Source organism: Toxotes jaculatrix, chromosome 12 (assembly GCF_017976425.1).
Source record: "Toxotes jaculatrix isolate fToxJac2 chromosome 12, fToxJac2.pri, whole genome shotgun sequence".
In the NCBI taxonomy this organism is placed as follows: Eukaryota; Metazoa; Chordata; class Actinopteri; family Toxotidae; genus Toxotes; species Toxotes jaculatrix.
Window position 1 is genome coordinate 20,993,420 of NC_054405.1, and position 134,787 is coordinate 21,128,206.

At 39.5% G+C, this 134,787-nt stretch overlaps 6 protein-coding genes across 15 annotated transcripts; 4 read left to right on the plus strand and 2 right to left on the minus strand.

Moving 5' to 3' along the window:
* Positions 1-10,936: 10,936 nt before the first annotated feature.
* On the plus strand, positions 10,937-20,639 carry LOC121190229 (UDP-glucuronosyltransferase 2A2-like). 4 transcript variants are annotated; one of them, XM_041050784.1, is made up of 5 exons: positions 10,939-11,021; positions 11,210-11,508; positions 11,620-12,333; positions 12,852-13,425; positions 14,692-15,089. In XM_041050784.1, the coding sequence occupies exons 2-5, from the start codon at positions 11,215-11,217 to the stop codon at positions 14,700-14,702; spliced, it is 1,593 nt and encodes a 530-aa protein (XP_040906718.1). In that variant the 5' UTR covers positions 10,939-11,021; positions 11,210-11,214; the 3' UTR covers positions 14,703-15,089. The 4 variants fall into 4 exon arrangements, with proteins under 4 accessions (XP_040906720.1, XP_040906718.1, XP_040906721.1 ...); XM_041050786.1 differs by lacking the exon at positions 14,692-15,089 and having other exon boundaries at positions 10,937-11,021; positions 12,852-13,757; XM_041050787.1 differs by lacking the exons at positions 10,939-11,021; positions 11,210-11,508; positions 11,620-12,333; positions 12,852-13,425; positions 14,692-15,089 and adding exons at positions 16,951-17,035; positions 17,224-17,522; positions 17,641-18,354; positions 19,014-20,639.
* A 184-nt stretch (positions 20,640-20,823) lies between these two features.
* LOC121190230 (UDP-glucuronosyltransferase 1-2-like) lies at positions 20,824-30,634 on the plus strand. Of its 2 annotated transcripts, none has more exons than XM_041050790.1 (6): positions 20,824-20,862; positions 26,280-26,353; positions 27,495-27,669; positions 27,850-28,148; positions 28,278-28,991; positions 29,516-30,634. In XM_041050790.1, exons 4-6 carry the CDS (start codon positions 27,855-27,857, stop codon positions 30,098-30,100), a joined length of 1,593 nt encoding a protein of 530 aa, XP_040906724.1. In that variant the 5' UTR covers positions 20,824-20,862; positions 26,280-26,353; positions 27,495-27,669; positions 27,850-27,854; the 3' UTR covers positions 30,101-30,634. The 2 variants fall into 2 exon arrangements, with proteins under 2 accessions (XP_040906724.1, XP_040906722.1); XM_041050788.1 differs by lacking the exon at positions 20,824-20,862 and adding an exon at positions 25,730-25,790.
* LOC121190231 (UDP-glucuronosyltransferase 1-2-like) lies at positions 22,416-25,497 on the plus strand. 2 transcript variants are annotated; one of them, XM_041050792.1, is made up of 4 exons: positions 22,416-22,453; positions 22,645-22,943; positions 23,062-23,775; positions 24,448-25,497. In XM_041050792.1, the coding sequence occupies exons 2-4, from the start codon at positions 22,650-22,652 to the stop codon at positions 25,030-25,032; spliced, it is 1,593 nt and encodes a 530-aa protein (XP_040906726.1). In that variant the 5' UTR covers positions 22,416-22,453; positions 22,645-22,649; the 3' UTR covers positions 25,033-25,497. The 2 variants fall into 2 exon arrangements, with proteins under 2 accessions (XP_040906726.1, XP_040906725.1); XM_041050791.1 differs by lacking the exon at positions 22,416-22,453 and having other exon boundaries at positions 22,814-22,935; positions 23,050-23,775.
* Positions 30,635-36,116: 5,482 nt separating the features above from the next.
* Positions 36,117-52,622, minus strand: LOC121191050 (periostin-like). 2 transcript variants are annotated; one of them, XM_041052106.1, is made up of 23 exons: positions 52,419-52,622; positions 51,549-51,647; positions 46,941-47,005; positions 46,697-46,854; positions 46,431-46,595; positions 46,167-46,313; positions 45,872-46,013; positions 44,412-44,624; positions 44,173-44,307; positions 43,762-43,910; positions 43,156-43,292; positions 42,222-42,352; positions 41,910-42,040; positions 40,772-40,874; positions 40,616-40,683; positions 40,471-40,516; positions 40,346-40,381; positions 39,126-39,171; positions 38,971-39,086; positions 38,823-38,858; positions 37,250-37,336; positions 37,125-37,148; positions 36,117-36,815 (listed from the first exon to the last, which is right to left on the minus strand). In XM_041052106.1, the coding sequence occupies exons 1-23, from the start codon at positions 52,535-52,537 to the stop codon at positions 36,763-36,765; spliced, it is 2,406 nt and encodes an 801-aa protein (XP_040908040.1). In that variant the 5' UTR covers positions 52,538-52,622; the 3' UTR covers positions 36,117-36,762. The 2 variants fall into 2 exon arrangements, with proteins under 2 accessions (XP_040908040.1, XP_040908039.1); XM_041052105.1 differs by having other exon boundaries at positions 36,120-36,815; positions 38,971-39,171.
* Positions 52,623-55,833: 3,211 nt separating this feature from the next.
* On the minus strand, positions 55,834-77,767 carry LOC121190866 (short transient receptor potential channel 4-like). Of its 4 annotated transcripts, XM_041051887.1 has the most exons (16): positions 77,249-77,767; positions 75,938-76,019; positions 73,942-74,171; positions 72,571-72,789; positions 68,779-68,919; positions 68,141-68,317; positions 67,465-67,665; positions 60,832-61,177; positions 59,991-60,130; positions 59,704-59,904; positions 59,457-59,578; positions 58,982-59,177; positions 58,690-58,884; positions 58,465-58,506; positions 57,915-58,004; positions 55,834-57,530 (listed from the first exon to the last, which is right to left on the minus strand). In XM_041051887.1, the coding sequence occupies exons 3-16, from the start codon at positions 74,098-74,100 to the stop codon at positions 56,820-56,822; spliced, it is 2,940 nt and encodes a 979-aa protein (XP_040907821.1). In that variant the 5' UTR covers positions 74,101-74,171; positions 75,938-76,019; positions 77,249-77,767; the 3' UTR covers positions 55,834-56,819. The 4 variants fall into 4 exon arrangements, with proteins under 4 accessions (XP_040907821.1, XP_040907820.1, XP_040907823.1 ...); XM_041051886.1 differs by lacking the exon at positions 75,938-76,019; XM_041051889.1 differs by lacking the exons at positions 73,942-74,171; positions 75,938-76,019.
* A 36,641-nt stretch (positions 77,768-114,408) lies between these two features.
* Positions 114,409-123,276, plus strand: ufm1 (ubiquitin-fold modifier 1). The gene is made up of 6 exons (XM_041051908.1): positions 114,409-114,464; positions 114,569-114,625; positions 117,167-117,224; positions 118,170-118,209; positions 119,899-119,931; positions 122,135-123,276. Coding segments are annotated over exons 1-6 (264 nt in total). The 5' UTR covers positions 114,409-114,462; the 3' UTR covers positions 122,209-123,276.
* Positions 123,277-134,787: the final 11,511 nt, after the last annotated feature.

Consider the following 134,787-nt stretch of genomic DNA (forward strand, 5'->3'; position numbering starts at 1 on the left):
AGTTTATTAGACATTTAAACAAAAGTCTGACATTTTAGGGGAAAAAAAACAAGTTTGGAATTGCAAGGATGCATACCATGTACAATTTCACCTCAAAAAAAATTTTTTTTTTGTTTTACTTATTTGCATCAAGTTAGTGTTTTTTTTTTTCTGAAATCAGTCCATATTTAAGCTACAGTGCCAATGGCTTTTCTGCCCCCGTGCAGGGCATGCACCCTGTGAATGGAAACCCCCCATAAAACAGCAAATTATGTTATTATTACACTTTATTTTTGTTTTTTTGTACAGATTAAATAAACAAGCTATAAAATGTTTATCTGCAAGTTTTAGAGGGGCTAATAGAGGAAATTTGTTACCTCTGGAGAGATCCAGATTGACTGTGCCCCCAGTTTACGGTCTTGCTAAACTAAGCTAAACAAACTAAATGAACTGTGGTTTGATCACGTCATTTTGAATCCATGTTTCAACATGGATTAATACCAAAAAATGTTATTATTACATATATCATTATAATAACTGTAAAAGGGTCAGTTCACCCAATTTCACATTTTCACACTTACTTCAATGGAAAATTACATTTGAAAAACTTTAAGTTAATCATCTAGAGTCTTTAGAATTGTCATTTATGACTCATTTAAAAGTAATTTGTGGACACAGTTAAATCAGAGCTGGTGTTTTGGAGCTTAGTAGATTAGTGCTTACATTGAGAAACACCTTTCACTAAATTATTCAAACTGTGTAAAACTCAGGATGAGCTTTACACAGTCTGTTAGTCATTTAAAACTCGTTTGTCTCTTTCCCCACAATTTCTTTGTTGATATTCTTACCATCTTTGTATAACTTTGCTTTTTCTGATCATTGACTTAAGTATTCAGTTTGAATACTTAACTCAATGATCTGAAAACTGAGAATATAACATCAGACCTGGCCACATGCTTTGGTCGTTCTCCAGGTACAGACTTATGGCTCCCCCTTCGACTTCATCCTCCAGAGTGATTAAGTGGGCCCAGCATTTGAAATCTGCCCTGGGCCAGTCTGTTCTGGCCTTGTGTGCCCTCCTCCTTACATAACAACCCACAGTTGTGTTCAATGGGAGCCTAACTTCCAACTACGACTACAGACACTTTACCGTAGACAACAGGAAACAGGCATGAGGAAAGTAGTAGGCAACTGCCCAACCGATCCGCGAGAAAGTAAGAAAAACTCCAAGAAAGTCACAGAAGATATTCCGGGATATTAGCAGGGAGCCACCACAATGGTGTGGTTTTCATCACATTTGACGCTTGGATGCCTCGCAGTTTGAGAGGTTATTCAGTACAGAGTAGATATCCCCCCCGCTGGCCACAAATGAAACCACACGGTTTGTGAAATGTGTTTTACTTATTGTTGCTTCACTTGGACGTTTGAGCCTCATTGTGCAGAATGATGTACTGTATGTGCTGAGTTTTCACATCCATGTCATGAAGGAGAAAAGTTTCTCTGTGCTCACCTTAAATCTGAGTTTAACACATTTATGTACAATTATGCACAACATTTGTGACATCAAAAATAGATTGGAAGTCAATCGTTGTGTTGAAATTAACAATATTTAATAATATTAAGATAAGACATAGACTTGTAAGCTGCTTCTTTCCATGTGCTGATGAGGATTTTGCTGCTCATGTATTACATTTCAGCAGTTTGTTATGTTGATATACAGCATTTACTTCCTAAAAGTAGTTAGTAAGGAGTTAACTACAAAAAACAAATATTTTTGCATGTGAAAATTTTTATGAAAAAAAATTGGAGCCAGTATGTTGTGCCTAAACAGATGTTTTTATCAGACACTCAACTATCACATTGTTCTTCCATCTGGGTTTTACAGTTTGAGGTCCCTGTCTGTCATGCTGGGAACTTGCTGGAAACTTGCTCCTGTGCACAAGCCAGCATCCAGCTCTTAAAAAAAGGCTTGTAACCCGTCTGATGGAAGCTGTGACTCAGTCGTGTTTCCAATCTGTTATGGAGACATCATCTGCCAATCTGCCTGTCAACACAGACTCAATAACTCCTTAATACACACCTCAAGCTACACAATTATCATCAGCACTTTTCATGTGTTAAGTGAATTCAAGTATAATATGCTTACATAGAAATGTTTGATGATTAATGCCTTCATTTCTTCACGTAGTAATGTACATTATTAAAAAGTATATTATGAGTAACTGATACACTGATGACGTTAGAAACTAAATAAACTTTCTTTGATGTTCAGTTAATTTCACACTTTCAGGTCAGTAGAAAATCCAGAACAGTAGGAAAGTATGAATGATTTGAAAAATAATAAAAACACAGCGGTCACCCGTTAGGTGCTCCATGTCGGCTGCCAGTGATCTGATTCATGCCGCATCACAGAACATCTACCCTCCACAGGAAAAATAAGCTTGCACCCTCTGTCAGTGCTTCTCTAAACACAGTCCTGGAAATATGCACATGTCTGTCATCACAGCAGAGGAGGTGGTGTGCAGGGTGTTGGCCAGTAGCCAGCTGGCACATCACCAGAGTTTGACTGACAGTCACAAGGTGCAGTGATGAAAAAGGTGAAGGTAGTGTGTTAAAGAGCACTGGCCAATATGTATGTTATGCTGTTGAATACAAAAATGTAAGCATAAGGGAAAGAATACATTTACATCTGGATTATGCCAAAGTACAAACTTTAAGGAGTATTGTTGTTAAATATTTGCTTAGTTAAGACACTTTTAACTGTGGAAAAGTGTTGTCACTGCCATAACTTACACCACATAATAACCTGTAATATCAGGGAGTGCCTGAGGCCAGGAACTTCCTGATGCTACATGCAATCAGTTGTTACACTTCATAGGTGATTATTGAAAGTGCAAGGCTTTTAACCAGATTTCTTGTTAATTACAAAGCATGAGATAAGGGTGGAAAACAGTACTGAGACGCATGGTTGTGGGTGTAAGTTGACTCTGCTCTCCAAATTTTGCAGAGGACCCAGTTTGGATGTTCAGAACATGCCAGACATTTCAAACCAGTCCTTTGGAGAAACCCCAAGAGCTGTCAATCCATCACTTTTATCACAAACCCAACACTGACGATGGGGATTAATTGTGAATTCCTTATCTTTAAACCTCTCAACAAAACTGTCAAGTACACAGGATGCTGGAAAAACTGAGAAAGAGGACAAGTCACAAAAGACAAGGGGAGGGTTGTACATTATGGTGTGTGTATGTGTGTGTGTGCATCTCTGCAATGACATCACTGGCGATGCCTGTTTGATGTCTGATTATTTTGTCTGCAGACAGAGTAATATTCCAGAAACAGCAGCTCAGGAGGAATTTATTTTTCAGTCTGTTGGCTGCAAATTCAGACTGATTGACCACATAAACTGGCCTTAGTAATTTGATAGATGAGCAGAAACCTCAATAAGTTCATTCACTGATGGAGGAGAGTGTATTAGGTCAATGGGTCTGTGTACTGTCTGACTCACATTCTGAAGAGAATAAGAAATTATATTAATGTTGTTACAGACACATGATAAATACTTGGTGAAAAGAAAGAACCAGAGGTTAACACAGCCTCTGAAATACTGTCAAAGCTTTGAATGTGTGTGTGTGTGTGTGTGGCTTGGATTAGGATGAAATATTTCCACTTAGCGACTGGTGATTTGTTTTAAACAAAGGGACATTTATTGACAACAAAAACAGTGGTGCCAGGATGGAAAAAAATTCTTCTCCTCTTTTAGTAATGCAGATGCAAGTTGTTTCAAGTTGAGGGAAAGGTGGTTGAACTTACTGTGGATAAGATAAGTGGCACTTCCTCACTCTGGTCTGTGTTAAGTAAAAAGTCCTCTGTGTCAATCCCCCGCCCTGAGACAGCATTTCCTCTCTTTGTCTGTAAGACTGGTCTGGTGTACACTGAATCTTAAATTCCCAAATTACTGTCTGTGATGCTTTTAGTGCTACATTATGTGTGTGCAAGCAAGATAGAAATGTATGTTTGAACATACACTGGCATAGAGGAAGATGACTACTTCTATTATTTGGGGATCACTATTTATTCTGTTTCCTGGTGGGTTTCTAAAATTAAACTCTGGGCCAAAAATAGAAGACAAAAAAGAAATGAGAGCTGGCTGGATGAGACACAGCATAGACTTCAGTGACTATGAAAAAATGCAGTGGTTTCTGGTTTGTGTGTGTGTAAGTGTTCAGATTCTGGAAAACAATTTTAGAACAAATACACTGATCTCTTTTTTGCACATTACACGTGATGTACTGGATCTGTTGGAGGTGTTGTAAAGCTCCGAGGAAGGAGTTGAGACTCCTTTTGAGAGGGAGACAGATATTTGACTATAACTCAAGCCTGGAAAGTTAAAAGGCAGTTGACTTATGGGTCAACACTGGGGGTGGGGTCTGAGTCTGGGGCCTGGGGATGTAATTACAGCTTAAACTGATCCTGAGTGGGATTTTAAGGTGGGTGAATGCTGAGGACAGGCTGTGTTAAACTACTCAGCAAGTCATGTGGCCAGCATTCAGAGAGAGTCTGTGGTGGGGGGGGTTCTATATTTCTCAAAAAAACATTTGGACTTTTACAGTTATAAAGTGCAAAGGTATAAAAGTATATTTTGTCACCTTCACTCTCAAACTGTCCCATTTCACTGAGTCATTAGTTGCACAACTAGCCCTTGTTTAAATTAATCATTTATTTATTTATTTGATAATACCACCATGACACATGCTTTTTCTGCCTAGTTTGGGGTAGCGGTGCTGGTTTTGATGTGTGTGTGTATGGTCATGCCATCATTAGTTGCTTTCTCCACTGCTTACATCACGCTGTGGCCTTAACCTTTTCACTGTTTATGGATGTTTACAAAAGACTCTCCAGTTAAACGTTAAGCCTTTGGAGCTTACAGAGGTCTTTGAAGTAGGTGTGACTTAACAGTTCGGAGTTCTGCACGAGGTCCTCGTGCCTAAACACAAGCCTGGTTCATACAATACACTTCTGATTTTAACTTTGGATGTTATAAATGGACCTGACCCTCTGACACCTAACCACACACTCATACAACATACAAGGAACATACATGATTTTTAGCCTGTGCTCAGCGTGTTCTACAAGTTCCCATGATGCAGGACGTAGTCTGTCTTGTTTAGTTTATGTTATGTCCAAAATGGTTGTTTATGGAGCTATAAATCATTGTGTGTGTATATCCTATTCTTTTACAGTAAATAAAATACAATCAGTCTTTCTTCAGGCTGTAAGCATACAAAATGGATATCAGATATCAGATATCATCCCTCTCTGATGATAGTGCATGCCCTCTCACATACTCTGGGTTGAACTCTGAACAGTCCAAAGTCGCTTAGGTTATAAGAAACACATTCAGACAGCATAGGCTATCCAGCACATTAAAAAGCCCATGAATAGATTATTGGCTTATGAGGTATGTGATGACAACTTCACAAGGATCTTCATCCATAAACAGTAAAAAGCTGAATGAAATGTAATCAGTGGAGGTACAGTATAACAATGCACACAGCTTACAGTTGTGTGCAAAGCATAATGCAAAGTTTATGGTTTGATCAGGTCTGACAGCTGAAACGCTGCAGAGTTTCAAAACTCGCCTTTAGTACTTTCTAAAATGGATAACGTTAAGTGATTAAAGTGTTTCAACAAAATGGAATTTTACCAGAAAGAGCAAAAGTAATTCCCATGTGGAATGATGCAAGTCGGACAAGCCCTTTCCTCTTCCCGTGTATGCGCTTTGTTAGCCAGCAAGTGCTGGCCACAGAGTTCAGTGTTGTCTGTGAAGATTATGGTACAAAATAACAATCTGCTCGAAGTACTTTCTTTGAACGGGCTTTTGAGAGCCGTTTGTCCAAACCACTTTCCAGTTTTTGTTACTTTACAATAAGCTTGTTGTTTTCTAAAAGTGAACATCTGACTCCTACACCCCACCCATAAATGTTATTTTTTTTTCATGTGAATGAAGGGTGAACAGATTGCTCTTTGAAATGTTTTTTCTATGCCTTTATTTAGATACGATAGTTGGAGAGAGAGATGGGGAATGACACAGCAAAGGGTTGGAGGGTATAGCCTCAGTTCGTGGGGCGCCTGCTCTACGGAGTGAGCTATACAACACCATGTCATCAGTGGATATCTTAATTTGTAGTGTATTTCTTTCTGCTAATAAAAAAAAATATATTCATTTTTATGTACTGTTAATTTGCAACATGAGATCCATCCATTGGCAGCCAATTATCCAGGTCTGGGTCACACTGGCAGCAGGCTAAACAGTCAGATGAGATATATAACACCCCCAGCATGTTCTGAGTGTGACCTGCTGTTGTTTGACAGTTGCTGGTTAGCTGAACATGCACGCAAACGTGTGTGCGTAACATACACGTGTGCATCTGCATGCCCCCTCCAGAGACCTGTCAGTGCTACACTGACGTTCTCCACGTCCAGAGTGGAAGACAAATTGAGCGTTATGGGTGGAAAAATAACCCTGTTTTCACACGTGTGTGCGACTTTGCGTCTGTGTGCGCACGTGCAAGGGTCAGTAAGGGGCCTGCACTGAATCATGTCCAGTGATGAAAATGGTGAAATAGAATGAAATCACAAATCTTGAGGAGTTTTTGATCTCTCCCATATGACTGAACTTAATCTGTGCTGCAGGATGTGAAGCAGAAATGTTGTCAAAAGTTGCTGAACTCTGGACTTTGTTGAGAATGGAATGTATGATTGGCATTTAGCTACACATAGTTAACTTTAATATCACTTGCACAGTGAGGTTTTGTTTTTCTTTTCTGTGGATATCTGAGACTGAAATACATTTCAGACTCATTAGTAAAATATGCTGTAGCCATGTCTGGGGCAGTCAGCCTGTGAACCAAAAGCAACACAGATATTGCTTTGTATCAGTCCCTTTACTGACTGAAAATGATGCAGCAGGCTCCATGCTGTGTGGGGTCTTTATGTAAACAGTCCAAAAGGTCATACTGTTTTACAGTTGTTTAAGTGTTGTACATGTGTTATGACTTTATGATGAATTGCACCAGACTGGGTGAGACGATGTTTTTGTTTTAACCCATCTTCCCATCAAAGCTACATAATGACCATCTAGTAATACAGTCTTCATCCCTGGCATTACTAAATGATTTCAGGAAGGCATAGGAATGCTTCTCAGACATCTGATACTGATCTGAGAAGCAGGTGTTGGACATAACCTTCTAAATACAAGATATTAGCAAATTCCTTTTATCCTCTTCACTGTGTCAATGCCTACGTCTTCTTTGTTTTCTTGGTTTTATTTCCAACAATTCAGCTTCTTGTTGGACTTTTGACGGCTGGCTTTTAAATCTTGCTATCTGAGCTTCCTTGAATAGGAGGCTTTCAAAAAGACTTGTCAAACAATCCCCGCTTGCAACTGAGTCACAATGCAGCAATGACAGTAAACTGAATTTAAACAAAATAAATATGTACAATTGTATTCAATGAAACAAATGATCAGAAAATAGACATGTCTATTCTTGCAGTGAAGATTCTGTGTTGCGTGTCACAAATGCAGGTTTGGTCCTCTAATTCAGATTACATTTGTCATTTGATTTCACCAGGGTGCACACATTTCGTTTGTGCTGTGTGCAACTAATTAATGAGAGTTTGTAAATTGTCTGTTCATGTATACAGTGACAGACATCAATATTTCCTTGTGGCGGTCTGGGGTGATCCAGTATGATTTCAGAAAACAGGCTCTTCAGTTGTATCTAACTCAAGTTAGCCTGCAAAGTGTAATCAAAATAAGCACATGGATCAAAGGCAGTTGGCTAAGATGGAGCCTGTAATCAGCTTTTTATTGTTTCGGAGAACTTATCTGTCCTTTAATTGACACTGCATAAACTGTAGGAAGCTAGAAAAATTAAAGGTCAGTTTGGTTGTCTGTATGGGCACATGTAAATAATAAACAAAGATTTCCCTGTATGAGTAGCAAAACCAAAGCCACTGTGTACTTCTGCTTTTATTCACAAAGGACAAAGAATCTAATATTTTTTTCAGAAAAAGTTATCCGTCACTGAAACACTGGACTTGCATGTGCAGTACATTTCTTCCTCGAGCAGGTTGGCACATGAGAGAGAAACTTCATCAGGGTGTATCTTGCAGTTGTGTTTGTTTTTTATTTGGTCTTTGTCAGCTGCAGGATCCTGCTTTAACATACTGAGATTATCATCATCATCTCCACCCCAAGGAAACTTGAACAGTTCTGTTCCACACACACACACACACACACACACACACACACACACACACACACACACACACACACACACACACACACACACACACACACACACACACACACACACACACAGGGACTCATGTTCCTATCTTATCAACAGGTGACTGAATATACACCCAGACCATAGTTTGTGAGAGCCTTGTTTGCTTTGGGTGGCGGACATCAAAAAATGCTTAAGCATGGTCCTCTAACACCCTGTGCTATTTTACCAGAAACAGCTGAACTTCATTCAATGGAGCTTTTGACTAGTCCACTGTTTGGTGTTTGACCTGAGGTTCACAGTTGGACAGGTATGCGAGCAGACACATGTATGCGTGCGCGCGCACAAACACGTACACACGCACAGAATGTCACCATAATTGGAGAGTGTCATTTGGCAAGTGTATACCTGCTCTCTCTCCCTGCTCCCTGCTCTCTGGAAAAAGTAAACAGAAGAATGCGTAAGAGCCTGCTCAACAGAGGTGACACAGACCCAGATTCCACTTTTATGACCAGAATGATGTGTCCATATCAGGCACTGTAAAGGACTTTTCTCCCAAAGGTTTTTCAACAGTCCATCTGGTGGTGATTAAAATCTTTAAATGTTGGTAATTTGGGCAGTCAATCCAAAGACGTTGACCAAAGGTTTCAATTTAGGCATATTGAGAAAAGACCAAAAACTATCACAAAGGTAATAGTAACAGACAAAGACTAGATGGACATTTTTGGCGTGCCTTGAATACTCCATGTGTTGTTGTTACCCTTTGCCTTTGGCTAATTTGACAAGTATACAGAGTTAATAATTTAGTAAGCTTAACTTTTGTTGAAGCTGCATGTCTTTTCCACATGCTGTTGCCAAAGAGTTTCTTCCCTTTCAGGAAGGCTGTCATGCACCTTTCACTCCCACTATTATCCTTGTTCATTTGTCCATCTGCTCTCATAATACAAGCACTCCATGGTTTCAAACCCTTTTCTCATTCATCACACACAGGGCTGCAGAGACCCCTCACTGGTACATGAGTCAGACATCCCTGGGTTTCCACATGGTCATTATTCTGTCCAGAACCCTGCTGAAAAATGAGAATAGCTTGTGCAGACTGTAACAAAAAAAAAAACCCCTTCTGATACTGTAATGGCAACTTTTATTAATTCAGACTTAAGCTGCTACATAAGATATATGACACCATCCTTCTGTAGGCATCATTGCGTACGTTGGTGCTTTAATACTATTTTGATTGTTTACTTTTCACAGTGAATCAGTGGAATTTTGAAGTAGTTTTTACATCAGCTGATCGACAGCTGATGATGAACAAAGTCTGTCAAACTTAATAATAATAATAATAATAATAAGAAGAAGAAGACTAATAAGACTAATAATTGTAAAATATTGGGGCAATAGGTCATTTGAAATCACAGATGCAGACTCTACAGCCCTGGAGGCAGAAATACCTGCAGAAAGCGACAGTAGGAGAGAGGAAAGAGATAAGAGAGCACATAACTACAGGAAAGAGAAGAAGTCAGTTTAGTAATGTGGACTTCAGTGCATCATGGGAAGTCCCCCGGTAGTCTAGGCCTGTAGCAGCATAAGTAGGGGATGGTTCAAGGCAAGTCTGAGCCAGCCCCAACTATAAAATTTATCAATAAGGAATGTTTTAAGACTACTCTTAAATGTGGAGAGTGTCTGCCTCCAGGATCCAAAGTGAAAGATGGTTCCATGAGAGAAGAATCTGGAGACTCAAGAACCACAAGAATGCCTGGATCCTGGGTGTGCAGTGTTCTAGTGGGGTAATAGGGTACTATTAGGTCTGTACCCTACATAAAACAATAAAAAATTAGCTCCACCTCAACCAATTATAACATTGATATACTGCTTACACATAAATACATCTGCTATGTCGCAACTGTCTGAATTAGTTGGACATTAAACAGACTTTATCCTGCCAGCTCCGTGCAAAGTTTAAACTCTGTGCAAACTGAGTATTTCTAGGTTGTGTGCTATGTATATGAAAGGGCAACAAATGAGAAAACTGCTTAACACTCACAGGGGCCTTTCCCTGCATTAAGTACTTTTACTTTTGATACTTTAAGTGCAAACAAATTAACATTGGTGTGAGGGAGATACTGAGAACTTTCAGTGCAGGAACTTCTTCTGGTAAGGGAGAATTTTTATATTATTATTATATTATTGTATTTATTTAAGTAAAGGATTTGAACGCTCCCTCCACCACTGATCCCAAGAGTGAAGTTCAGGTCTGAGACCTGCAACCTACATTCAAGTGTAAGCTATATTTGGCATATTTGGCAACAGGGAGCTGTGGTAAACAAACCAGAGGATCACAAGCCTGTCTGATTTTAACACACATAATATGTGTGAAATTCACTTTGGTTAATATTACATAATCCACTCTCATAACCTCATGAAAGAGGTCATAGTTTCATATGATGCAAGTACTAGTTTTTGCATGACAGAGAGAAAAACACTGACAAAACCACGCGCACTATACTAATACCAGTAGTTTAAAAACAACTAATAATGACATGGACAGTAAGACACAGTCACTTTGTTTGTTATTTGCAGTACATTTCAGCATAATATCTTCATCTGTCATGTGCCACATGTAACTCATTTATCTGTGAAGGGACCAATCAGCTCTGAGACTGGAGTTTGAACTCAAATATGAAAGGAATCCTTTGGATGGACTGTCAGTCAGCGGGCAAGTGGAACTACTGTTGCCACTCTTAAGCGCAGGTAAGTGAATTTCAGGAACACGTTGTAGTAACATGTTGTAGTTAGTATCATGCTGTATTGTCAGTGTGTGGAATTTCACAAATAATAGACAATTCCCACTATATAAACTTGTTGAGCACATGCTTCTTTTAGATAATATTTTGAAGCTGATTATTAAACCACTATTATTTCCCTCTGCTAAATTTTAGGAGCCATGCCATTGCATCGTGTGTGTGGGCTATTTGTTGTCCTCAGTGCATGTCTGATTTCTTTCACACCACCTTGTGATGGAGGGAACATTCTGGTGTTCCCTGTAGATGGCAGTCACTGGGTCAATATGAAAATCCTGCTAGAAGAACTTCATGCCAGAGGACACAACCTCACTGTGATCAGAGCACCCACCAGCTGGTACATTGCAGAAAAGTCTCCTCTCTACACATCTATTACACTTGACATGGATGAAGGTTTAGAGAGCTTTTTGGAACACTCCCTAAAGGGGCATATAAAGGTATGTCATCGTGGACAATGTATTGGGCCTCACATGGGCCATTTAGTCATTGAAATATCAAGATAATCTTTGTTTCCCACTTCTTCAAAACTTATAACCATTTCTTTTCAGATGCTGAGAGAGGGGGCTTCAGCACTGACTTTCTTCAGACTCACCAAGAATTTCCTTTCTGCCGTTTCTCAGATCCATTCAATGTGGTCTGAAGCCCTCAGTAAAATCTTTGATGATAAAAATATGGTCAAAAGCTTGAGGGATTCCCAATATGATCTTGTTCTCACTGACCCAGGCTTAGGATCGGGGCTTGTATTGGCCAAATATCTCAAACTACCCTTGGTGCTCAATGTTCGCTGGATCACGAGTGGAGAAGGCCACTTTGTAATAGCCCCCTCACCACTGTCTTATATCCCAGTGCCAGGATCGGGCTTGACCGACAAAATGAATTTCATGCAGAGGATCAAGAACCTGTTTTTCTACAGCATTATACTCTTCCAGGAGAAATTCTTGATGGGGTCAAGCTATGATGCTCTCTGTGATAAATATATCGAGGGTGGATGTGACATCATCTCACTTCTTCAAGAAGCAGACATTTGGTTGTTCAGGTCAGATTTTGTGTTTGACTTCCCTCGGCCCACAATGCCAAATGTTGTCTACATAGGAGGGTTCCAGTGCAAACCTGCCCAGCCTCTGCCTGATGACCTGGAGAAGTTTGTTCAGAGTGCTGGGGAGCATGGAGTGATCATCATGACTCTGGGAACTTGGATTAAGGCTTTGCCCAAAGAGGTTGCCGTTGAAATTGCCAGTGCCTTTGCCAAGATGCCTCAGAAGGTAACACATGCTCAGTGATCCAGTCACAAAGATGCGAAAGGTTAAAAACTTGAAATGTGCAACTCAAAATGCTATTGTTTGACCCTGAGAGAGATTCATATGCAGTAACTGATCCATTACTGAATGGTTCATATTAAAAGCAATCCTAGTTTTGAAATTAATAAATGACAAAAAAATCAACAAGTCAGTTGTCTGAGGAACATATCAAATTTAGAAAGGAATACATAGCCCTGTGATAGACTGGCAGCCTGCCCAGGGTGTCTAATTAATCATAACAGGTGGGTTTAGTAGGTGGATGGATTGATCTATGAGAGGAGTTGAAAATAGATTAATGTAAATTGTGCACTGTGCACTGTGTCACAAAATAATTACAATCACTATTTAATTTGTCACGTGAAGCATCTTTGAGCATCTTGAAAAGTGCTCAACACTCAGGCTGCAGCCATGGCAGTATCATTGTATTATCTGTCTGCTGATATGCAGGAAATTTATAATGATTCTTTTTGTTTTCTGATCAGGTGATATGGGGGCACACAGGAGAGCATCCCTCCACTTTGGGCAACAACACTCTGATAGTGGACTGGATGCCACAGAAGGACCTCCTGGGACACCCACAGACCAAAGCCTTTGTAGCTCATGGAGGAACCAATGGAGTCCAAGAGGCCATTTACCATGGGGTCCCTGTGCTTGGCATACCCTTGTTCTTTGACCAGTATGACAACCTTCTACGTTTGCAGGAAAGAGGAGCTGGGAAGATCATTCAATTAAGTGATGTTAACAGCCACAGCTTTGAACAAGCTCTTAAGGAGGTGCTCCATCAAGACAGCTACAGACAGAACATGCAAAGACTTTCACGTTTGCACAGAGATCAGCCAATATCACCCATGGATCAAGCCATCTTCTGGGTGGAATATGTCATGCGCCATAAAGGGGCTCCACACCTGCGTACAGAGGCTAATAAGATGCCCTGGTACTCATACTACTCTTTAGATGTAATGCTACTGTTGCTGGCTGCAGCAACTGTACTGTTGCTCTCTGTTTTGGCCATTTTCAGGTGTCTATGCTGCAGAAATAGAAGAAAGACCAAAGCTAAACAACACTGACTGAGCACAAATAAGTTTAGAAACATGGATTCTCGATAATGTATAATAATAATGATAATGATAATAATGAATTTAGAGATAAACGTGCATCTTAAGATATCTAATTTTTTTACCGCTTTATTATTTATGAAGTAAAATGAAAATCACTCAATCGATTTAGTTGCATAAAACAAGTATAGTTAAGGTAATACAGCCTCTTTCCTGATTTAAAATCAGCTGTCAAATGTATCTCGATAGATTAAGATTTTGGTACTAAAATAGCCCCCAATCAAATGTGTCTTAAATGTGTCAAAACAATACAACAATACATTTTATGAATTCTGTGAAATGTTTTGTTCCCATTTCATTTTTGCTTATAGCAAAGATCAATAATTTTTTAATTTAAAGGAAGGGCGGCATGGTGGTGCAGTGGTTAGCACTGTTGTCTCACAGCAAGAGGGTTCCAGGTTTGAACCCCGGTATGGGCCCTTCTGTGTGGAGTTTGTATGTTCTCCCTGTGCCTGCGCGGGTAGGTAAACTATTTCAACTTTTTTCATTAAAAAGAAAAAAAAAAAGTCCATGTAGCAGTACTGTAACTACAAGTGGCACTACCATTCCACCCTGGTGTCTGCGCAGGACAACTAATCATTGGTGTCAGCCCTACATAAAATAATAAAAATTTTTTTAGCTCCACCTCAACCAATTACAACAGTCATATACTGCTTACAAGTTATTAAATCTGCAACTGTCGCAACTGTCCAAATCAGTTGGACATTAAACAGTTCAGTTCTGAGACCTACAACCTACATTCAAGTGGCAGCTATATTTGCAATATTTGGAAACAAAGAGCTTTAGTAAACAAACCAACAGGTCACAAATCTGGAGATAATAACTATGTAACATTCTGAAAATAAGATATAGAGAACATTTATCCAGGAAGCTTGTCTGTTTTTCTCCAGGTTTGAATGATAAACTCACCTGGTTTATATTACATAAACCACTCTGATTACCCCATGAAAGAGGTCATAGTTTCATATGATGCAAGCATTGTTTTTGCTTGACAGAGAGAAAGACACTGACAAAACTACACACACTATACTACTACCAGTACTTTAAAAACATGATAAAATGAAGTAATACAACTACAATGACATGAAAAGTAAGATATAGAATACTTTGCTTGGTATTTGCAGAACATTGATTTCAGCATCATAGCTTTATTTGGCACATGGCACATGTAACTCATTTACCTGTGAAGGGACCAATCAGACACAACAACAACACTGACTGAGCTCAGATTTGTTTAGAAATATGCCAAGATGAATTCTCTATAACGTATTTAGAGAAAAACATGCACCTTAAGATATCTCATTTGTACCTCTTTATTATTTATGAAGAAAAATGGCAATTGATTTAGCTGTATAAAACTATAGTTATAGTTATATATAGTATAGTTAAAATAATACAGCCTCTTTCCAGTTTTAAAATCAGTTGTCAAATGTATCTTGACAGATTAAGATTTTAGTAATAAAATACCCCCAAATCACTGGTGATAGTCAACATTACTTTGTAATTTCACATTCACCGTATTATTAAAAGGTTTGGAACCAAAACACCAATCACTGTCTCGATGCCCTGACATCGATCATTTTCATGATCTAAAGTTGATGCCATGCATTTGTAATGGGCTAAACCCCAACACTTTATATGCTGACAATTTCTGGGCTAAAACCAATTCAGATGTGAGAAAACATAAAAAAAAAAGTCCATATAATCGATGCATTTTATGAATTGTCTAAAACATTTTTCCCAATTTCATTTTTGATTACAGCAAAGATCAATACATTTTTATTTTAAAGAAACTGTCTCTCTGTTATCACTCTTAAAAGAGAAAATGGACAAAATTCTGAACTCATATCTGAACTCAAAACCCATCTGTTCAGATTAGCTTACTCCCTCTGTCCACAACTGTGTTGTCTATTGTCTATTTTAAACTGTATTGTCTTTTATTGTTGTTTTATTGTGTCTGTTTTTATAATGTAAGGTGGCCTTAAGTGTCAAGAAAGGCGCCTATAAATAAATAATTTGTGATCGGGTGGTCACTGTGAGCCTTGTCTTTTACTTCTGTATGGATACCCTTTACGAAGTTCGTAGGAACAGGATGTTTAAAAAAGGGCAGGCATTAGGACCTAGCAGAGAGTGCACAATATGTACATTGTTCTTGACCTGAAATGAAAGAGGGATGATTGTTTTTCTCCTGAATGAGTCTGAGGAAACCACGGAAACCAAAGAAGTCAGAGTGGACTCAAGCAGAGAAGGAAACGGTATTGTGAAAACGGAATCATAAACTATGCAGGGTATCTTTAAAATAGAACAGTGTAGATATACCCATGATTGCCTAAACAGAAGCATGATCTGTGCTTATAATTATGACATTGACGTATAAATGTGCTTTCTCATTTTTTTTCCTTGTTAGATACATGAAAAAATACTGCTACTTAGGACCAGACCAGGACCAAAGTCTTAGTCAAAAGTCATCCACAACAACAAGTAAGCCTTTTACGTACTGAAGTTTACATGTTGTATCAAAAAAGTGAATATACTTTAGTCATGTTTTTCCATACTCTGCTGACTTGGCATTTGTTTCCTCCTTGCTTAAATGTAAGTATTCACTTTTTTTTTTAGAGATGCTCAATTTTACAGACTCTAAACACAGACTTCCTTGTCTGACATGAATGAAAAGACCATATCAGAGGTACAACAGCAGGCGCTCCACTTTTCTGTTTACATTGGATCCTTTCAGTTCAGAGGCTTTTGATAGCATTCACGTTCTTGTGTACAACTGTACAGGTGTGGGGAAGACGGAGAAACACAAGGTGAACTACTTTCAACTTTTTTCACTTAAAAAAAACAAATTTATCCATATAAGTGTACTGCAACTACAAGTTGCCCCAAGAAAAACAAGGAAGTCCACCCAGGACAACTAATCATTGGTGTCAGCCCTTCATAAAAAACAGAGCTCCATCTCAACCAATTTCAACAATCGTTTACTGCTTACAAGTTAATATATCTGCAACTGCCGCACCTGTCCAAATTCATTTGGACATTAAACTGACTTTATCCTGCCAGCTCTGTGCAAAGTGTATGTATTGTCCAATTGAGCCAGTCTGTGCATAGAGCAGGTCATTGTCCAGAGAATTTGGCACTTTGATGATGTTTCTATCCAGCCACCTGCCAGCCCTACCCAGGTGCCACCTGGGTAAGGCTGAAACCAAACAGAGTATTTCCACATTGTGCACTACCTATGCGAAAGGGCAACACATGAGAAAATAGCATAACACTCACAAGGGCTTTTTTTTCCTGCATTAAGTTCTTTTACTTTTGATAATTTAATTGCAAATTAATTAACACTGGTAGGAGGGAGACACTAAGTACTTTGAGAACATTTTACATCAGATAAGTCGAGTTCAGTTCTGAGACCGGCAACCGACATTCAAGTTTCAGCTATATTTGGCAACAGGGAGCTGGAGTAAAGTTTGAACTCAAATATTTAAGGAATCCTTTGGATGGACTGTCAGTCAGCGGGCAAGTAGAACTACTGTTGCCACTCAGAAGCACAGGTAAGTGAATTTCAGGAACATTTTCATGATGTGGTTGGTATTGTGCTGTATTTTCAGTGTGTGAAATTTCATGAATAATATAGACAATTCCCACTACATAAACTTGTTGAGGACATAGTTATTTTAGAAAATTGATTGAAGCTGATTATTTAAAAAAAACACTATTATTTCTCTTTGTTACATTTTAGGAGCCATGCCATTGCATCGTGTGTGTGGACTATTTGTAGTCCTCAGTGCATGTCTGATTTCCTTCACACCACCTTGTGATGGAGGGAACATTCTAGTGTTCCCTCTAGATGGCAGCCACTGGATCAATATGAAAATCCTGCTAGAAGAACTTCATGCCAAAGGACACAACCTCACTGTGATCAGAGCGGCCGCCAGCTGGTACATTGAAGAAAAGTCTCCTCTCTACACATCCATTACAGTTGACATGGGTGAAGGTGTAGAGAACTTTTTTGATGTGTACGTAGAGGAGCATTTAAGGGTATGTCATCACGGACAATGTATTGGGCCCCACATGGGCCATTTAGTCATTTAAGTATCAAGATAATTTTTGTTTTCCACTTCTTCAACACTTATTTTCAAACCACTTTTCTTTCCAGATGCTGAGAGAGGGGGCTTCACTATGGACTTTCCTCAAACTCACCAAGAATTTCCTTTTTGTTTTTTCTCAGGCCCATTTAACGTTGTCTGAAGCCCTCAGTAGAATCTTTGATGATGAAAGTATGGTCAAAAGCTTGAGGGATTCCCAATATGATCTTGTTCTCACTGACCCAGCCTTTGCCCAAGGGGTTGTATTGGCCAAATATCTCAAACTACCCTTGGTGCTCAATGTTCGCTGGATCACGAGTGGAGAAGGCCACTTTGTAATCGCCCCCTCACCACTGTCTTATATCCCAGTGCCAAGATCGGGCTTGACCGACAAAATGAATTTCATGCAGAGGATCAAGAACCTGTTTTTCTACAGCATTATACTCTTCCAGCAGAAATTCTTGGTGGGACCAAGCTATGATGCTCTCTGTGATAAATATATCGAGGGTGGATGTGACGTCATCTCGCTTCTTCAAGAAGCAGACATTTGGCTGTTCAGGTCAGATTTTGTGTTTGACTTCCCTCGGCCCACAATGCCAAATGTTGTCTACATAGGAGGGTTCCAGTGCAAACCTGCCCAGCCTCTGCCAGCTGACCTGGAGAGGTTTGTTCAGAGTGCTGGGGAGCATGGAGTGATCATCATGACTCTGGGAACTTGGATTAAGGTTTTAACCAAAGAGGTTACAGATGAAATTGCCAGTGCCTTTGCCAAGATGCCTCAGAAGGTAACACATACTCAGTGATCCACTTGCAAAGATGAGAAATGTAAAATACTTCAAATGTGCAACTCAAAACAGTATTTGTTTGACCCTGAGAGACATTCATATGCAGTAGCTAATCTGTTACAGAATGGATTAAATTAAAAGCAATCCTTGTTTTGAAAAAGACAGAAAAAATAATAAATGACTCAGAATCAACAAATCAGTCTTCTGAGGAAAACGTCAAATTTAGAAACAGATAAGGAGTCCTGTAATAGACTGGCAACCTATCCAAGACGTCTTTTTAATCATAAGGAGCGGGTTTAGAAGTCAGATGGGTTGATTGATTGATAGAGGGGTTGAAAATAGATTAATGTAAGCTAATAAATGGTGCACTATGTAAAACAAAGGCTCTATCTATGGAACATTTTAGACTGCACTACACAAATTTAAAGACTTCACTCAAAACTCATCTTTTAAAACTCGTTTTAATGTTATTGTTTACATTCCATGCTATTCAGAGCCTGAATTGTGTCATGTGATAATCACTATTAAATCAAAATTTAATTTGTAATGTGAAGCATCTTTGAGCGTCTTGAAAAGTGCTCAACAATGGTACTATCATTGTATTATGTGTCTGCTCAAATGCAGGAAATTCACAATTATTCTGTTTGTTTTCTGATCAGGTGATATGGAAGCACAAAGGAGAGCGTCCCTCCACTTTGGGCAACAACACTCTGATAGTGGACTGGATGCCACAGAAGGACCTCCTGGGACACCCACAGACCAAAGTCTTTGTAGCTCATGGAGGAACCAATGGAGTCCAGGAGGCCATTTACCATGGGGTCCCTGTGCTTGGCATACCCTTGTTATTTGACCAGTATGACAACCTTCTACGTTTACAGGAAAGAGGAGCTGGAAAGATAATTCAGTTAAGTGATGTTAACAGCCACAGCTTTGAACAAGCTCTTAGGGAAGTGCTCCATCAAGATAGCTACAGACAGAACATGCAAAGACTTTCACGTTTGCACAGAGATCAGCCAATATCACCCATGGATCAAGCCATCTTCTGGGTGGAATATGTCATGCGCCATGAAGGGGCTCCACACCTGCGTACAGAGGCTAATAAGATGCCCTGGTACTCATACTACTGTTTAGATGTAATGCTACTGTTGCTGGCTGCAGCAACTGTACTGTTGCTCTCTGTTTTGGCCATTTTCAGGTGTATATGCTGCAGAAGTAGAAGAAAGACCAAAGCCAAACAGCACTGACTGAGCTCAGATTTGATTAGAAACATGCTAAGATGAATTCTCTATAACGTATTTAGAGAAAAACATGCACCTTAAGGTATCTTATTTGAACCTCTTTATTATTTATGAACAAAAATGATAATCCCTCAATCGATTTAGCTGTATAAAACTATGGTTATAGTTATATATATTATAGTTAAAATAATACAGCCTCTTTCCAGTTTTAAAATCAGTTGTCAAATGTATCTTGACAGATTAAGATTTTGGTAATAAAATACCCCCAAATCACTGGTGAGAGTCAACATTATTTTTGTAATTTCACATTCACCGTAATATTAAAAGGTTTGGAACCAAATCACCAATCACTGTCTCGATGCCCTGACATTGATCATTTTCATGATCTAAATTTGATGCCATGCATTTCCAGTGAGAAAACAAAAAAATATAGTCCACATAATCGATAAATTTTATGAATTGTCTAAAACATTTTTTCCCAATTTCATTTTTGATTACAGCAAAGATCAATACATTTTTATTTTAAAGAAACTGTCTCTCTGTTATCGCTCTTAAAAGAGCAAATGCACAAAATTCTTTGTTGAATATTAACGTCTTTCCCTAACTGTCTCTGGACTCGGTCACTGGCTTCACTGGCCTCCCATCACACACTGCAACAACTACAAAATACTTCTCCTCACTTTTAAAGCCATCCACAACCTCACCTCTCCATATCTCTCTGATCTCCTCCATGCTGTCACACCTCCATTCTCCATCCATCTTGCTGTCCCCCCTGCCCGCCTTGTTACCATGGGGAGCAGAGCATTCAGTCGCTCTGCCCCCCAGCTCTGGAACTCTCTCCCACCCGACCTCCATAATGCTGACTCACTCCCACATTTCATATCTAAACTCAAACCCCATCTGTTCAGATTAGCTTACTCCCTCTGACCACAACTGCGTTGTCTATTGTCTGTATTACCTTTTATTGTTGTTTTATTGTGTCTGTTTTTATAATGTAAGGTGACCTTGAGTGTCAAGAAAGGCGCCTATAAATAAATAATTTGTGATGGGGTGGTCACTGTGAGCCTTGTCTTTTACTTGTGTATGGATACCCTTAATGAAGTTTGTAAGAACAGGATGTTTAAAAAAGGGCAGGCATTAGGACCTAGCAGAGAGTGCACAATATGTGCATTGTTCTTGACCTGAAATGAAAGAGGGATGATTGTTTTTCTCCTGAATGAGTCTGAGGAAACCAAAGAAGCCAGAGTGGACTCAAGCAGAGAAGGAAACGGTATTGTGAAAACGGAATCATAAACTATGCAGGGTATCTTTAAAATATATCAGAACAGTGTAGATATACCCATGATTGCCTAAACAGAAGCATGATCTGTGCTTCTAATTATGACATTGAGGTATGAATGTGCTTCCTCGTTTTTTTCCTTGTTAGATACAAGAAAAAATACTGCTACTTGGCACCAGACCAGGACCAAAGTCTTAGTCAAAAGTCATCCACAACAACAAGTAAGCCTTTTACATACTGTAGTTGTCTTGTCTGACATGAATGAAAAGACCATATCAGAGGTACAACAGCAGGCACTCCACTTTTCTGTTTACATTGGATCCTTTCAGTTCAGAGGCGTTTTGATAGCATTCACATTCTTGTGTACAGCTGTACAGGTGTGGGGAAGACGGAGAAACACAAGGTGAACTACTTTCAACTTTTTTCACTTAAAAAAAAACAAATTTGTCCATATAACAGTATTGCAACTACAAGTTGCACCAAGAAACACAAGGAAGTCCACCCAGGACAGCTAATCACTGGTGTCAGCCCTTCATAAAATAATAATAATAAAAAAGAGTTCTATCTCAACCAATTACAACTATCGTTTACTGCTTACAAGTTAATATATTTGCAACTGTCGCACTTGTCCAAATCAGTTGGACATTAAACTGACTTTATCCTGCCAGCTCTGTGCAAAGTGTATGTATCGTCCAATTGAGCCAGTCTGTGCATAGAGCAGGTCATTGTCCAGAGAATTTGGCACTTTGATGATATTTCTATCCTGCCACCTGCCGACCCTATCCAGGTGCCACCTGGGTAGGGCTGAAACCAAACAGAGTATTTCCACATTGTGCACCACCTATGCGAAAGGGCAGCACATGAGAAAATAGCTTAACACTCACAGGGGCTTTTTTTTCCTGCATTAAGTTCTTTTACTTTTGATAATTTAATTGCAAATTAATTAACACTGGTAGGAGGGAGACACTAAGTACTTTGAGAACATTTTACATCAGATCAGTCGAGTTCAGTTCTGAGACCGGCAACCTACATTCAAGTTTCAGCTGTATTTGGCAGCAGGGAGCTGTAGTAAACAAACCAGCAGGTCACAAACCAGGAGAGAATAACTGCAGAACAGTCTAAAAACATGATATAAAAAACAATTTATCCAGGAAATCCATCTGTTTTTCTCCAGGTTTTATGTGAAACTCACCTGGGTTAATATTACATAACCCACTTTGATAACCTCATGAAAAAGGCTGCAGTTTCATATGATGCAAGGAGTGTTCTTGCTTGACAGAGAGGAAGACACTGACAAAACTACACACAGTATAATACTACCAGTAGTTTAAAAACATGATAAAATGAAGTAATACAACTACAATGAAGTGAAAAGTAAGATGTAGTCACTTTGCTTGGTATTTGCAGAACATTGATTTCAGCATCATAGCTTTATTTGGCACATGCCACATGTAACTCATTTACCTGTGAAGGGACCAATCATTTCTGAGATCGGAGTTTGAACTCAAATATTTAAGGAATCCTTTGGATGGACTGTCAGTCAGCGGGCAAGCAGAACTACTGTTGCCTCTCAGAAGCACAGGTAAGTGAATTTCAGGAACATTTTCATGATGTGGTTGGTATCGTGCTGTATTTTCAGTGTGTGAAATTTAATGAATAATATAGACAATTCCCACTACATAAACTTGTTGAGAACATACTTTTAGAAAATTGATTGAATGATTGAAGCTGATTATTAAAAAAACACTACTATTTCTCTTTGTTACATTTTAGGAGCCATGCCATTGCATCGTGTGTGTGGACTATTTGTAGTCCTCAGTGCATGTCTGATTTCCTTCACACCACCTTGTGATGGAGGGAATATTCTAGTGTTCCCTCTAGATGGCAGCCACTGGGTCAATATGAAAATCCTGCTAGAAGAACTTCATGCCAGAGGACACAACCTCACTGTGATCAGAGCAGCTACCAGCTGGTACATTGCAGAAAAGTCTCCTCTCTACACATCCATTACAGTTGACATGGGTGAAGGTTTAGAGAGCTTTTTTGAAGTGTACGTAGAGGAGCATTTAAGGGTATGTCGTCACGGACAATGTATTGGGCCCCACATGGGCCATTTAGTCATTGAAGTATCAAGATAATTTTTGTTTTCCACTTCTTCAACACTTATTTTCAAACCACTTTTCTTTCCAGATGCTGAGAGAGGGGGCTTCACTACAGACTTTCCTCAAACTCACCAAGAATTTCTTTTTTGTGATTTCTCATGCCCATTCAATGTGGTCTGAAGCCCTCAGTAAAATCTTTGATGATGAAAGTATGGTCAAAAGCTTGAGGGATTCCCAGTATGATCTTGTTCTCACTGACCCAGCCTTTGCCCAAGGGGTTGTATTGGCCAAATATCTTAAACTACCCTTGGTGCTCAATGTTCGCTGGATCACGAGTGGAGAAGGTCACTTTGCAATAGCCCCCTCACCATTGTCTTATATCCCAGTGCCAGGATCGGGCTTCACAGACAGAATGAATTTCATGCAGAGGATCAAGAACCTGTTTTTCCACAGCATTATAATCTTACAGGAGAAATTTTTTGTGGGACCAAGCTATGATGCTCTCTGTGATAAATATATCGAGGGTGGATGTGACGTCATCTCGCTTCTTCAAGAAGCAGACGTTTGGTTGTTCAGGTCAGATTTTGTGTTTGACTTCCCTCGGCCCACAATGCCAAATGTTGTCTACATAGGAGGGTTCCAGTGCAAACCTGCCCAGCCTCTGCCTGATGACCTGGAGAAGTTTGTTCAGAGTGCTGGGAAGCATGGAGTGATCATCATGACTCTGGGAACTTGGATTAATGCTTTGCCCAAAGAGGTTACAGATGAAATTGCCAGCGCCTTTGCCAAGATGCCTCAGAAGGTAACGTGTACCCATGATTTTCTCAAAAAGATGTGAAATGTCAAAAACTTGAAATGTGCAACTCAAAACAGTATTTGTTTGACCCTGAGAGACATTCATATGCAGCAGTTAATCTGTTACTGAATGGATTAAATTAAAAGCAATCATCGTTTTGAAAAAGAAAGAAAAAATGATAAATGACTCAGAATCAACAAATCAGTCTTCTGAGGAAAACATCAAATTTAGAAACGGATAAGGAGTCCTGTAATAGACTGGCAACCTATCCAAGACGTCTTTTTAATCATAAGGAGCGGGTTTAGAAGTCAGATGGGTTGATTGATTGATAGAGGGGTTGAAAATAGATTAATGTAAGCTAATAAATGGCGCACTATGTAAAACAAAGGCTCTATCTATGGAACATTTTAGACTGCACTACACAAATTTAAAGACTTCACTCAAAACTCATCTTTTAAAACTCATTTTAATGTTATTGTTTACATTCCATGCTATTCAGAGCCTGAATTGTGTCATGTGATAATCACTATTAAATCAAAATTTAATTTGTAATGTGAAGCATCTTAGAGCATCTTGAAAAGTGCTCAACCCTCAGGCTGCAGCAATGGTACTATCGTTGTATTATGTGTCTGCTCATATGCAGGGTATTCACAATTATTCTGTTTGTTTTCTGATCAGGTGATATGGAGGCACAAAGGAGAGCGTCCCTCCACTTTGGGCAACAACACTCTGATAGTGGACTGGATGCCACAGAAGGACCTCCTGGGACACCCACAGACCAAAGTCTTTGTAGCTCATGGAGGAACCAATGGAGTCCAGGAGGCCATTTACCATGGGGTCCCTGTGCTTGGCATACCCTTGTTCTTTGACCAGTATGACAACCTTCTACGTTTACAGGAAAGAGGAGCTGGGAAGATAATTCAGTTAAGTGATGTTAACAGCCACAGCTTTGAACAAGCTCTTAAGGAAGTGCTCCATCAAGACAGCTACAGACAGAACATACAAAGACTTTCACGTTTGCACAGAGATCAGCCAATATCACCCATGGATCAAGCCATCTTCTGGGTGGAATATGTCTTGCGCCATAAAGGGGCTCCACACTTGCGTACAGAGGCTAATAAGATGCCCTGGTACTCATACTACTCTTTAGATGTAATGCTACTGTTGCTGGCTGCAGCAACTGTACTGCTGGTCTCTATTTTGGCCATTTTCAGGTGTCTATGCTGCAGAAGTAGAAGAAAGACCAAAGCGAAACAGCATTAACTGAACTCAGATTTGATTAGAAACATGCTAAGATGGATTCTCTATAACGTTGTATTTAGAGAAAAACACGCACCTTAAGGTATCTCATTTGTACCTCTTTATTACTTGTGAAGTAAAATGAAATGAAAATCACTCAATCAATTTAGCTGCATAAAACACAAGTGTAGTTTAAGGTAATACAGCCTCTTTCCTGTTTTAAAATCAGTTGTCAAATGTATCTCAATAGATTAAGATTTTGGTACTAAAGTAGCCCCCAAATCGTCGATGATTGTCTCATCTAGTCAACATTATTCTAAACCAAACCAAAGTGTTTTGGTTTAGCACACTGTTGAGGATTTGTGTGCTAAAACCAATTCAGACTTAACCAAATTAAGTCTTATAATCCATACATTTTATGAATTGTGTGAAATGCTTTGTTCCCATTTCATTTTTTCTTATTGGAAAGATTAATAAATTTTTAATTTAAAGGAACAGTTTCTTGTTATCACTCTTAAAAATGCAAATGCACAAAACTGTTCACTCTGCTCTGTTCACTGTGTGCTTGATCTTTTTCCACTAGCTCTATATGTACCCTGTATGAAGTTCATAAGAACAAGATGATAGAAATGGAAGGCATTAGGACCTTAGCAGAGTGAGCAGAATATGTGCATTGTTTTTGTCCTGAAAGGAAAGAGGGGTGATTATTTTTCTCCTGAACGAGTCTGAAGAAACCACGGAAGCCAAAGAAGCCAGACTGGACTCAAGCAGAGAAAGAAACGGTATTATGAAAACGAAATCATAAACTATGCAGGTTATCGTTAAAATTTATCACCACAGTGTAGATATACTGATGATCTGTGCTAGTGTCTGTGACAAAGTTTTATAAAAGTGTTTCCTAATTTTTCCTTGTTAGACACAAGAAAAAGTTCTGCTACTTAGGACCAGCAGCTGATTTACAAGCTTAATTGCATCACACCCATATCCCTGTAGAGGTATACACATAAACCCTACCACAACATTTTTCAAGAAGAAGCCATGGACAGTGTGGCCTCACTGACTGGCACTGGTATTTTCACACAAAAGTTTGTGATAATTCAAATTCTTAGTCATCCACAACAAGAAGTAAGTGTTTTACATACTATAGTTTACATTGTGTCAAAAAGTGAATATGCTTTAGTTATAATGTTTCTTACTCTGCTGACTTGGCATTTGTTTCCTCTTGCTTAAATGCAAGTAACCACTTTCATCGGAGATGCTTACTTTTACAGACTCTAAACACAGACTTCCTTGTCTACATGAATGAAAACAGCACGTCAGTGTGAAGCAGACACAGAAATACAAGGTAAACTATTTTCATTTTTTTTTTCATTAAAAAAAGAAAAAAAGCCCAGGTAATAGTACTGCAACTACAAGTGGCACTGCCAGTCCACCCTGACGTCCACCAAGGACAACTAATCACTGGTGTCAGCCCTACATCAAATAATAAAAATTTTTTTTAGCTCCACCTCAACCAATTACAACAGTCATATACAGCTTACACATTAATACAACTGCAGCTGTCGCAACTGTCCAAATCAGTTGGACATTAAACAGCCTTTATCCAGCCAGCTCTGTGCAAAGTGTATGCATTGTCTAGTTGAGCCAGTCTGTGAATCGAGCAGGTCATTGTCCAAAGAATTCACAGTGACTGAGTTGGCACGCTGATGACGTTTCTATCCTGCCACCTGCCGGCCCCACCCAGGTGCCGCCTGGGTAGTATTTCTAGGTTGTGTGCTAATATGTGAAAGGACAACATATGGAAAAACAGCTTAACACTCACAGGGCCCTTTTTCCTGCATCAAGTACTTTTATTTTTGATTCAAGTGCAAATAAAATTGGTGTGAGTGAGCCACTAAGTACTGCGTAGTTTAAGTATATTTTCAATACCCAAGTAATATTTTTGGTGCTTCTACTGGTAAGGGAGTATTTTTATAGTGAAGTTTTGGTACTAAGGAAAGGATCTGAATGCTTCCTCCACCACAGATCCTAAGAGTGTTTCTGAGAGGACATGCCTCAGATCAGTTGAGTTCAGTTCTGAGACCTGCAACCTACATTCAAGTGGCAGCTATATTTGGCAAATTTGGCAACAGGGAGCTTTAGTAAACAACCCAGCAGGTCACAAACCTGGAGCAAATAACTGTGTAACATTCTGAAAAAAAGATATACAGAACATTTATCCAGGAAACTTGTCTGGTTTTCTCCAGGTTTTAATGATACATGTGAAACTCACGTGGGTTAATATTACATAACTCACTCTGATAACCTCATGGAAGAGGTCACAGTTTCATATGATGCAAGCACTGTTCTTGCACGACAGAGAAACACTGAAAACACTACACAAACTATACTACTACCAGTACTTTAAAAACATGATCAAATGAAGTAATACAACTATAATGACAGGAAAAGTAAGATATAATTACTTTGCTTGTTTCACTTTGCAGAACACTGATTTCAGCATGACATCTTCATCTGACATGTGCCACATGTAACTCATTTACCTGTGAAGGGACCAATCAGCTCTGAGACTGGAGTTTGAACTCAAATATGTAAGGAATCCTTTGGATGGACTGTCAGTCAGTGGGCAAGCAGAACTACTGTTGCCACTCAGAAGCACAGGTAAGTGAATTTCAGGAACACTTTCATAATGTGGTTGGCATTGGTTGTATTTTCAGTTTGTGAAATTTCATAAATAATAGACAATTCCCACTACATAAACCTGTTTAGGACATATTTCTTTTAGATAATATTTTTAAGCTGATTATCAAAACACTATTATTTCTCTTTGTTACATTTTAGGAGCCATGCCATTGCATCATGTGTGTGGACTATTTGTAGTCCTCAGTGCGTGTCTGATTTCCTTCACACCACCTTGTGATGGAGGGAACATTCTGGTGTTCCCTGTAGATGGCAGTCACTGGGTCAATATGAAAATCCTGCTAGAAGAACTTCATGCCAGAGGACACAACCTCACTGTGATCAGGGCCTCCACCAGCTGGTACATTGCAGAAAAGTCTCCTCTCTACTCATCCATTACAATTGACATGGATGAAGGTTTAGAGAATTTTTTTGAAGTGTACCTACAGGAACACATGAGGGTATGTCTTTATAGACAATGTGTTGGGTCCCACATGGGTCTTTTAACCATTGAAATATCAAGATAATCTGTTTCACACTTTTTCAACACTTATTTTCAAAACACTTTTTTTCAAAACACTTTTTTTCAGGCACAGAGGGAGGGAGCTTCAGCACTGACTTTCTTCAAACTCACCAAGGATTTCCTTTCTATGATTTCTGAGGCCCATTCATTGTGGTCTGAAGCCCTCGGTCAAATCTTTGATGATGAAAATATGGTCAAAAGCTTGAGGGATTCCCAATATGATCTTGTTCTCACTGACCCAGCCATTGCACCAGGGGTTGTATTGGCCAAATATCTCAAACTACCCTTGGTGCTCAATGTTCGCTGGATCACGAGTGGAGAAGGCCACTTTGCAATAGCCCCCTCACCACTGTCTTATATCCCAGTGCCAGGATCGGGCTTGACCGACAAAATGAATTTCATGCAGAGGATCAAGAACCTGTTTTTCTACAGCATTATACTCTTCCAGCAGAAATTCTTGGTGGGACCAAGCTATGATGCTCTCTGTGATAAATATATCGAGGGTGGATGTGACATCATCTCGCTTCTTCAAGAAGCAGACATTTGGCTGTTCAGGTCAGATTTTGTGTTTGAATTCCCTCGGCCTACAATGCCAAATGTTGTCTACATAGGAGGGTTCCAGTGCAAACCTGCCCAGCCTCTGCCTGATGACCTGGAGAAGTTTGTTCAGAGTGCTGGGGAGCATGGAGTGATCATCATGACTCTGGGAACTTTGGTTAATGCTTTGCCCAAAGTGGTTGCAGATGAAATTGCCAGCATCTTTGCCAAGATGCCTCAGAAGGTAACATGTACCCATGATTCTCTCAAAAATATGTGAAATGTTAAAAACCTGAAATGTGCAACTCAAAACATTTGTTTGACCCTAAGAGACCTGAGAGAAATTGACATCCAGTAATAAATCCATTACTAAATAAATTAAAAGCAAAACTAGTTTTGAAATTAATAAATGACTAAAAATCAACAAATCACTCCTGAGGAATACATCAAACTTAGAGAGGGGAACACAGCCCTGTGATAGACTGGCAGCCTGTCCGGGGTGTCTAATTAATCATAACGAGTGAACGAACACAAATTTCAAGACTTAAGTCAAAACTCATCTTTTTAAATTCTTTTTAACGTTATATTTTACATCCTATGCTATTAAGAACTTGAACTGTGTTCTAGTTTTCTATGTTGTTTTATTTAATTTGTCATTGTCACTTGAAAAGTGCTCAACACTCAGGCTGCAGCCATGGCAGTATCATTATATTACCTGTCTGCTCATATGCTGTAAATTAACAATGATTCTGTTTGTTTTCTGATCAGGTGATATGGAGGCACAAAGGAGAGCGTCCCTCCACTTTGGGCAACAACACTCTGATAGTGGACTGGATGCCACAGAAGGACCTCCTGGGACACCCACAGACCAAAGTCTTCGTAGCTCATGGAGGAACCAATGGAGTCCAGGAGGCCATTTACCATGGGGTCCCTGTGCTTGGCATACCCTTGTTCTTTGACCAGTATGACAACCTTCTACGTTTACAGGAAAGAGAAGCTGGAAAGATCATTCAGTTAGGTGATGTTAACAGCCACAGCTTTGAACAAGGTCTTAAGGAGGTGCTCCATCAAGACAGCTACAGAGAGAACATGCAAAGACTTTCACGTTTGCACAGAGATCAGCCAATATCACCAATGGATCAAGCCATCTTCTGGGTGGAATATGTCATGCGCCATAAAGGGGCTCCACATTTGCGTACAGAGGCTTATAAAATGCCCTGGTACTCATACTACTCTTTAGATGTAATGCTACTGTTGCTGGCTGCAGCAACTGTACTGTTGCTCTCTGTTTTGGCCATTTTCAGGTGTATATGCTGCAGAAGTAGAAGAAAGACCAAAGCTAAACAACACTGACAGAGGACAAATTTGTTTAGAAATATGGTAAGATTGATTCTCTAAAAATGTTGTATTTAGAGAAAAACATACATGTTAAGGTATCTCATTTGTACCTCTTTATTTTTTATGAAATAAAATAATAAAATCGCTCACCCGATTTAGCTGTATAAAACTAAAAGTATAGTTAAAGTAAGATAGCCTCCTTCCTTAAAATCAGTTGTCAAATGTATCTTGACAGATTTTGGTACTAAAATACCCTCAAATCATTGGTGATAATCTCATCTAGTCAACATTATTCTGTAATTTCAGAAGTACAGAACCAAAACATCAATTACTCGATGGCCTGACATTGATCATTTTCATGATCTAAATTTGATGCCATGCATTTCTGATGTACAAAACCCCAACACTTAACATGCTGACGATTTCAGGGCTAAAACAAATTGAGATGTGACAACACTAAGTCATATAATCAATATATTTTCTGAAGTGTCAAATATATCTTGCCCCCGTTTCATTTTTGATTACAGCAAAGATTAATAAATTTTTATTTTAAAGGAACTGTCTCTCTGTTATCACTCTTAAAAATGCAAATTCACAAAACTTTTTGTTGAATATTAACAACTTTCTTACTGTTTGTGGACTAGGTCCTCCTGTCTATAGCTCAGTGTTCATCTGACAATATTTGTTGCCTCACATGCCCACACTACCCTGTCCAAATCCCAAACTAATAAATTAAATGCTAAGTCTGTTAAATGTAAGACTATGACTTGATATTGCATGGTCAGGATATGAAACCAAATTTCCACAGGACTACAGGGCAAAAAAACGTCTATTCAGTTAAGAGCTTGTTGCACAAACTGAAAGATGTCAGAGAAACACAGCTGGGATACATACAATAATCTGTTTTTCCTTTTCTTTTCTTTTACAAAAGACACGATAGTAAGTACCAGCAAAGCTAGTCACAATATCAAGAACACATGTATGCATTGTTACCAGGATGCTACAGACAATCAGCTTGTGGAGATCAATTCTGTCTTGCTTGCTTGAAAAGACAAATCTCAAAAATGACTATGGAAAATTCAATAATTTAAGAAAATAGACTATTAAAACCATTTCTTTGTCTTAAATGGCCCAAAAACAGATGCACTGAAACAATCAGAGGCTGGAAAGGAAAGCTCTCTTTGATAAAGCATAAGCTCACATGGTTTTGATTTATAAATTGAGTGAGGTTGCCTCGGTAAATCTAGCTTCAAGCTAAATTACATTTCACTTATCGTCTGATGATACTTTGCTTGAGACTTCTGAGTTTGCTGATGAGGAAAGCAAATCTGTGAAAATGTTCCAAGGAATCAAGGCAGTGAGGTGATTTATGAGGCCTGCAATCACATCAAGTGTAACAATAAAAAAAAAAATAAAAAAAAAATGTAATATGGGTTGAGCCAAGAAAACATTAATCTGAAAAGTGAGCTCTTTTTTAGATTATTAGAAATAGTGACCTTACTAACAATTACAACAGTTACAGTAGTCTGTGCTTTATTGCATAGATTTGCATTTAAGTAAGCTATATCTTCATGATAAATTTGATACAAATACAAATATATATATATATATATTTTTTTACAGACCCATAGGCTTGGCCCTGCATTGCGTCCACAGACTGCTGCTGCTCATGGCTCAGGTTCTTTGAACATCTTAATACCTTTCTTTCCACTGTAACTTATGACCTTTGTAATCCAAAAGAAATTCAGTCTTACCACAGATACCACAGTTGCTGATCACTGCCAGTAAGGAAAATAGAAACGTTTAGAGCAGTGAGTGTTTGACATTCAGGGAATTTTGTTTGGTGGCACATTACTTGAATAGAATGTTTTGAGCAGTCGTAGACTTGAAACACTGCTTTGTTTAAAAGGGTGACTGAGTTGTTTCTGTCTCATCACTGGTATCAGCAAAAATGATAGTGAGCACACAGCCTTCCTCCCAATGTGTCCTCAGATCTGTCCCTGGATCTGCTCTCAACTCTGGCTTTTTTCCTGTCCTTCTCCCTCTCTGCCTCCCTCTGAGATGTTGCATCCCCCTTTTCCTTGGAAAATCCTTCTTGTGATCATGGCTGGTGCTGGATGATGTCACTGTGCATGTTCTGTGTTAGAGACTAGTCAAGGCTGGACTGTGAATTCAGGGAAAGCAGATGCCTTCAGATGATCAAATGCTACATTTTGATAATGGGTGTGCAGTTACCGGTAACAACATAAAAACTAGACAACTGTCAGAATAATTAAGGAATGAGTAAGAACAATTAAACTATTCAGAAAGAACAGAGAAAAACGCCATGGATATTCTGAAACTGGATTCTGGGTTGCATCAAATCTCAGATTTTTCAGTGTAAGAACACATCTCAGCCTAAACTGACACATTTATTTATTAGCCTCAGTGTAATGAGCTGTACTGAAAATTATTTTTGACAACTATGTTGAGAGGTCTCATTATTTGACTTGGCAACCTTTGTTACTACAAATCAAGATACAGATTTCACACTGAGCTGAGAAGAAATTAGATGAAAAGAGAAAAACGGAAATGTTCATAAATTAGCCTCTACTAAGCAAACACTAGACTTCAGAGATGAAATATGGCAAAATGGTGTGTGTGTGTGTGTTAATTGTACAAAGCCATAAATTGCCCCATGCCCCTTCTCTTCAAACATACACACACTAAACCCAATTCTAACCCTAACCCTAAAACTAAGTCTTAACCCTCAAAAAGCAGTCTCTGCCTATGGGAAACTCTATTTTGTCCATACACACACCACACACCGAGGCTGCAGAGGCTGCCCAAAGGGCATCTGCAAGGCGTGACATCATTTTCTCCACAGATACACAAATCATAATAATTGCTCTCTCTATGGAGGAACTGCTGGCCAGACGCACAAATGGATCAACTGAACTGCACAGCAAATCCTGCTCTGCTTTGGCCGTTTGCACATGCTGCTGTCTATTGAGTCCTGGAAATCACAGTCATACTTCAGCAATGTGAAATTCTCCCACACAGCTGAAAACATAGTGGCACCTGCAGTGATTGTGACCTTTTTTCCAGCTCTACATGTATCTTCATCTTTCTTCTTCTTACCTTTTTGTCTTTAAAGGATTACATTAGTATTTTTATTTTCAACAGCTCATTTGCAAAAGTGAAATATTATTCTAGAAAACGTATTGAAATATTAAGACAATGACTGCAGAAGACAATGACTGTCACTTGTACTAGTCTTTCATTTTCATTTGACCACTACCTGCTGTTCAGACATGATAAAGCAACCCTAAGTCATAAAAAAGAAAGGATGCGGATAACACAACAAAATATAATTCTCTGTGGCACATCTATCTTTTTTACAGAATCCACTGTAACACACAAAATCCAAGCACACTGTCTGGGATCAGTGAATGTGACACATTTGGAGCGGTTTTGGAAATACTTCTTTGTCTCAGTTCATCGATCATGAAGCAAATCCTAGATGGCAATTAGTTCTCGTCTCTGCAGACTACCCTCAAGCACCATAAATTTCAGATCCATAGCTGTGGTCAACTGGTTTTAATTTTGAGCTGGAGGACAGACAACAGAGCTGTCTGGCAATGAGTTTGAGGGAAAGAGTGCACTAAGCCTCTTTGTCAAAACCTGGGAGGAACCACAATGCAGTTTCAGCAAAGTATGTTTTGTCCAAAGTGTGCTTATCAAGGGAAGTTGTAGTACTTAGAGATACTACTTAAATACATACATCACACTGTCACAGTACATGACTAAGTACAATAATAATATTTGTCATTGCACAAAGTATGACTGTGCAATGACAAAAAAGATTTATCTATGTACAATCCTTTGACTCATCAGTCGTATTTTTAGAAACTTTTTTTTCTTAAACCCTATTCTCAAAGGGCCTCTAATTTTAAAATTTAGCATCACTTGAAGGTTCTACTAACAGCACAGTTTCAATATAAAATAAGGGATGAAATCATTGTGTCTAAATCTTCATCTCGCTCACATGATCTGCCAAGGCAAAACAAAATGAGAGCGTGGGTTTTTGCTGGGTGGTGAACTGCTAAAATGTTAAACTACAAAACATATTATAGAGGGAAATTATCAGTGCCACATGGCGCTGTCAATGTCTGTTAAAATTTCTAACAAATGTGGACTAAATCTTGCTGAAAAACTAATATTTGGCTACAAGGACACACTGCATTCCCATTTTATTATAACCAACTGGCATTCATAAACCATTTCACAGAGCTGATTTCCATTATTTTTATGTTTTGTTGTTGTTGTACCCCTTTGTCATTGCACAATTCTGTAGAGGACTGTGAGTTCATACTTGGACAAATGTAACTTCTGGAAAAAGATGACATGATCTAAATCATAACCATGATCCTGGATCAAATGTGTCTTTGTTAGATTCATCCACCAGTTTTCTCCAGCAGTGTGAGATAATAGAACTGTTCTGTTATCTTGTGCCTACATTTATGAAGAGCCAGTGATTTCAACACTTGAATCTCCTGGAGCGGAGAATGGACACGCTCATGTGAGGTTGGAAACCACTTGAAAAATGTTATGTTGTTTCTGTAGACGCTGATCCCATATGTTTCATAAAATATCTAAATATTTCCCTACATATTTCAGATGTGAATACATGAAAAGTGAAATAGCACTCATTCCACTCCAGATGTGACATTCTTCTCATCACAGCTGCATTTGAAACACTAAAATTTGTCTAAGGCAATCACTTTTTGTGTTTTGTTTTTACTTTTGGATTGGGGAAAAGGAACATTGTCATTGTTTATGTTATGTTTTTCAGCTTTGTTTGTCCCCATTCTAGATGTTTTTGAGAAACGTATCTTTTCGTTTTCCTGACAGTTTCCCTGCACCTGTTTCAGTTTATCACTTGCAGTTTAAAACTAATTAGTGAAATAATAAAAAAATATTCATGTATAATGTGTGGTGAAATTAATTTCTGCCATTATCAAATGCTAGTATTCTGCAGATAGTTCTGTAGATGTGATTATGGTCATTTTCTGCCTCAAAGCTGCAGAAGTAATAAAAACTTAGAAATCCAATAATCTTGTCATTTGTGGCTTATGTCAAGAGGTCTGGAGAAAAACTGAAAAAGTCAAACACTGAGGCTGTGTTATTGATTGATTTAAACTGGCTGAGTCTTAGTTCAGTTAGTGCTCATTGACTACAAATTCTCAGTGGTTAGTATTCTCTGTCCTGGCTGTTTCCTGACCTGCTGGTTGGAGCTGCAGTTTTACAAAGAAGTGGAACAATTCCTGACATCTGCCATAAATTTCTCTGGGGAGATTTGATTAATGACTGAAACGTGTGTGTCTGTTTATCTACCAAAAAACTATGGTGCAGTGGTATCCCATCACAGCTGTGTCCTCCCAAACCTCTTTTCGTCACCTTGTTATCTGCTCTCTGTGACGTTAAGCCAGCAGTACTTGAGCAAACTTCAACTCCCCTCTGCTGCTGCTGCCCTGGATCATTTTAATGATGTTGCGAAACATTACACACACAAAACTAATTCATATTTTTTATCTCTGTCCTTAGTTTGTTTCTCAAGAGAAAAATGTAATGTATTGCAGGAAAATATGAATCCAGTAGATGCACACTTGTGCTACATTACTGGACATGCGCCACAGTGAAAATAGTGCATTGTGTAAACATTATGTAATTCCTCAAATGTGGCATGTTTTTTTTTTTCTGTACAGTGTTTATGCACAAATGCAGGCACCCTTTGATTAGACAAATCTGTTCAAAATGTATGGCTTTCAAAAATCATTTGAACACTTTTGTCTGATTAAGGTCATAAGGTTCATACAGCACATGAGCCATGTGAAGTCGTCTAAAGCCAATGATAGACTTTATAAATATGCAAGTACTCACAAGGACAAAGAACTTTCTCTTCTCTGCTTGACACTCCCTCATGTTGTAAATATAGGGTAATATTCAGGAAGGAGTACATGTTTAATGGGGAAAATCAGTGTTGATGAAATTGGCACTTGGTACGTAATTAAGGAGCATTTTGAAATGAGGGATAAGAACAAATACACTGATATAATTACTGAAAACTGTATAAAAATTCACTGTATTTTTAATTACCATGTGATAATTTACAGAGGTACAGTACAGCATCAAATGGTAGCAAAACACTGTTTGACACTGTTTCATTTGTCGTATTCATTAAAAAGCATCCATTTTACAGAATGCCAGCACCATAGAAAGCATAGAAAAATCTTCCCAAGCCAAAATTACAAAATAACATGATTTTTAAAAAAAGCAAACTGTGGTAAAATATATCTGACCTTACACACCATCAACCCCACAGAAAAGAATGTTCATATTTCTCATGCACACTTATATTACTTACTTGAAGGGTATTCTAATGTAATTGCGTTGCTATTACACACAATGCCTATCACATACAGTATGGTCCAGATGGAATAGTAAACGATCATTTTTATTGGTGGTTTGAGCAAAGCTAGATTAATTAGATTTCTCCCTGTTGGTCCACAGTTTTTCAATCCTCCAACACTCGACCAGGAGTGCCAGAGATGCATTCAGTCTCTGCGGTGAGCCCAAAGGTTGTTGTTTTGTTTTTTTGTTTGTTTTTTTTTTTCTTTTTTAAATCTCTGTTGGACTTACTCCCTTGGCTTGTGGTGACGCCTGGTAAGTCTTGATTTCCTTACTCCAGCTGTAAAAGAGGAGACAGAGTTAATGGAGGAATCAGAGGTGTGAATGAAAACAGACAAAATAAAACAGACCAAGGAAGAACGACAAAAATAGGTGGAAGGACTGAAAAGGTAGATAATGAAAAAAAAATGCGGTTAGATAGTTGGCTCTTGCTGCTTTTCCAGCAGTGATTATGTGGATTTTGGCAAAACTTTTTTTTAGTTCAGTCCAACTTTGGTGTTGATGAATGTGCAATTTCCCCACTGAGGGACTAATAAAGGATTTCTTATTCTTATTATTTCTTATGTGCCATCAACAGCTGTGCTCTTACCTGGAGCTCTCCTAACAGCTCCGCCTTTGAAAGGAAGAAAAGGCACAGTCAGTCTCTGTATTTGGACACACACACATGCAAGTACTGCACAAAAACTTTGCACGTCTGGAGTTATGAGCATTTACCTTGAATGATTTTGGTAATTCTCTCTGATTCCTCATCGACCATAAATGGGTTGCCATGGATGGTGGTGATTTTAGATAAGTCTGCGCCTGGACCGTTAGATCCAAAACACAGAACAATTTATCATTTGCATACAAAATCATGTAAGGGGTTCTCTACCACCTTGAAGCACCCACTTCTCTGGCAAATGATTAAAAAACAGGATTATTTCAAGGAGGAAAAGACGCAGACATTTGGAGCAACCTGTTTGATATAAAATCTTCATGAAAGAAGACCGTTAGCGACTGTACTGACTGACTGACAGGTTTATACGCCCCCATAAAGCACACAGCTGGCATTTTGGAGTTGGGCACCCTGAAATGGTACATTATAATTTGAACACTGCTCATGCATCCGCTTTACAGCAACAGTAAACAGAGTACGGTTAATGATGATTCTTGCCTTAGAGACAAGAACACTGGTGGAGAGACAAAATCAGATGGAGTGATGATATGGACAGACATACAAATCATGGTGCACCATGGGCAGTAGAAGAACATGTACAAAAACTTGGCTTCATCTTAAAGTAGCTGTGTGCGCCGAATGACGAGATGGACTGCAAAAATCAACCTCCTTCCTTTGTAGCATCATTACTGAGACTGCATAAACATCATAAACCAGAATGAGGTAGTGGTGCTTTGAATGGTGGCTGGCCAAAGATTGTCATGATATACTGTACAATCCTAAGGAGCAGTGTGTTCAACAGAGTGTTCTCTGTGTAAAACATTTCCGACTGTCCATTATCACAGCAAGTTATTATGGACAATTTGTGATTCTCCCCCAGCAGGAAGCGACATAACTGCTCCAGCTATTAAACATTCATTGGCACTGTTTTTCTGTCCCTGGCCTGTTTCATGAGCCTGGCTGTGATGAAATTATAGGAAACATAAAATGTGACTCTTAAGAAAAAGGAAAATGGAGCAGTCAGTGTAATCATAGCAAACTGTTTTTTTTGGGGGGGTGATCTAAAATAACGGAAGCTACACTCTTGTGTATTCTGGCACTCTTAACCTGTGAACCAATAGGTTTGATTTAGTAGGACCAGAAACAAATACAGGCTAATGAAGCTGGTTGGTCATGCTGCTATATAAGAGGACTGTAAGAGCACTGACAAGTGGACATGAAATCGTGATTCCACTTTTGGCAATAGCTGAACAGAACGCAACATTTGCGATGACTTCCGTGTTCGCTAAAGAATAAATACCACAAAGCGGGGATAGTTACTGAAGCAAGTCTGAGTAATGGAAGTACACGCAAAAGTTTTTACACATACACAAAGACTGCAAATCATCCACAAAAATATTCTTATAAGGCTAAAATGGTGCACACCATGAAAACAATGTATCTGATGACTTAATGATGCTCACCAAGGAAAAGTAATGTTTAATAGAAATCGCATGATGATGCTCAGTTAATTGTGTTCAAGAGAACCGTGGATGCACGTGTGAAAAGAGCTGTTAGAAGATGCAAGAAACTTCTTAGCTATAGACTATCAGGCTCCTCATTGGAGTAAACATAGTAAACAAAGAAACTGACCTGTAAGTCTTCTCCCATCTGCATCAAACTCTCCACCTGCATTAAATAAAACGTGCTGTTTCATCAAATCTATTCCAAAGTCATTGTGAAGTCTAAATTTCACTATCTAACTTATCATTTCCACTCAAAATATGAATCATAACCTTACCCTCAATAACTCTTGTAACCTTGGTAATGGAAGGTTCCCCCTCGACGATCACTGGCTTCCCCTCGACAACCACCCTAGTAACTGCTGGTTCCGTTTCAATGACTCTTGTTACCTTGGTCATTGTTGGGTCTACGATGACTCTTGTTACCTTGTTGACGGGTGGCTGTTCAATGACTCTGACCACCTTTGTTACATCAGGGACTGTAGAGAAGGTGTAAGGAGATGTAACAAGAGCATCCGTTAACAATGATAATGAGAAAGGTAATCTTTAAAACACCCACATGATCTCTGTTATGAGTGAATGAACAGGCTGGAGGGACTGTATGTTATGTTATCAAAGCATCCAGACCAAATAAAGGCTAATGTGTGAAGAAAATTTGACATGTTACATATTTCTTTAACAAATTTTTCTCATTGCGATTTGAATCCAGTCAATAAATCCCATCTGGGGATAGATATATCTGTAAAGTCTTACAAATCCTCTTCTGATTCCCCCTCAGCAGAAACTTCAGCCAGGAACATTCCTTTTACTTCTTTTATATTTTCTGCTTCTGAGTGATGATTTTTTTTGATTTATGAGTCATAAAGAGATGAAAGCTGACAGATGTGTGTTTGTATCCGAGGGCTAATCTTTGGCTCAAAGTCCATAGACACGTGGCCTGCTCCGGTAACTACAGCCAGACTCATGTTTGTCTTTCACAGTAATTAAAAGATTATGGTAAATTTATACTTAAACCTGTGGCTGCTTTGTTTTGAGAGCATATACTAATATAAGGATACACATGGCCTAGATGATAAACCATCCCACCTATTATCGAACCGATAAAGATAACATTGTGATTTCATTTACATTTGTGTGGGTGTGCACGTGTGTGTATTTTCTACATGGTTTTACAACCAGATGTGTATTTTATCATTCACGCGCCGGTTTAACTTATTTTTAATGTCCTGTAGATCAAAACTACAGTTTCTTGGAACTGAATAATATAAATTTGCAGCCCCAAAACATTTAATCTTCTAGACCTTCAGATCTATAGTTCATGTAATGTGAGATAAAGTCTGATGAATCAGACTTTGTCTCTAGTATTTTATCTAAGTGCACTGGACTAGACTAAGCCGAGCTCAATGAACAACATCCAAAAGTCTCTAACCCTGTGATGATTTGACAGCTTAATTACCTCCTCTCCAGTGGAGCTGATTAAATTGGATAAATTGGAGCAGATTGGATTTCACTTTGGGGCTGTTCATTTTTGAACAAAGAACATCAGTTAGCTTTAAAGGTCGTCTGGATTTATTATGATCACCACTAATGACAGTTTTCTGGTCAAAACAAATCCAAAACTTTCAGTCATGAGCTCACTAATAGTGGTCTTACCTGTTTCAACATAATGAGTAGTTGTGATGGTCTTCTCTGTGAAGTAACAAAATTACTTTTTAACTTTTTGCAGATGCAATAATATTCATAACTCATACAGTGACAGTGGCACTAAGGAAACTTACTGATGAAAGTGAGTGGGACCTCAGCATAAGAAAATCCAGAAACAAACTAAAGAGCAAAAAGCATAACAGAATAAGATAAAATATAAGATATACAAGTCAGAAAATCTGAGCTGTGCATTTTCACACACGTTTTTTCTTTCTCTACCTTTAACTGGATGTACTTGATCAGTTTCCTCAGCAAGACCAGGAGGTCCTGGCGGCCCACGGGAAGGTCTGCAAGTAATATGCATTATCAAAAGAACATAACATAATACATCCCAGACACATTGCATGAATGTATGGAAATGTATGCTGTTCTCACCCCCAGGATAGAGAACATTCTTCACTACATGGATCACACCATTTGTTGCCATCAGGTCACTGTCTGGTATGTCCACAGAGTTGACATGAATAGAGTTATTTACCTAGAAAAAAAAACAAAAGACACTGAAGAAAAACACTGAATGCATAGCTATTTTTTTCCCAATGGGATCAAGTCTTATTTTGTCAGTTACATCAACATCTACCTGTAAATTACTGTAATGAGACAGTTATTGTCATCTCTATTCTCCCTAAGACATCTACATTTACACTGTTTCACATGAGAGGTTTTGAGGTCAGGTGAGACTTAATAGAAATCACATACAGTGTGCTACGTTGTTGGACGTGAGCTCTGGGAGTTCAATTTCTGATTAATTTCCTGCAATTTAACTGTCTCTACTGATGTGACTGAAGGTGGACATGCTGAATAAAGTAAGGGATAGGTTTCCCTCCTCTGCTTCCTCTCAGTCCCTCTCATCCACATCACTTTCAGCCGCAGTCCAGTTTTTAAAAATCTAAAGATAAATTACCATGAATCACTGTCCCCTCTTTTTGTTTTAACAAACTGAGGCTGGAATAGTCTGCTCTCCTATCAGTGTATAATCCTGTGTCCACAAAGGAAGTCCTGTAGGCCTAATATGAAACCTTGGCTGGTGATCTGATATCACGATAGGAAAGAGAGTGAAGGACAAACTGAGGTAATGGGTGAAATTATGACCAAACCAACAAGAAGACAGAGAGAGAAAAAGAAATAAAGAAAAAAAAATAGCAGGTGGAGGGCATCAGAGGAGTGGTGGGTGAATACCAAGAATGGGTGTTGACAAGAATGACAGGAAGCCAGATTTTATTACTGCTGGCGGTTCTCCAGAGATATCCAGCTTTGAAATAATAGATTAGTACTGGCTCTTTGATTCTATTGTTTAAATGAGAATGTGGGGAAAAACCGAGTTAACATCTCATGATGCAGGCTCTGAGAAACGGTGAAAAATTGGATTTCATGTGCTGATGCATTTGTTGGTGCAGAAACAGGTGTTTTATTCAGTGGGTTTATCCCTGCTTGATTGTTCAATGACTCTACATAATGTAGAAAGGATCAAGAAATAAGCCCTGTCTCTGAAATGATGGCTGATTGTACATACAGACAAAACTTGCAAGTTGTTGCCCTGGAGCGTTTTGAGCAGATTGGTAACTCCTCTCTCTAATCCTCCATTGATGAAGACACCATTACTGAAGTGGTACAGCAGAATGGTTCTCAGAACATTCAGATCGCCTGTCAATGACAAATCAAGGCAAACATGAATTAGGTACTATGCAGGAGAGTTAACATCTTTGCCTTTCCTGCATTACATAACTTGATATCAGAACAAAATGGCTCGACAGCAATCCCCAGTGTTTAAAAGGGAGATGCATAAAAAGAGGTGGATGTGTGTTCATTTCAGTGGACAACTTACTTTTGAGCAGGGTTAAGTCCTCTCTACTGAGGCCATCAAAAGCATCGTCAGTTGGTGCAAAGATGGTGTAAGAACCTTCCTGCTTAAGCAGATCAGTCAGACCTGCAGTCTCCATCAGTGACAGGAAAATCCTACATTCAAACAAAGTAATAAAACACTTTTATTTTTTTTATTTGTTTATTGAAGTAATAATGCTGGTGACATAATCTGCAAAGGCAGAAATGAATTTTGCGCATGGACAAGACCAGGTTATGTGTTGTATTTGGAACAAAAACTGGTCACGTGTTGCTCATTTTAGACAAGAGGATTATGGTTTTGGCAACGTAATGGAGTTAAGGTTAGGATTTGTGTTGAGACTCATGTGCCTGTGTGGTCCCATTTATTCACACATCTGCTTCCTCAGTTATTCATTATCAGCCTCTACTGGTGCCAGCATTTGTCACAAAGCCAAAAACGGTGAAGTGTATATTGTAAGACACTGCTACTAACATTTGGTAAGTTTATTGTTGAGAAGGTGATGCTGTCCTCACACCACAACTCAACTTTTCACACATCATTTCTCCGAACCCTTGACATTCCCAGTAACCTAAATAACAAGCAACCTCAAAATCAGAAGTTTGCACTCACACATTTGATAGATTGACAGTGTGGGGAAAAAACACTTAGACTTCAGTAAGCTAATAATATAAACTGACTCAGTAATGTAAGTTACAATGCAACGACTAATGTCTGCTAAAATTAGCCCACTTGAGTTACTGGTCATACAGGACCAAATAAAGCTGTAGCAGCAAAACTCCAGAGTGTGTTAAATTGAACAACAGTGTGTTTTACAACTTATGAATTCAACTTTTTGGATGGAAGATGTTATTTCTATCTATTTCAAAGTTAGGAAAGCAAAGATTAAACACAACATAAAATAAGCTGTAGTTCTTACTTGAACCGTCCGTCAGCAACCAGGAGCTGGTACATGCTTTTCTTGGCCGGTTTGATGAGAGACCTAATAAGGTGGAGGGCCCCATTGCTTCCCTCCTTACTGCCACGGATCAGACATGCATTTTCTATGCACACAGCCTAACAAAAGAGAAACATTCAGAGTGCAGATTTACATGGTCTAAAAGTCACTGTACAAGTCTGGTAAGTGTTTAACTTAGGGGAGGGGGACTGTCACACTGTCCTGTTTGCAATCAAACAGTACAACACAATTCTGTGAGGAAATTAAACCCAGCTGACTCTAATATCTGAACCACCAGAGCAGAAAAACACTTCATTTGCCAAGAGCTGGACTAATTAGCTGTTTTATATTATTTGTTTATAGCTGAAAGACAGCAATATCATGTTAACACCTGGTAAGGGACCCTGTAATGGCTTTCAGACCTCCAATGTTGACGCCAACTGACTGTCATTCCATCACCTCTTATTTATTTTTTTCCCCTGTTCTTTACTGACTGTGTTTGATGCTCTGATGCAACACACACACAAACACAAACACAAACACAAACACACACACACACACACACACACACACACACAGAGTTCTCACTGTGCGGTAAATGAAGACTCTGAGCAGACTTCCAGCCAGTGTTTCCAGCAGCTGTCCACTGTAGAGCTCACTCAGTGTAACTTTCAGCTTCAAGATGTGGTTCTCCAAAATGAATCTCAGCACACTCTGGTCTGTTGACATCACCTCATCTGACAAACACAGAGGCAGCTTACAGGTTTAAAAGGACACAGATAATATTATAAGTAAATTTTCTCATTATTTCTCCTGTGTGACAGTCAAAAAATATTAAATGTTATGAATATTACGAAATAAATTAACATACTTTTAAAGGACAAAAAGTATCTTTTCCATCACATTGCACAAAGCATTTCAGTGTCTTGCTCAAGGTCACCTTCGTAAACCACTGAGCCACTTTGCCGTCCATAAAAACCTGTTTGGAGATCAACTCACTGGTGAAGGCATCGTTGTGAGGAGCAAGAAGCGTGTACTCTGTCTGTGGACCAAGGGCAGAGGCTAAGCCCAATTCGGACACCAGGTCACTGAAAGCTGTCTGGGAGTCTCCCATCAGCTCCATCACTTCCTTGGCTGATATGAATAACAAACATGACGTGTTGATATAGATAAACTGCTTGAAGAAATTTTCTAATTGCTGAGGGAGAAAACCGATTAAAATTCACAATGTGTTTTACCTGAGTCAGGGACGAGCACCTGGTCAATGAGGTGGATGACGCCATTGGTGGCGACAATGTCCTTCTTCAGCACCATCTTGATGCCATTGACTGTCAGACTGTCACCATCACAGCCAATTTCTATGGTGCTGCCCTCCGCGGTCTCATACACTGATCCTGCCATGATTGCCTCAGAGCACTGGACACTGTTCAACAGGTGGTAGTTCACCAAGGCTGATGGGATATGTGAAAATGGCAAAGTTAGTGGAAGTGTGAGAGAGAGTGGGGCTGAGGAGTTCAAAAAAAGTAGCTGATCAGATTACACACTTTTATATCCTTTGTGGCTCTCCTGTAGTTGTTTTTGTAATATGCCTACACACTCCAAGATTTACAGTTGCACTCATTATTCAACATGCATGCACACAGACACACACATTCTTTCAGCTCTTTTAGAAATATTTAGGCAATTCTGTCAACATTTAGAAATGGGATTACATATCCGACTGAGTCCAACTGTCAAACTGAGCCAGCAAAAGCACTGCAATTACAACACGGAAAACCCTTCCAAACCCACAGAAATTCAAATGCAATCAATGTCGCACTGCAGGCCAAATTAATCTGTGGCCCAAACCTTCCCTTGTTAAAACAAGGCACAAGGCTCCATGTGATCTTTACTTTGGTGGCTATTCTAAAATAGTTGGTCAGCAGAGTTTGTTTGCCAAGTGTCTGAGAATGTATCTGAGGTTATGTTGTGTTCCCAAAGGGAGCCACTCTCCGAGGACACCGCAAACTGACCACATGTTCATAGACATTCCAGGCTGGCCAGTGACTCAGCAACTAAGCTGATAAGCTGCCACCATGGAGACATGAGTTTCCTGCTTTCATTGCATGGTTTGTGGACTTTCTTGTCTGTCTAAGTGGATGTTTAATTTTTTATTCCTGAGAACATGATGGGTATCAAAGTTTTGCAGGAATTTACAGAAAGGGTTTGGAAGATGGCTTCAGTGGTTTAGTTGTGATTAGATATTAACCTACCGGTCTGAATTAAGTTCACTCCAGGTCAAATGGATAGTAGATTTTAAATTCTCAAAACAACTACACTAAAAAACTACAGCCACACTCTGTGAGGCTGTAGATGCTAACGTAATCGTCATCAGCAAGTAGGTATTACAGCAAGCTCACATTGGCACCAAGAATAAAGTCGTGAAATCTCTAAACCGATTAGTCTACCAATCTGTGGAAATCCATCTTGTCAATGTTGAGATATTTCACTGAACAATTGAAAGCTTTGATCTGCTGGTGGTACAAGAGGACTCTGGGTATCTTCAGAGTTAATAAGTTTCATACTCAGGACTCAGCCAACATTGCCATCCCTTGAAAGGCCAGCATGGACAGAAATATTTAAATGCACACCCAAATCAACCCAAGGATGGTTTGCTAGTAGTTTTTGTCATCATTAGTGTATCACATGTCCAATATACCTGTAACAACAGCTTTGTCATCCATGACACGCTCCAAGTAGCCTGGGTTCAAGTTTTCAAAAGCTTTATCAGTGGGAGCAAACAGAGTATAGTGACCAGGCTGATCCAGCTTGTCCATCATGCCAGAAGCCAGTGCTGCAGCCTGAGAAACAACAATAGCATACCTCACATAACTGGTGCAAACATGTTAGAAACATTGAGGTTCCAGCTGATAGTTTACACTCCAATTTCAATAGTGAAACGCCATATTGGCTTTGAAACCCAGTGTGTTTAGAGTGCTGTGTATTTTACATACGCTGAAGGAGGAGAGCTCCTCAGTGTTATCAAGGATGTCCTTGATGGTGCTTCCCACAGGGCTGATGACCCGATCAACCACATGCACCACACCGTTCGTGGCCATCTGGTTACCGTAGATGATCCTGGCACAGTTCACTGTCACAATCTTCACAGAGGGGACATTTCATGTTAAGTCTAGATTATCAGTTTGGTTAGATGTAATTTATAGACGTTCAGACAAGAATTCATGCAATCTTGTTTTTTACACTGTGGAAAAACTGACCCCATTTGGGTAGTGGTTTATAAAGAACTCCAGGTCATTGTACATGGAAGCTACAGTCATGCCGTTCTTCAAGTCTTTGGTCAGGAGACGCCGGTTCGCCATGTGGAAGTGAAGAGCATTGTACAGCTCTATGTTCACATTGCTCACCAGTGCAGACCGTGCAGTCTGGGGAAATCACAACATTAGTTAAAGGGCACTTATGGTACAAGTACTCATTGTATTCATTTGTGTTCCTCTAGTAAAGTTTAAACCTCCATTCTACTCACAGGGTTAAGCTGATCCCAGGCATCATTGCTAGGTGCAAACATGGTGAAGGAGCCTTCGCCTTCAATTTCCTCTCTCAGCTTGGAAATGTCAGAATATTGCTGTGTGGTTGTAGCCTTTACGAGCCCCAGTGTATCATACACATTTTCAATGGGAGCCACTTGGGGGGAAAGCAGAGGAATTGTTCATGCTTTGTTCAAGTCTATAGTACCAATAAACTGAAATTTGAAAGTTTGAGCCACCTACCTCCAGTGCATCCTTTCATGCCCTCCAGGTTTATGTACCCAGGACAGCACTCGTATATGGTCATACTGGAAAAAAGAAAAATGAAAAAGAAAAAAAAGCACATACATGTTAGACCTGTGAGTAACTCCATAGAATAGATGATCATAACATGACATTAATATAACATTAATAGTATCCAGATGAACTCAATGTTTTTGCAACAGCAAAAAGATTAATAAAGCAGAGCAAGATGCACTATGAATGTAATGCATGATGAGAAAACAAAATATGTTCCATCAAGCCAACTAAGCACAACTGACAACTGAGAGGAAGAAAAAAAATGGAGCTGTGATGGGAGAGAATGGGGAGCACCTGGTTTGAGAGAGGTGAAGACGTGAGACAGGAGAGCATGGGTGCATGAAGAGGGGATGTAACTCACCAAAATACAAATCCGTAATTGAGCAAAGTGAATTTAAAGGGTAGACCAGAAGAAGTGACGGTGTAAGAAAACATGCAAAAAAGGAGGCAAGTCAAGGAGAATAAAAAATACAAGAAAAACACCATTAACAATAATGTGGTTCATTAGATGCTTCCACAAGAAAACTGGCAGAAAGTGCATAAGTCCCAGAGGGCCAATCAAAGAAAAAAGGTGGACAGGGCTCAGAAAGAAATACTAACCCATGACATTTCCCTCAAGTGAGCTAGCTAACAGCATTTCCAACATCTCATGCAATAATAATAGACCCAGCAAATGAAACAAAAAGGGGCGGGGGGGGGGGGGGGGGGGGGGGGGGGGGTCATGAATTACAAAAAATGCTACAGAAACAGAATTATATAGGAGCAACAGAATCAAAACAATCCCTGAGAAGAGAAGAGGAATATTATACTCTCCAGGAAAAACAAAATCTTGATGCCCTGTCGACTTTTTGTGTCCTTTTAAAAGATTCAGATTTCGGGGTGGGAGGAACAGCTCATGAAAATTTGTGTGAACAAAGCTCAAAGGAGTAGAAACATCTTGGCTGGAAGCTGAAAGGACCTGCTAATGTTAAGCACGCCAAGGGAGCTGCACTGTTGACCCTCCTCGATCAGTCATGTGGTTTACAGGAAACCACTTCATGTCTGTGTTATGAATGACAGAATGGGATGTGAGAAGACTGACAAAAGCCAGTACTCCATAAAATTTAGGTTAAATGGAGGAATAAATTATGATGTTCAAGCATGTTCTTACTGAACTATAACTATAAGCAGACATTTGCTTGGGACTTATCCCAAGTTAACACACATCTTCCAAGATGCAAATAAACTAGCAATGAGTCAACATTGGACGCTCAACAACAATTGCCACGGAAAGAGCAATGGAGTTCCTGAAAACTGGAATACATTTAATTGGGGTTTAACCTGAAGGTTCCAGTTGGAGCTTTCAGTGGGTTTGCTCAGAGCTTATTACACATTCCCTGCCCCTTTTGGGGCAGAGCTTTGAGGCTTCCTGCTTCCTGTTTTCCTGTGGATATACTGCGTTCCCCTACAGAATTCACATCCAAAATAAATAACTATTTACTTTCCACTCAGAAATGAACAGTAGTGATGTTATGCAAGAGCAAATCACTCCCTTCATAACCCACTTCAGACATACAGTGCACACACACACACGCAGAAAGGCAACATCACTCACTTTCTCCCATCAACTCCCCAAAATGACTCACGTTTTGGCAAACCTCTCTAATCCACTTTAATCAGCATTTGTGTGTTTATGGAAATGTGTGTGCGATGATACTAAATGTTAGAATGTGAATTTGCTATGTTTGTGCACACAGCCCTGTTGCTTAGAGAGCAATCATTCTATGCTTTGACACTAATTGATATAATGTAAAAAGACATAAATATCCGTGCGCAGCTGGCTGTCAGGAAGGTATGAAGTCATTGCTCCCCTGCTACACTCTGACAGGATAATGGATGCAGTAAGACCAGAAACAGAACTAGCCAATGCACTGTAACCAGGCCTTTGGCAGTGTCATTGCATGAGCCAGCTCTTCCAGATGAGCAGATGTGCAAACACAGGGCATGAGTGCACAAACACACATACTGTACACTCACACAGAAACACAAGGTGGGGTTGTCTGGCATCAGATAGCAACATTACTGTTTTCTCCTGTTATGTAATCAACAATCATCAGTCTCTCATGTCCTCATCAAGTGTTCTTTTCCTCTTCAGTGCCAATGGCTTCCTGAACCCTTTGTTTTCTGTTTTATAAATGACAAATGACTTACTGTAAATTAAGATTTGTGAAGACATTATAGTGATTTTATTGTAACCAAAAATAAACCTGATTGTAAGCATGTGTCCTCTGCCCCCTGCATGTCGTGTCCATCACCTACGGCACATTAGGAAAACACAGAAAATTGCTTCCACCTGAACCTCCAGCAGCTCACTTCAAGACTTCTAAGCAGAAATTAACACATAATGAAATCCTCAGGATATCATTTAACCCCAGCGCAGATAATTAGAAGAACACAGTGCAGGTTGGATTCACATCAACATAATTTATTATTTGTAGCAGTTAAGAGATTTAGTACCGGCATTACTTCAAATGCTGCAGTCTCAAAGCTTGCTTTAACACCAGCTTGTTCATGCATCAGCTGGCAGTGAACACTGGGAAGACCTGTAGACTCAAACACCCTCTCCTAATCTCTCATCAACACCAAATCTAACTCAGACATAGCCACATCTGGGTGGATTTCCTCCACTGCTGCTGAACAATGTCCCCACTGTTATTACAAACACAGGGAAGCGAGATTGTTCTGGTTTTGCATGTGTTTTGTCTATTTTTTTTTTTTTTCAAATTTAGTCTCTACGTGTCCCTGTACAAACTGACAATGTGAATACACATAGAAGGTTGGCAGTTTCCCTTTAAGCTGTTTTTATTTTTTTAGTTTTCACATCTTTTGGCTGAATTAAATGTTTTTATACCTTTCTTACCTCATACTTTTAATATGCCTTACACAATGGACAGAAAAAAACCCTTTAAAACAAGCAAGAAGTTTGAGAATTTGTTAAAGTTAACTCGTTTATCTTTAGAGCAACTTAATCTAAAAAATAAAAACAATTAAACATGTTTTGTATCTACTGTTGATCTATCTGCTGTTACTCCTTATGGGTCCCTACATATTATGTTGTATTGTACTACTTTTTCAGTAATTGCTGGGTGGTTCCATGTCATATAATCTCAGTATAGGCTTTCCACTACACTTTAGTAACCTACAAGGTAGAACAGCTCCAGTCGAGCCTTACACTCCATTAACACATCAGCAGCTATATCTGATATATTTTACAATTTGTGATCATCACAAGAACATATCATACTGACTGACTGAATCCATCAACAACACGTCCTCTTGCATTCCAGAAATCTAAAACCATTCATGCAGATCAAACTCCACTCCTTTGCTGGTAATCCAACATTTTGGTGTGTTAGGATCTTGAAATTTGGCATCTTTAAATCAGTCAAAACTCATTTTTATAGGGTTTTTTTTTTATTACTGCCACTGTGGGACACAAAACTCCACTTAAGCCAGAGGTATCAAAATTATCTTAGCAGGAGTTTCTTACAGCTCACTCAAAGAAGTATAGTTTGCCCAAAAATTAAGAACAGCTTAATTTCTAAACTCAGTATGAGACACACTTTTACTCATATTCTGCGTGCAGCACAAGTACAGCACATCAAATACCTGCTACCCCTGCCAAGGCCCCAAATCTGGTGAAACTGGAGCTGCAGTACACTCTCTGTTTCACCTAACTGCACACATACACTAAAAGCATATAGACAGATTTTTTCCTGGGTACCTAAAACATGTAAGACGGGAAGTGAGGCATCAATTACTCTTGAGCACAGTTTACAACATCAGCAGGCCTAGAATGGGAGTACACCCACCCGCAGGCTACACAGCCTGCCCGGACTTGTAAGGAGGGGAAGGGTGATGTGGACAATGAGAGAAAGAGAGTAATCCTGTAGTTTCCATGTATAAGATGAGTGTGACATCTAGTTTAATGTATATTGGGCTAAAGCTGTAGGAAAAACAAAAATGAGATGCAGTAGCTTGGACCCTTTCTCTTACCACGTTTAAGAAATCTCTCAAAATTATCAAAAAGACACATCTGAAATGCTGAAAATAATCAATCATCATCATCATCATGGAACCTAGAGCTATTTTTGTGAAGGTTCAGAGAGGAAAGTGGGACAGCTGCATGTCCAGATGGCATGAAACAAAAAAGAGCCTGAGGGTCCACAGAGCTGACCTCTGCTGTTTGAATCATAGTAAAAAGGAAAAAAAAAAGTGACCGTGTAACAGGTGAGGAGGTTAATACAAGCGGTGAAATACATTCACATGTACAAAAACTTCAAGTACTTAATGCTTATCTGACTGAAAAGTCTGAAATAAAGACTCATTTAGAATGAATACTTAGATTTTTTTTCAGAGTTACGACCTCTACTAAAAATCATCTGTAGTTTTAAGTCTTTACTGCTGTTGCTTTACTGCTTTACTGCTTTACTGCTACTGAGTGGAAGCTGGGAGTGGTTTCTGGTTTGGGTAAGACCTGTTGGGTTCTATGCATATATGGTAAAAACTTACGTCTTCTTGCCACAGATGGAGCGTTTGTACCAGCTCCTACACGTGCTGAAGTACTTCTTCTCAGTCCCCAGGACCTGCTGCAGAGCGCACATATTGGGTCTGTGAGAGGTGGGATGGGGCAGGAGGAAGTGACAAAGAAAGTGAGAATCGGGGGGGGGGGGGGAGGAGAAAGGGTAGGTGAGGCAGGTTGTGGGAGCACATGAAGGTGGACGAGGGGTGGGGAGAAAGACAGGTAAGGTGATGAAGAAAGGACAATGTGATGAAAAGAGAGGAGGTGAGGGTTGTTGAGTGAAGGCATGAAACAGGGAGGAGTGAATGCAGGTAAAAGAAAAAAAAAAAGTCATTTATACATGCCAAGGCTTATACACAGTGTTCTTTTCACTTTATTTGAATAACCAATGATCTGAAGCTTAAACTTTTCACCCTTTCTCTGTCTAATCACAATTTCTTCAATATAGGTTGATTTCACAAAGCACTGAAAGCACTGAACCTAAACGAAAAAAATTCAATTCAGAATCAATGTCAAACCCTAAATTCAGCTCATACATTAGTAGTGGAAGAGAGAATGAATGTGAGAGAGAACATTGAATTTTCCTTTATGGCTTGAATCGATATTTTCATCAATGTGGCTGACCTGTTTCTCAAATCATGATCTGGTGCTCTATGTATTTTAAAACCGCCTTAAAACAGCACAAATAAAATCTGACACACACACAGCACTCTACATATCTGTCAGCTTGTTAGTAATCATGCAATTTATGTTCTTATATCTGTAGACAAATGCGAAAAAAAAAAAAAAAAAAAAGATCAGGATTGTATTCTATCAGGATTCTAAATTTTCCCCTTGTCAACCATGTCCCATCTCCTTACCCTTCATTTCTGGCCCGTATGCGACTGTGGCTGACTATCTTGTCATAAGCGGAAGAATCCACACTCTCTAGACAGCAGAGTGCCACCAGCACTGAGGTCACCACTAGCAGCCGATGCATCCTGGGGAGTTATCAGTCCTCTGTACTGCAAGGGCACAAACAAACACACTCACACACACACAACCCCCAAAATACACGGGAGATATGGGACCGTGCATGAGGGAGGGAGCTTTTATACCAACAACTCTCTCTCCGACACACACCCGTAGCCACCCACTTCTTTTTTTTGACTCTCTCACTGTCTTTTCCATACCATTAGATCCTGTACACACCCTTCTCTTTAGTCAAAATCCTCCCTCCAGCTCTAACTCAAGCACAAGCCTATTGTCTCCCCCTCCCTCACGTTGTTTCACATGAATTTCTTTACCACCATCACATCCCAGAGCACCAAGGACACCCTGTAACTCTAACCATACATTCCTCTACACTCTGTACTGAAAGCTTGTCTTCCAACTGTGTATTGTCCTGTAAAAGTATATTAGACTACCATGTAACACAGAGGTTTTGATCCAAGGATTTAAGATGAATGGAGTATTTTGAGAGGAGAACAAACTTGGAGCCTCACCACAGTTAAAAGATGCATAAAAAGGAACATGTGAGCACACATAGAGGAATACAGAGATATATGGGCTAATAACTCTACACACTGTTTTACATTTACATCAAAACGTACACACACACAGGCAGTAAGCACACCTCCAATATGTGAGCTTGTGACATTTGGCAGCAAAATATGTAAATAAAATTGATTTAGATGTTGTTAATGTGCTAGAAAATAAGGCTGTATATCAAACCCAAAGACCCATGATGATGAATATGTGTAGATGATAGGTTTACACTTAACAGAAGTTTGCTTAACAGAAGCCTGACTGTAATTTTTATCATCCATCCTCTCGAATACAGCTCTCCTCCTCATTACTTTTATGATGTGGATTCATCATTTCCACCAGCCTTTCCTCCCTTGAACTCCCCTTTGTGCTGCGGCTCCTTTTTTTCCCCTTCATCCTCCCTGCTGTCATGTTCATCGTTCATCAGCTCAACTTTTCCCCGGTCCAAACTTTTCCCTGCAGCTGTCTCCGTCTCCCAGGTTGAAACTCAGATCTGATACAGCTTCAAAGGAAAAATTCATTATGTAACAGGCTCCCCGGACGTCATCATGTATGATCTTGTGAACATGAACAGGTATTCTTCTAAACAGGAGCCGCGAGGTCCAGGACTCTCGTGGTGATGTCGGTTCCTTGAATTAAGAATAAATGTGACCACAGAGTATAGCCAGGTGAAGGCGAATGTTTGGTTTCTTATACAGTAAATGGATAGGCCTACGCATTGGGGACAGTAAAGAGCAGTGAGATTTACCTGAAAAATTTCTTGTTCAAAAATAAGAAACAACCAGTTTGTTATCAGTAGGATAAAGTAAGTGTGCTTCATTCTTTGAATGATTGGCTGAAAATCACATTTAATAACACATGCATCACAGATTAAGTCAGTCCTTATGAACTCAAATGACCTCTCTGATCCCAGGGACAACAGCAGCATGCAAGACAATGAGCCTTCTCCCCTTCTCGGACTTGGCCTCCTTCCTTTGGAGAGTGCTTCCTGTCTGATACTATCTTAGCATTAAAAAAAAAAAAAAAAATATGACAGACTCAGAACACACACGTTCAGCCCCGTCTGCAATATACAGCAATTTAAACCTTACCAGCACAACACTACTAATACAACATGCAACTGTAAATAAATTCGTTCTCTTTAAATCCAGTTGAGTGTTGTATGACACCTTGCTGCTGCCCACAGGACTGCATCACATTCCTCTCCAGCTTGCAGGTAGGTAGAAGTAGAGGAGGCAGAACTGAGGCACTCCTGCATATATACTGATATCTCCCCCTAGTGGGAAGGACTTGTCAGTACAGCCATATGTGGCTTTTTATTGGGATAACAGTTTTCAAAATGGCACTCTAAGTGAATGTACTAACACAATTTATACTGTCCACGGCTCATCTAACATAAAAGCTCCTTAAGGCCATGACGAGTGGAACAAAAAACAGATGTGCTTCACTCTAGTCTGCACAATCTATTTAATTAATTAAATGGGTATGACTGAATAAAATACAGACTCGAGTGAGCTAAGTCCTTTTTTGTTCAGCTTTTTCTAAATTTTGGATTATACAGGTCATATTTGAGAACTCCTTTAAAGGTAAAGAGAATAAGACGAAACAATAAGTTCATATCAGTTCACCTTGATGATGAATTCGTGAATCTGATTTCATGAAATCATGAATGATTTATTATTAATTAATTAAAAAAATATATTTTGATCCATCACATGAACAGTGAATTTAAATGTTTTATGTATTTTAGAGTCTATGTTTTTCCTTGGGGAATTTGAAAGGACCCAGATACATATTTAAGCATTGAAGTGAAATGTAGAGGTTCAGAACTGATCAGTTCAGTCAACACTGAAAGTCATACATCAGTGTTTTTAACAACTAGTGTCTGTAGCATGACACAATACTTGATTTACACATTTAAAGTAGGAGTGTGAGCATGTACACATGCAAGTTTGATCACTTTATATTCATGAGTTATCCACGTCTGTGACAGTCTGGTTCAGTGCAGTTGCAAGATCCATCACAACCCCAGGAGCATTTCAGCGCAGCCTTTTGATCACACATGGAGCAGTTTCATCATCTCTTGAATATTTCATCTCTTTTTCACTTGCTGGGGTCACTTGTTCGCTGATAGAAATTACAGACCACTGAGAAGTACAAATAGGAGAGGGACAGAAAGCAGCCAAAGAAAATCAGTTCAGAGAAAACAAAAATGTCCAGTCTGTCATAATTACTATAGTGTAATGTAATGACTGTAGCACAGATTCAATTAACAAAGTCACAGTGCTCACAGGACCAAAAGAGTTTTCAAGAGAGAGTATATAAGACCTGCTGCTGAAGAGGTGGAAAATTGCTGGGCGATAAATAACAAAATACATGATTTTAAACTGTTGCTAAACTGACAGTTGGAACTAACGGAAGGATTTATCAGCTTTAAATGGACAGATTGTTGCTGGAGTAATTCTGTTACAGTCATTAAATCTGTATAGGCCTTGGCCTAAGTCCACAATAAAAAGTTAAATGGTAAAGAAGTTAAGTAACTGGGGGAGTGTTAAGTGAAGAGTCCAAAGATTATTTTGACGGAAAATTAACTAATAATAATAACTTTCAAAACCATTAATGCATTTTTAAATACTTCCTGTCTGATTGTTGGCCCCTCATGTCAGCGTCATAGTGTCTGAGTCTTGTCTTCATGTTTGTATCTGTCCTTAATGTGCATTGAACAAAAGAAAAAAGCCAAATAAAGAGTATATTTTTAGGTTTATTTCTGATCTATGTTTTAATCTCTATGACATTCATACAAACTAACATGACATCTAAAGGTACCTTTTAAAAACAACAAATCTTCTCAAAATAAGAGGTTCATTTTCTGTAGGAGTGATAAAACATGAATAATATGTTGCTTTAAATGGTTGATAGGGTGTGTTCATATTGTATATCTCCCATTATTCTTTGACTTGCAGTCAGCCACGCTCCACCCTAAACATAGGAATACTGGTCATGAACTGCTGCCGCTTAATATGCGATCGTCCTCGTCAGATTGATGAGAATCACAATCCCAGGTTTTTGCATAGAAAAACACTGACATAGTTGTTGTTGCATGATCAGAGCTTGACACGTCTTTGAGATACTGTATGCCAGTGTAAAGTGTGTAAAGTGCAGAAACAGACAGAATAAGGCAGAGAGTCGGGTCTAAAACAGAACACATCTATTGCTCTAGTGAGATAAGGATGGGAAGAGATAAAGCGGTGTCGAGATAAAACAGGACAGGAAAAGAGGTAGAGAGAAATTGATAAAGGAGGGATTATGGTGAACGATGGATAACTTGAAAAGAGGGGCACATGTCAGATAAGGGCAAGGGTGAGAGAGGAGGTTAAAAAAGGAGGAAATTATCCGTTTCAGGAAATAATTACTTTCCAATCATCTGCAGGGAAGAGATAAGATAAATTACTTTATCCTTCTATCTAAATGCTCACACAGAGCTCCATTTACCTTTGCTGCATCTCCACTGCTAACGGAACAGCATTTTGAAACTCTTAAACCAAAAGCCTCCCTGAGTCTCCAAAGATCAAAGCTGGTCATTACTTTAGTAACTACTGGAAAAGTTAAGACTCTTTTCAAAACACATACTTTTCTGAAACAGCATTCCTCACTCGAAGCTCACACTGATTGTCAGTCTCTTCCTTCAGTCCATCATTACACAGACTGTAGTTATGTTCATGTATCGCCACGTCTTACGATTCTTCTCTGCATGTCTCTGGCAAACATCCATCAGCTACTTGGTCAACGCAGGATAAACTCTCTTTGTCCTTTTCCTTGGTTTTTCTTCCCTCATCTTCCTCCAAGCTGCAGCTGGTATTTGAGACCTCTCTATTCTCATTCACTGCCTCAGTCACTGAAGTGTCTTCTGTCGTTTCTCCCTTGAAGAGCTCTTTCTCATCCTTACCTGTAACTGTATGCTCATTGTCCTGCTCCCCTGTGTCTGATTCCCCAGACTCCCCTGCTTCCTCTGATAAAGAGTACATCTTTCTGGAAATCTCTCCTGCACCTGATGTGGCTTCATTGCTGCACCAGTGGCGTTTCTGGAGCAAGCCAAAGTCAGTGATATCTTTGGGGAAGTTCCTCCTCTGGTTTGACTTTTCAGTGGGGCTTTCATCAGAGACCAGGGACAAGAGTCCATTGGGTAGACCATTAGAAGCCTCAGGCGGCCTGGGCGAAGCTGTAGAACTGCCCTTGAGGATGGAAGTGGTGATCTTGAATCTGTTAAGTTTGCTTTTTACCTGGCTGCTGTGAGGGCAGGGAGAAACCTTGAGTGAGGAATTTGGGTAAGCAAGACTGGACTCTACTGAGCTGCCACTGGCCTTTGGCCCCTGTAGGGTAGGCTTCCCTGTCTTCATCATGCCCATCACTTCGTAACGAAAACTGGAGATATCTTGTTTCAGCTCCTGAGACAGCAAAGCAAAGAGTAAGCTCCCCTGATAAATTAACTGATGCTTTTCATTTAACTGTTGGTCCCATCAGTCCCAGTGGCTGGTATCTGCGGAGCACTCCACAGGGTAATGATTAAATTTCGACTCAGTCAATACTAAGTGGATAAAGTGTAATTTATAAAATGATGACACACCACTTTCTTTTTCTCACAAAGCATATAAGAACATTTAAACATGGCATTTATTTTAAAGCAATTACATGTCCTGGAAGATCCAAACCATGGCTGACAAATAATGTGTCTCGAAAAGCCAAGAGTCTACACGGCTAAATGATGGTTGAGTTACAATTTTTTGTGTACAGCAGCTTTACGTCTTTCTCCCTGTAGAACCTGAACCTACCTTGAAGTTCTCTTCAGTTAGGCCTTCCTCGGTCTTGGCATCTCTGATCATTGCGGCCACATAACGTTTCACCAAGTTCCTCAGCACCTCCTGCAAAAGAAAAAAAAAAAGTCTTTCAAACACAATAACATCTTCCAATATTGAATGAACATGTCGTTTCAATACAAAACTCACAGTCAATCAGCCAGGAAAAGGATGACAAACACATATGCACAAAAGAATACACATTTTAAGTAACAACTCCAAGAAGAAGTACGACAATAACCCCCTGCAGATGTGGACAAATAGGAAATCTTCTACAGGGAGTGGTGATGAACATCCCACTGAGTGTAATTGTTAGGCCCATTGTATGAGACATCACATAAGCATTCTACTGACAGATTGAAATTGAAAGTGGAGGAAGGAAGTCGAACAGCAGAATGTGTGATCTGTCACACATATGCACACGCACACGCACACACACACACACACACACACACACAAATACACACAGACACTCACTGAAGATGGATAATCTTTTTCAGCTTGCTTTGGAAGTGAAAACATTTACCTGATACTGATGGTTTATCCTCAGATTCTCTGCTGCTCGCCTCTGAACAGACATCAGATGCCAAAGAGAGTTAGAATGACAGGTGGAGATAAAGACATTTCATTTTTCCTTACATAACTTTGCCGTCTGTGGGTCTTACAACACATGGCCCCTGTGAGTTGCAACAGTAAAGACTTCTGCTCTCATTCATTCTTTGACTTACGAGTGTTTGACAATCCAACTTACTCCAAGAGATCCAAAGGTTTCAGGGCGCTTGGAGTTTGTCCTCTTGCACACTTGCTTCTTAATCCAACACATGAGGTACCAGGATGACTTGGGGCTGGGGATGATGTTGAAGGGGGCCGGTAGAGTGGCCCCTTCTTCAAAGTAACTCATCCACAGCTTCGTCCTGGCAAATTTCCACTCAATGTCTGCATGATCCTGAAATCAAGATTAGGGAGCATTTGAAAAGCATGTTTGTTTTTGCATTATCTATTTCTCACACACGTGTTTGCAGTATGTTTGTTTCTGTGCTCACAGCAATGTGCTGGTAGGAGTTGTTCATCATGGCTATGAGCATGTTGAGAAGCACCACCAGCGAAATGATGTTGTAGGTGCCGAACATGGTGGCGCCAACAAACTCAGTGAACTGATGGTCTGCATCCACGTTGGTCACGTACAAGCTGATTAGACCAAAGATGGACCAGAAGAGAGACTGCAGCGTCTCAAACAACCTGCGAGGGGAAAGATAAATATTGTGTATTGCCATTGTTGGGTGAACATTTTATCAACTGAAGGAAAGCGAAAGTGGAAAGAATTCTATTACCCTTGTGTTGATGAAATCCTGCTAAAACATCAGCCTCTCTTAGCAACAAAACTTTTTCTCACACATTTTGCAACCAGTGAAAGTAATACACACAGACACACAACTCTCTCTTTCTTTGCCACTCAATTTCACAACATCACACATCTACACTACGCACGCAAGCAAGTTTATATTCGTGTGAACTCACGTGGAGAAGGCGTTATTCTGCTCCACACATCGGATGCCTTTGCATTTTCCCTTCTCATCTGAAGCCTTGGTCTCATAGTAAAAGTACAGTTGGTTCAGCCCGTTAGCAAAGGCCAGTAGGACCTGGAAAATCAGTGTGTGCAGAGCAGATGCAATCATTTAAGCCAATCCATGTATTTCTGTCATATTTACTGTGCCACACTTCATGTTTATGTTCCCGCACGTGTGCAAACGTTAGTTGTGTTTACCAGGCAGTAGATGAAGAGGAACTTCAGGATGTCCAGCAGCATTCTCCCAAGGGAAATCTGCAGCGGCCCCAGATGAGAGTTGGCTGTGAACAGCGAGATCAGGCGCAGGGAACTGAAAATGTTCGCTATGGCAAACACTGCCTCGGCTACTAGTGTTGGGTGCCACATTTCCCACTGGTTTCTTGGTTTACTGCCACTGTACTGAATGGGGGAAAGACAAAGGAACAGGTAAAGTAAGAACACACTACACATGATAATTCTAATGCTATTCATAGATAACCAGTTACCTTTGTGTAGGCTACAATCTTGAGCGAGATGGTGGCCAGGTATAGAGAGTTCATGACAAAGTCCATCAGGTTCCACCAGTCATGGACATAGTCTTGGAAACCACCATCCCACATTTGCTTGATCTCAGCCCAGATGAATCCTAGAAATACAGAGACTGATAAATATCCCTATGGACATGGACAGTACTTGTTTCTGTTTGTTAAAATAGTATATTTATTTTGGGCATACAGGGCAGTGGATGATCATTTTCTGCATAGACAGCTTTAGGTGAGTGGGAGTTCAAGCTTGGATGGGCATGAAACTCCCCTGACTGAATCAACACTACAAAAGATCAGAAACTGCAACATAAAATTTCTGGTTATTTCATTAACAAGACTACGAGTTTGCAGCTCTGTCAGGCTGAATTTAGACACAGTGTTGCTTTGAATTTCATGTCAGTAAGCTCAAATATTTTTGACACTAATTTGAGCCCCTAAAAGTGATCTGTATTTGCTACATCTCTGATTTGCACCTCTAATTCGTCTTCTCCGTAGCAACAGCAACTGAGGCTCATGGGTATCATAGTAATTAGAGCCATTTGCTACACCACTCTGATAAAAAAAACATGATCTTTCAGCCAAGATGAGTTGAATCGATTCAACTCTTCTTGGATAACCACGACCTGGATGACTGAGAATCCTCACAGGCGTGATGTTTTTGAAGTGAAGCTTGGTAATCTGACTACAAATTAACTTTAAATACTGGGAGATGAGTTGAACATTTCTCCTCCTTGACCATGGTGTTATTTTTGTACATGAGGACACCCGCAATCAATGCCCAGTCCACACGGCCTTTACTCACCCAGCACCCAGGGCAGGATCATCCACTCCACAGTGGTTGGTGCGGGGCCCTGCCTATCCTGCCTGTCCTGCTCTGTGGTGACAATGTGCTGGGAGGCGAGGAGCAGCAGGAATAGAAAGGTAAGGTAGGACGCCGTGTGGCAGATGAACTTGATGAACGGCTTACGAATGAAGAGGCCATAGCGACTCTTTGGAGCAATGAGATAGCAGAGAGCAAACATGGGGTAGAGGAGGCCGATGAAGACACAGGTGAAGAACTTCCCTGCCCAGTGACGCCGCCTCCAGCCTGGGAACTCATCGTACCACCGGGATGCCAACAGCTGCTGGCAGTTTGGCTGAGCTACAAACTTCAAGAAATAGGAGAAGAGAGGGGAGAGATTTTGCTTTTCATCTGTTTGATCTACAGATATAAAAATGACTCAGAAGAACTTCTCATACAATAATCTAAGGTACGATTGCACAACGTAAGCCCACTGTGAGACAGCATCCTCAGCCTGAGGCTATTTAGTGATTTTACAAAGAACATAATGCCCTTGTGACCACATGCCAGAAGTAACACCTGCAGCAAGATCCAGTTCAGAGCACAGAAACGGGTGAGTAGGATTTGTTGTGGGTGTCAAATATTGAAGAGTAATCATTGACACACGAGAATATATTAGAAGGAATTCAGGTGGATGGAAAAGGAAGCCTTACACAAGCAGCAAGGTCAGTGCAAATTTACTAGTTTTTTTATTTTTTTTTAATTTCTTGAGATAATATCACAATTCCCCTCCCCTGAGATACCTGAATATGATTGGAACTTCATCTAGAGCAGACAACGACTAAAACGGACTAAAAACTACATCAGCGGCTTCTGGTGATGATCTATATGTATCTTTCGGTTTAGGTTTCATTCTTGTAACTAAAAAAAAACCATCTCATTCTTTAACTGTATAAATGAATTTAACAGCATCCACATGCAAACACACTTACACAGACACACACAGTGTTGTGAAATATCACGTCGAGCCTCTATATCAGAGTCAAAGTGTCGACCGGCACCGGTGGGTGCCAATTCACCAACTCTGCAGACTCGTTACCATGGGAACCAGAGATTCCTATGTGCGTTGGGGACTGGAGTAGAATGGCTTATATTTCCATAGTTAAACTACAAAATCATTCCCAAAACTTGAGAGGAAATAACGGGAAGGAACACAGGGGATGGATTTCATGGACGAGTGGAGAAGAAGAGGAATACCTTTTCCAAATGAGAGCGAGAGAGAAACAGCAGTAAGATAATAGGGATGATCAATGATACGGCTTCAGCTGTATCATTTGATGATGATGGAAGAATAAAGGGGAAAGGGAAAGAGAGAATGAGCCTCATTACAGACAAAATGGCTAACCTCATTACACTGCACACAAAGTCTGAAGCAGACCCATGGGTGCAGGCTAGGTCTTGTAATGAAGTACTTTAGCCCAGAAAATGATAAAAGTAAAGAATAAAAAAAAACACATGAGCTGTTTTTTTAAACTCTGCAGCAGCTATAGATAGAACTGTTCTGTCCATTTAAAGAAAGCTTTGATCATTTTATCATAACTGTTCTGTCTCACAGGTGCATGGACTTTTGTGGGCTCAGATGAGTGGTCCATTCACAGACAAAAAGGTTTATTGTTAGCTTACACCATCTTGTCAGCAAATTATTTTTAATTAATGACAGTAAACAAGAGGTACTTGAGCAGCCTAATGTCTTCCCTCAATCAACATGATGCATTAAAAACTGACAGTGATGCTAATGAAGTCACAAATTAAGATAATTAACATTATAATTAGGAAATGTATCCATGCAAATATACTTGTCCAAAATCTAATCAGACTATTTTGAGATGATTTTATTTTACAGAAAGACAGAGCAGATTTTAGTCGGTTCCAAGTCAGTGAAATCTTTCCATCAAACAGCTGGTGACATGCAGTGTCATCTTTAAGATAATGTGCAGTAGGTTAGAATGAGCGAGAAAAAACAGCTTAGCAATTTCCAAGAAGAAAAAGTAGTAATTTCACTTAAACTGGCCTCAGTGGCAGAAGAAACTGAGTGAGGATAATTTTCCTGGATCAATTCTTTCATTTAATTTCTTATCTAATTAATTATACTTCCCTATCCTAAAACCTCTTATCCAGCCCTTTGTGCTGGGGGACAAAGTCCAAACATGTCATGACACCCCTTTGTCTGTGACAATCCCTTACAATACTCAGCAGTAGCAAAGTGTCATTTCTGACTCAAACAGAATCCCTCAAGGTCTCAAGTCCAGTTGGGAAAGTGTCTCTCTACCTTTCCTGCCTCTCTCCACTGTCAACTGTCCAAAAATGCCAGGAAAGTGCTCATCAGTGAGTCCACTCTGTAGTTCTGTGAAGACATGTTCCCCTGCAGCTTTACCAACATAAAAGGTCTGCTGAAACTCTTCTCCTCCACTTTCACAGACACACACTGACAAGTACACAGCTTACAGCTGGTTATGTTTTTGGGGCTTTTTTCTTTGGTAAGTGTTGAGAAACAGAAACAGATGAACATGAAGCCCGTAATTTATTCCAAGACCATAAACTGATGATTTCAAATATATTTCAAAGGAACATTGCAACATTTGTGGTCAAATGTTGTAAGATCATCTATCTGATCATGATTTGCTTTTTTAATCTGTGGTGTTATTCTTACATCGTATACTCATAGAAAGATGGTTATAAAAAGTTTTCCTTCACAGTCGTCCTCATATGTTTCAAGTTAATAAGAATGAGTCTACAAAGCTTAAGTCCACACACGTGCTTAAACCTCTGCATGATGTACACGAACTTCCAGATGACAGAACAAGATTTCTGCATCAACCCACACACTGACGATCACACTTTGTGTCGCCTGTCTGTCACCTTTAATCTCACGCTTATAAAAACAGGGTGTTGATAGACTTTACGTGGCATCATCAAACAGCACAAGCATGAAAGCTGGTGCTGAAAATGTCCACTAAAAAGGTGTGCCTGAAAAAGTGTACATGTATAAAATAAACTGTGTAACAGGTGGTGTCATAGCTTTCGCTTCTTTTAAGAAAGGTTGAACATTTGAAGGCTGAATATTGCTGAACATCGGAGACTCACTTGTGAAGACAGATAATATTTGCAGTGAATTGCTGAAACAACTGAGTGCTAATGGTCCTTCACTACATAACACTTATTCCTGTTAGTGCAATTTCATTTCCATTTAATGGAGACATTTAAAACTTCTCAAATACTGAGCTGCAGTTTTTATGAGACATCACAAGGGGGCAACGTCAAACTACAGCATGTAAAATTGATAGGTTTCCCTTGGCGCCTCTAAAAATTTCAAATATTAAAGAGACAGTCTGCTTTTGCTCTCACTGCGAATCTTCAACGTACTCACCTACATTTTTGCAAGTGTATCATTACAAATGAGGGTAATCCAGTGTTGGAGGCCTCAGGGTGGCAGAGGGGATAATCGGCACTTTAATGTGTATGTGTTACTGATCATATTTATCTGATTTGACCTCCCGCTGCATCAAAGCACAGGAGGCGCTGTTAGCTAAGCTCTTTAGAAGGGAGGCCCGTGGAGATTTCTCTTCAGACCATTTTAAATTGCTTTTCTAAACCCAGCAGCAGAAAAGCCGAAAAAGACACGCAGATGCAAGGATAAATATGAAAACATAAATGAGAGAGTACAGACACATACTACCCGCTTAAGAGGGTTAAGAGGAGAACTGTCCTGCATTTTGTTCAGTTGAGGGTCAAAAACAGGCCCCTCCTGACTCACTGGAACACTCATCAATAGCCAGATCTATTAAAAAAAAAAAAAATCACACATTCAGGCTGTGTGTCACGCCAATTATAAGAGCTAGAGTGTTTGTCTGCAAAACTGCTGAAAGAGATGAGTGGTTATCACACCACAGACAAAATGCCCTGAACATAATAAGTGCTCTCTGCAAAAACAGTCAAACGAGGCTTTCCAGTCCAACTAAGTGTCCACTTAACCCTCAGTGTCTCGCAGGGGGCAGAACCCTGTCTGGTTTAAAGATCCTCTGTCACAAGCAAAAAGCAATCCCTATTACCACCTCTCTATGTGTGTCTGTGTATGTCCAATTACACTCAACAGATGTCATTTTCCCTTCTCAGGAGACGGCAGTAATAGATGTTGTTATATCACCACTGCTTCACTGAGCTTAACATTTTCCCTTGCAAATTCTCATTTAAATGCGCAGCAATTCCACGGTCAAAATCTTTAATGCTGTATAATATTTCACGCATTTCATGTTTCCTTTCTAAAAATTAATGAATAGTTCACGATAGAAAAATCCCACAAAATACCACTATCAATAACTGTTCTTGTTAATGGAATATTGTCTTATGTGATTGAACTTATATAAAATCCTGTTTCACACACTACTGCACCTCTGCACATAGTAAAAAACAGTAGCTTCACATCTGCATTACTACAGACTCTGCAAACAAACAATAAATCCAGTCTGCTCTGTCTAATGTAGATTATATCTCCAAACGCTGTAAGATTGTTTAGCTTTTTCCAATTGAAATCAGCTTCTTCCATGGATTTGCTACAGATGAGGGTTTAAGTTTTGTAACAAGATAGAATAAGACAGGCTGCCTCACAATAACGGAAAAAAAAAACCCAACAACTTGATTATAGAACATACTTGAAACTAGTTTGGAAACAGGAAAAGCAAGTTTAAAAAAGCTTTTGCTTCAATAACAGATTTTTCATTCTTTTATTTTTTTGGAAAATATGACTTTATGGACTCACACACACCAACAGATTGAGCATTTTCAGCAGAATAACTTTAACTTGGGACATTTATTATTTTAAAAGGGCAGCTGGGTGGACTGTTGCCCACATCATGAGACACCGTCCTCCACCAAAGTCCTGGTGCGATCACAGGGTGTTAAAGATTGGACGCAGGAGAAGGGCATGTTGGACCATCAGCTGGATAACTTTAACTCTCCTGGGGAGATGAGCAGCGAGTAGGGATGTTTGTTTACAGTGTGTGCAAAGATTTACCGCCAACAACGGAGAGGTTGAGTAAGATAACAGGGGACTGTCCATCATCATGTCCACCTGTGCACTTGCATTACTCCCAGTTGTTCTTTTGTGACTCAGCATGGTCATCTGCCAACCTGTGTCTCCATGTGAAAAATTGGATGGATGAAAGAGGAAACTGCAGCATCACAAATCAAGACTCCTACAAAAGTTCATCTATTCTGACAACCAGGCAGAGCTCCCTGCAAAAGACAGCTGAATGAAATATAAGTCCCTCCTGGGAGTAATGTGTCTGCTTCCTCATCATTTCTGCTTCACCTTTATATTCAGTGGAACAAGTGTGTGGTATAATATCTATTTAACCCTTTTCTGCTTGTCTGAGGAAGACTTCAGCGTTTCCATAACATGGCAATTAAAACCAGGCTTCCCACATCCTCCATTAAGCCCAGAAAAAAACAGCTCATACATTAGGTATAGGATTTTCCTATTCATCCACAGCCTAAAACACATCTTCTATTACTCAGCAGTTACAATTATCATATAATTGACTGTCTGAGTATGCCGCCTAATTTTGAAGAGGAAATAATATATTTGCTACATAATTTAAAGACAACTCTCTATTAATCATATAAGGTACTGAAAGTTTATATACAATTGATGACATACTTTATAGTAATTACAATGTATCTAAATTAGCTATTTGCATACTAATAGTTCATGGCTCTGCCCACTGGGAAGGTGTTTATCAAACACCAGAAACAAAAGCATGAAATCAGTGGACTGGAATGTGCATATTGTTTTCAAATGATCAGGTTTGTACCATTACCCTCATAATTATTTATATATGGATATATGGATATATAAACTGGATATATAAACTGGATTGTGAAAGTAAGCAGTGCTTAATTACCAAATGTTTTCCCTGTTCATTAAAACCTATGCGCTGCACATGTTCTGCATTAAACATTACAACCATTATACAGCATGTATGTTTAAGTGTTAAATTCCTATAACACGTTATTGTCAGTGACATAATGATTGACTTGACTTGAACCGAAAGAATGATCACAATTTTATGTAGCTGTCTACATGTCATTAAAAAAAAAAAAAAAAAAGCAGCAAACACCCTAAATCTAGAGCTACAGCTACAATCTTAACAAGGAATCAAGTATTAACTTGCAGCTGTAACACTTTGGAAATGGAATTCAAGCTTCCCTCTGCCTATCTGTCATCTTTGTGAGCTGCCAAAGTGAAAACTGAAAGATAGCACCTAAACCAGCATCTGGCAACATTAGAAAAGAACCTCAAGCTAATCTAACATCATTACACTGGCTCATATTGGCTGGCAGTGACACCTATGGGAAGATAAAATATTGGAGTAGCAAAAACTTGCATGTGGCATTGAAATCTAACGACAAGCTGTATAGTAGATAATGTAGCATACAACACCAGAGGGAAGGGAAAAAGAATACTAGAATACTTGCTTAGGTGAAAGAGGATGATATTCTCTGCTTACTTCCTGTTTCTGCAGCCTCCAAAATAACCCCCAAAGTTGATAAATCCTCAGTATTAACTTTATGTACTAATACTAACTTTATGCTTACCTCTTTTTGGTGGTACTTGATAGCTAGTTTGAGTCTCGCCAGGTCATTGTTGCCCTCCTCCTCCAATAAGTTGATATCGTCTCTGTAGTTGAGGATCATCTCCAGCTCTCTGGAGCTCCTTGTCTGGTCGAGGAGGTCCTTGGCAAATTGTTTACACTGCTGAGACAGCTCCTCATACTCTGATTTGAACTCATTCTCCACCTGAAAGACACAGGTGGAGTGTATACGCCGCATAAACATCAAGAGCCCTGGAAGAACCTGGCAGCTGAAATGTAAATCAGTATATCAGGGAGATTCACAGAGTACAGGTATGTGTAGAAAGTGGTGTTTCTAAATCAGACCTTGCCTCTGGCTATTTTGTGTCTCGAAGCTTCAAACTTGTTTACAGATATTTATTGAAACTACCACCTCTATTATATCTGGTAGTGAGGGTGGGTTATCTGTTTGAATTTTCATAGTTGAGCCTGGTATATATATATTTTTTTAATCAAATGAGAAGATTAATTGTTTTTATTAACACTTGCCAAATAAATTGACAAACCACTGAATGTCACATTATGGTATCGTGAAAGGGCACATAGAGGTTAATCAATGCAACATACAGATAATATGTCAGCGCTTTAATATCAAATCATGATGTTGCACCTCCACTATTAGCTGGCTCTCTCGTGCTCACCTTGCTGAGCTCCTGCAGCTCCCAGCTGAGCCTGAACGCAGTGAGGAAGGGGTCCTCGCTGGAGAGCGCTATCAGCGAGGGACTCGACAGCGCTTTGTAGATGTTGAGGCGTGAGCGCGAGTGCCGCAGGCTGTCCACGTCTGAACTAGACACACACTCCACACAGTTACATCGCACCTGCAACATCAAACAAAGAGTGGACAATGAAGCTTTCCAGTGTTTAGTAATAGCAATACATGCTGTATCTATTATGCCATCTAAGTACAGTATGATGCCTGGCCGTATTATTTAGATGTTTCAAGCTCACTGTGTGAATTTATGAACTTATAAATTATGAGCATACTTCCAATAATTAAATAATGAATTAATAATTCATAAATAAAGACCTATGTATGACCTACTATATAACTAGGATGTTGTATGCCGCATGAAAACACAGTATATGACTGATAATACAGTGAAACGCTGATGTTTTAGGCTTATAAAATAATTTCAAATCCCTGCTGCACTTAGACCAAGCTTTTGTTTATTTCCTGAATAGTTGTTGACATTTTGGAGATATAGGGTTTTAAGCTGACGATAACAAGAAAATGCAAACACAATATATACCACAAATTAGTGATGTATGATTTTCCCACCTCATGTGGCTGCGGCATCGAAACGCCTTTCTGCACCAGGAGCTTGATAATTTCATAGTTGTTGGTGTGTGCAGCAAGTATGATGGGAGTGATGTCAGGGGTGAAGTCGGAAAACTGCTTGTCCAATAAGATTGGAGGAACCTATCAGGGGAAATGAGAGGTGAAAAGCTTTAATCACACATATACTGTCTATTGAATGCTCTCGAAACACCACATTTGGCCTTGGCTTTATAGACCTTGAGTCTTTTCTTCCCTTCACTCAGGTTTAAATGACATGATCAGAGGACAGTAGACGTAATTGGTTTGGTTGAGCACAGAGCCTGAAATATCTTCACATTACAGTGAAGTTCATAGGTCTTTACAATGGTGTTAAATGGAACAGGCAGGATCAAGGAAACAGTTGTTAAGGCCAGTGAGAAATTATGAAATTTGCAGACAAAATGCCATCCCTATCAAGACTGCCGCAAAGGGTATGGGCCACAGTGTAGTTAAAAGCATCAGTATTTCACACATTTCACAGGGAATCATTATGCCCAGAAAGAAACTCATTCCACCTAGGCCTCTTATCACATACTCCAGCTAAGCCCTTTTGGTATTCCCATGTCATTCAGCGGGAAGACACGGCTGCAGGCTGCAGGGGAGTAAACTGGCCCTTTTCGCTTCTTTTAATTGAAAGCCTATTATCTGATTCTGTGGTGAGGGAGCGAGGGAGGAGAGGAGAGGAGAGAAGAGCATGGTCAGAGGGGGACTGAAGGAAAAACGTGATAGGTAAGGGCCTATTAAACAACAAGATGCAGAGGGAGGACAGATAGGATAGTGAGAGAGGATAACAAAAGACATGAGAGCTAAAGACATGAGAGCAGTGGCTTGAAAGAACAGGCGCTCTCCATACTGTAAATATACAATCAGGGAATTTGAGAGAAAAAGAATTTGAAGCTTGTGTAACAGATACTGTAAATGAGTTGAAAACCTTAATTTAAGCCCAAGAGTCTTGGCTTTGTAGGGCAGTATAAGCTACACTTCATAAGGACACATATATTAAAATTGCCATACTTCCTAATTGGTATTTGTTCTGAACAAAAATCCCTTGGAGCTAAAAAAGAAAAAAGGAAAAAAATAATCACCAAAGTCATTAAGATTCATCCACTGGAGACTATGAATATCTGTACAAAATTTCATGGTAATTCATACAATAGTTTGATAGCTGTCAATTGACATGTTTTAGTCTGGCTCAAAGTGGTGGACTGACTGACCAATCGACAGACAGACTGACATTGCCATCTACAAAACCGTGGTTCTAGCAAGCTAAGGACACCTCAGTGGTTGGGTGTGTTTTGACAATGTTAATATAATTCATTCACAATTAAAAAAAAAACAAAACAACAAATTCCTAAAAGACATAGACGACAGATGTGAATGGACAAGTCACATTTTAGGTTGTTTTAAAAATGATTCTTTTTGAAGTAGTCTATTATAAGTAGAAACAGAAATAGTATCAGTGAAACTCTGTCATCACTACTCTCCAAGGAACAAAATATGAGGAATTGTTATCTAGGGGACTGCTTCACTTTCTCAAAAAATATTTCATCATCTATATTGCACTCCAAAGTCATTTTATCATGTGGACATTAGTTACTGGCGTAGTTTACTCTCAGAGCAGTCACAGTGCAACAGCACCTCCAAAACGTGGCACAAAGCAATGTCTGAGAGTCGTCATATTTCGCAGAGGAGGGTGATCTAATAAGCTATATACTGTGTTCTCCACGTGGGAGGAGGAGGGACATCAAATACTCTACATCAAACAGCCTTGGCCTGTGCCCAAGCATGGAGCAGGCGGAGTGCAGGCTGGTAGATGTGAAGTTATGATAATAGTGTAGAAAAGAAATGAAATTATAGCCCACTTCTCCGTGTAATGCACATTTGTTACTCATATTAGAATGAGGCATCCACCATCAGCATATGGATTAAAAATGCAACATTAGCATCTGCTGGGTGTTCGACTTCACAGTGCGCTTTTGCCTTTGTGTTCACTGTGCTCTTTTTTTAAGCCTCCCGACTGGCTTTCACCTGTCACCATACAACATCACAAACACCACGATAAAGCTGGTATAAAATGGGACACTGTGCCGTTTTCTTTTTCAATGACACTGCGGAAAATCAGCGGAGGTCTTTGTGGATTCACTGCAGGCATGATAATGCTTATTTTACATCATGCTCTGTGTCATATGTGGGAAGAAGAGGGACTCCCTTACATAACTGTCTTTATGTGCACAGGGTATGTAGGTTGCACAGTAACCCAAAACCAATGAGCAAAATCTGGACTATGAAAAGACCGACAGAAAAAACAACAACAAAAGCACCCGAAGGCTGTTTTAATTGAGAAACTGTGAGCTCCAGTGTTTGTGCCACCAACAGATGCATATCTGTACTCAGAGGATAAATCATGAAGCTGTTTAAAATGCTGATATCCAAGGCACTGGTGGAAAACAAATAAGCCACAACACTTGCGAGATTATTACAAACACATCATAGAGACAGGCTGCAAAATAGGAAGACAAATACACACAATTCCAGCAAAGCATCTAATGAATCTACTTATTAATAAATCTCATAGACGACACTGGCAACAGACAGACTGCACTTTTCTCAGACAGCCTTTTAATATAATCAATGAGCTTCTCTTGGGGAGATTTGGTAGTGCTAGAGTGATCTATTTTCACAATCAGCTCATGTGATGGGAAGAAGCACTATCTCACAAAGGCATTAAGGTAAAGAGGAAATGTAGCAGCTGATAGATGTCACAGCTGAAGGGTTTGGACAGCAAATTTTTGGCCTTTGCATCTAAGCGCCTCCACCACATCCATTTAACAAACAAGCCTGAGGTGTCTCTTGTGCTTGTGCTCTCTTTTGTTCCCTAATGCGCTCTTCCTTTTCCCCTTTTTTTTCCCCACTATTTCACTTGATTTTATCAAAGCCAAATACACAGTTTCCAACAAGACGCAACAGGAAGAGCAATAACATCTCCCCGGCAGTTGATCGATGAAGCTAAAAACATTTGCTCTTTTGTGGCTTATGGTGCATTACTGCTGATAGGGAGAGGAAAGGAAGAAAGTATGTGAAGTATTTATGTGTGTGTGTGTGTGTGTTCCAATGTGTACAGTACATGTGTGGCAGGAACAAGTAAACAAACAGAAAACTCTCCGTCAGTGGAGAGCATAGAATAGAAATTAAATAGACTATTTGTTTTTGATAACTAATTCAAGCAATAAACAGGTAGTTCTCATGAGCAGGAGGAGGGGGTTTGTTTACAAACAACTGAGGCTAATCTGAATCCTTTCAAGATTAAAAAAATGTAAAAGATGTTCATTGGAAGTTAGCTTGTGATAAACAATACATGTGGTGTGAGTTGGGCATCAGTGCATCTGTACAATGTCATATTCTGTTGGATGAAAGAAGGTTATTGTACTTTTTGCAAACAAAACTGGCACAGATTGCTTCAGACAGAAAGGGGAACACAGTGTATTTTAATAACAAAAAAAATAAAAAAATAAACAAAAATAAACTGTTACTAAAAGTACCAAGATATGATCATATAATTTGACTGCAGGAACAAGCGAAAAAAAAAATGCATTTCTTTTGGGGTAAAAATAAATGTCAGCCATCCTAATTTCTCTCCTAGTATTCCCCCAGCCCTGTCAACAGCTCACTGTCTGTGCACTGACGCATTCCAACTTCATGAATAATGCACTCTTAATTTGAAACTACTTCAATTACCCACAGTCCCCTCCTCACCTGCATGCCGCCGCTAGGCTTCTTATGATTTAGCAGCAGCTCCACAGCTCCCACCACTTCCTTGCGGATAGCATGCAGCAAGGCATCGCCGACGTAAACACTGAAGCTCAGCAAGAGTTCAATGATTTCAAGGTTCTCGTTCTCAATGGCAATCAGCAGAGCCGTGCGGCCGAGAGGGTCGATGCAGTTGATGTTGATCTTGAAGTAGATCTCTGCCTCCTGATGAAACAAGGTTGTGATTTAAAGTCAGAGTTTGTTTTAAGAGCTACACTGGGATTTGGTTTAAAAGAATAACATCAATTAGAAGGGAAAATACCCATTGACACAGAAATACACATCGATTTTTGGAAGGAAACTTAGATATGACAGAACAACTTAAAGCATTTCAGCTCTGTTGCTTTGTTTACAACACTGATGACTACATTCTGATAACCTGCCTATCTTACCAGTGGAATGCCACCAGTTTTACACATCACGGTGCGCTTATGGTGCTGATGGGGAGCTCTGACAGTACTGCATATGAGAGGAGAGCTGTATAAAGCCAAGAGGGAGTCGTGTAAGATCTGATAAACTGTCTCGAAAGATGTCTCTGGAGACAGTGGGGCTGAAGACTACAAGTTTGAAAATGATTAAAATCTAGGGGTGTGGATCCCTTCCTGCCCCCATCTCTGCTTGAGGCAGTCAGTTCAAGTTATGATCACCGCTACAAGCATAACACACCTGAATCTCCGATTGACCTGTCAGCAGCTGCATTGTGGGTAATGTAGTCACCAGATTTTGACAAGGAAGGAAAATGTATGAAATCAGTAAGATGATATTTCTGGTTCTGCTGCATCAATTTTGATCTTTTTTTTTCTTAACTTTCCAACATGTACACCATCCATATCGGAATGAAATGCTAACTCGCTGGAGTGCTCTTTTAAGTAGTAGCTCTGACAAGCATATCTAGCATTAGTTGGCACATGTCAAAACAATGCCTTCTTCAGTTGTGTCTAGGGAAAAAAAAGGCAAGAGGCAACTCTGGAATATTATTTGCAGCAGTGATAATTTTTTTCTTTTTTTCATTATTTTGGATACCATAGGTACTGTGATACTACCAAACACCTGGTCTCTAGCAATATTCTGTGTCTTCTGAAAGTCTGACATTTGTCAGGGTATGTGAAGGCCCCAGATGTTATTGGAAATGAATAGAGGATCATCACGACTGCACATGTTACCCATAAATCTTCTAATCTTTTTTAGATGAATCCAATTAGATTAATGATTTACTATCCATCCATTTTCAGTTTCAGTAGCTGTATTCATTCATCCAGTCACCAATCAAATTAGCCATTCTTCCATGAATTTATACTCGTATACACACACACACACCTCCAGAGCCTGTTTGACACTAGCATAGTCCCCCTTCTCCACAGCTCCGAGGTAGGCTTTCTCCAAAGGCGACAGCTCCGACTCGGCCCGCACAATTCTCAGCGGGATACGGTCCCGGTATGAGGAGCTGTCAGTTCGCCGATAGTAAAGCTGTGACATCTCCCTGGGCTTCAGCTTACCAGCACCCTGCTAACACTTCTACAGCTGCTGCCAGACAGGGGGAGTTCACACTAGAAGAGACAGGGACAAAGGTGTGAGAGGAAGAAGGCACTTGTTGTTGGCGGTTGTGACTTTCGCAAGTAAGACAAGATCATAAAGAGAGGGAGTGAAGAAGGGAACAGAGGTGAAAGGATTATATAGACAGAAAGAGACGAAGCAGATACATTCATAACATGATTTACTTATTCAAGCATCACCTAATGTTAACCCTTTACCTATATTTTCATAGAATGCCTATAGGTGGACCTGCAACCTTTAAAACTGGAAGAAAGTCTGCTAAAATGTATGTTTACTGCAGATATGTCCCATAAACTGACACTTTTTGGTCACTTTTTTGCAGTGAGATGCATTTTCTAGTGACTTTAATTGCATGTTTTTTTGGATCATGCCATACAATTTTTCAAAATTGTATGCATTGCATCTTTTGGACGAACACAATATGCAACAAATCTTGAAAAGTGTTAAACTCTAAAAAACTAAACCAGAAAAATAGAAGGAAAGTTGTCAGTGGTTGCTCCTGCTCAACCTCTTTCACCAAAGACACATCATGATACACAACATCAGGCTTGCGGTTTTGGAGCTGAAATGGGTGGTAAGATTTTTAATTCTTGAGCTACTAATAGCTTTGTAACTCAGTGTCATTGGTGATGCTTGCCAATTGATTAACAGCAGCTGACTTAGTGGTTACCTCGTACATGAAGATTATGATGTTCAGTTTCTGCTGAAACTGTTACAGAGAGATACTGATTCAATTGTATGATCATCCTGGAGGCATTTTATGCAGCTTCACAATGCACATGTGTAAAACTGTGCACATGTGCATTGTGCCCTAAGCTCTGTTTCCTAAAATAGCATATCTAAAGGCATAGTTCAGTGTTACGGGAAATATGCTTATTTACTTCCTTGCTGAGAAGCAGATGAGAGATTGATGCCATTCTCATGTCTGCATGGTAAATATGAATTAAGAGCCAGTATGGGTTAGCTTAGCTTGGCACAAAGAGACCAGAAACAGAGGGAAAACTGTTTACCTGGCTCTACTGAAAGGAAACTAAACCTTTAACATGTTTCATCTTGTTAGTTCAATCTGTATAAAACTGAAGTATAAAAATGACACCCTGTGGTTTTGAAGAGGTTCGTAACTCCCTGGAGTCTCCTCTGCTTGCCACTTCAACTTCATGGGGTTTGCAGACTTCAGAAACAGATAGTCAGGCACATAAATGGACTGCATTTAGTCTTTTTTTTTGCCATGAATTTAGCAAATTGGATAACAGCTTGTTAATTAGAGAGATTGAGGGGGGCTGGTAGGTTGACTTCTTTTTTTCCATACAGATATGAGAGTGGCAACACTAACTTTTCATTTAAGTCTCAGTAAGAAAGCAAATAAACATATTTCTCAAAATGACAAACTATTCCTTTAATTAAATGACTAGAATGCAGGTGTGCAAGATGGCTTAAATGCAGACAATAACTCCAAAGAGGGGATTATAAATAAGCAACAATTGACTGTTAGCTGGTTTTCCTTAATTTACTTTCAAATGATGTCACCTGTCAGCTCCCCTTACAGTAAAGTTGCCACCTTACTGCTGTAGAGAGGCTCTCCATGAAAGAAAAGAACTTCAAAATTCATCATAAAAAGAAAGATTTGCTCCACTGAGAACTTTTTCCTTGCAGAGAGCCCTTTTTGTAGCAGGTTTTCACACCTCATTTAAGATCCTTGGCATTAGTTTGATATTGCTATGGCCCTTTGTGGAACAATTTCACTTTGAATCAAAAATACCTCTGAACTGGCCACATGGGGACCCTGTAGTTGCTGCTACTGAATAACTTCAATCTTGAGAGGGTGGAGTAAAAATCATGCACTATGGAGAGAAAGTACATGCAATACAATAAGGAAGACTCAGGAATTGATACTGAAATTGATTTAAAAAAAATTAAATGATTGAAATGTACTTAAATATTTTGATATGTCAATTTTAAATAATTCAAAAAATAATCAAAAAGACATGAAGCATGTTTTCCAGATTTAGCTGTGGTCTCAGTAGTGTAATTCGCTTTTACGTGTGACTTAGTCGTGATCCTGGGAGTCATTGTTCCTCTGAGGGATATAGAGGTTTATAAAGGAGTGTGTTAGTGCCCTTTTTTTTTCTTACAGATGCCAAATCAGGTGAAGTCACACACTATCACATGCGTGATGTCACCTTAGCCAGATATATATATATTTTTTTTTGCTCTGTTCTGTGCTTATATTGTTCTTGAGTCGTTCTAATTTGGAAAACAACAACCACACACACATTTAGTGGATTGTAAACTTGGAACAGAAATTGCTATAAAATACAGCACCTATTAAGTAAGGCTACCCACCAAGCAGAAAGACCAGTGTGGGAGGATTTGTGGATGGTCTGCTGAAAGCTGTGTGTGCTATTACTGAAACACACATTCACACTCAGCCTTCTGTGCACAGGGCTCTTTCTTCTAGGAATCACCATTCCCTCGAATCAATACATGATTTGGAAATAAAGAAATCTGCTCTGCTTTGTTACACAAACAGCGCAGCACCACACAGGTGCGGTGGCAGGCAATATGTTGAGCAAAATGTATTTTATTTTGAAAGTTGTATTGATTAGACAACACACACTGCAAAGACGAGCCTTCCAGCAGACCATGCAGCACGGTTAGAAGAAGGAGAAGCCTGCCCTGTGCTTGCACTGACAGTTAAACAATCATAAAATTGTCAGCGTTCACCAATCAACAGACAACAGGTCTGTGTAAATTGGCACACAGTGCCATTTGTGGTGGATGGCGCCTGTATAAACTCAGGGGTGAGCTGACATTTTTATTTTTGTGTTTGCCAGCGAGAAATGTTCCGGGGAACAGCATGGATAAAAATAACAACGGATGTGAAGATGAGAAAGGACTCTTGTTTGTACCTACTGGGGTCCTTCGTCGGTCACAAGCTGAGGGACCCCAAGGGCGAACAGTTACATCTTTTATCTTTACAGTCTACTCATCTGCAGCACGAAAAGCCTTTTTTTCCATGCTAGAGGGGAAAAAAAGTGAAATTTTAAGTACAGTGGAGCAAATAACTAACCTTTGGGATGCTGGGCATTGGAACTTCGCTCAGGGAGTTCAGTGTTCTTCCTTTTGAAAAATATCCCGAGACCACATGAGAACTAATAAAACAAAAAGCACAAAGCTTTAAAAAATCATTCGCCAAAACTTCTTGAATTTAACATCCCCCACATGTGAAAACTGCAGTGTGGATCTGCATGAAGAGGGTCTTCATGCTTGTTAATGTGTTTTTGCCTTGTGATGCCAGTCCGTCTTTCTCTTGGTTTTTAGTCTAGTCTGCATTCTCCCTTTTCATTTTTTGGAGACTTGACAGTACTCCTCCTGTAGATCCAGCTTCGGTCAGTTTTGATCACGACTTCCATCCGGTCTTATTTGGGGAAAAAACGCAGAGCGGCTCACACCGCATTCAGCTCACCGCGTAAAAAATCCTGGAACGAAAATAAGCGGCAGCGAAGTTTCCTCGGTGGATTGCACCTGATTCCGCAACGTGTCTAGTTTTCCCCAGGGTGTATTTTCACCGATGTTCTTGCCCACTCGACTTATCCACCTGTTGGAGGTTACTGAGCGAAAAAGCAGCGCCTCCAGAAATAAATGCAGCGCAGCCAGATGCCTGGCAGGAGGTCTGCGGAGCGCTGCTGCAGATTGGTCGTGCGCATTTGGAAACGCATTGAACGCCGTGCACTGCAAGAGGGGAAACAGTCGTTTAAACAAGAAACATAATTACATAATTCCAGTTTCCCAACCAGCTTTACTTGTCCCAGGAATAACACACAGCGCGTTGTGAGCGCATCACAAACGACTTGAGCTTTTTGATTTGCTCTGAAAACCAGTGAAGTAAATTTTTTTAAATTATCATCTGTCTGCGTCGTTTCAAATCACAGACGTTTAAAGAAGATGGTCATCTAGTGAAAAAAGAACAACACAAGACCGGGAATACGTTAAAGACAAATTAACTGTAGGATATTCATTAGGTTTCTCAAGCTTATTTGAAGCCTTAAGAATCTGCCAACGTTTTATGACATGAAAGAACAGGTTTGACTCTCTGCAGCTCTTCCAAACAGCCCAACATCTGCCATGAACCATATCATGGTATGGAATGGGATGACATTATGTGGCTATTGTCACGTTACATGTCATGAGAGAAACCCTATGTAGGCCTTGTGTTTAGAACTTAATGGCACGTAAATCAAGTCCACTGTATTATGAATGCCCGTTTATGTGAGGCATACTGAATATGGAAGACGCTGGAGGAGGAAAGCTCCCTTCCAGTCTGACTTGTTTATCAGTGGACTGGACACACTGCACACACTTAGTGCTGGTGTCAAGTTGCATATCATATGTCCCACACTAATTTCTTCCAGCAGCTTATCAGCTCACTGATCATAGTTCGAAACATAACTCTCTCTCCCTCTTTCTTCCTCTCTCTGTTTGGCTGACTTATAGGCCTGTTGACGTTGTAAATTCTTCCTAATAGTGTGTAATGCTGTTGAATATCCAGTGACATGTTTATAGAGTCTCTAGGCCAGACTCATTCCTTGCGTCTGCCTGTGTGCGCGTGTGTGTATGTTTGTGTGCGAGTTTATGTTGGCAGAGGTTGCATTTAAACTGCAGGTCCAGTCACAGCGAAATGTCACCGGGGACACATTTTTGGATACACAGAGCTTGTGATTACTCAGGGCTTGCGTCTGTCAGGATGGAGATACTGGGGACATTTGTTTGTATGTGTTGGACAGAGGATGGATTTATGGCTTTGTAATGCTTATCCATCTGCCTGTTCTTTCTCATTTGCACATAATCAAGAAAATCATTCCAAGTGATATTCACTTTAGCATCACTCTGTGTGACTGTGTTACCATTCTATGTACAGTAATGATAAATTCTATAAGAGACTTTAAACACATTTTATATCAATTTTAGACATCACAGAAAAAAGAAGGAACCTCTCCCTCTGTCTTTGCAGTTTTGGCTGCCTCTTGAGGAATTACTTAATTAAAAATCATTAAGGCCCATGTCCCTGGCGCTGCTAATTTCTTTGATGTCAAGTTAAATGGCCGGACCCGTGGGATAACGGGATTCCCTGAAACTCAGCCTGGATCCCACATGGAGGCTTTTTTTTGGGTACAGCAAATCTTTGTTTTTTTTTTTTTTACGACTAATCTGAGAACCAACATGGGCAGAGACAGGAGAAGGCCAATTTGAACCAAAGATTATTTATTAACAGGCTGGTAGTAGAGGCAGGGAATGAGCTGAGCAGAACGGATGCTAAAGGGGAACTGGGGACGGGGAGCAAGGGCTGAGGCAGGGAAAGGCAGCAGGGGGTCAGGATAGAGGCCTGAGCTGGGGCGCAGAGCCGAGCAGGCTTTGCAAAGGGAGAGCCAGGCAGAATGAGTCCAGAGAATGGGGAGGCAGACTGGATCCACTGAGGGATTCAGACATGGCAGGAGGGAGACGGTGGCGTGAGTCAGACAGGGGAATGTGTATAGCAGTGTCTATGATATGGCAGAGTGTTGAGGTTGGAACCAGGTATTTATGGCAGAGCAGGATGATGATGAGCAGCTCGTGGCCCGATGTCCTGCGCACTTGTCTCCACTCCTGCAATCAAGACAGGAGAACAAAAAGAGACAGGTAAAGGGAGAGGGAGTGGTGGCAGAAGTGGAGGACCTGACACTTTTTTTAAAATCTAGTTCATTCAAATTTTTATTATTATAACAAAGGACACTTCTGTTTTAGGGTCTAAAGTACGTTCATCTGGCATTTCATGAATCAGTGACTACATTAGTTAGTCCAATCAAACTGACTTAGGAACACAGACATGCAAAGAAGCAGTGAATTGATCATGACTGTAAGGTAAGATATTAAATTACATTGAAATAAATGTGACATATTAATGATGTTTATAATTATTCTAAACCAGTGAATCTAAGACATGATTGAATCGATATTCAGTTAAGGTAAACTACTAGATCAATAACTCTCTGCTTGTCCTTTCCTCTTTGCTCTACAAGCAATTTTTAAACAAAGGCCGAGGTAGATTTGGTTGTATGTAGAGCACATTAAAATTAGCTCCCTTACTCTGCAGAACAGAGCCTGCATGGCTGACGGGCCAGAAATCAGAAAATATTATTGATTCTAAAAATAGACCTGAAGCTAATTCTTCTCCCATAAAAGGGGCTTTAAAAGGGATTGATTGGAACTGACATTTAAACATCTGATGCGAGGTGGAGGTGGAAAGCAAAACAGTCAAAGATTCCACTTGCATCACTGACATGGATTTATTCATTTTTAAAAAGCTGCCTCATGACAGCACGGACTCTTTGCTGTAATGAAGGTAGCGTTTCTTGCACCGGCTGATAAAATTATGCCTAGAGGGGAAGCACAGTACGACATCTGCAGCAGAGGGATTTAGAAGCAGGGGGCTCCTTTACTGTTTTCATTTAACAGTGGCCTGATGATGGTGAATTCCCTCTATCAAAAATGTAGTATTGTTTCACTTATTAATAAAAAATGTTAAAGCATATTGCAGAGTGGGCATAAAGACGGTTTTATTGCTGTGCTTGTTGATAAGACTTTAGTTCACAAACTATTCTGCTGCTGCAGCACATTTTCAGCTTTTGGGGTGTTGATTTAGCTCTCTCAGACCTGCACTGTAGTGCAGTAACTTCTCACACAATAAGAATATTTTTTTGCAGATGCTCATTTACGAACAACTGGCGAGCGGTCTTGTAGTTAAGAGTTGCATGAGTTTTAACAGATGGTGCGGCTCTCATCAAGGTAAGACTCAAGAGGATGTGCAGCAGGCTGTTCATGCAGCTACAAATCAAACAGGCACCCACTCCGTCTGTGAAATATAACGTGTCCACGATTCCAATATCTACATCCTGTTGGCAGTGATATCCCCCCTGTGCAGAATCCCCTCTGTCCACCTGTCTCCTTGGCCTTGCCCCTTTTTCTCGTTCCTATCTCTCCCTCACACTCTCTCAAACAGCCGCAGGTTAAACCCACTTTTGTTGAAAGCTCGACAAAGAGTTGGACTGCTCTCTGTTACAGAGGTATGTATGAGTGTGTGTGTGTGTGCCTGTTTCCTGAATTCTAAACTTGTGTTCTAACGCAGAGTTTCTCTTTTATCTCCATGGAAACGCAGTGCCGTCCACATCCTGTCCCAAGCTTCTGAGAATAATGGATCAACCTTTCCTGAAGTTACACCACGCCATGTATAGAATCAGTTTTTGAAAAGGCAGCACCCTGGTCAACAACATGATTATATAACTCTCAGGTTTTCATAACCCCTCTTTTTCTTCTGGGTGCATCTGTGGGAGTCGTGCTGTATTTTGTATCTGCGGCTCTTGGGGGTTTCCTGAGGTTAGTGTGGCCATCTCAGCTGTTTAAATCCCCATTACTCTCATGCTCTCCGAGAGGCTACGGGTAATTAAAATTGATCTGTCTCTGTCCTTCCTGGAGATGCACTGAAGCAGAGACGGCCACCCTGGCTCCCCGACACGCGGTTCATATCTGTTACAGTAAGTAAAAATGAGAAAAAAGTGGAAGAACGTTATCTCAGCAATGCACAGTGAAGGGCAATTATTTTGTTTTGTATTTCCTAATGGTATTAGGACACCCTGTCACTGCTAGATACCTGCAGTGTATTTTATTTCCTATAGCTTCCTTTTTGAAAAAGACAGGAGAATTATATTACTCAGAGGTTGCAGGTAGGTGGTCAGGGTGGATGGTTAGGCTTGTAAAGGACATGGTTTGGTAGCTTCAGACCACAAAAAAAAACTGAGGTGAAGGAAAGATTTTGGCTTCAGTTAAACACTGAAAATACGTTGTAAATTGAGTCAGCGTTGATTTTTTAAATATTTTACCAAAACCGTGATCTTTCCTTCACCTTAATCAATCTGCCTATACACAAACATAAAAACATGAATACACACAGATTATTTTGCAGGTATGTTCAATATAAACATTTTGTTGTCCTGTTGACAACATCTCTAGATCTTTGATACATCTAGCATTTTAGGTACATTTTGGGCAGGTTTAAGTTTAGCTAGAGGTTAGAGTGCAGTTTTTTTTGTTAATATTAGTTTAAATTATGTGTATTAACTCCAGGGTAAAGCCTGTGTCATACTTCAGTTTCATGAGAAAAACACCTTTGTTAAGTTGAGAGTGTCCAGTTACATATCCTATGAGTAATGGACATTTCTTCTTGGATATAAATACACTAGTTAGCACAAATTCCAGTTACTTTTAAAAGCTGTTTCACAGGAGTTTCACTTCATGAGTGATACCAAGGGGAGAGTAAACAGTTCTAGGGCTGCAGCAGCATAAATGGCTCACACTGCTCGGCTATCCTTGTCCAGACCCCAGAGAGAATAAACAGATTGTCTCAGAGTACACACATGCCCTCTAAGTATAACGTGAAGCTTCGGGGCTACTGTGCAGGATGTTAGCCAATTCTGACCCTTGTGAAAGAAAAGCTTTGACTCTGCTGCAGTGATCTGTCAAGGACGTGGCACTTATCTGCAGTTATCTTTTGGCTTACGTAACTGTCAGTGCAACGCTACATTTTTTTCCCTTACTTGTATGCGAGTACAAAATGTTTCCAGTGTGCTTTATAATTTCATTTTTTTTTTCTTTTTATAACGCATTTCAAAGACCACCAGTGAAGAGGTTTTTTTTGGATGATTAAACTCTGATAGACGAGGAGCATTAAAAGAGTCTGATCGCTGATGTTGCCCATTCAAAGAAGTGTTTCAAGCCTGAATCCTTTAAAGGAAATAAACGATTATCTTTTCATTTCACTTGGCTGTTCTTTCTGTTTGGGAGTAACTGTGCTATTATCATCTGGATGCAAATGAAAGCTGTCATTGAAATCACAATAGCTGTCAAAACAAAATAATACATCTACATACCCACTTTCCCCCTTATCTGTCACCCTCAGCTGTACCTTTGACGGAGCAGCATGGCCTGCTTTTTAAAGCTAATCTGCAAAAGAAAGAAAGGAGTTGTATTTTTACGTTGGTTAAATTTTGCATTTCAGAAAACAAATTAGTTTTTAAGCTTTTCCCCAGATGACAGTAAAATAAAACTTTACGGATGGTGAATAATAAAAGAGCAGCCTTTATGCTAAGAAATGTTTTGCCACACTTTCACACACTGAAGTGCAACAGAGTGCATCACTTCACATCTACAAGAAATTATCAGAAGTTAATAGAGTGTCATTTGATAACTTGAATGTTTATTCAATTCATCCTTACTTGTAGTCTCCTAAGTGCTCTGGCACTGTGTGGCACATCTATTTATCAAAGGCCATGTAAGAGGAAGGAACTGCTAATTAGATTAAACTGTATTCTTTTAAACTGTTTCTTTTTTTTTTTTTTGCATTTTAATAAAAATAAATGTTTTCTATCAGTTGTTTTACTATAAAATTAGTTTGTAAACTTCTATCATCCACAGTGAGCAAATGCTAACCATACAAGGCCTGGCCTGCATGTGAAACTGGCTTGTTAGGTTAAGCCAAAAATAATGTAGGTTTGTTTAAGATGCCGCCAATGGAATAGGTTCGATAAGACAAACAATGTCTGCTTCTTCTTTTTACATAATTTGGTTTTTAGTTGGTATACTTGTCATTGTCTCTACCCTTAATAAGGCAGTCAATTCAATGCCCTGTAGTGAATCCCAATTTCCAAACAGACTTCTAAAGAGACTGTCCTGCCAAGAAATGCAACAGCATAACAAAGCCCTCCAGTGGTAATTTTGATGGTAGAAAACAAGGAACTCTGTGATGTTATTATAGATGTCCACTAAGTAAGAAGGGCGGGGCACATGGACAAACTCTATCTTATATGATAAGGACTTGTACTGTAAACTCTGCTTAGCACCAATTAAACTGCAGAGATTCAAACTTTAATATGAGTATGTTACAGCATGTGTCAGTGTCAGTATCAGTATCAAAACACAACACTTAGAAAAATGGTTTAAGATGCAAAAATACTGAAATCCACAGTTCCCATAACGCAACCTGATAGTAAAGATCCACGCCATAAGTTCTTAAGACAGACTTCAAAAACTGCATCAGAATTAATGTTATGTCCAGTATGTAGTTTCCATTTGCAGTCTGTCACCATTTCACTGGCATAATTTACCACTAGAAAAGCTTTCAGACAGTGCCAGTGTCAGAGCAAAACAGGAACTGACATCAAATTTATTTCTCTGGTGGCACAAATCTCTGCTCATGTCCTGCATTTTTGTGTGAGCCACTTTCATATCTGTGCTGCAGCATCAGCATTCAACTGATTGACCATGGCAGGCCGTGTGACCACCAGGGCAATGTAATCATCCCAACTATTTGATAAGCATCAGTCCAACATTGCACTTTTCTAAATACTTTTTCAAAAAAAAAATGTTCAGCAATTCAGAGCTACTAGACAATTAGGGTGTCTGTTTGTAATCTTGCAAAGATCCTGCTGTTTTGCTTGTTGAGGAAAAAGTTAGGTGCTATCTGCTTCCTAACTTTAAATGTTTAAGTTCTGACTTCTGTCCTATACTATACTCAGTGGTCATTTATAATTAACGTGAACAGTCCATGTAAGGTCTTACCCAAGGATACTGTGAAAAGACTCACACACACATATGAGCCTCTGCTGGTCTCAAACCCCCATTAGACCTAATTTACTGAGCTTCCGTTCTCCTTCTTTCTACCATTAATTTCTAGAGAAGGATCGATAATTTATGGCCCACACAAAGGAACAACCACTGGGGAACTACTAGACAATGTACCACAAAGAAATCACTGAAGGGTTGTTAAAGAAGCTACACATATAAGGAACCAATGTGTCTTGGTGTTTGCTTACATTTTGGCAAACAGTCAAAGAAAATGCAGCTTACTGGCCAAAATATTGGTTTGTACCATTGCATGAAATAACTGCACCAGATGTGTAGCTCCTCTTTCACGTCATGTTTTTTGATGTTATTTTGGTGAAATAACACCATCAGTACAGGTGTGCTTTCTATTTTCTTCTGCTCATCTCAAACACATGCAAATCAGTGGGGCTGGAGGTTTGAAAAGCACCCATCTGTAATTATCCGTCTGTGTCATCCATTTAATTGACGGACAACCAGTCCTGAGTGTTTTCCTACCCAGTGCAACAGAGAATCAAGGACAAAAGGGATGAAAGGACTTTTTTCTTATTATAGCAGGCAACCACTTAGAGATCCGAAAGGGTCTCTAAATGGCCATTACTCTGAAAAACATATTGTAAGAATGCACCAATGAAGATCCATTTAACTCTTACAAACTCTTAAGATATTGTAAAGTCAATCTCAGCAAGTAAAAATTCAAAATTTAAGCTGGACAAGCACAATGAAGAGTATAAATACAGAGTATAAATGTGAGCCATATGGGAGTCTGTGCCAAAAGAATGCCTATCTTGTTGAATTCACAGTCAGCACCTTAAAGTAACTCTTGTTGACTCAACTGTTCTGAGTATTTGTGAGCATGTGCTCATAAGCAAGGGACAGAGCAGCAGAGAGAGAGAGAGAGAGAGAGAGAGAAAATGTAAAAATGAGGGGAGAAATAACTGGCACAACTCCTGTTGCTAAGGCTACTATTGTCTCTCGAGATGCAGCTTAGCATGTCCGTGTGTGTAGCTGTGAGGATGTGCTTATATGCATGCTTTAAGCATCAGTGTGTGTGCATTTTATTCGATGACAGATCCTCCCCCTTCAGTGAATCAATGTGTGAGCCTCTGTGCCCCAGGGGAGTTGTTGGAGAACCAGGTGTTGCCATGTGACTGACGACCAGATGAGAAGTCTAAAGGCCTCTTGCAAGAGAAATGCTACTGAATTATGTCCTGGAGCCACTCAGACACCCAAACAGAGATGACAAAGAGTGAGGGTGTTGACATGTCTGAAGTGAAAGTGCGAAAACGAGGGATTCGAGCAAAACGCTTTGTGTATCTGTGCATGGGTCTTTCTTCCTCTGTCTCTTTACCTATATTGTATACCGCCTTTTTAAGAGCAGTTCAATACAGAGAGTTTGGCTTTTGTGGTGTCTGACAGACATTCTTTGTGCAACTTGTCACCTTCCTCCAGCAGCACAATTATTGATTTTCGTGACTGACCTCTTCCCATCGTCCTTTCAGCCTCAGATTTTAAGACAAGATATCACTCTCTCTTTTAACATCCTTAATTTTCCAATCACCGAACACTGATTTACTCCAGTCCCACAACCCCATGACCAAACAAGGCATTAATTTACCCCAATAAGCAGGTGATTTAAGTGACCTGTGTTGTCTAAGTGCATGTTTTTGGCTTTGGGTTTGTTGGCTGTCTGCCAGGTTGTTGATCTCAAGGTTTGTTGTACTAAGCTGGTAATAGAGTAGGATAGAGTCTAGCTGCAATGCATTCCCCCATCACATGCTTGATAATTGGCCATTCTATACTTTGGAAACAGCTCATATTGCTATTTTGCTCACATTAGGTCTTTTGCAGTTTTGGTTTTACAGCTGCTTTACTTGCTCACAATAAAAACACGAGTTATCAAAACTATTTTAAAGCTGAGATCAGCGGCCAGTATGAAGGTGAAGGGCAGAAACTGTGCTCGGAGGAAATGAGGATATAAATAAGTTTGTTCAAACTACTGAAGTTCTTTAGCGGCTCAAAATCACTATTTACTACGGCAAGAATGCAATTAATGGAGTTTACACAAAACGTTGTGTCTGCCCTTGCCTGAGATGTTTCAACAGATCTCTGCCTGTCTGACCGGCTTACAACACAAACATTCATTCAGGCTCTAGTTTGCTGTTGAGATATTCTTACGCAATATAAATAAAGGCTTTCAACTATCCCTTGTTTGTGTGTGTGTGTGTGTGAGGGGGGTTAAGAAGAGGCTGACAAAATAACAAATCCGAGGTTATTGTGACTCTTTGCTTTTTTTAAGATGCAGTTTCTTTTGTTTTTCCAAACACAATGTTCGTGCAGCCGCTGCCAAAATGTTCTCATAATTGATGTTGCAGAGAGCTTCTGCTGCACATGGTTAAGAAGGGGCTTATGAAAGCTCTGTTCAAGGAGCAAAAACAGTGCCCCAGTTGCAGTTGTACAGAGACACTGCTTTGAATTCTGGTTTTACTGATTTTAAGTTCTCATCTTTTCCAAACTTTTTAAGGCAGGGAGGTAATTGGGAAAAAAGTGAAATATTAATGTCTGATGTGTTCAAAGTTAAAAGATGACTCGGTTACTTGCTTTCATCAATTCTGATATTTTCATGCATGAAGAGGTGGGGTGGAATAATTTTCATAGGCTTAGAGTAGTCAAAGCACCTGCCTAACACGGCTTTTGAATCATTAAGCTGTAGGACATAAAACAGTACAGTGTTGTTGGATGTCAATGCAGCTCACAGTCTTAGAAAAAAGCTTTCAGTGACACATCATACTGCACTCAGCTTTGAAGAAATGACATGGAAAAACTGAAAGAAATCTATATTTAAATCAGTTTTTCTTTTGTCTTGTTTTCTATTTTCTCCTACTTCCCTTGCACACGTGGTCTTGTTTGAAACACACTGAGGACAATGAGCATTGCAATGGGCAGTGGAGAAGTGAATTATACAGCGGCGGTGGTTTTACTTCTTGTGGACCTTCTGGTACTTTCTCCCATTATTTAAACTAATCATCACATTGCAACCAACTGATTACAAGCTTGTTCCTTTCGTCAATGAGAAAATTAGAAAGCAGCGATCTTTCAAATATTGGCTGCATTGGGTAATCTTTGATAATCTAAAGATAGATTTAGTTTTTTGTTTTTTTCCTTTTTGACACAGCTAGGCTGCTGCTCTCTCCTGACTCTCTTTTTGCTTTGGGGAGCTGTACCTTTACTTGACACTCCGAGACTCGACTGAAGCTTATCTTTGCATTTGACTCTGGGCAAGATTTCTTTAAACCTCCCTCAGATACTTGTGAACCCAGTGGATTTTTCCCCTATTAGTGGTGTCTCTGCACACATGGCTTAATATATGACACCCTGACTTGAATATTGATTTTTTTCTTCATGCAGGTTCGACACATTTCAGACACATTTTTCTGCTGTGTCTATGACTCCTGAATTTGTCTCCCAGGCATAATAAACTGAAGAACCAACTTGGGAAAGAATTAATGCGGTGAAGGTCAGCTAACAAAACCAACAGTTTAAAATGACACTACTCCATCACTGGAACTACAGCCACAAGGTCCACTCACAGGCAACTGCAATAAAGACATCGAGTTCCATAGGTGTATGGATGCGTAAACGCTGCAATCTCCCTCCTCTGTTTTGCACAAAAATATTCTTCAGTACGTTGACATCAAAAACCTGTGCAAATACATCAAAATAAGTCACTTATATTATACATGATTATATTATAAGACACTTTTAAATTCAGTTATTACAGTTAGTAATACTAGTAAAGCTGTTACTTTGACAGTTTGAGGGTTGGCTTGCTCCTGCACCTTCGATGGTGATGGGTAAAGTAATGCAATTACTGTTTAGTATTTGTAACAACGTTCATGTAATCTGTCTCATATGTTAGACTGTACCTGTCCTGTCGTACTGTAACTAAAGTTTGCGGTACTCACTTGCCATCGTTCCTCCAAGGTTTAACAATACATTAAGCCTCTGCTTTGGTGTTCTTTGATTGTGATCTGTCTATCAAACAGACACAGACACAGACACACACACACATCAACTTTAAGCCATCTCCGGTCATGCTTGGACTAATGCCTTGGGAGGCTCATGGTAATTACCCTTATCGACCTCTCCAGAGGTATCAGAGTCATGGGTTATAAGACAAGGAATCCAATCACAATGCAAATAAAGGTAAGTTGAACAGACTGATGGAAGTCATGTCTCGTGTTTTATTCTTTCTCCCTCTTGCCTTAGGTGAAAAAAACAGAAATCCAATTATTAGCTCAAACTGCATTGATTGTGTCCTCCCCTAATAGGGCATTAAGAAAAAACCAGAGGGAAAAGGCAGGCAGTTTCTACCTCAAAAATAACAGCCTGTTCTGAGGAGGTAGTGGGGAAGACTTTTGTGTAATAGCATATTGCTAGCAAAGGCTTTGTGATCTAATCAAACAGACGTTCTATATTCACCAAAGCTTCAGTGGATCTGCGCCTTTGATTATAATTCAACATTTGAACCAGTTGTGCTGTCATACCCACCACATGTGCCAAATCACATGCAGCATGTGTGCACAGCACATCAGATGCTTACTGTAGGTCACAAACGAGCAACACAAAGCATAAACGAGTCTTAAATGAGGTTTTATGACATTCTAGCATTCGCCAGTGGATCTTACGCAAAGATAACAAGCCGCATGTTAGAAATCAGATGCACATGAAAGAAAAGGTTCAGCTACATGTGAGCTAGATATCAGGACTTTCAACCATGACCACCTGCTATGTATCCATCTGTGTGAGAGGGCAAGAGGAAAGAAGTACAGTAAAAGAACTGACAGGGATGTAGAGAGAAGAGGGATATTTCCTATGCATACATACATACATACATACATTACATGGCAGGAATTCTGCGACTGGTAGCCCAGCTTCTGTGTTCAAATCTTGAACAAATGCACTGAGTTTACAGGGGTTGATACGGTGGCATTATGGTGCCGACAGACTCATATACACACTAACATTTATAGTCATTCATAGTCAGTTTCCCTCTTAACATTATGAATTATGCAGCACTGACTGCAGTTCCATGCTAAGTGAGTGAAAAAAGACATTTAAGCAAAAATAGCTTTGGATCTTGCAGGTCTGCACTAAAAGTGTGACAGCATATGGCAAAACAGTCATTAAAAATTAATCATTGTCCATTTCTTTGAACGTCTTGGAATTCATCTTTCACCTTTTGTCAGTCTGTCACCTGTCTGCCAGTTTTATATTTAATGTACTGTATAGATTTATAGCTGTGCTTATGGAGAAACATTTCTGTTTTTCATATTCGCAGCTGTCTCCTGAAAACAGCTTGTAGCACTTTACAGGTCTCTTGAAGTTATGTGAAAAGAACTCAAGGGGCCTAGAATAGAAATACTTAACAACTTTTTCCTCACCAAATAAACAGTATGCGGTGGAGACTTGACATAAAAAGCAACAGTGCTCTAAAGTAGGACATTGGACACAAAGGAAAGTGAGGTGACATAGAGCATCGGTGTAATTCATGACTTATTTATTTTTAATAGAGAACAAGTGAAAATACTGCACCAAAATAACTTTTTTTCTGATTTAGGAGTGTATTCTTTAAATTATTCATGTCCACAACACCAAGTCTACATTTCACAGAGTTTTATGAGATTGTGTTGAGGGTTAAGTGGCTTGCTTGACAGCACTTCCACAATAATTGGTGAGGGAGGGGTGAGCATTTAACAACACAACTGCTGGTTAGATAAGAGCCTTGATAATAAATCAAGGCAGGAAATGGAACAGAGATGGACTTCAGGAGTCCTTAAATGGCTAAAAAGTGAGCAGGAACCTCACCCTTGCACCAGTGATTCGCCTTTTTTGGCCTCCAGTGTCACATTTTCAGATGAACCGATATGGAGCACAGAGACAGCATAAAAACATTTAACAATATAAAATAAGAAAGTGCATCATTGCAGAATTCTCTTTTCGTTTATCAGTTGTGAGGACTTTCCCTCCTAAGGCAGTGCAGAGCAGTACAGAGATTATTAGCATGCCCTGCTGGTTTTACTTTCCTTCATACCTCTTCCATTAAAACTGCCTGCTTCTCTGCTGATTCAGTTCACATACCATCAAAATAACCATGCAACTGCATTGCTCACGTTTCATCTTGTGTGACAGGCAGCTGGTTTTACTGTGTAATTACTGCAGATGGGTCCAAAACAACAGCAAAATGTTCAAAAAGTGTAATCTAGCACCTTGGGAGGAGAGCGCTTTCTGAAGCCTCTCAAAGGACACCATCACCATGGAAATGACCAGTCTCTGAAAATAACAAATTATCAGTGCACTGTAATTATAGGTGTAGAAACATGCTCTCCATAATTTATTTGTCACTGTGTTTTCTCTTTGGAAAGCTTCTGCATGTATGAGTGATAAAAGAAAATAACATAAGTTGGGGATATGTATTTTTAAAGGATAAATCACAGTGCTTTAAAAGAATAAATACAACACGAAAAAAAAGACAGGCATAATGCTCTATTACTTGAATCTTAAGTAGCTTGTTATGTTACAATAATGTGTGTAATATGTCATGGTTTAAGTCTCATCTTTATTTAAGTCCAGAAACCATCCATGCTGTCAGTGATGACACTGGGATGAAAATCATCTGGTTTGATGGACCAATGAGACTTTCATCTGCATAACAATGAAATCTGATGTTGTGGTTGCAGATGATGGCTGAGCACATCATACCCTTTTAAGGATAATCGCTTTGGCTAATGGATGAAATTAAATAATGCAAATAAAATATATCAGTTATCCTACTCTCTGTGGATTTCAGTCCATTGCTTCTATGAAGCTGTATACATATTTTGACCTTTGATAAGGTTCCATCACATCCCCTTTTTGTGATTTCCTGAAAGTACATTGTGTCTATTTCTTCTTGTGCTTGCTCCAAATCACTATGTCTGCTTCCACCGGAGTAAAGCATATAAATCTCTGTGCGGGTATCTCCCCAGCAGAGTTAACTCCTCATAGGTTGTGGATAAAGATCACTGTTGTGAGGCATTAATAGAAAGTAGCAAAATAGACATTTATTCTTTTAAAAAAATGATTGATTGTTATCACCCTGTGTATCTATGTCTTTAAAACCAAACCGACCAAAGGAGACATTGAGGTTTAACTCTTATTGCTGGCCAAAGAAATCCTCTACACCTCAGGCAATGCTAAAAGGTCAGTGCTTATCCTGCATGTACAAACTGACAGAAGGTTACAACAGGAACAAATCCAGTTCAAATAGAGAATTCTAACTATAATTTAGATAGATTTTGAGTAAATTATAACAACCAGTGAGAAATCATGTATGGTTTTTCGTGTCATGACAGAAAGGATTAACATCAACAGATGACACTGATCTGAAATCACAATGACCACAAATGTGATGAAAATGATGCTGATGGAAAAATGGGTAATTAAGACGTGACAGTGATCTAAATTATCGGTCTCAGAAGCTGAACTGGAATGTGCAGCTGCAGCAGTGCCCCTTCAAGCTGCTATTTGCATCAGGTTAATGGACTTGCCTCGAGGAAACAAGGGGAATGGGAGAGGAGGGAAAAAGAAAAGTAACTGTGAAAAGACAGCAGCTGAGTGAGGTCAGACTAAATGTCTACAAGGTTCTTATTTCTTCAGCTTTAAGAGGGAAAAAGAACTCTTAAGCCCCAGGGGGCTTAGCCAGTGAATGTCACAGCATTTAGCTACACATCCACACTGTTCAGTGTCCCCTGTCTTTTTATATACTGTCTGTTAACAGTGTGGTCTCTGTGGCAAGGCACAGTACAAATTTTAGTGAGTATAGAGAAAACAAATGGAAAGAGGAGATGCACTACAGTGAATGTGAGCATGCTGCTGATAAAAGTGGCTAATTGTAATATTATAATTATCCAATCTGTTCTGTTTTGGGATATTTAAACAAATTTTTATTTCCATTTTCTTTCATATGCATCCTTTCACTTCATCTGCCACATTAGCATGTGGTGCTGTTCCTGTTACTTCAGTGCACTGAGGGTGTGAGAGTGCCCGCTGTGCTCACTGAACCATATGGGACTTGGTCAAGTTAAATGGAATACAACAGATTAAGTGAGTAACATGATGGATTTTAACGGATACAGTATGTTTCCGCATCTCAGGGGAACAGGTCTGCGTTCACAAAAAGTTAAAATGATTACAGCGAGATAGAGAATGAATCTTACTTGTATGAATCTGGTACTAAAGGCCAACTTTAAGATGGAGATACAAAGAGAAGCAATCAGCAAAGAGAAGAGAAAGTTTTCTTATCTTTTGGTTTAATTAAAATGACCTCAAAAATGAAAAGGGTGATTTTCTGTTTCTGTGAGAAGAATATGAAATATCTCAGTTAAACATATATAGACACTTCATTAGAGAGATGCATCTGCTTTTATGCCTAGGATTTGTATATATATTTTTTTTTACATAATGCATGTTAAATATAGATAGATACACAAAGGGAAGGAGGGAAAGAGAGAGAAAGCTAACAGCTTTGTTAGACCATTAAGACTGAAAGCATTTCAGTCAAGTGATTAAATAACAACACCACAGGGAATCTGTACTGAAGACAACAAACAAACCAGACAAAGGCCAGAGAAAAACAGCAATACTGCACGGCAAATTTTATAATGATACAAATATTGGTAATAAACAGTGTGCGGCTGTTTGGCCGTAACTTCCTTTTTTGAATTCAACACAAGCAGTCGGTTTAGAAACCAGAGGGAAAAAGAAGAGATGTTAAATTATGATCAGAATTACCTGTTAATGCTTCCAGTCGCTAAGCAGACATATTTGAATCACACTGGAGTTTTACTGCACAGAATCTGAAAAACTGAATGCACACATTTATATCCTCAGGATGTTTTGTTTGTGATGAATGTCACACTATAAAGTGTAATCCTACATTTTACCAGTGAGCATCAATGAGACACTATATGCAAATGCACGTTTTCTGGTGGGTTGTGAAAACAGAGCAATTGTTTTCATTCAATCATAATAGCATATGTTATCAGACACTATGCATGCTCACTGCAGCGTTTTGCATGACAACCTCAAGTCTTTATCTTTAGCTTATTGGACTAGGCATATTCAAACACTGAATACTAACAATGGGCAAAACCCCAGTACTGCAACTTGCCAGTACCTCCATGACAAGACTGTGTTCACTCGCCCATTGTTTGTAGTTGTTTTTCAACACTTCAGGCTGATACTGTAAAGGTGATAGTTGTTCTAAATTGCAAAAGTCTGAAAAAAGAAATTATCTAGAGCCGTAAGTCATGTCTGTAATTTTCATTAATATAAACATTAATCATAAATATGCTCCAGTATCTTACGAGCCTTTTTCCAGGACCATGAATGATTTGCATATTTCGGTTCTTAAAGGTCATCAGTTTATCTCAGTGGCATCAGCAGAGGGTGGGGTTAACAATGCCTTGTTATTGACATTTTACTCAGTGAGCCTTGTTGCTCATTTTTCTTGGGCAGTAGAGTCTCTCTGTGTGGCTAATGGCACAGCAACATTAGCTGACTCTTGTACAATACTTCTACCTAATTGTCAAGGCCATGTTTCAAACTGCCTTTAAATTTGGTTTGCGTGCCAGCGCAGACACACTGCGACTCTATGGCGCGCCAATCTGTCACATCACACTGAATTACAGGTATGTTTTACAGAAAAATAAAAATAAAGGAGAAAAATATTGATGGCTCAAATTAAAAGCCACCATTCCCTAGCTTACATGGTTGGTTATAGAGTACAGTTCTCTCTCAGGATAGATTATCAATAGGTCAGCTGACCTCTCCCCTCTTAAGCACAAAACACTTTTAATTCACACAGTCATTTATCCAGAGATTCTGACCTAAGGGTCATCAATCACACTGTCTGCATTTATTTCATTTCTCTCTCTCTCTTTTTTTTTTTTTTTTAACTTTTTTTCCTCTAACATTTAATCAATACCAGAACCCCTTTATTTATCACCCTTGTGGAACTTGTGTAACTGCCCAGAGGTTTTTGATAAAGCCATTATGGCTTCATTACAGTAGCTTAAGAGGTCTTCTATTGTCTTAAAAAAAAGGAGAAAAGTGACACTGAAGCCAAAACAAGAAAAAAAAAAGCCAAAAACAACCCAGAAAAATACTGTTACATAAATGAATCAATAATCTTTTGAAATACTTTGAGGAGAACACACTGGGGATTGTAAAAGCATCAGATGTTTCCCACAACTTGCAACACTTGATGGATCATTACAATTTTGTGTGGGATACTGTACACAAGCTCTTAGCTTGGCCACACTGCTTTTCTTTCACAGAAACAGCTCCGGTCCCTTGCTTCTTTCTGTGCAGTTACAATTTGTCATGCAGTTTGATATATCCATGCTTTCGTAATTCATTTGTAATTTCAGCTATTAAAAACACTGTTTCTTCACAGACCAGAGAAAAGAAAATATCTTGTGAAATATTAAAAAACAAGCTTTTTAATGTTTGGGTACAATAATAAAACAGCCAATATATTAATAAATGTCAGTAGGATTTGTTGACTTAAATCACTCTAATAGCCATACCTGGCATATAATGGTAAAAATACACTTTAGAGCAGTTCTCTATAGGTAAGACTTGTAAGACCAGGATTCAGTGAGACTTTGCAGATATGTGGGAAGCATGATTGCACTGGAGTCAAAGATGTCTGCCTTTGAAGCAAAAAGAAAAAAAAAAAAAAAATCAAAGTAAAGGTCTGTCTTTTCATGCACCAAAGACCAGCCGGTGTTTGAGTATGGTTGAACTATAAAAGAAAATACTTAGGAAGTATAGAAGGTGATGAGATAAAACCGCAGTACAGTAAGATTTTAAAGTTGCCGTTTCAGGGATGTGGTTTTTGAAAAATCTAAAGAAGGGTATAAGCTACTTGCTGGCCACACTTGATCTCCCCTGCTGTGTTTTCTAACATTATGGTATTACAAATGACTGCCTGCGTGTAATTTGAGTCCAACCATTTGGAAAACATCCCCTCTTGGTCTGAAGAATAAAAACCTCCTGAGGAAGTAATGCCTTGAATTAGATTTACCCTCCATCCGGCCACAGCATCTTTTAACTCAACACCACTAAGGCCCATTGTTCGAAAGAGAAGAAAATCAATGTCACAGTTAAATTTTAAAAGAGATCATTATGTGTTTCTGCATCTTTGTTTACTTGTGTGTGTGTGTGTGTGTGTGTGAGACAGTGCTTTAGTTGTGAGATATCCATAAAAATATCTCTCTATTTGCACTAATCCCATTGTGCTGCTACATTGTCATTTATCAGGAATAGAACAGAAACCTTTGACACTCCATTCAAAGAACTGTCTAATCAGAAGATGAGTTTTATATTCATAAGACGCTCCAGTCCTATTAAAATACTTACAATACTCTGAGCCACAATACTTTTTAGTCGTTCCCAAAGGCTGTAATTGCTTTAGAAAACACCCATAGTTTTAGACATGCACTGGGAAGAAAAACTCCTTCCAGTGGATGCATTCAGCTGAGCCTGTCTGACAGTGCATGCAGGAGAAGTGTCAAGCAGCCGCTGAATTTAATTGGTTTACTCCCTGTAGAAATGAAAATGAACCTTAGCTTTCTGTAACGATAAACTGGGATAAGAGTTTAGGGATAAACTCTCTAAACTCTGTAAAGAAAGACAGAAGTTTCTAAATGGATTACACAGTGGAGCTGTTTTAATTCCATAGTGATCTTTTATTTCCTACCAAGAGAGCGTTGATTGATACTTTCATTAAACTAGATTAAACCAGCACTTCTGCCTATCTCCTCTCATAATACACAATAAGACTAAGTCTACAGCCATGCATGTGATTCTTTTTGGCTATACTTTATGCTGATATTTAGCAGGTCTAATGTTAATATGTTCATCATCTCAGTTTAGTATGCTAGTATGACAGTATTTGCTAATCAGCACAAAACACAAAGTACAGCTGGGGCTCATGGGAATGTCATTAGTTTTGCAGGAATTTGGTCATAAACTGAAGTGTCGGACAAAATAACATTTTTACTTAATGGTGGCGCTAAATGAGAAGTCAGGGGATCACCAAAGTTACTCATCCAACTCATGTTGAGATATTTCAATCTGGGCCAAAGTGGTGCCTGACAAACTGACATTGCCTTAGCGTGGCTAAAAAGGCTTTTTTTTTTTACTTCGGGCTGAAAATTTTGAAGGCCCAGGAGCCAGCTCAAGGAGCCGTTTTCATATCCACTTTTGTGTTTATCACTCCTCTGCAAATGGCTTAGCGAGTCTATGATCAATGATGAAAGGGCTATTTGAACTGCTGGAAACCCATCAAAGGTTAAGAGACACTGCTGGAGGTTGCCTATGTATTTTATGTCAATAAATATTGATATCAAAGGATTTTCTTTTCACCATTTTATACCCATAGTGATACATGGAAAGATACAGTTTTTTTCACAATTGACAATTTTTGGGGGGAATAAGGAAAGGAAGACAGTAAAAAGGTTTTAGGAGATGAGAAAACTTCATCATCCAAATTTGAAAATAAGTACTACGTTGAGAGTACTATTACACATAACATTTCCAAAGGCCAAGTAGTTAAATGGAGAATGAGGCATAATAGCATGTCAATATTTGACGAGAATTGATCCATTCCATTATAAGTTTGACAATTTGTTAAAGTGACTGCACCTTAGGATGGTATCAGTTCCTGCTGCGGCACTGTATTGGGAAGGTGCCCTTTAATAAAGTCTTTGGATTAAACATCAGCTGAGCTCAGTGGAAGACTGATGTTATTTGGTGTTTTACTCGAGAGGGAATAGAGTTTTTGAAATGTCTTGTGCTAATAAATATTCAGCCGGTGACATTTCATAGCTGATGCCAGACACCCAAAAATCCATCATATTATGTGGCTGACTCCTAAACAATACGGCCAGACAAATTGTTGCTCAGTCTAAAGGCGAGTTAATGTAGATGACCCAATATGGGGGAATTCTGCAAACATCAACAAGTGCAAATTACAAAGGCAAAATAGCATCAAGTTTAGAGGAGGAAAGGTTGTGATCTGCTTTACAAACAGTCATAATTTTCTTTATTCTGAAGGTAGCAGGTGTATTTATTCTGACAGACCTAAGCGAGTAGGTGTGAGCTGTATTAATCATGTTTATCTGTGAAGTCCCTGAGGTGAAAAATGTTCCCTTCTGGTGTGTGGCGCCACTTGATCACATCAAGGATCATTTATTTCACTCAAAGATCTGACTTTTTTTTCTGCATAAATTTCACACTTCTTTCCTGTCATTGATGCTCATGACAAAATGGTCACAATTTCTTTATTATCACTAATAATGTCAATGGGGCAAAAGTTATCAGACGAAACAGGCCTCTGATATGACCGTAAATAGACATCCTCTCACAGGCAGGGTGTGTCTGATAAGTACATGCTAGATGGAAATTACATTCAAACACAACCCTCAAATTCAGCAATTTGAACACTGTGAATTGAAATGTTAATGTCAGTGTCATCAAGCAGTTTAGGCATTTAGAGTCAGGATATGGGCAGACGACGGGTGTAATAATTTTTAGCTGAACAGAAAATGAAAATCACTGCAGCAATCACTGGCGATATTGCTTTTTCACATCCCCTTTGATCCATCAGCTTGTATGCTTAAGAGAAAAGGTGAAAAAGCAATTTTCGTAAAGAAAAGAGGTACAATCAGTTTGGAGTGGGGCCACGACAATCATGGGCCGGACAGGCTTTTGTACATTGTACTGTGTACTGCCTGTGTTCTTTTAGATTTTTAAGATTTAGGCAAGTAGTATACACAGCATTGAAGATTATATATTATATTTTATCATAGAGAAAAACAGCTGGGAGTGTTTCAGCACAGTTGAGCACACTGAACTCTGGAGTGCCCTATATTTTTGGATGAGGGGACAAGATAGGGAACCCTGGAGCTTTATAAACTGCCCAGTCCATGTATCCTCAACACCTTTAGATAGTCAAAACACATTATTTAATCACCCTGACAAACTTCTGACTCACTGGACACGTAACCAGTTCCAGTGGGTGAGTAGATGTGGCCTGATATGGTTATACAGCACAGAACCTCTGCACTGCCTTCAACCTACACTCTCTTGGTGTAAAAGTAGCTTCAGTAGAACATGGGTGGTAATGATTCTTGATTCTCTGGAAATGTGTTTAAGTTCCACATATTAGATATTACAAAAATGCAAATGTCAAAATAAATCTTCAGATGAGAGCCAGACTAAACTTGCAGACACTTCACCCTTTTCACATTTGGTCTTTTTCCACCTATAATTCTGTTCTTTTATCCAATATTATTGTAAACACCTTTACCCAAAGTGACTTTACATACATTTCTAATTCACATGAATTCAGTTTCTTAATGTGAGAAGCTATATCGATCTCTCTGGACTGTTGTCTCATGGTTTATTGTACATTGCTTCTATGGAAAGTGAACACTAGTGATTTAATTCAAACCAAATTTAAATTACGGATCCACAAAATTCCCCAAAAGTCTATAACCACAGCCTGTCCATTTGCACTCTGTACTACTGGCAGTGCATTGCACTGTGCACCACTAATTATACTACATCGGAGCCACTGAAGTGTAAATATTAGCCAAGGTCAACACAATTTGACTTCCAACACATCTCCCTTCCTTTTGGGCAGCATGGGGAATCATGACAGGCTTACACTCATCCCCACAGAAGCTTGTAGACATTTGAGGCAAATAAAATAACTGGTAACAACAAACAAAAGAAGCAACTTAGCTTCCAAATGACCTTTTCATCTATGCCGCAGCAAAAATGCAGTCTATTTGCAATTTATTTCTGAATAATAGTACTATTTGTCACTGCTGCTATTTTATCATTTACTAATTATTGATTGAATGCATTCCATATACATAGATAATGATTCCATCTACCCCTCTATGAGTTTAAAATGTCAGTACATTCAGCTGTGCAATGTTGACTATATGGAGACATAAAGAAAACTAACAGACCTTTTTACATAATTCCTAATTTTTACATAATTACATTTACCAGACATTTTTTTCAAGTTGACCTTTACCTGAAGCTGTGTTTTGTTTCCAGCATACAAACTACTGATTTTACAAAAATGACTGATGTTTCCTTGGTGATATACCTGCAGTGAAATAACAGATTAACGGCAAAGTAATTCAGGGAATGTTTATGCGGTATTTATTAACCTCTAGGTAATAGTTGGTGTTATCCACCCATCAAAATATTTAATTAGTGTGCATGACCTTTATTCCACAGAGATTCAGAATAATGAGAGCACGTTCCATTGTAGACTGTACAGGTGTATCTCCTTGATTTGGTCAAACTCTCTAAATGCACACATTCTTTGAGACACTATCAGATAAGCTTATCCTGCCTGAGCTTGCAAAACTATCTTTCGGTTCTCTCTCTTCCTCTCCTATTCTCTTTCATCTCTTGGGGTGGCCACTGCATTTAAGGAAACATTATTCATCCTCAGGCAATGAGCCAAAATTTATCTCCTCAGTTACCAGGTGTGCAATGGATAATGTCACTAGATGGCTGGTATCTAATCTTTAAGCTGTCTTAATTGCTTGATCCCTCCTGTTGTGTCCATCTCTCTCTGTCCTCAGCCACACATATAGGTTGCAGGGGTACGGGTGCTCAGTGTGGTAGATTATGGCAGATACTGTGGTATCGACCAGGTCTGACCTGTCTACAGTGTAACCATGCATATCGGTTATATGATGACTTATTACTTTGTGGAGGTGGAGATGAAGGGAGTCTGTCCAACAAGGATTAAGGATGGTAAATGAGCTTTGTTCACAATCTATACTGGCCCGTGCCTCTCTGTATCTCCGTTATCTATTGCAATATCCATTAACCTCTACTCATGTACCACCCCTTATGCACACGCGCACGCACGCACACACAGTCCCTGATCTCTGGTTTCTCTCAAGTGGTTATTAGTCTTCCCACAGGGCACATGACATATAGAGAGACATTATATCGGAGAGCTCATCATGTTTGGAAATGAGCGCGCTGAGCTTTTGTGTATTGAAAAAGGGACAAACACTGAATTCAGCCACTCTGACGATGTGAACAAAACATGGCTGACAAAAGCAAGCAGGCCTTGGGGCATTAGGAATCCCTTAAGCTTTTGTAAGTTGTCACAGACACTGCACGTGTCTCTTTAAAGAACCAAAACATGTTTAGACAGAAATGTGTGATATAGGCAGAAGGACAGGCATTGCACAAACATGCATAATAGTGAATTAAAATAAACAGTTCATGGCCTTAAAAAGACAATGGATTAAATCAAAGACAACGAGAGTAGTGGTTAACAAGATGAAAACCATTAGCATAACTGAATATTAACAAAGCAAGCCAGAGAGGAACTGATATGAAACAAGCAGTGGCCTCGAACATCAATCCCCACCACTGTGCAGAATATCCATCCGAAGACAAATTCATGATCAACAAGCAGACAAGCAGGTAGTATGACAGACAGGTCCATAGGGCGGCAGCTAACCATCGGAAACTTGAAAACAATGTGACTGAATAGCTTTAAAAGAAGCACACAGATGGCTCTTTTATCTCTACGAGTACCGTGTTGTGACTCATCATTCCAGGCCAGACAGCTAAAATTAGATCACCACAATTTCCCATTGAGAGTAAAACACCTCTCCTCTTTCCTGTGTGATAAAGTACATAACCTAATGCAGTACTTATTTAACAATTTTACCACAGCCCTCCTGCATATCACTACTTAAGCAAAAGACAAAGAATTTGTCAACATTTAGTGCAACATTATTGCATTAATTGACTGTAGCTTTGAGTTTTTAATGTGGCCAAGGATTGGAGAATCATGTAATAATAAAAAACTGGAGCTATGGTGCAAAAGTTACAAAGAAATTTTTCTGTCATTTAAAAGTAGGTAGCTTGTTGCCAATGACGAAAATGTCATTCATTAGTCATAATACCTCACAGATACAAAATGGTAAAACTTTATTTCCATAAACTCTGCAGGCTCTATTCTTGTGAGTCAGTGGAGGGAAACGCTGCATGGGTTTTGGCACCTTCATGGCAGAGGCAGGATTGGGAGGAATACATTTTCAGGTGTGTCACGGGTTTGCATCATGACCAGCAAATTGCCTATTTTCCCTCACTAGCATGCATTTAAAAGGAAAGATCCTGCCACAAAAGCTCTCCCCCCAAGGGGAAACCGATATCTTTGTGCTGGATGAGCAGAAACACAACAGGCTAATATACGACATCTAAAATCGAATTAGTTTAGGGGGAGATAGGGTAACACATTTGTTTACTGAGTTACTCTGCTCCTAGGAGAACGGTTGCCCAGAGTAAGAAATGGTTCGTTTATATTACAGCCAAACAGATGCAGTGGTGGACCGCAGTGACAGCTTTGCTACAGGAATAGTGCCTCTGCCATGACTCTCTAACAACTACAGTGTGCTAGGACCTTCACTATTGTCACTTCCTGCAATATATGCAACACAGTGATAGTTCGAAAGCTGGTATTTATTCACATAACCACGTCTAATCAGAATGAGCAGATAATTTTTATTTCTTGCTTAAAGCTTCGTCAACATCCAATTTAAATAACATATGAGTAGAATCTGGTTACAGATGCGTTACATGTTAAAGCCATGAAAATGGCACAGACTTCGACTCCTGTTTGTGACACGAGTCTTGATGAGCAGGTGGGCGTTGCAAGCACAAATCGCAGACTGTCAGACTGTCAACAAAAACATGCGTGCATCCAACCAAAATGCCACTTTGGCAGCACAAAATGCTGCCATGCACCATGTGCTCCGAAAAACTAATACCCAATTGTCTCTGAAAGATCACATTTTCCTCTGGCGGCCAAAGCCGTTTGAAATCCCACCACCCCTCTGTGTGTACGTCTGTATTCATGTGTGAGTGTGTGCAAATGTGTGCGAGATGGGCACATCCTGAGTCAGACCTCCATCACTTTGGTATAGTGCCTGCAGTTTCCCGGCCATTCATCCATTAAGCCTCTGATTGCTGAAGGAGGCCCTGAGTACACTCTGTGCTGACACCCTGGTGCTAAAAACAGCCAGCTGATCTTCACTGGATCCACAGCTTTAACTGTTTTTCATTCTCTTGCCATGTCTCTCTCTTCCTCTTACTAGAATGGTTAAATGTTAACTTAAGTATCTTATCGTTCTTTTCCTGCGTTGGCACACGCCTTGGCATGCACCAAAAGGACACACAAAGAAAGTACAATGCATGAGAAGTGACTGATGTTAAAGCTGTTTACTTATTGGCACTTACACTCACAAGGTGAAATTGAATCACGACCGTTTAATTAAGAAGGACCTGCTGTTTGGAGGATTAGTATAGGGAATATCTTGTGGAAAAAACAACATTTCAGTTTGGACCTTTCCTCAGTAAATTTTTATGTGGTTTGGTATAAAATTAACAGGAGATATAATTTACATAAGTGTTATCTGTGGAAATGCACTTGAAATAGCACAAGTAGCTAATATGGAGAAATGCTTCCTGCGTCGTTATTACATCCCCTTGAGGTTGCATGGAACTACTGTTTACTGAAATAATTAAAGCAGGGATCTACCATATTATATAATGTTAAAATCAGGAACTTAAAATCCCTACCCCTGTGGTGTACAAAGCTGCTGAAACGTTGCTAACCAATAACATGAGTTTGTCGCTCCTGCCATCCCACTGTACCACAGTCAGGACAATAATGCTGACCTTTATCTTCTGCTGTACACAGAAAATCTCAATGCAACATCCTCCTCTTCCACTGAATCACATCTACAGATCTCAAATCCTTAACCTCTGCTCTGCCCAAAAAGGAAATAAAACAAACAACTAGGGAACAATTCAGGAACTAACTGCTAACAAGCCAACAGCTGAACCCTCATAAAGGAGTGATCTGTTCTTTACTTGTTCCGTGGGGAATTATAACCCTATACTTTGGTCTTTGTAACTTTGCCTGGTCAGTCAAGGTACAGCATGAAAACAGGAAAAAAAACTATCAGGTTGTTTTTAAGAGTATCAGCTATCTCCTATGTGTTTTCAGTTTTGTCACACAGTAGAGTCCAATAAGGTACAATTCTTAATTTTATTTCCTTTTTTTTCCCTCTTAAAGTGAGGTGAAGCCGTGGAACAATTTCTAGTTTTATGCTCTTCATGCTTTGAATAATTTTTTGTAACTATTTTCACCACAATGTTTTGATGTGCACTTTGCGCTACTGTGCTTGACCCTGCCTTTCATCTCTGCCTCATCCACTATATTAGCTGGAGATGAGGAGCTCTGCTTTTATATGTTTCTAATTCTGTCTGATAAATTAAAATTCACCGCAGCAGCACTTGAACTGTCATTCACAATAAAGCCTGTTGGAAGCCATGGCATAAAGATGAGTGCCCCCCACCCCTCCACTCCCCCTCCCGCAGACCACATCTACCTACCACATCACACTACATCTGACAGGTCTTCATTTAAGCTTACCTCACCTGGAAACCAGTAGCTCTCCCACATGTTAACTACTGTCAGGTGTTACGTTTGATGACAAGCTCTGACAAGTCCCTTCGCCCACGTATCAATTTGGTGCAAGGTGTCCTACAGAAACATTATTAACTGGTGCAGAAACATATTAATGAACCACAGGGCAGTACATCACACGTTGGAAGGGAGAGCGACAGCAAATAACATACAGCAATGAAAACATGTGACGGGCAATATGCTGCACACATTCCACATACATTCAGTGTTCAGTATCTATGTGCATTCAAGCACTATGGCTGTATAATACTCCTGCAGCTGCTGAGCAACCAAGAGCAACAGGAGGGTCGAGTGAACAGAATCAAATCCATGAAACTAATTATGAGCGTGACAGCAACATGGAAATGATTCTCTCAAGCTAATGAGTGGTAGAAAAGCATGTGCCTATGGTGAGAGTGAGTGTGTGTGTGTGTGTTTGTGTGGGTACAAGATATTTTCAGTGTGTGACACAGGACACTGGCCATCTGCAATGACTGGCTAGTGTTTACATGGCAGGGGATGGAGAGGTATTACTGCCAGACAGATCAGAGCTAAACACAGCTTCTTAGCCATAAGATGGTCACCAGTCCATCACCATCAAGCTGGACTGAGAACATGACAGTGAGCGCAAAAGCCTTACATAATTTCTCTGTGGGCCCATTTCTCCAATTTAAGAGCTGTTTTGCAAACATTGGACACACACACACACACATATTGGACTGGACACATTTCTGTATGTCCAGCAGCTTCTGAATGAATGTGAATGGTTAAGAATAATGTCTCTGCATTATGCACATATCCTCTGAATTGGTATCTCTCTTTACTACAAATGCGTTATTATATGAATTTGTCAATAGTAAGATATCTCTGGACCTAATAAGGTTTTCTGACTACATAACACTGGAGACCTGTAATGTTTACTTGTCATATTATTTCAGGTAGTGTGGTATTTTTCAATCCTATTCTTTGCTGCTGCAACAAACACACATTATTTGCCACAAAGACCATTATGTGTCATCCAGTCTGAATTAATCAGTTCTCAGCTTTCCGTGGATGGTTGAGCTTGCAGAATAACACACAGTAAACATCTGCAGTTTCACTGAGTCAATCCGCTTTCCTGATGTAAACAAACCCGAACTGCACAAGACCACAGAGTTTAAATGACAAAATGTTTGAGGCATATAAATCCCATCTTTCTTATCTAAATGTAATAATCCATAATGCAATATTTTTTCCTCTCCTTTTTTTGTTTTTGCTAACCGCCAGCTTCCTTTAGCTGGACTCAGACTTCCACTCAAAACCTGACGATTTTTTTTTTCAGAGCTGTTCAGTGATGCTCTATTCATCAAGCAAATGCTTCAACAAAGTTAACGCATGTATAACAAAAATGTCCTGAAAAGATGAAAGAGGTGAGATTTATTAAAGAAGGTAAGTTGTTAATCAATCTGTTTTCACTTTCAAATGTCAGTGACATCCTGCAGAGGATACCGACCTTTTCTTTCACCTTCAAAGTTAGTCATATAATTAGAGGTTATTCTGCAGAGCATATTAAGCACGTTTAGTTACATTTATGACTGTGACCAGCAAACTATGCAGAATTTAGTTTTCATTGATTAGGCAGAGCTTTGTGAAACACAAAACTTGAAAAGCTCTATGCAGTATAACAAATGATACTCACTAAGCAGGTTAGTATTGATTTCACAAAGGCTATCTCTCAAATTAATCTGGTCCAAAGAGTCAAGTGAGGACAAAAACACTGGTGGTGCAAATTTTGCAACTCGCATTGATTTTCTTTAACGATAACTGAACGATCAAATGGGTCTGCGTAGGTGAAATTCTACAACCCCGGGGCTTATGGATGTCTCTCAAAATGCAGCACATCAACTGGAAGATTTTACAGCTTTAGCTTTAAAATACCTACAAACCTTGTTAGGGATGCCAATCATGCACATCCCAGACTAATTGTGGTACGGTGTTTTCTGGCAGAAACACTGATTTCCCTCCTCTAAATATAGTTGGCTATGTCTGGAAGTGTGTGTGTGATGGCAGAAGAAGGGGACTGAGCTGTAATCTTAGACGCTCTAATTAGTGCTTTAGGCCTCATCTTCAGTAGTGTAGGCAGCTGAGGCACAAATAGATGCACTGCTCGTGCTTACAGACACAAACACAAATGCACATGTTATCACATCCTTTTTGGGGAATAACCATGAGAGGTAGGCAGCTGCACAAACATACTGGAGGAGTTTAAAGGGCGGTTATGATAATAATCTGTTTGTGAGCTGCCAGCGCTTCTCGAAACCCCTCAGAGCTATGCACAAGGTAAAATAGCCTTATTTGTATTTATTCTACAGTTGTTGGTGCTTGTGGGTGACCTTTGGAAGCCACCAGTGGAGCCACCTTAATGCTATTATGCGTAACTGCAACGGGAGGCTGCTTCAACTGGAGGCAGCACATTCGATTCCCATCTTTGAGGAAGGACAGGAGTGACAGAGAGACAGTAAATGACAAATTGGATGCAGAATTCTCAAGACGAACAGAGACAGGGGAGGAGAGTGGTGCTAAATGCGGAAAGCCTTGGCAGCACATTTTTTACAAAGACACATGACAAAAGGGGAAGAGAAGGAGGAGGTGAGCTGAAAAGGGAAGATGTTTTGGGACAAAGCAGGAGGAAAAGAAACAAAAATGTCCAACTTTTTTGCAAACATGCAATGTTTGTGTAACTAAATTATGATACTAGCCATAAATAAACAAAAAAAACAGTAGCCTGTATGAAGGAGTATATAAATATTTTTACACTGAATTTAACAGCTTTTTTTCATATTGTGTAAAAACATACTGCAGTCAAGCTGAAACAGAGGCTGCTGCTAATTATGTCTGACATGTTGATCTGTCACCACACACACACACACACACACACACACACACACACACACACACACCACCTTTTCATATTTTCACCATCCTTCTTAATGCGTCACTGCTTCCTTCTGTTTCATCTTTTCTATCTTCTCTCCCAACACTTAACGCTGCATAAGCTCCCCATTGTTCTCTATCAATCTTCCCGTTACTTTTAGGTATTCGTGCATCCTTTCCACATCCTTCTGGGGCTCTTACCAGCTACTTCCAATCCACTTTGAATGAAGCATGTAATTAAAATAGAAGCTTGTCTGCTCTTCCGTGTTGCCCTTTAACGTGCTTCAATTTTGACATCACTCTGACACCCCTTTACTCGTTTGCTACCTGAGAATCCGTCTGATGGCAGAAATGATATGCTGCTCACTGCAGATTATAAATATGCACTGCGCATGAGAAATAGGGGTCATGCTGAAAGACGAAAAAAAATGCATTTTTTACATTGAAGAATTGTAAACCACTAAGGGGGATGCAGTACATTACTTATGTAAATACATAAAAACATGTCTTTCCCCAGTTGCATTACATTTCCTAAGCTCACAGCGCATGCACCTAACTAAATTATTCTGTCATGCATCATTAGATTTCGGTAACTGTGTGTGTGCGTTAGTGTGTTTTTATAATATATTTATTTGGCCTCTCACTTGCATCTGTGATTCATTTTGTTTGGGCTCAGCGTACCACCAAGATAATGACTTGTCTCCTGAAGAACATCTCAGAAACGCATTAAGAACAGGACGGTTGAACAGGTCTATCAATAATACTAACAGTGTTAGGAAACTATGGATCAGTATGTTATATAGTAACTTGGAGTTATTCATGGTATACTAACAGCAATGTCATGTAACTGTGTCACTGCACAATGTTCCCCCGAGTAACATTTGAACATTTTGGAAAAGCTGCTTTTGTTATTTTGCTTATCGTACCCTCTCCATGTTAATACAGCCCAGGCAACTTACTCCCCTATTCACATTTAATTACAACTCAGTATGCTGGGGATTATGCAAAGTAAGTAAACATTAGAAGAGTGACATGGGGCTGGTTGTCCCCTAAGGTCTCTCTGCAATAGTTCTCACAGATTCATCATCAGGTTGTATATTAAATTAAGGACCAGCCTTACCAAACACAGTCACCTGTTTAGTATGGAGGAACACAACTTTTATCACTACCCAGTTATTATTAGTGATACCATACTTTGCTATAAAAAAATTTTTTTAATTAAAAACATTTTTAACAAAAAAGGCCCAAACATCACATCAGAGTTTGATTCTGTCTTAATTCATCACAAGCACAAGACCTCTCCCTAAACAGAATTCAGTACGGTACATAACTAACCAAACTACATTATGTCAAACAATATCTGATCAAGGAATAAATAAACATTGACAAGACATTGATAAGCAATTTGCTGCAAGTTTTTAGAATCTACAGTTTCCTATTCTTTGCTGCAGACACAGAGGTGTTTGACTCAGTGCTACTGAGGACTGGATTTCTTTTATTGTAAAGTCACCCAGATAATACAAATGCAAGCTGCATGTGGATAAAAACAAAACAAAACAAAAAAAACAAAAAAAAAAAACAAATCACTGGCGTGATGACAACTGTGAGAAGATAATCCGTTTTAGTTATGGATTTGTAAGCCTCTCAGACTACAGAACAACAATACGAGCTAAAACCTTTAGTTGGATAACTTGCTATATTTTTATCACTATGAAAAATTATTGGTGGACAGATTTTAGAGTTATTGTTGACCCCAAAGATCAAGACAGCATGAGGAATGGAGAGGACAAATAGGTATAGAGTCAAATTTACTGACTGCATGTATTTTATCTATTGGACTAGAGCCATGTCTTCAGTAACTGCTTATTTTAGTGACATTTTTAATCACAGCCTGTGTCACACAAGTTTTTAATCACATTTTTTGCACATTAACTTCCTTGTAACAGTATAACACTGAGATTACCAAAAATCAGAACATTATTTAGGCTATACTATATTGTTATTGGAGACACACTGCAATTGTGCAAGTTGAAGTTGCTTTGAACAAAACAACAAACAAAATATTTCTGCCCACTGCTAGAATGAAAAGAAGGCCTAAAATAAGGCAAAGAAATAATAAGCGACAGTGAGAGTTTACCATATGCTTAACCAAATATTCCCATTACACAGCGTGAGAGTATGTGCAGACTGTCTTTGTGTAGCTGACATGTAATGCAGTATGTGATGTAAATGCCACGGGCCATTAGGCAAGCCAGAGGAAAGAAGCAATGACAGAGATGCTCAGAATTCTCTGCAGCTTCATGGTGTTTAGTTCATTTCAATATTTGATTTTCCACACTATACCATTTCTTGATATTTGTGAAGGACACTGAGTTCTCTTTCAACAAATTAGGCCTATGAAGCTGATGCGGTTTACCCTCCTCATGACCCTTTGTTCCAGAGTTGCAGGTACAGTTTGATAAGCTAAGCCAGCTTTAAATCCAGTCTTAACTCCAGCACTCTCCTATTAAAAATAGCAAGGTGCTAAGAGGTTGGGGGCACCTTATTAATGCATTTATTATGAACTACCTCTCTGCCTGGAGCAGCATATATTTCAACTGTGAAGGAAAACCAAGAAACCACATGTTTATTACAAACCAATGCAAACTGGCAACATGTGTGTGAATATGTTTTGATTTTCTGGCAATATCAACAGTCAGTGTGGAGAGAAGTGAGGTCAGGAAATGAATGAAAGGAAAGTTTAGGTTTTTAAGATATCTACACTGTATCTCGAGTATTGATATCACTCATGTACCGTACATAAGCCATGCAGGATAACATTACCTGGCAAGTACAAAACACAGGAATATAAAACCCAAATGCAGCACATAAAACAACTTGGAAGTGAAAAGGATTACTGAGGGGGTGTTGCAGAGTATTTGTAGCCACAGAAGGTCCAACATATAAATAGATAATGATATGTGTTTGTAAGTGACTGAGCTCTTCAACAGCGGCTGTACACAATGAATTTCATTTACTCACTGTGCACTACTTACCAGTGCTACTCACGTTTCTTTGTTTCTTCTTACGGAGTCAACATGATGTCTGTGCCCTTTTCCTGAGGGTGACAGTGTGAGATTTTGTTAACATTAACGCTGAGCCAGTGAAAAATCATACAGATGGTTCATCAGTTGCCTTTTCGACCAGTAAAAAAACAGCTGTTGCGTGCATGAAAGCACATGTTTTATGTATGTAAGATACACCGATATGTGCATGTGTTTGTGTGCACATGCTTGCCTGCATAAGCAACAGTATTAGCACTGATTACTGTTATATTTCTGCAGGTAATTGGCATTTTTCTCTCTGTACCCATGAGACCTGCTTTTGGTATGCTAATAAACTCTTTCAGCTGAGGCTACACGGTGCACTGAATGCAGCCGCTGTGTTTTGCATTTTGAATGCACTCTCAGACCTCCTCCAAGAGGATGATGGAACTGTCATATTGTCATCTGTTCTTTCTGCTTCAAAGCAAATATTTCTCCTATACCACAATGATGGACCCAGACAGTCAATGAAAAAACTTTAAGGAACCTCATCCCAATTATGTAATTCTTTTTATCATCAGGGAGAATATGATTAGGCGAGAAACTTCAATCGGACTACTTCATTAAAATATTCTGCTGTGTCCTGAATAAACTGAATGAAGTAACAATTTTAATGCTTGTTACAACATGCAAAACAAAAAAAATGTCCAAGGGAACTTGTTGGCTTTTGATATTTTCAGTGTATAGACCCATTACAGTTTCTATAAAAATAGTTTACTCAGAAATGAGATTCTACAAGATAGAAAAGATATTTTCTTATTTTTTCTTCCACAGCCCTCCACACTCCTTTTCTCATATGCTACCATAAAAGTTGTCTTCATTTGTTCTTTTTCCAGCCTTACCACATCTCCCTCTGTATTTGTACTACTTTCTGGGGAAGACCCACAACTGAAATCCCAGAGGTGTGTGCCTGAGTGTCTGCATTGTAACTCTGAGTCATCATTATAAGTCTGCTCCCATTCTCTTTTCCGGTTGTCATTCCACTGCCTACACTGCATCACCCTCCCTCTTTCCCATTCTCTATTGGTGGTACACCACCAAGAAGTGACCTCACATGGTTAGTATCTGAAAAACATGCACTTTAATACATATATATTCATGTGTTATCTGCCATATTTTTGCAGATGTAATTTGCAAATTTCATGTGTGAGACAAAATCATCTAAGCTATAAGGCCAACTTACTGGCTTTGTAGCGTCCATCCTGGCTGGGGCGGGATTCTCGTCATCCTCTCCTTAAAACAAACAGTTTCACCATAAGCAAATATATAATTTATGTGTTTCTTTAATATGTATTCCTTTAAAACACAGAACATATGGGTCAAAACAAAAAAAAGTGAACATTAAAGGAACATCACACACATACAGTATTTGCTCTTGGGAGTCTAAATGATCAGACTATAGCTGATGAGACTATTTGATTATATGACTGAACTATAACATAACCCACACCTGGAGAAATGGAATATGATTACAACTGATCAAGGAGGTATCTGTGCGGCCTGCACTACATCTGGGATACTTACACTCTCTTCTGAATTTCCTGTGGCATGCAGAAAACATTCATGCCCATCTATCACCAACTATTCAGATGTGCAGTCATTCAAGCTCAGAATAAAATTGAACAAGTCTTAGTCCTGGTTCATGCGTCCTGTTTGGTTTGACGAGAAAAGCGAACAGCTTGATGTACCTGACCTTGATATTCAGGATTTTCACAGTGATGAAAATGGTGCCTCTGAAGATGACACTGCTGAGACGGCGAAATACTGGAATGCTCCCCGACTGAGGCCGGACAATCCAGTCATAATTACATAATCTGACACAACCACTGCTTTTAGTTCAGCATTAACAAGGATCAAATACGTTTCATGTTTGGCTTGTTGCACACACGAAGTTCATGCTAACGTTGACACGCCATATTTTTCAGCTACAGTTCTGATGCATTAATTAATGAACGAGTCGTAAGTTTGTCAAAGTTACATTACTTTTACTGTATGCAGCTGAAAGAACATACTAATATATAAGTCGTGATGTATTTTGTGCAGCTTACAGCAAAGTCTGACATTGCTGAGATTGCCTGATTATCGGAAAACCAAACCAGGAAAACACAATATTTAAATATGTACGAGAAATATGTAAACGTAATAAAACATTTTATTAAAAAGGCTGATGTGTCCAACTTAAAGAGCCTATCCCAGCTGACTGTGGGCGGGGTACACCCTGGACTGGTCGCCAGTCAATCGCAGGGCTGACACACAAAGACAGACAACCACACACTCACACCTACGGGCAATTTAGAGTAGCCAATTAACCTAACCCATTCATGTTTTTGGGATTGTGGGAGGAAGCCAGAGTACCCGGAGAGAACCCACGCAGGGACAGGGAGAACATGCAAACTCCACACAGAAGCCACGCAGGGACAGGGAGAACATGCAAACTCCACACAGAAGAGCCCAGACCGGGGTTCGAACCTAGAACCCTCTTGCTGTGAGGCTAACCACTGCACCACTGTGGCAAACTTTTTGAATCGATATGCGCTTTCTGTCCCGGTCCCATGACCACGGATCAATAGCTGGGTTTCAGTCACGTGATCATGATGACGCACGTAAGCGGCGCGATTTCACATGAATGACAGAAAGTAAGTCACATGTCAAAGCCAATGGAGGAAATATTAGCATAGAGTCCGTATTGTACGGGTTTAGATCCCGTGTCCAGACGGATATACACACAATTAATCAAACAATATGTTGGACGTGACCCGTACCTCATGAGCGAGTTTTCAACGGACGTTAAAGATTTGCCGACAATCGAGGCTGTTGAGATCACCAATTATCTCGTACTTCAGACCTCTTATTATGCGAAACAGCAAATGAAAGCCTACAAAAGCCTGAGCGGGCGGGTCCACAAACTTGGCACCAAACGGCTCCAAGACGATTATCGTTTGGTCGTGTTTATTCTTATACTGGTTATGTATAGCTAGCAGCTAGCAATAGCGGCTATAATGCCTAAAAAGTCCATATTAGATTACCGGCAACTTAATAATTCTTACTATGTAAATGAGCATTACGCGACAACCTAATGATATAAACACAGCCACAAAAACCAAGTTAGCTAGCTAACATACCTTTGACGAAGTGGTCACTGCAGACACGCATTAGCAGACTGCTCCTCCCGACCGCAGACGTAGGTTTACGATCCACCTTTTACGGCGTTGTTCTGTACGTTTTTTTATATTTCTCACCGTTGTGGGTGACTACTTTTGGTACCCTATAATAGCTTTTTTCTTTTTCTCTAATGGAACGATTTGAGCACCGGTAAACTACACAAACAGGCATTTTTTCCCACACGATAGCTTCTCAGTGTGTCAGTCAGCTAAACGCTGAAACACTTCCTGTCCTCCATTTGAATTTGGCGCCCTCGCGTCGCTGCGTCGTGACGTCACGTGAAACCCACCTATTACAGGTGACAGTCTATGGTCCAAACAAAACAATACAGAGTACATCCAGGTCTAGTTCCTATCAAGTTTAAAATCAAAGCAAGCAAATTTTCACACGCCAATGTGTAGGAAAACACACCGTGGAAAAAAAAACACAAAGCAACTTGTTTGTTAGGAGGAAATTTAAAGTTTCTTTAAGCTTACCTGGGAGAGGACCTCCACTGACTTGAATACGCGCTCAAAAAAAGCGAGTGCGCCTCACTGTTGTCATTTATGGCAAATCTTAGTAGTTCCGTGTGAATGCCTGTCTGTTATTAGCATAAATCTTATCTTCAGCTTTTATCGTAGCACAAAAGTTTGGGGTTGGAAAAAAATCCCAATTTTCATAAATTATTTAAATACCGCTAAAAGCATGAAACATACATATATATGTGTAAAATAATCCTTCCAGATGGATGACGTGTATGTATGGGTCCTTTGGACTTCCGGGTGTGTATAAACAGGTTGCGAGCGGAGTCGGCTTGTGAAGATGTGAGTTTTAGCCCTGTTTTTTTGTGAGAAATTCCCTGAATATAATTCATCCGAGTAAACCAGCATGAAAGTGCTAATAAGTCTAATTTCATTTTCTTCATTAGGTCTAAAGTAACGTTTAAAATCACCCTGACGTCGGACCCCCGGCTGCCATACAAAGTGTGAGTATACTGACAGCTCAGCAGTCACAGCTTTACATCTTTGTACAATTTTTTTTAATCGTTTGTTGAAAGCTGGTTTCATCTTCCCGCTGCCACAAATTCCGTTTCTTTTGCTGTTGTGGAAACCTGGGCTGATGTGTTTTTAACGGAGCAAGATGAACTGTGGTTAATGAGGGAACATCTGTTAGTGTACAGCTGTGATTCACATTCTGACACTGAATACACCGCTAACTTCCCTTTTTTTAAACTAGTATTTTATTATTCTAAGCTTTTTATTAGCATGGTCAACATTGACTTACAGCATTTTATAGTTTCTGTTAAAACATTAAATGAACTTGACAACCTGCAGTTTGGTCTTACAAGGTGTCACCAAAGAAAATAATGTTACTTTGAGCTCATTTATCTGTGACAACGTTGAGTCCTGTGGCATAACCACAGCCACAACAGCAGCTACTACAAATCTGGATCACTAAAATATAATTATAATACATTTTTATTTATATAGCACTTCACAAAACAAAGGCATGACTGGCAACAATACTTAGATAGGCCGTGGCATTCAAGTGATGATTTATTGGTTTTAAGTGAGCCAAGAAAATATTCCCTACACCATTACACCACCACCACCACCCGCCTGGATCATAGACATAAGGCAGGTTGGATTCATCAGACCAGGCTAAGTTTTTGCCGTGTTCAGCTGTCCAGTTTTGATGAACCTGCACCCACTGCAGCCTCAGATTTCTGTTCCTGGCTGACAGGACTGGAACCTGACATGGTCTCCTGCTGTTGTAGACCTTCTGCCTCAAGGTTTCGACATGTTGTGCATTCTGAGGTGCTTTTCTACTCACCACAGTTATAAAGAGTGGTTATCTGAGTTGCCGGAGCGTATGTATTGTGTGTGCAGATGCAATTTCACATAACTTTTTAGGGTAACATTATTAAAATGCCACCCCAAAAAATAAGTTTATTCAGTGCTTTTTAAAACTGGACACAGATGTCAATGGTCTTATCTCTGTAGAAAGTGCATTCCACAGTTTGGGGCCTGATCCTCCTATGGTCACAAAATTGGATCTGGGGAAGTAATTGAGGTAAAACTAGTGGTAGATCTCCTATTATACCTAACATTTTTGAAGCAGCTGTGACTCCAAAAAAAATTTGTCTGCTGCTTCTTCCCAGTGTGCTTTTTGGTGGCTGACTCTAGACGTTTGATGAGTAGTATTTAATGGCAGACACAGCCTGACACAGATGTTCCGTTTTCAGTTACATTTTTGACACCTTTTAAAGGATCCGCTGTACCATGAAAGAGTGTGATTTCACAGGTTATTTTACAGGTGATATATGCAGCAGGCCACATGACACTAAATGACTAAGGAGAGGCACCCACAAAAATTCAATAAAAGTAGTTTTGCATCCCTTTAATTTTAATATTAGTCCTGTGCATGTTAATGCAGAGCTGGAATGAGCCACATTGCTGCAGAAAACAGCATATCTACCTTAGGACAGACAGATATTGACAAGTGATGAAAATAAGACTCAAGAATGTCAAACTATTACGTGTCCTTTTTCCACTGAATACATTTCAAATTCCCCAGCAAAGCTTCACTTTGAATTTTGATTTGTGCAACTGCAAATAAATAGTTGTAAAATAATCCATGGCCATGCAGACTAAAAGGTTCACAAGGAGTCAATTCTCTGCTGAGGTTAAACAATACCTCGCTGCAGCTGTTAATGTCTTAACCTGAATAGGGGGATAATAATGATAGTAAATGAGGTATCCTATTCATTCTGGCAGCAGATTGAACTTGAGTACACCATCGGTCTATTCAGCTTAACTTTATAATCACTTGTGTGTATAAGACAGTATGGTGGTCCTTGTAGTCTGACAAGATTTCACTGTCACTTACAATGCTGAAGTTGAACGTTATGATTTTATTCTCTCTCGGCTGCTTGCTGCTTTACTGATCACGTCAATTGATTTTGCCTTGCACCACCTCAGCTCCTTCTATATTACCTTACTTGGTGATTGCATCTCTAGCCTTGTGATTTTTTTTCTCTCAGCAAAATATCTGTTGGTTCATGTGTTTTATAGCCCTTGAGGGGGAGGCAGCATCTCCGATCCCCGCTGAAAACTATACTGCAGAATTCATTGGAGAAGCATCCAACTGAAAGTGTATGACTATTTATGCCATAAATGGTCTTATATTCTCTGAGAGGAAATGACTCTGACAGAAGTAATGTTACCCTCAATTGAGCCGTGTAAAGAAATTTTCTTTTTGTCCTCCTCTTTTCTGTGGAAGTCACAATGAATGGTCAGTTGCAGATTTGCACCTCTGGAGCTGTTAAGGTGCAAGCGCCTAGCCCCTCAAACACTAAAGCAGCCCACATGATTGTCAATCAAAGCTCAGGTCAACTCTCACCTACAGGTTGATAGGGGATATTTATTCTATTTTTCAAAAGGTAAACAGTAAAACATGGGGAATAGATTAAGGACTGGGTTTTATGATGTTTTAAAAAATTCTCTTTAATGGTTTGTTTTGACAGACTAAGTGTCCCAGAGAGCACACCGTTCACAGCGGTTTTGAAGTTTGCAGCTGAGGAGGTAAGCTTACGGTTTGTTCTACATTATTCTATAAATACAGTATGTAGTCACTAACAAGCAGTGTGACTTAGGAAAATATGGATAATGGATAATAGATAAAGAGACAGAGACACTTTATACATTCACAAATTATGAAAACCTTGTTATTTTATTTAGTAATCAACAGGGGATGTGGTGATATTGGGTTTTTATTTACTTTAATCTTTTAAAATATATTTTATCCACCATTTTAATGCTGCATGAAACAAAGCTCCAGCAGAACCCATTCATTCTTGATCTGAACTGTATCTCCTCTGTGCTGCTTGTGCTACCTGGCAGTAGTTGGTTGAGCAGCACTGCGCTAACCCCATCTCCCTGGTTACACACTGATCCCTCCATCCTTTCACTGCAAATCCCACCAGCCCACATCCCCCTGTGTCAAACATTGAAGTAGGACATGTATTGTGACCACGCTGAGTGATTTTCTTCCAGAAATTCAAGCGTGGCTATCTTTCCCTCAGGCTCTCTCTGAACTGTTTGTGTGTGTATACGTGCAGGGCTGAATTTGTGTGAAAATGCAAACGCGCGTGTGTCTAACAAGCGTGAAAGTTGGCAGACAAAAGACTGAGAACAAAACACGCTACACAGCATTTTCTTTTTCGCTGTTTTCACTAAGTTTTTTTTCTGAAGACAACGTAACTACTGCGCCTATTTTGAAGTTGTCACCTAACTAAGTCAGTGCATCTCAGCGTGCTGACTCAGTGGATGAGCTCTCTGTCTTGATGATTTATTCACACCGTGTCTTCAGGCCAAGTGAAATTTGGAAGCAGCATGTCCCTGATTATTTAACCAAAATGTGTGAGTGCTGCAGAAATTCCTGAAATATCAAATAGTAGCTTCTGTTGTGATCTTCACTGATGGGGATTTGAGTGTGATCATTGTCATCTGCTTCATTTTCTCTTACAGTTCAAAGTGCCATCAGCAACCAGTGCAATAATAACAAATGGTGAGTTTGGGGCAAATTCAAAAGTGTACCAGCTGGAGAGTTATTAAGAACTATTCAACATCGGAGGGACCTGCACTTTTGTAGTAACCGTATGTTTTGACGGACATGTTTAGAGACCCAGAGAAGCTTCAAAACCTCTACATCAAGCTGGAAGGATTTGAGGGAGCTCTAACAAAATCGGGGGGGGTTTTACGGGCTTACAGCAATCTTTGAACTGCAGTGTGTTGCTGGAAATAAGGTGATAATGATGTATCATAGCGATCAGTGAAACCCCGACCAGTAAAACTGCAAATTGTCACCTCAGCAAAGTCACTTTGCTTTTTGCACGTTTCTATAACAACTTAATAGTTTGTCTGAAATACTGCAGATGGTAACATCCAAATCCAAGTAAAAAGAATGTAGTTAATTTTTAAGATATATTTAACCGAGATAAAAATCATTATTGCCTCACTGTTTTCTTTTTAATCTTTTAAACTGAAATTTGAGAAATATTCCTTAAAATTCTCACTGATTGTCCAGTTTCAGTTGTTGTAAAGGTTTTTCTTTGCAAAGTGTTATCTTTCCTGCTACCGTACACTAACAGACATAAGGTTCCTGTAATAAAATCTCACAAAGGGTTTATGAGCTGCTATCTGTAACATTACATGAGAACCATGTGGAATACATGACAAAATGCATTAATGTATTTTGAGTCCAGTTCCTGAGGTTTTAAATGAAACAGTTGCTGTGTTTCTTTAACTTTAATCTTCCAGAACGTGTAACAATTTCCACCATAAAGCCACAGAGGACAAGTAGTACTTAACAGCAGCTTCACATAATGGCATCCTCTGTTTCTGCCATTAATTCGGCTTGAACTTTATTGATCTGTATCGGCTACCAGCTGAATTTGCAAGAAAGCTGATGCCACTTATCTCAGCCCCCAAACACCTCTAACAAACACTGACCCATAATTGGAACAACATTTGTTTGCACATTAGCGACAAAGAAGCTTGGCATCTAAGGAACCTTAGATAAAACAGAAGTTGGAGACGAGAGATGCTGATATTCTGCTATCGCTATTATTACTTCAGAATTCATTTGAAAGTTGTTTATTTGACTTGATTATTTCATTTGTAACATGAAGTATTAACTAAATTCCAGTGATGTGAAATCAGGCTGGCCTGTCAGGAAAGAGTACAGGTACAGGACAGTTGTTACCAGAGTTACAGTAATCACTGGAACAAATTAAGGAAAATTGTCTTTGTGACTGAAAGAAAATTGTCGGCTATTTCATTGTTTCCTAACTGTGCACTGCCACATAAAAACTGATGATGTTTTTGTTTACCTCCGCTCTGTACTGACAATGTAAGGCAATTGCGAGGGAGGGAAGTTTAGAAAACATTCACGAGCAGCATGCCTGATATATTTTCTCATGTCCTGTAGGTGAGGACTGAGATGAGATTTGTGTTTTTTCATGTTGAATATGAGTTTTAGTTTTATCAGTGCAGAATTAATGACTGGCCTGTTATTATTCCAGATAGAATTGCCTGCTGCAGAGGCACGTTCTCATTTTCGTTGCCTAGTGCGACATCATTATGGATAAACTGGTGAAATTGTAAATAGTGTTTTTTCATTTCTCTGCTACTCATTTGCATGACAATCTTTTCGTTTTACATCGTGTCATTTTTGTCTTTCATTGTTGCCTTGCAGATGGAATAGGCATCAACCCCGCCCAGACAGCAGGTGAGTTGTTCTTGTTGGTTTGGAGCCCGTGTCTTAGATGACCTTTGAAAAGCTACTGTTTCTACAGAAGAAGATGTTATAGCTATTCTGTCCCCACAGAAGCCATTCTAGATGGTGTAAGATGTTATTTTTCCTTCCATTCAGTTGTATGAAGGTTCTGGGAAGCACAATCAACCTCAGGGCTTTCTTTTAAGCTCTTTGCCACTTGTCAGTGTGCTTTCCTCAAAGCATTCACAACACAAGGCATTAATACACAACTTAAATAAAGCCGGTTTCATAATGCACTTTGCTAATGCTGTTGGCAATGTGTTTATAATAAAATTAAAAAGATTACTTTGATAAAGTCCCCAGAGGAAGGGACATCTGTGGGTGGTTACATAAAGAAATGCAAGGTTTAAAATGAAAAGCCTTACCTGAGGCAACGTTACAAATCAGTCTCAGATAATGATCATGGTTATTTACGTGAGGTTCGAACAGTCAAGTTAAATTTGTATTAGTGGATGTAAAAGACAGGCCAGGGATGTTAAGCAGGGGTCATTGATTCAGATTGTAAAGGAGAGAAATGTATGATAAATCCAAAAACATGCAAACAGTCACCACTAACCTTTCCAGCCTGGTAAAATATTGCTGTGGCATACACTGACTCTGAGATGGAGAGGAGTGAAAACCAACCAGATTGTCTGATAAAGTTGAAACGCTAAAACATCTTTTTTAGATCGCTCAATCTCTCGCTCAGTCTGTCCCTAACCAAAAAAGGTGATGTAAAATTGCACCAGAATAAAAAGTTACATCACCGCTGGGCATGGAGCCACATTTATATTGGCATTGAGTGTGGTCAGAACGTCAGCCGAGAATTAGAATGAATTAAAATGGCTTGTACATGGTGGTGTGTGGGAGAATTGTAGCACTGGTTAAGCTGAAGCTGAGGCCAAACCCAAAAGACCTTACCAGGAGTAGTCTTGCTTGATAGGATAAGTTCCTATGGTAATGGAAACCTGAACTTTGTGGACCTGAATTCCCTAAAAGTAAGCTTGAGTTACCAAAACAATCCTAAGTTCACTGACTGCATCTCTGTGTCTGAGCAGGCCTCAGAGTTGTTTGTATGGAAATGGGGTTTACTCAGTCATGAATACAGATGCACTGCCTCGAGAAGCAGTATTTAATGTTAAATTAAATTAAAAAATGACCTCTGACTGGAGGCGAACTAGATGCACCAAGCTGTTTAGTCAGAAATCACTTGACTTTAGATTCTCACATTATTGCTGAGCCTCGGTGAATCACTTTTTCTCTGCCGGCTTGGTGTTTCCCTGAGGTTCATACTTAAAGTGTAGCCAACGTCGTCTTATGTACATCATGATTTTCAACAAAGACAGGTAACAGATGAGTGGGTTTTCTGAATAGAGCAGGATAAGGTAATGCCTACTTTCACCATAGGCAAGATTGGGTCTTTTCTGCTAAGAAAGGAAATGAGTGGTGGGCATTCGCAACAGCTTTTTATGTGCGTAACATTCATGCTGTGTGTTGCCAAGAATAGCCTCAGTTCAGACACCTCTGTCAGATTGCCTTTTTTCACCCACTGGAGCCACTCTACCTCATGTTCACAGGATTGAGTACACGGTGGAAACTGATCCGATGTAATTTTACAACCTCTTTCTCTTCACACATCTTTATAAGGTCGATATCATACTGTTCCTGTGGCATAACAGAGGTGCACCTACACAGATGTGTCCTGGGAGTTAGATATATATATATAAATCATCTCAGCATGATTGCTGGTTGAATTAACAAATTAATCAATGAAATGTGTTATATCTAATTTCTGAATAAGCGGTCGCAATAGACAGACAAATCTTTAGGCATCTTCAGTTTAGACGTCTCTGATCTCATGTTGAAATCTTCACAGTTAATCCAAATGTTTGTGTAACTACCAAGCTTGTGTCCAACTATGTAAACTAAAGTATTCAAGTCGGATCCAGTTATAGTAACATCAAATAGTTTTCAGTGTTTTCCGTGACTGTTTTGAATAAACCTTCATTTCTGAGAGTAGAAATTTTATCTTATCAGAAAAAAGTCCAGATTTGTCTCCCGGCTGCTAACCTGACATCTTGTTTGCAGTGTGGCAGTAATAGTGACTGTAAAACCCCCTATTAAAGCTCAGAGATTATAAACTGAGTTTTATGTGGTGCTCTGTCCTGTGTTACAGGGAACGTGTTTCTAAAACACGGCTCCGAGCTTCGCCTCATTCCCAGAGACAGAGTGGGAGGACAAGGAGACTGATGCTGCTTTTCCTAGTTGACGGCATAATGACTCACCCAGCAGAATCATATAACTCTTGAGACCCAGGAAACACCTCAGTGTGTGTCTTATTTATTTTCTGGCCCACAACTGACAGTGACTCACATGAGAACATATATATATTTAAACTTGATGATGACATGCACATACTCTTGCTCCCTGCTGCTTCATTCTCAGTCAAGGGTTTTTTTTTCATCTGTTAATGTAGTTTCATTAAAAGATTGGAATGATGTCAAGAGTACCCAGAAATACAGAGTAATTGATATACACAGACACAGCAGCTGCATCCTGGAAAAAAATTTAGCTAAGATTACGAAACAGCTGAGTCAAGTTATAGTTTTGTAAATGAAAATAAACAGAGCAACTAACAGTACATGCCTATTTTGCAGTGTTTACTTTTGTTCTAAATAGCATTGTGAATATGGTAGTGTGAGAGATGAAGCTTTTTTTTATGTTCAACATGCTGTGAAGGACCATTGTGGGTATATTATGTGGCTGTTGATGCAGGTAAAATGTCTGTTCACATTAGTTATTCTTTCTTTTTTTTGTCAGGCACCTGTTGTCAGAGGAGTATTCCTCAAACACAAAATAACTAGACTGTACTAAACTTTCACTGTGGACCAGATTGTTCCATAACAAGAAGGACGCATGTGCAGATTAAAATATTTTGGCTAATGTAAAGAAATGTTTGTTCAGCTGCCAAACTGTGCAGGAACGTGGATCTTTGCTGCCCTCTGGCAGGTTACATTTTACCATCAGTTTACCATCACCCAAATGCCTTGCCTTTGCATTCCAAACCATGTTTATGTCCCGTCTTCATACAATAAATAGAAAATGATTACCCCAAGTAATATAAACTTTTTAACATGCACTGCTAGTTTAATTAGGTGCTGAGGAGCAGGTGGTGAGAAGAGAGGGCAGGCATCCAAAGAGCTTAAATTGAAATGCAGAGGCCCCAGATTGTCACAATAGATATCACAGAGGTTCAGCTCAGCCAATACATAAAACACTGTTTTTCAACTGGGAAATAAATTAAGTGTTTAATTGCCATCTCCAGTCCTGTCTTTTCTTTTGTGAGGATCTGCTGGCAATTTGAACAATCACTGAATAGAAAATACACCTTCATATTAAGTCTCTAGATTATTCACATCCAAAGCAAAACAGAAGAATGACTCATAAGTAGATGATGACTTTGTGCTTTATTGTTTTCCTGTCTGATTAATGAGGGAAAGCAGTTTATTATCCCCTTCACATTCATCATTATCATCTCTGAAGGTCTGAATCATTTGTTTCTGAACTGGTTCTTTTTTTTCCTCCATGGAAAAACAAAAATGCATCCTTGGTAAAGAAAAATGTGCAAGAGGGAATCATGGAGCGTGATATAATACACAAGAGAAAGCACACCGTTGTGTCTCATCGTCTATTAGGATGCAGACTCAGATGGTGGGGAGGAGCAGGACTGCCATCACAAATGGATTTTCGCATTTATTTTAATCAAAGTCATTGCTGCATGGGCACAGTCACCAGAAATTTACTTCTGAAATGGCAAAAGACCACAGCACAGAGCGCCCTGGAGTGTTGCATTTGGTGCTCTGAAAAATTATTTAATCACTTAATGACTGCAGTTGTTTGTAAAATAATATGTATTCACAGGCTTTATGTGTTACCTAAAGCAGTTTACATCTTCTAAATCTTTGTGTTTTTCACTGGGTGGTTGGTTGTTTTCAGGCCAGAATTAATATTTAATATTTTTACATGCCGACAAGACAAAAGATAACACGGATTCATTTAAATAAAAAAAAAATGAAGAAATCGTCTCATCACATCCTCTGATTTTGCGCTCTTTTAGGCATGAAATTAAAATTTCACTCTTAAACTAGACAGGTGCCACAGTTTAATTTTTAATGAGCAACAACGTAGAAAGATGCTCTACAATCACATTTCAGGTTGAGCTCTCTGTCTTGAGCCAAGTTCAGGATGAAGTGCAGCACAGATAGGCCTGTGGCTCGCAGTGCCACCTGGGTGGAGTCCATGACTTGGACTCACCCAAGAGGAGAAGATCTTCTGATCAGCACCAGCACTTCAGTCCATCGTGGCTCCCAGGAAAAATCTTTTCAGCCAGCCTCCAGAAAGACAAATGGTACAACACAGTCTGTTGGCTCCATAGTGAAACAGATCCTCCAGGCAGATGCCACATTAGATGATGATCTGGCTGGGAGTCACTGCAAAGGGAAACTGAGGAGGGAATGTGTGTGTAGCTGGGGGTCGATTCATCATTTTTGATGACAAATGGGGGAAATGAGAATTGTGCTACCTTTAACTGAGTGTGGGCAGGTCTGTCTTCCTCTGCTCTCCACCCCTCTGTTTGTGTCCACGTACTCATCTGGTTTTCCAGATTAAACCACTGTAACACCTGTTGAAACACTCACTCTATTTGTGGTTTTATTCATAGTTATTGACATCTTGATATGTGGATGTGCAAAATTTATTTGACACCTAGATATTACATTTATGTTTATGTTTTACATTTGTGTCATACAAAACAGTAAAATACGTTTATGATGGATTAATGTCACATAAGGAAAATAATTTTTTAATCCATTGTTAGTACTTGAAATTTCTAATGAGACAATACAAAATTAACAAAAATCAAAGTTGTCACATCGATCGATTGGTCTCTCTTGCGATCAAGTTTGGTCCATACACAGCTCATGATGAGAGAAGGTGAATGGTTTGAAGTCTCCAGCAGTGTTTTGAGTGTCTCAGAGCAGGAGACAGGATGCTGACACACGAATGACAAAGTAGTACTGAATGAACGCAGTGGCTGTGCACAAACCTGTGTGTCTGTGAGGAATAGATGGAGGAATCGAGACCCACTTGCTATAAAATGGGTTTTCCCGCTGACTCCTCCATCTTCTTTTCCCCAATCCTTTGTGCTCCCCACTGCTTTATAAATGACATGTTACGCGTGCTCCTTGGCCTCCCATTAAAGGCAGCCAAAATGAGATCTGGTGGTCCTCCACAGACGCGGCGTAGATAAGACCAGCGCTGTGGCCACAGGTCAGTGAGCCATACAAAGAAATGGGGAACCAGGGAGTGGAAACAGCCCCTCTCTGGCAGCCCATCCTGTTCATTTTCACTTCGTTCTCACACATCTGTCACTCAAACACGTGCAGCACATGTGTATTATGCAGGTGTGTGTGCAAACCTTGCCCCTAATCAGCTGGAAACTCAATCACCACACAGTCACAGCCAGGTGGTATCACACCTCAGGGATATTGATAAAAAGCCATTTGAGGCTCCACATAAAGATTATATAATTATATTAATGACCTAATTCTGCCCCCTTCTGTCTTGAAATAAGTATGGCAGCTGGAGGAAAATCCCAGGGAGGAGCACATATGTTGTTAGGCTGCTCTGACTAATTTTCTTGTATCTCTCCCTCTGCAGATTGACAGCTAATTATTCTTGATCGAGTGCAGATATTTCAGCAACTAACATGTTTATACATACTGCAATTTTCTCTGATTCAGCAATGACACAGGACAATCCACATATCCCAGCCTAGAGGAAGCCACCTCTTTATCATAGATCTGAGAATCTGATATCCTTTGGGCTAAAGTGAGACAAATAATATGGCTTTCAAATACAAAAATACACCTAAAGTCAGTTTTCATTATTCTTAGTGGTACATGTTTTTATAGAAAGCTTCCCTGTTCCTATTTCTTTTGACATTAAAGATGCCTCATGATTTACATTTTTTATGTGAATGACAGTTTTTGATGGGATGTTTAACTGTTTTCTTTTCAAATGCAAATGTATTTGTGGCTGATGTGAATTTTTGAAATCCAACCAATGTGTTTTTAAGAATAATAAACCTGTCAACATTCATAACCCATCCTGAAGAGAAAAGGCCCACACACATGCTCTTCAGATGCAAAATTTATTTCATTTCCAAAAGGTGACTCATCCACCTACTATTTGATGAGTCCATGGAAAATACCTTTTGTCTCTTACCACCTTTCACCTTCTTGGCTATTACTGCATTTGCCAGCCTATTTGCCTGACTAGAATAACACATAGGCTGAAGATGGTCAGAATGTTTCTTTTACAGATTTTTTTTCCCTCAATGTCACCTTTTCAGTGTTGAATAAATAAATCCTCTTTGCATCTGAAGAGTTTTTGTAAGTGTGCTGAACTTGAATTCAAAAGTGGAAACCGTTTCACATGGACATTTATAACATTACTGTATATCACGCCCCTGTAGCCTACTGTTTAGTAGTGAACTATGATATAAGCCCATGTAACTGCACTTGTGAACTTATATAGCAACAAGCAGCACTGACATGCTGTATGAACAACAAGTAGCATGTGATTGCTGTATTCTTCATATTAGAGATAAAGGCGTACGATCCTCCACCATAGCTGAGATTACATTCAAATCAAGTGCTAATTTCTTCGATGTACTGTGGGTTAAATCCAGTTACAAGAATGCACTGTAATTTTACAGCATCTGTACTGTTTTTCAGATGCAAAAGAGAAACTAAAAACATTTGAAAGTTGCCTCACTCCTTTAAGTTAAGTGGTCTCCTAAATCTGTTGAGGCAGTCCTAGAGCTAATCTTTCATAATCCCCTCTTTCTCTGCACCAGCTTTCTCAACCAATGTGCAGAAATGGCTTGTGGGAGTATTAATAAACCGTTGGAGAGTGTGTTTTAAGGACACACCAGCCAGAGGCGAGTTTAGCTTGTTTGTGGTGTATCCATGAAGCTTGGTCAAAACTGAAAGAGCAAAGTCTTAGCCAGTCTACTTTTCCAACAGCAGCTCATTAGTCTCAGTGATAGCATGCTGCATGTGTGTGCAGTCGGAGTGCAGAGCTCCATAACTTTTCTGTCTGTGTCTTGTTTTGCTGTTTTGTTTTGTTTTTTAACTATGCTAGCAGCGTAGCTCTGTGGATGGCAATGTCAGTCTGTTGGTCCACCACTTATTCCCAGACTGAAATATCAATATCTCAGCAGCAATTAGATGGATTAGACATTCATGGTCCCCCAAACTATGAATCCTGCTGACACTGGTGAATCCCTGTCATTTCCTTCAGCATAAACATTGGTGGTTCACATTTTTGTTTTCAATGAATTGTCTTGACAAATATTGATTGGATGGACATGAAATTTAGAACAGATGTCCATGGTTACCATGACGACAAATCCTAATGAGTGGATGGATCACTGTGAAATTTGGTACATATTAATATTTCCCTCAGGATGAATTGCAATCACCTTGGTGATCCTCCAAGATTCCATCTGGCAACACCAGGACAAAATTTGTCAGCTGTGCTTTGTGTTAAGTGCTAATTATTAAATGTTAGCATGCTAAAATGCTAAAATAAGATTGTGAACATAGCAAACATAATACCTACTAAACACGAGCACTTTAGAATTGCCAATGAACGCGTGCTAAAGTTAGCATTTCACTCAAAGCACTGCAGTCCCCTTGTGCAGCCTGACAGAGCTGTCTTTGTGGCTGTAGACTAGTCTTGTTACATTTTGAGGCACTGAAAATAATAATAACAATAAAGACAGTGACTTCAAAATGCTTCTTCTGAACATATCATTTTGAGACCTTGAGTTGACACAGTTTTAGTCTGCCAGTCCTAATTTAAACGCTGTTCTGTAACCTATGGCTTATATATTGTAAGTATTGGTCTGGCACAGCCTCAAACAGGCAGCAGTTACATCAGTAGGTGGAAACTTACCCAAGGGCTGAATGTGTGTTCTTCCAACGGGAGCCAAATGCTTTGAATTATTCTCTGAAAACTCTGTCACAAGCATTTACCAGCACTGACTGGATCAGTTAAAGGGGCACCGCACAGATTTTGCACATGAAATTCAGTTTTACAAAGAGTACTATTCAGCCTGTGAAAACAGTTGTGTAATGTCCTCTGTGGTTCTGGAGGGATGTCGCTGGTCTGGATTATCTTGAATTGGGCTTAAGAGTTTTAACAGAAAGCCTGCATTACAAACTGGAGGAGTGGCGTTTGAAAGCAATTGGCATCCAGAAGGTGGGGAGGGTCTAATGAAAGACATTAGTCTGTTGCACTATGGGAACTGTAGGATTTAGCATTGGAGATTGGCGATACTAGAGACTAAAAACTCTCTGTCTACTGCTTTGATTTTCAGGTTATTAGTCTCTCTGTGGGGAGCGGGCTAACCTTTCTCTCAGTGAGAGTTAATAGGAGGAGATAGCTCAGTCTCTGTCAGTTAGTTAGGGCTGGGCATCTTGTGTCTTATGCTTCTTATTTTTTGTGAATGCACTAGTTAGATCTAGACAGGCTAGACAGATTTGAGTCATGCCCATTGAAATCACTGCAGTGCACAGTGAGAAAAGAGAAGTGCAAGTTCATGCCACGAGTGGTACAGTTTTCAGAAGGGTGAATCTGTGTATCACACAGTTACAGTGAACTCTAATGCGACTGCTGATAAGATAAAAACATGAAAGTTCCTGTCATGAGCAGTCTTCCTTCAGTGACGGAGATCTCTTACTGCTGCACTGATATTAAATGTCAGTGAGTTTGTGTGTGTGTGTGTGTGTGTGTGTGTGCGTGTGCGTGTGTGTGCGTGTGCGTGTGAGCTCATTGGAGCAAAGAAAAGGGCGTCATACAGAATGCCGTTAACCTTCAAACCAGATGCACTGTCTGTTCTGACTCTGAGTTCAGCTGTGACAGCTGAAACTTTGTTATTAAGCACTTAGACTCTCTTTCTTTTCTTTTACAACCGGCTTTAACAGCGCTGCTTTCACACAGTTTCTGTGTAGTATTTATCTCTGCGAGGTGGATGAAACCCAGAGAGCACACTGATGCCTGCAATGTCAAATGTCAGTGTGAAAACCATGCTTGCAAATTAAACACAGATTTTTTTTTCTGAGGTCTTTGATGTGCTTCTGTGTTGTTGTTTGTCTTTCGGCTGCTCCCGTTAGGGATTGCCACAGCAGATCACCATCTGCATGGTTGATTTGATATAGGTTTTTATGCTGGATGCCCTTTCTCTTTGATGTGCTTCTATAACTTTCTTAATACCCAACACACATAAAATGTGGTAACCCTCTGATTCTGTTCAGCCTAGAGCCAGAAAAAAACTTTAATATCCGTGTCACGATCAGTGGAAATAAATCAGTATGACACAACACTGGGATGCCTGAAAAAAATTAGAGAAGCACATTTTAAGTTCTGATGCTGAACCCACTCCTGCGTTATCTTAGTTTTGCTGTCAGTGCAACTCAACAAATGTCAGCACCTGATAACTTGCACCACTTGACACATGATCTGATTTCTGGAATGCTGCTGCCGCTCTTTACCACCAGGGAGCAGTAGTCTATAAAAAAAAAAGACCATCATTACTTTCCCTGATCATTCAGATGCAAATTACAACTGCATTTAAATGATTGATTTGCCTGAATCAAATTATTCTGTGGAGGTGTTTCTTTTCTTTTTTTTCCTCACACTTCTGTAAGATGGCAGTTAATCTGCAAGAGAACATTTATTCAGCCTTAGCTGCATCGACGGTGTAACTAACTGTGTGATAACTAATTCATATTTAGTCTCAGGAAAATAAACAGCTGAATTTGTTCTTTTCTCTGCTCTATTCTCATCTGTACTTAAGCTCCAAAAGGTTCATGTAAAAATAGAAAACAATTAAAGTGGAAGTCTTGAAAACAAACTAAGAACCAAAGAATGTTTTGTTAGTTTAAAAAGTCTTCTCTTCTCTTCTCCTCTCTTCTCTTCTCTTCTCATGTTCACCTTATTACAATTCACAATAACAAGAACATGCTGTAAAAGTACTGTGACAAATTTTCACCTCCAGGAAGCCACAAGAGCTGACCAACAACCACTGCAAAATGACAATGCCTGCAGGGCCAAGGGCTGATTGCTTTGTCCGATGCGTGATGGAGTGTGGCAGGCTCGTCCCTTATTAGACTCATCACCTCTGTGAAATCACATGAAATAGAGAGAATTCGCTCTGTAGGGGGCATGTCACAAAGCCAACCAGCTGGAAGAAATTTCACACACGAGCTGTAAACAAGTCATTAAAGCCTAACAGTTCAGTTCAATATAGACACTGTTCTACACTGAAGCTACAAAACACATCAATGAATATCGGCCCAGGAAACATGCTTTGCAAAACTACAGTAGCTGGCAGTCCTGAATGAAGCGGATACAAACTAGAGTGGATTTTAAAAGCCAGGAAGCGGCAAAGTGGTTCATTTAAAATCTTGATTGTCACTGAATGGGCTTTTCTCACAAATTTTCAGGCAACAGATATTTACCCAATTCTCCTCTAATTCATGATAATAACCTTTTTCCTCTAACCGAAAGTTAAAAGTCTACAGGAGCATTGTCACCTGTATTGTAAATTAGCGTGTGAGACGCAGGAACAAACCAGCAGTTTCACCAGACAGTAAACGTTTACCAGAATTACACTTTGTGTAAACTCACATAGTCATTGTGTTGATGATTACAGAGCAGCGGCAGCACTGAGATGCCTGTTTGGAGAAAAGAGTTCCTGGTGTGTCCTCTGAATGCCTGGATTTTCACAACTGTAATATGGGAACAAAGACAGACCAGATGTCAATCTCTATGTGTTTGTATGTTCTTGTGAGAATGTGTGGGTCACTTTCAGCTGACCCAGACAAAAAGTAATTGCAGGCTGGATCTGCGCTGAGGTTAAATCACTGGTTTTGCATGTTGAGCTGTGAGCTTTCATGCATGGGCTTCCTCAAGAAGCAACAGGTTCTGCGCAGTTATGGCGATAGTGAGGACACAGCAGTGAGTGACAGGAGGCCCAATACTTTCATTGATGTGTGAGTGTTGAAAGCATGAGAGTAACAGCTGTGTGATCAAAAACAAAGGTGCTACGGTGAATGGCCCCTTTTAGAGAGTTGTATTCAAATGTGTAAAGAGCATTTTAATGTTGTAGTTGCTTTATATACTGATATGTAGTTTAATCCATAGCAATGCATCATGTTTTATAAACTGATCACATATTTAACAGGTAAAATATTTGAGTGCAAAGTTACTATAGCTGTTGAAATTTCATAGAAATTCCTTATTTACATCTACAATGTGGTGAGAAAGAGGTGCAAAGTAACATAAGGTGATAAAACTCAAATGAAGCGGAAGTGATCCAGAAATGTACTTGTTTTATTTGCACCACTCTGTCTGTGCATAGAAGACTCTTTTCTGTGCCTTAGAATATATTCATTGTATAAATAAATTCACACAATGAACATCAGTCTTTGGGGTTATGGGTCATGTATATAATATTTATTAAAATGTGCCCCAGAGTGATGTTCTTCTTAAGTGATTAAAAAAACAACAACAAACCAGTGTGTTCATCCCATGGCTCTTCTCCTTGGATGATGAACTGATTTTATGCAGGGTCTTAAATACTGTTGGTCATCTGCAAAAGCAAATTGCAAAATGAGAGACAAGTCAGAAGCAGAAAACATTCACAGGAAAATATTCTGTATACTTCTCCTTCCACACTCAGCTTTGTCACAGCATAACAGATTAAAACTCCTACCTCCCGATTCTGGTGGGACAGAGGTGTGTGGGTGGTGTGTGCCTACAAACAAACCAAGTTTCCTCAGTGTAGTACAATCACATTTTAGGGGCCTTGCAGGAAGACTCTGCGTTGTTTTCTTAGCAGTTATTTTTGGACTTTATGATGGCTTTTTAATGGCTACTTCTCCTGGTAACAAGATAAAGTCATTTGCTTCAAACATTTACAAGTCCTCAGCAATTTTCACTTCGCCCAACAAGAATGACACAAAGACGTAAAATTGATTTAGATGAATCTGCTCTGGTGTGCTCCTGCTACTGAATAATAAAGTGCACTTCACTGGTGAATATTCATTTGGCTTTTAATGGTGAATGTGGGTCCAGCTCATCAAAAAATGTCTATTCAAATAAATTAGCTTTTATGATAAGCAGGGAATGTTTTTGTCATTTGTGGCATGCAAGCCAAGACTTCATGCAAATGCAACAATCTGATGGGCTCCTAACCCTCACACTGTCTCTGACAGTTTTAAATCTTTCACATTCCCATGTAGGCCCAAACCCCACAATCTCCATGTGTGGCCTTATCACAGCAGAGCAGCTGCTGTGCAGAAGGAACCCCACATTCTCCACTGTATGAATATGTCATAAATCTGAAGCTGGACTTTCCAAAAGTTTCAAAGTGCTTGGTAGGTGATAGAGATAAGCTGCAAGGGATGAGCCAGAGTTTCAGTGCTAATTAGTCATAAGGGAACAGAACAAATGTTTGTGAAATACCAGACACCCTGGGAGTCAAAATAATTGGCATCACTTATAAACAGGTGCTCATCATGCCATCTTATAGACTTATATGTTTTTCTACTGTGGAAAATAATTTTGTGGGAAAAAAAACGTTGTGGCTTAAAGTTCCAGGTGAAAATGTCCACTGGTCTCTAATTTGGTCAGCCAAGTAATAATTTTTACATCCCTCCTTTGTTCGTCATCTCTCCCACTGTCTCTCATCACCCTTTAATATTCAGTGTAATCTGTCAAAATGTGCTGACTTCTCACAGAGCAGTTCAAATGCTCATGTATCTGAGTGGTGTCTCTCATGTAAAGTCACAAGACGAATGTTCAAGCACATATAAAGAGTATGACAGCTGGAAAAGCTGGGGGTGCCATGTACTTTGAAATAACAAGGCACTAGAAAGCCTCTAATCACCTGGCATTTTAAACGTGGGTGGTGAACAGTCAAGAACAAAATGTAGTCACAAGCAGTACTTCTGAGCTTCACGCTTCTGTGTGAGGATTTTAAAGACTCAAGGCTGTCAGATTTCTAAAAACAGTTTTTCACATATTCATGTTTGAGTCTCGTAGCCAGTTCCATCATGATAGGAAATCCTTTAATTGGATTATAGCTTCCTTTTGCATTTGATTCATAATGGTAATAGTATGAATTGTCACATTGCTGATGCTCCATCCATCTTTGATGAACTTTCATGAGTTCCTGAAAAGTATGTCATGTTTCTCAGTCATCATGCAACTTTTTGCACAAAACTGACTGATTCATTTTTGATTAATGGCAACCAGGCTTTTCATTTGTCAGGGACTGTTGCCGAAGCCACTGCAAATCCCCCTCCACAAATGCTAAATATAAAGTAAAAAATAATATTCTGCAAAAATCTTAAATGGCAGAGAGCTGATCACATCAAAAAGCCTGTTTGCAGAGCAGGGGGAGAGAAGCGGGTTTATTCTCTCAAGACTTAGCCTTGACAGATGTTTCAACTTGCTGTACAAATCTCCCCCTAGGACCACCGAGGTCTGGCAGGATAGCTTTTTCCAGTCTTAAGTAACAATTTGCTGCATTTTTTTGGTCTCTGACAACTGTGCAACTGCAATGTGTATTTCACATGCCCACGCTGGAGCTTATGGCAACGTTTTGGATCCTTGTTTTTTGCATTACACTGCAGGTTATTGATCCAGACTGACAAGGACAGGGTCATTCTGTCTCCAGCCTACTGGGCGATGAGAGGTTTCTGCAGTTTCTTTTTCTTGCTTGAGGGAAGGTCAACATGTTTTGGAGGCCCACGCTCAAAAGCTTACTCACCACAAAATAAGCTACCAAAAATAAAAAATAAATGAATGAATACTGACATGGATAAGAAAGACACAAAATAGTCTTTCACTTCTAACAAGGAGGTATGGATTTAAAGCAAATGAGAGGGAACATTAAAGAGGAGTATTAAACCAACAAGGAGCAGATTGACAGTGTCTCTTCAGGAAATAATGCCACAAGGCTTTGTAAAGGTGTATCTCATCAGTTCACATTTCATTTCAAGCACTGTGGCCATGCCTTGGATAACTCACCCCTTTACTCCCCCTTTTTTTTTTTTTTTGTTTAACTGATTTTAGTTTTATTGTAAGATTTTATGAAAGAATCACTTTCAGGTTCCGTGGATTTTTGTTGAATTCAAGATTATACTCAAGAAATGTTATGTGCAAAATCATCTGCAGTTACAGGACAGAAAAAAAAATGAACGGGACAGTTTGACAGCAGACACAGGAAATATTTGGACAGAGAGAGGACTGTGCCAAACTTCATTTTCTGAAGATGTAAAAATGACTATTCACAACCGTTATAAATGAAAACTAGGATAGACTGTTATTGCATAAATTAGTATTTGATTTTTGAATTTCTGTATAAGAAAGTTTAATTTGTTTAAAATGATGAATTTTGAAATGAATTTTAATTTATTTATTTATTTCTGCATTGGTAAAATTACTCATTGATTTTTCAATCATGTTTAACGAGTCTCTCTTTTTTTTTCTTACCAGGGAACATAACACGTAACATATAGTGTCATCTGTGGACATACAGACACAAGATTGTGTCTGCATGACCACAGATCCTGTGTCTTATCCTACGTCTTACTCATGATCAATATTTAAATGTTATTTTTGTTCTATCTTTGAATATCCTTATTATATCTTTTTTTTTTTTTTTTTTTTAGATTATTAAATTAATCACAT

Coding starts and splice junctions, on each gene's coding strand:
- LOC121190229 (XM_041050786.1), top strand. CDS start 11,215: ATGCCATTGCATCGTGTGTGTGGGCTATTTGTTGTCCTCAGTGCATGT. Junction 11,509..11,619: donor CCCTAAAGGGGCATATAAAG/GTATGTCATCGT, acceptor ATTTCTTTTCAG/ATGCTGAGAGAGGGGGCTTC. Junction 12,334..12,851: donor TTGCCAAGATGCCTCAGAAG/GTAACACATGCT, acceptor TTTTCTGATCAG/GTGATATGGGGGCACACAGG.
- LOC121190231 (XM_041050792.1), top strand. CDS start 22,650: ATGCCATTGCATCGTGTGTGTGGACTATTTGTAGTCCTCAGTGCATGT. Junction 22,944..23,061: donor ACGTAGAGGAGCATTTAAGG/GTATGTCGTCAC, acceptor TTTTCTTTCCAG/ATGCTGAGAGAGGGGGCTTC. Junction 23,776..24,447: donor TTGCCAAGATGCCTCAGAAG/GTAACGTGTACC, acceptor TTTTCTGATCAG/GTGATATGGAGGCACAAAGG.
- LOC121190230 (XM_041050790.1), top strand. CDS start 27,855: ATGCCATTGCATCATGTGTGTGGACTATTTGTAGTCCTCAGTGCGTGT. Junction 28,149..28,277: donor ACCTACAGGAACACATGAGG/GTATGTCTTTAT, acceptor ACTTTTTTTCAG/GCACAGAGGGAGGGAGCTTC. Junction 28,992..29,515: donor TTGCCAAGATGCCTCAGAAG/GTAACATGTACC, acceptor TTTTCTGATCAG/GTGATATGGAGGCACAAAGG.
- LOC121191050 (XM_041052105.1), bottom strand. CDS start 52,537: ATGCATCGGCTGCTAGTGGTGACCTCAGTGCTGGTGGCACTCTGCTGT. Junction 42,041..42,221: donor GGACTTAACCCTGCTCAAAA/GTAAGTTGTCCA, acceptor TGTCATTGACAG/GCGATCTGAATGTTCTGAGA. Junction 40,875..41,909: donor ACAACTTGCAAGTTTTGTCT/GTATGTACAATC, acceptor TTTTTTTTCTAG/GTAAATAACTCTATTCATGT.
- LOC121190866 (XM_041051886.1), bottom strand. CDS start 74,100: ATGTCACAGCTTTACTATCGGCGAACTGACAGCTCCTCATACCGGGAC. Junction 58,005..58,464: donor GGATAAACCATCAGTATCAG/GTAAATGTTTTC, acceptor TTTCTTTTGCAG/GAGGTGCTGAGGAACTTGGT. Junction 57,531..57,914: donor TAACTGAAGAGAACTTCAAG/GTAGGTTCAGGT, acceptor TTGCTGTCTCAG/GAGCTGAAACAAGATATCTC.
- ufm1 (XM_041051908.1), top strand. Junction 114,626..117,166: donor CCCCGGCTGCCATACAAAGT/GTGAGTATACTG, acceptor TTGTTTTGACAG/ACTAAGTGTCCCAGAGAGCA. Junction 118,210..119,898: donor CAGTGCAATAATAACAAATG/GTGAGTTTGGGG, acceptor GTTGCCTTGCAG/ATGGAATAGGCATCAACCCC.